The sequence below is a fragment of the Ornithodoros turicata genome, chromosome 1, assembly GCF_037126465.1.
Source record: "Ornithodoros turicata isolate Travis chromosome 1, ASM3712646v1, whole genome shotgun sequence".
NCBI classification, from domain to species: domain Eukaryota; kingdom Metazoa; phylum Arthropoda; class Arachnida; order Ixodida; family Argasidae; genus Ornithodoros; species Ornithodoros turicata.
Window position 1 is genome coordinate 161181579 of NC_088201.1, and position 126805 is coordinate 161308383.

The following is a 126805-nucleotide window of genomic DNA, read 5'->3' on the forward strand; positions in this document are numbered from 1 at the left end:
CAATCTGCACAGCGATTTCTGGCGCATCTTCTTCCCCTGGATGTGAAGACCCGATGCCCAGGAGCGTGACGACTTTGGAATAATGCCCAGGTTAAGCAGCTGGTGGCAGCAAGGAAGGTGTGCAGTAATAAATTACTGGGCAGGTAACTGGCTGTCCCCTCGTCTTCCCTGACGCACTACAAGAAGTCGGCCCAGGACGCACATTTCTCCAGGGCGTCTGTCGTGATGTTGCCCACCTCTGCGAGGCCGACAACGGCGAGCCCTTTCGCCACCCACCACCACCATTACAAGAGATTGGTTTCCGCAAACTTGGTTGTGTGTTATGCGAGAGTGACATAGAGGGTACCATTATTCAGGGGTACATGCAATTCAAAGCAAGGGAAGCATTATAACGTCATTTATTTAGTCCCATCTTCTTCCTTAAATACGCGTACATATTTCAGTAGCACTTGCATCTCATTTTCAAGAATTCGTCGCAGTATCCGCCCTTGTATCCTCGAATGGACGCGCAGTGGCTGTGACACTCATACTGGTTGAATGGACAGCCAAAGCCACCTATAAGGGTACGAGGAATATGTAATCAAATGGCGACCAAACAACGGATTGTTTGCTAGGACATAGGACACCCTTCTCGGTGTATCGAGGATGTGCAGATATAAAGTAGACCTAACCTCTCGCACCAACGATGAAACGCGCTCTTTGTGGAGAAGTTTACGAACATGCACGAATTATAGAATACTCGCAGTATTAGCGTTTCAACATTTCTGTTTCTTGTTCAACTTTTAACCAGCGAAACCAACTTGTCCCTTGGAGCTTGAAGGTTAACGGGACCTCAACTTGGGTCTGACTGTGATTGATATTAGGCGGCTGAAAAACAACCCAATAAAGAGCCAAATAAATAATTGCAGTAAGAGTACGATGCAGTTCCCTGACATTTGATTAAACGTGTCTCTTTTCTTCGATCTCTCATCAGGTTTGGAAGTACGAAGCACCTTTATGCGTTATGAAACGGTGACAGATATTCATGATGCTGTATACTTACGACGAACTCTCAAGTGTGAAGCATCTTCACCTTCTTCGTGGGACTGGGCCAATGTAACTGTGGAGAGACACGTGAATTAAAGAGACGGCACGCTGAAGGCCACATAATGTCTTATTCAAAGTGCCACATATCTGTTTCTACCTCTGTAGATTAGAAAGCTAATTACAGCTGTATGCAAGAAGTGCTATGTAACGAAGGTATGCTCTGAGAGCCATTGCCAACTCCTTAACTGTTTACTCTGAATTACTGAACTGAATGTGGTTGGAGCTCGCGTTGACCCGTTCTCTTTCCCGGGCGCTTGGCGGCATCCAGTCCCCCCTCCATTTACGAGAAGAGGCTTTGAACATCTTCTGATATTATCAAGCAATGTTTCAACTTGATTGGCTGTGTTAATGCATACGCTTGGCATGACCGGCTAAGACCACCTGCTACCTAGCTAACTGATGCGCTAACGGACGTTGGTCCAATGAAGTTGATGACGATGTTGTTGATGATGATGAGTTCTGTTTAAGGGCGCATAAGCGACTATGTCCCTTGATGCGCTAAATAAATTGCTCAAGCAGTATAGATCATGGCCCAATATTGGAATTCCGGCCCAATATTGGTGCGAGGTTGTAACAATATTGGCCGGTATTGCCAATATTGCGCCAAAATGTTTTGCTGCTTGGGTGGTTTCTTGAGATAGAGACAATCAAAAACCAAGGGGATCCTGTGGGATATCGTAAACACGACGTCTTTTCCTGTGTTAGGTAGACGGTAAATTTCGACTACCACTTCGCATCTGGCCTTTATTTCTGCAAAAGGGAATATGAAGATGGACCAAAAGCGAGGAGACATGTTTCTTTAATAGTATGGAGTAAACACTGGCTTGCGTAAGAAGCCGTTTTAAACCCCCGTTTCATTTTCCTGTACTGATGATGACGCCCGAATAGGTGTCGAAACGTTCACGCATTTCTTTTTACAACTTGCTATGCAAGCCAGTGTTTACTTCATACTATTAAAGAAAAGGGAATATGAAGGGAAACTCCCAAAATGTGACCCTGCGTGTGAGCTTGCTCGAAACAAGGAAGAATTGTATGACACTTACGGTTGAGACAGTGCGTATTTGAAATATCGAAATATAACCTATAGCGCGCATTAAGTCTTACAAATAAGTCTTACCGGTGGCAATGGCCAACGCAAGGATGATAACCATGGCCTTCTGCATCTTGATTTGTGGCTGGAAGTAACGGGCTATCTAGTGTTTAGAAATAAATAACCCACAATCAGCAAGGCATCTCTATAAAGAACACTAAGTATAACCGCCGCTGGATGACGGCGACAGGCACAGGGCACTTGTATCGCATTGCATTGGTATTGCATTGTAAGAGAGGAATAGCTGTGAGGGATCCCAGACCAATCCAGGTCGAAGATGGAATGACGATAGACGATGAACCACTGCACTTTCAATAAAGATTTATTTTCGACGGCCTTTTTTTTCTGAAACATGAGTACAATAGTTTTGCTAAGCATGTGGAATATCAAGTTGCATCACTTCGTGTATGATCGGTACATCCCAAAAATATGTGAGCTTTCTATGAATAATAAATGGAAGCTCTATTTTTACACAATTGTCACACAACTTCTGCATCTGTGTGACTCCTTCGAATAGCAATTCCCCGTCGTCTCTACAAGTATTCAAACAGAGCTTCACACATGCACTAGCTGCGTCACGTGATCTCTAAGCGTGCTTTGTTTGAAAAAAAAAAACTAAAATTTTGAACACTTGAAAAGACGACGGGGAATTGCTATTTTAAGAAGCCAGACAGATGTAGCAGTTGGGTGACATTTGTGGAAGTAGAGCTTCCATCTATTATTCAAAGAATGTTCACAAATCTTTCGTGGCTACCGGTCACACAAGTAGTGATGCAACTTCATATTCCACATGCTTATCAAAACTATTGTACTCGTATTTAAGGAAAGGCCGTCGAAAATGCAGTTCCTCATCGTATATCGTCATTCTGTCTTCATCCTGGTTTCGTCTGGGTTCCCTCACTGACATTTTACATTCGGAATGTCCTAGCAACAAGCCCAGGTCCTTTCTCTCTCTTCGGTTTTGCATTGCACGTGATTCCGTAAGTCGTAACCCAGACGGGGGGAACACCGCAGAGCAATATTATTCTGTGGTTTTCCTTCCAGAATCAAGGAAGGGTTCAGAGAAGAGAGCTCAGTATAGAAGCCATCAATGAAACCAATATGCACAACACAAGCTATGCAGACACCGTATAGCGTCCTGGCTTCGTTTTAATTAGCCTTACCATTACCATACCCAGTACCATACCCCATTGCACGAGAACATTATGTGAAAAAGATGAAGGAAGCATGAAAACACAAGAACTTGAATTAATAGTGTATGTAACCTATATTGCGGTTATAATAATCAGTTCATGCCTCGCATATGAATTTGAACAGAAAGAATCCCGTGAAACCATGGAACGAAAATTCACTTCCGATAAAATAGCTGGTTTAATAAAATGGCTGGTCGCAGCTTTGTTGTGTATTTTCGTCTAATTCGTTAAACCATGTTCGGGCTTGTTTCATAAGGGAAAGTTCACTTCGCTCGCCATGTCAGGAGATATTCAAGTGAGGCAACTCAATATCCATCTCGCGTAGGACGCACATTTTTGGAAAATATATTTCATTTACAACGACATCCTTGTCGTATAAATCACTAGGGTCACGATGCGCAACTTTTGGACAATCCACAACGCGCAGTTCCATCACGTTCCCGTGATTCGTCGCGAGCTCCACTGTGATAACCAATCGCGGAGTTTATTTGGAACCGCAGCCTACCAAAACGTTTTTCCCGTAGCGCCTCGTGACATTTCGAGTGCGCCAGATAAAAAAGAAAGAAAACGAGCGGACACCGAACGCTACCTTCGCTTTAGGGTCCGGGCCCGGGGGCATCTACACACATAAAGTGTATTTTATTCCCATCATAATAAATACTTCGATAAATAGTTAACTACTCAATATAATGGCTATGATTTGAAATTTCTTCTGTTCAGCGATGTGGCACGCATGCAAGAAGAGATGATGAGTAAATGGAAAATTTCAGTGATGCAGCGTTCGTTAAAAACTTTTATTTCTTGGATGGCGTTGAGGAGCGCATCAAAAAGATTCGTTGCGTTGCCCTTGTCTGACTGTGACAGCCAGGTCGACATATGTAACTGGGAAAATGTTGGTGTACCTTCCAAAGGGCTGATAAGGCAATCTCGTAAACCTCAAACTGGTATACCTCGTTGGCAATATCATCTGTAAACCAACTTAATAACAGACGATGGATGCGTTGGTGAGAATTTTGTGCCTTTAGGTCGCTGACTATGGCACATCTTCAAACATTCGTTGAATGTGTACAGGGAACAGATTGTAAAACAATGTCAAGTACAGAAAGGTAGTTCCAAAAGTTAGGTTAGGAGCATCTGCATCGGAAGGAATTTTAGTCTCTGACTTATTTTTTGATGGGGTTTGTTTTGTTACCGCGCGAGAAAAGACGTCCGACTGGGAAGCTAAAATAGCCTAAAATGATGATTTTACTACTAAATGTTTTTTTGTTAGTAATTTCCAGAATAACAGCATTTATAACGGCCGGTGAACATTTCCGTCTTTGACACAGGCAACAGCTCACAGGCGGCAACGTGCACGAGTATGGAATGCACGAAACAGGACAGAAAGATGTACTCACCAATGAGTTGTGTGCAGAGGAAGTGATAGAAGCTCAACTGTTCGGAGATCCTTTTTATAATACGCTCGATTAGGGATATTCCTGGAAAAGCCTGCTTCCGAAGATAAGAGCTGGGCTGTGATGTATTTCGTTCCAGAAAAAACCCGCACGCGATAGGAGCCGAATTCGCAGAACACTTGAGGTGAGGTGGCTCACCCCTATTGTTATAAACCTGCATAGATCTTATTGGTATCAGTTTCACAAAAGCAGGGGGTGTAAAATGGGAATCAATGTGGCATGGACAATTTCCCAGTAAACCATAAATGTCCTTTAGACGTCCAGAGTATGCACAGGCCTGAATATTCGGTATGTCTAGTAGATATTCAGATATATCCAAACTGCGTTGAAAGGACGTATTATAGATCATCGAATGCTTGACCAAATCATGTTGCTGGTATGTTGTATGGATGTCCAGGATGGATTTTGTACCATCTAAAGGATGTACCTCTGAACCAAAGGAATCTCCATCGGATATCCGATGTACCTTTTCGTGTGTCATGCACTTCTGGTGATTTTTTGCTTATAAGCAGCGCCAAACAGTGGGAATGAGATCTAAACGGCATGTATTTTATTTAATGCACCGCGGAACAGAGAACAGCGGCATAACACATAAATGTGAAAATCTAAGAAGAGAGAACACGGGTGGGTTGCTCATCGGCATATGCTATGGTGTAGGTAGAAAAACTGGCAGGCGAACGATGAAAGAGCTAATGACCAACCCTATGAGTCAGTCCTTGCCTGATGCTTCAAGGAGGAACTGAGAGATAGCTGAAACAAATTTTTGATGGCTTCATTCGGTTCTAATTAAGATTATATCGAGGTGGATTTACACAAAGGCTGGGCGAAACCAAGCATCTTGGCACATCATTGAAATGCGTAGTATATGACATTGTACCTTTTATTAATGAATGCACCTGGCTAAGTATATTTAATGCAGAGATAGTATATTTATTGTTGCAGATGTAGAAATGTTGGCAATTTAGCATGCCCCTAGAAGGCATTACCAGTCTATCTAAAGATGACAACACTGTTAGAACACTCTGTCATAAACTCGCAGTTGTACAATTCGAATATGGTTTGAACTGCATAGAAATTGAACATATTAGTAAGTACATATCTGGTACCATTCGTTATATCAGATACTTGCAAATGTGTAGTACATGACTTTGTACTTGCTTAATACATTCAGCAAATTAAAATATTAAAATATTTGGCACGGAACACTGTCACGCAGGTACACCTTCGTATTGCACTCCACTTTTTCATTTGAGCACCGAATTTCCCTCGTGGTGGATGCAAGCGTGTATGCTTAGTGACTTGACTACGCTTATGCAAAGCCAATGAATACACTACGAGACGTAAAGATATTCAATATGCCCAGCTTTAGGTTTATGACTTTACCATATGGTTTGAAGCATCCGCGTTTTTATTCCCGTGAGGCTCTAAATACTTCAGCCGACGGTTATTTGCCGTTGAAGGAGACAAAATAGCAAGAGTGCGAAACCGAAACCACTGGGAAGTAATATGGAGGATATCGTACGGATACATCACGCAAAAGAAAGCGAGATAGATATGTAAAGGGCCAGAAGAATCTATGAAACTACGAATCCGTTTACATAAGTGCCCATGGCCAAGAATTACAGTTATGTTTTCAGTTTGAAGACTCCAAATTTTGTCACATATATTAGACGTTGATCGCACTTTAGAATGGATGTACATTAGATATCTACAAATTTAATATACTGCACGTTCTATGGACCTCTACCTGTTCTAACGTACTCAGTGTACGTATGATGGATATCGAATGGACATTACATTTGGACATGGATATTTTGATTTTTCTGGTACGTCGAAAATATGTTTGTGGTTTACTGGGTTCATTTGCCCCGAAAGGTAGATTCACAAACCACTAAACCTGATGCAGGCAAAGTTCACACACCGGAATAGTCAATGCGAATCCGCATCAGAGAAAAAAATACGAGGCTCTTCCAAAGTACATATGCTAAACACAGACTATTTTGGGGTTAGAAAAGGATCAGTGAAAAAAAAAAAAAAAAAGGAAAGAAGAAAGCAGACAGACTTTTCGAATAATATGACTTTTGAAATATTCTCAAATATCAGCTTATTTTTGCTTTCCACGCAAGACCGCGTTGCTCAGGCACGACATAACAGTGGTTATTTTATATGTAACACAAGGGGCCAGTAAATGCTATCGTGGTGGAGTCCACACATGGAGCCACAGCGCACTATGGCCAGAGCCGGCGAGAGAAATTGCGCGCCCCCGGGATGTATCCGGATGTGTCCTGTCAGGGCCCTCTCCTGACGTCTCCTGGTGCTAGTAAACGTCGTGCCCCTGAAGGGGCCCGGGCTCCGGGGCTCTATCCTCTGCTGCGCCCTCTCGCCGACCCTGCATGTGGCTCCACCCCAGCTCACACCGACACCACCGGTTTCATGTGAGAGCCGCAACAGTAACCGTATAACGAACTAGCGTGGAGAACGCAGTCCATGGTTCATATCATCAAGTCTTGCTAAAATCTAGTCAAGAAATATTTTTCTCTCCCGCTTTCCTGGCCTGCGTTGTCGGCCATGTGTTTTGACACCTGCAAGGGGTACTTGAAGTCTGTGTGTGCACCTTTAGGATGTCTATTTTTCATTTATTTCTTTCCGAGAAGTTGGGGCGCTACACATATATGGCATGCTGATGCTGTATGTCGCGAGCGCTCACCGCGTGTTTTTACAAGCATCACATCCTGTTGTCGCTTTGTCTGTGGCGCTCACCAAACGCATTGTTTGTGTCCTGTTGACTTGGTTGCGGTACTGTTTCCAGGAAGATTTCTGCTAAAATCTGCATATATCTTCTTTCAAGATACTTCTATTTAGTTTAAATGTCAGGTTAGATTTGCTCGCCAACGTATATTACTGGTGTAACGCGCGCCACCTAAAATTAGCGGAAATTAGAAAGAGTTCAATGTAGAAATAGGGTTGTCAATAGGGGTATGCCGAATCCCGAAATCCCGGGACCTCGGCCAATTTTTGACGTACCGAAGTACCCGGATTCCTTCCGCAAAATCTGTGAGAGCCGATATGACAGAAAAATCCAACACCTGTAGGCCATCAGGCACAGACTCACTCCTTCGTAAGGAAATGGCACTTTTTATGGCTGGAGCTGGCAGAGGACCGATGCCTACACATGCGTACAGGTATCTGCTGACTGTCGTTTCTTCCGGCACAGAAGCTGATCAGACCTTCAGTTCAGCAGCCAGTATTTACACAAACGTTCGCTCCGAATTGGGGGACACCACCCTCGAAGCTCTGTGCTTTCTTAGGTCGTGTGTTAATCGTTGTACAGTGGGATAAGCACGCAGCGACGGTGTTGTAAATTGTTTAATGTTTTGTTTCTTTCCATTCGTCTTTATTGTTTATTTTTATTTTTTTATTTTTGTTGCTGTTCGTCATTCAAGTGGAATGTGATACTGTTTGAGGAAATTATAAAGTAATGTTTCCTGTTACTTCAAGCGTAGTGGGACTCGCCTTCTTTTCAATTGCAAAAGTGAAGTGCAGATTAATAAAAAAGGAGTGGCATTATCGTAGAAAAAAAAAGGAAGAGAAAAAAAAGGAACCATTTCGCCGTCACTACCTTACATGCTTAAATGCTTTCCTTCAGGAAAAGGTAGAATTGACAAACCGCACATCAACTGCGCACAACACTGCGATATAGTAAATTGAGGTAAATGGACTTGGGAGTAGACTTCTGCACGGCCCGCGGGACCTGCGTGCACAAACGGGTGACCCGCGGCGGCGGGTCTACGTTTTCGGTGTCGTGCGAGCAGCGGATCGGCTGAGGTCGTCGCATCTTAAGAAACACTATTAGAAAGCACACCGAGTTGCTCAATCTCTTACGCGTCTGTACTGCAGTCGCTCGAAATATGACGTAGAACGCCGCTAACAAAGGTGGAACAAACGGTCACACTGTTAAGGTGCAACAGCGCCTGTGCGTTCTTTGTTCGTGTCGCGTTTCGTATGATCATGCCTCAAGTCACAAGCCAACACGCATTTGCACCTTTTTGCCCCCTGCGCTGATGTCGTATACAATAAACTATGCACACAGACACATCTAATCATAAGGCGTTGACCAGGGAGTACTCTCAGTTTACTCGTGAACGTTCATCGCGTTGCGGGTATAGCGGGTCGGCTGCGGCTGAGCTTCTGAAAAAGAGAACAAAAAAAAAGAACATGGGGCCTGCGGGCGGATGCTGGTCTCACTGGGCGGATGCTGGTCTATACTCCTTTGAAGTTTACAGCTGACGCCTCCTGCAAATCGGACGTTTAGCGAAACCTATTCCAGGAAAAAAAAAAAAACCGTTGCCACTTGCCACAAATTCTTCACCGAGATAATTATTAACAATGGGAATAAATCACCTCTCGCTATTGAGGATAAGGCCCATGCATTCACTCCATGTGGGTATTTCCCGTTATCTACCTTGAGTGAAGCACATCGCCCGCTTATCTTTCGAAGGAAGTGACATTTCCGGTCATGGCGCGCTTAAGTTGTTCCACGCTGGCATATCAATGCATACGCGTGTAACCGAAGATAAATTTCTGAATACCCTGCTGCTTTGTAGACATAGAGTGTAGTAGTAGATATCGGTCTATGCCATTTGTGCAACATCCCATCTTGGTGGTGCTTCACAGTTTGTAAATCCTTTCCAGCGGATCTCTGCGATATTCCGTTGACCAGGAAAATGAGCTTGGAGCAGCGCCTTCCTTCTATAGATATCCATCCCCGTTGCAAGGAAGAACATTATAGTCACAGAAACATTGGCAATATTGGCGCAAAATGGGCTTGCCAATATAGGCAGCCCATATTGGTCTAATATGGAGCCTGGTTGCACTCCCCATATTGGTCCAATATTGGCAGTTTTGGCTATCTTGGCTATTGCAATCTTGGCAAATATGACTACTGCTAATGTGGCAATGAGCTTTTGTCATCACATACTGTATGTTTAATATCCCCAGCTTGATGAAATTCTACACGCAGGGTATACCATTTAAATATTGGTTATAAAGTGCCTGAAAGTTTTTTTTTAAATGCAGTTATAGTCTGAATATTCGTATATGGTTATGAATGAACATGAACTGTACCGGACTAAGTTACTTATAAACACAAGCTGTTCACATTCTAAGTCCACTTTTTCGTAAATAGGAACGAAATGAGGGAAATTATGGTAAGACGCACCTCCACCTAGTATCTTGGGTATTTAAAGCCTGTAGTAGTTTCTGTGGGAAAGACTTGGCGTATTCTATTGGTAGCACAGGCCGGTATAACCACTTTCTTGTTTTTTCCAAGTTTGTGCCGCAGCCATCTCACAAACTATTGGTATGCAGTGTATCTGTATTTCCTGTATGAGACAACGCAAGCTTTAAACAAACCTAACGCTAGTAGGACGCCGAGTATTATTTCAGCTGCACTCTTTCTGAATCAGTGACGAACAATGACGAAAAGTTGAGAATAACAATCTTGTGTTGAAACCCACCAGCATAAATGTGCATGAGACACGCTTCTTACATGTCAATATGAGCGCTCATAGGTTCGTGCAGCCCTCTAAATATGCTACTTTCAGGACAGCTCCTTGCAGCATAAGCATAAGCACTCGACCTCTTTTGACATTATTATGCATGAACCACACTGGTACCTTAAAAAGACAGAGCCGTCAAACACGAATTTTACACAAACTGTTTATGTGTTTCATCATGATAAATGCTGAAAGCTCATCTAACAGTCTGCTGTTTGTTGTTTACGTTGTCTACTTCTTACGTGGCCGATGCGTATGGAACTTCTTCATGCTTAAGTCGACTCCTGACTCAACATTTCAAGAGCAAGGCTTCCGAACTCTGCTTCACGTAGCAACACTTCCCTCTCAGTTGCTGAAAAGTGCCTGAAAATCGGCCTTGTTGACTTCGCTGTGCTTCCACCTTCGACGTCCATGTTGAAAAAAGCACCCAGCAATACAGAAGTTGCGGAAACCACCCGAACTTCCGGTGTGGACTTTCCTCCAATAAACGTCGGGTGGCGGTTTAAGTCATACACTAAGGAAGACCTATGCATAATAGCTCGACTTTTGCGCTGATCGGACGAGTTAGGGTTGAAAGCGAAACCGCTTTTCGGCTCCTTGTTTAGAATAGTTCGCGGCTCCGCAGAGACGAGACGTTTCAATTGTAACTTGGAGGCACCATATATAGGTCCGTTATCCTTGCAAACAAAAACATTTACCAGGTTCTCCTCAGAGACCCTGTAACACACGAATATTCCTTGCGGGACGAAGACCCTCCCGAATGCAGTCAATGTGGGGAACAACTCTCAATCCTTCATATCCTCATTTATGCCCACCATCTTCTTCAACGTCATTTTGTATTATTCCATAGAAACTTCTTACCACTGCACCCGGCGCCTTTGCTGGATGAATTAAATTTTGTACTCTTTATTATTGAAAGGTCTACATGTTTTTTCGAGATGCCGGGTTTTTAAAGGATCTGTGATTTTAATGGTTTTAGGGGTCCGACACTAAGACAACTTTGGGAGACGCCGGCCTAATGGAACTGCGCACACTGGGCAACTATGGCTGCTACCCGACCGGTATTTGTAATGTAATGTAATGCGAATTTATTTCCACAAAGAAAAATTGTGGTGGAAGCTGTGAAAAAAAGTCACTGTAGTGACTTGAGGGACTCCCAGCTCCCAGCGACATATAATTGGCAATGATGATACCCTGCAGCATTCGAAGGAAACGCGCATCACTGCATAACATATAAGCCGGTCAAAAAAAAGACAAATGTAAGTCAGCATAAAACATCAACATAGCTACAGAAACCAAAATAAAGTTAGTTCTACAGCACACAAAAGTACACATCAAAAAACAAAAAAAAAAACGTATTGTTGACACCTTTACCCCTCCTATTGATCATTGATAACTACTGGACAAAAGAATTAACTACAGAAATCACGAATGCATGTACGGGACACATTTAAAAGCTTGAAAGGGCATTCATTTAATAACTGCGGCAATGATGACTGACCCGCTGTTCCCCGTAATTCGTCCCACAACGGGGAATGTTCCACAGCTGATGAGCGCGGGAAGCATAGTGACGTGAAAGCTCTGTGAGATCGAACATTGACAAGACACCAATCAGGGATTTCTTTACAGCCAATTTATAATAACAGAGAAGTCTGTACTTATATCTCTATAAGTACAGACTTCTCTGTTATTATGTGTATGGGAACCAAACCGTTCCTTTCGAAACGACCAGTTGTTGTGTGGCAATAAGAGAGGCGGTCCAGAATTCGTATGAATATTTTTTGCAGACAAAATAACCTATCCAGATGCGTACTTGTTGTGGTACCCCATACCAAAAAGCAATAATTGAAGTGTGCATATATGAGTGCATAGTAAAGCATCATGACAGTTGCCCTTGACATATAACTGCGATATTTGAATAAAAAGCAAAAAGCACGAGCTGCATTGGTGTGTACATGACCCATGTGCAACGACCAATAATGGTTCGAGGTAAAGGTCACTCCAAGAATTCTAACACTATCAACAATGCTGATGACTGAGTTACTGAGCAATAGATTAATTGTGGATGTCACAGGTTTATTTTTAGCAGAGAAGAAAATGGCTTTGGTCTTATTGGCATTAATTCTGAAGCGATTTACATCGGCCCATGACTTGATTTTTTGAAGTACATGGTTAGCGACTGCAATTAGTGTGTCAGGGTGGGAGCCGGAGAAAAGAAGACTGGTGTCATCAGCACACAGTAAATCGGTTTACACCCTTAATCGCTCAAAATAAGTGTTTTTTTGACAGAAACACCACTTTTTATACTACAGGGTGTAGTAAATGGTGTCAGAACAGTGTTAATAAAGGCGTAATGGCAAAATACACCACACGCTGTGCGACGTCGACATTTAATGGTGTAAATTTGCATGTCAAAAAGGGTGTTCACGTATTATACACCTGTTTTACACCATATTCTATCTCATTACATGGTGTTAAAAATGGTATGTCAGTTGAACATACTTCTATCTATAATTGAGGTTATAAACACATAAAGGTATGAGCTGGAATAGGCTTGAATGATAATACACGCTGTAATGCAACTCGGAGAGAATTTTTTAATTAATGAATGGAATAATGTTTATTTAAAGCATTCAATAACAAAATAAATAATGTGTGACTGCACACTGTTCTGAGCCAAATCAACGTGGATTACCTATTATACTATAGTTAAAATTGAGGCGTGATCAGCTTCAAGGGACACTAGAAAATGTGTATGCAGACCGCACAAAACCTTCAACAAGGAAGCTTGCAACAAAGTGCTTAAACCTGGATTGAGATGTAAACTTTTATATATCAGTAATGTTTTGTAATTATGTGCTACTGATACTATCATGCATTGTTCATAATGTAATGAATGCAAAAAAATCACGAAGGACCGATTAATGGGTAGAGTTCTTGCGTTAAAACCATGCAACTTTTCAATGGTCTCCCCAAGTGTGGTGTCATTGCAGACCAACTTCTTCATGGCTCACTGGAACTAACTGTAGGAAATAATAAGCAAACGAAAATGTGCGACAAACAATAGAGGATGGAAACACCACTCCGTTGTGGCGGCACATAGGCCAATGTGCCCAAGACGAAAGCTGGCGTTGCCCTAAAACTTTGGGAGATGGCTCGTATTTCTACATTGCAGTTGCAAATATTGAGGATCTATTCATAATTGGGTCACTCATCATTCCCATGACCCGCTGAAATCAGAATGGCGTGTATTTGTACCAAATTGCTTAAAGTGAATTAGTACGACGTGGTAGTGATGCTGACATGTGGAGTTATTACAGCTAAAAAACGATTGTTATTGATTTACATTTTAATACAGGATCATGAAAGAGACAATGCAAGCATTACAAATACTTTTCGTATAGAACCTGTAATTACTTGAGTGAAAAGTGCTGAAGTAAAAACGAAACTGAGGCTGAGATAAAATATTCAGGTTCAGAGGAAGAGAAAAAGGGTGATAATGCACGTGGTTAAAACTTCTATGTATAACAAGCCACAGCGCATGGTTAGTAGTCTAATACGTATTCTGGAACATTACGTATTTCTCATGCTCAAGAATATACAACAAAGAGCCACACTCTGGATAAAGGATGAAATGTGCATGACGTTGAAAAATCTACTATCTACAGTAATGCATAGCGGGCATTGATTACGTACTGATCTCCCCTTCTTGTTAGAAACATTGGTTCTTCTTGATTTGTTGCAACGTCACTTACAATGAAACAGTTATCACTTCGTGCAATAACGTAAACGTGGTAGTGCTTGTTGAATTCCAGTGTTTCAAGCTCACGCACTTCAAAAATAATTTCCTTGTTAACTGAAAAAATGTTGCAGATTTCAATGAATGTGGGACTGCCCTCACTGATATTATGCAACAAACACATCCCTGATACATAACGCACACGCTCAATCTGTACTGAGTTCAAAATGAATATGCTGGGTGCCTCTATGTTCTTCGCTACCACGTAGGAGTTCACAGCATTTGGCAGGTGTTCAAGTAAAATAGGTCGACTTCCTGTCACATGGATTGATGCTTCGTTCACGGCTCCGGACAGGATCCATGCTTGAAGAAACTGGTGTCTCAAAGCCAATGTACCGGTTATATTCTTAAAGTTGTGCAATTTACGTGCCATATCTTTGAAGTATTGATGCTTTGATTCAAATCGCATGGCCCAAATATTCACCAGGGGACCATACTTATAAATAAAAGACGGATAATGGACCAAGTAGTGCATTTTAGGTGGGACAGACGCCTGCGGAAACAAGGCTTGAAAGTCAAAGCAGAAAAAGTGCACAAGTCGATGTAGGTAGGGCACGTACTGGAGTGGTAGCTTTCGGCTCATTAGCAGGTCAACAATTTCACGCAGAAGAAGATACAGTCCCCATGTGCTGTTTTCTGAGGGTACACAGTCACCAATGTAGAGCGAAAAGTGCCTGAAGAAGCAGAGTATCTGCGATGCGCTGCCCTTCATGCTGCTTTTGCCTTGAATAAATTCCCGGGCTATTTTCTCTGGCTTGTTTTTGATGTCGCACGGTTCATACTGGGGGGCTGTGATTCGTTCATTCAGCTGGTCGATTGAAAAAAAAGCTGAGGAAATCAAGTTCTGTATTATATGCTTCATCGAAAATGGGATTACGCCTTCCAGAATATCGTGCATCAAGTCCGGTGGAAAATGCTCAGTAGGTTGGAAACCACTAAAGTTCAAAGCACATGGCTCCCGAACACCATACAATGGAACAGTGGCGATGCCACTTTGTGACATGTTGAGATGGTGCGCGTGTCCATCAGGTGTACGAAGGATGAAGTCACTCTCAAGGTGCTTGTATCCTATTTCGTGACGCAGCGCCATACAAAATCGACATATCCTGCCACTGCTAAAGCTACACTTAAATCCGGCAATTCTGTGGCTTGATAAATTGTCCCCTGTCATTATGAAGAGAGTCCCCTTGATGTTTCTCCCGTTGATTGAGAGGCCGACTTCCTCCAGACGAGCGATGTCCCTCAGAAGTGGAGCAAAAACTTTTTTCAGGCCATAACCTGTGGCGTGCTTGTCATTCACTACGAGCACCAGATGCATATGTGATAGGCTAGATCGTAGCCTTGATGGTAGATTCAAGATTGAAAAGTAAACGCCCAACCATTTATGCTTCCCTCTTTTACTTCCAAGAGGATCACACACTTCGAACTCATCTGCATAGAGTTGGATGCAGATCCTTGCGTTGTCACCTTTGAAATATGAGTGTGCTTGAAAGGCTGTGCCATCAAACACTGTGGAAAGGTATCCTTCTTCTTTCTGTGGGTGACATAGGTTACTGTACAGACTAGGTACCTCTAGCATGTTCTTCAAAACATCACATATGGGAATGTAGTGAAATTTATTGCAGTTTCCACGTTCATCATTTCCGAGGACAACCGTAACAGGTTCCACAAATGGCAAGTATGACTTCCAGTACTGAGTTCGACCTTTGTTTGTTGTGAGGCTCTCCAGTTGCTCACTTACTAATGACAGGAGTCCTGCATGCTCTTGTACTGGGGCTGTTTTCCAGTCATCCACCAGGCCCTGGATGTAGCATATGACATCATTCGCTATTTCGTTACGGGTAGACTCAGGCAACCGTTTCTTTTCTTTCCACTTTAGTAGTAGCATTGCAAGTTGTCTCACGTGATCAGTCTCATTGGCAGGTGAACAAGGAGTAGGTGAGTCATCATCTTCTGAACTGTCTTGCGGATTATCGGTACCTGCAGCGTCTATGCGAGATGTAGACGGCATGTTTACTTCTGCATCCTCTGGGTTCTGAGTAGTCGCACTGTCGGCGGGTAAATTGCCAGATTCTTCCTCGAGTAGCTCCTGATGTTTGCGAGAAACGTGCTTCCGGTACGAAGGATAGTTAGTGAAAGAGCGCATACACCCACTCAAGCCGCATAGCCAGTTCCTCTCATGGCCGTGGGTCCTATGCAGATGTCGAAACAAACGCCTCAAAGAGAAGGCCCTCCAAGTGCATCTGGGGCAGCAGAATTACCGCACCCCTGGCATCTTAAAAAAAAGTGCAGTGTTCAACACAGCTGTCTGCCATGTAAACGTCTGTAACACATCTTATAAGAAATATAGACAACAAGGGGGCGAGTGCACAGCTGAGCTGGTATATGTTGAGTGCAGGGGTAAATCGAGGCAAGGGCCAGGAGGGAGAATGTGTCCTGTCCTGCCCATCGTTCCTTCCGTCGGGTTACCTCTGCACTCAACGACTGTGCAGGCTTACATAGTGCCCCATAGCAGTAGCATGCCAATAGCCTGATTGGTGAGGACGGTTTGCTGCGATGCCGATCATTGTTTAACGAGTTTACTATGTGGAGTCACAAATTTTGTACGTCACCTGATTCCGTTCATTCCATCCTATTTATTTCTTGCCCCACAAAATACAAGGCAATTCCGTAACACATGCAAGTGCTTTGTGTTTATGTAGAACATTTTCGAAGTGCTCACCTTTCGCGGGATGCTGTACGTTGTCTGTTACGAGCAAGCACCGTCTGTTGCAGGTCCCGCGTTCCTTTCGCGGGTAGCCCTTCAGTAGCTGCAGTGCAAGAAATGACATGAATACCATGATGGTAGCACGAACGCAATTCTGCAAGTAACCATGAAAAGCTACTCACCATAAAAGCCCATCCATCTATGCGCATGGCAAGTGTGCACAAGTCGTATTCGGGGGTACTACGTCGAGAGAATCATTATCTCCACCAGAAGACTTGCCAGCGCACAGTGAAACTACGGATCAAATGTACGTGGAATGCCGTACCTCAAAAACTGTTCTATGCTGTATAGTCGCTGTTCTCACGCACTTAGTTCGTGGTTTTCATACCGCGAAACGAAAGCATGCCTCTCTGTACTTCGGTACCACACACTCATTCCCGAGGCTATTGATTGCTGAAGGTATATGCCGGATGAAATTGTAGAATTGTACAGTCGCGCAAAAGCTTCGGTCATGCGGGATAGTAGAAACTGAGTAAATGTGTAAACAAAATATTTACACTCGCCGCTGGGGCGCCGTGAGCTGTGTTCGCCGAGGCCAAGCCGAGTGGCCGGCCGAGACCAGCCAAGACAATCTTCGTGGCGGTAGCAGCTGACAGGGTGTGCGTTTGGCGCGTTCCTTGTTTTTAGCGTGGTTGTCTGTGTCTTGTGCAGCGGACAAGTCACACACAAACATGCCGCTGACGTGTCTGGTTATCGTACCACATGCAAATGTAAGGCGCAAGTGTCACCTAGAAGAAGGAAACCTGACTGCTCTCAAGAACGCCATCGCTGCGTCTCCCGGTTTAGCAGGTAGCGTTGATGATGAAGACAAGATTGAGGTACGTGACTCTCTTTAGCTAATTGCGGGATTTGTGCTAAACTGAGGTTGACGTTGGTTTTCTTCAGATATTCGACAAGGATTTTAACGATTACGTGGATTTGGAGGACGGTGACGAAATAGACAATATGTCCACCATTCGCGTCTTGCGTTCCTGCTTGCCCGCCCTCACAAACCAAGAACATGTATGTACCTGGGTGTCGGTGAATACACCTGCACTAGTACACGTCGGGATGTGAGTTAGTAACTCGTTTTTGGTGGTGGTGAGGCCCTAGTGGAGCAATATTGCTGTTAGTCGAATAGTTTCGTTTTATGTTTTCAGACTGTTGTAACTGCTCACTGTGCGTTCAGCCCACTGTTCGTTGCTTTCATTTTGTTAAGCAGCAATTTACGGCAGCAATTGCTTAGATAGTGGTGAATATAGCTAGCTATGTTGGAGCGTAAAAATTACAACGTTGCTTACGTGTTTTCTGTGTGTTACGTCATGTTTATTTAAAGCCGAAGAAAGGTATGCCAAAGACCTACTGCAGTAACTGCTTGGCTATTGTTCTCTTAATCATATTACCACTACTGCTGTTGAAGTGACCTTAGCATTGGTTGTACTTTAGGGTCATATTCAAGACATGTCACTTCCTGGACCATCTGCACCACCCATGGACAGTGCTGGTTTCGGAATGGGTAGCACTGAGCATGGATCATTTAACATCATGATGTAAGCAGACATACAACTTTTTCAGCACATAAAAGCTAGATGTCTAAGTGAAGTACCAAGTTAAAAGTCCTGGAAGCCGTACTCAACGTAAAAGAATAAACAGAGCACGAAAACATCCGCTTCCATGCTTTAGAATAGGGCGGTCATGACAGTACACCTGCAGGCACCGCGGGAGGCACTACCGATGAGCATCCATGTGGGAATGTGGGACATCGTTTCGACTTCTGCACCGATAGCACCCCTAGCGGTACCTGAACACAACTCTCCTGCGTCCGCCATGTTCCCCTATTCTGATGCACGGATGCCAACGTTTTCGTTGCTCTGCTGTTTTTTTAGGCTAAGTATGGCATCCACAATTTTTCCGCGGGTTTCGCACGCATAAATGCGCCATCGTGCACCACCGGAAGTTCGTTAGTTGGGTAGACAACGAGCTAAGTGCCTAAATGTGGGCCACGTTTTTCTGCACACATGCTGTAGAATGGCGTACATGCAGACTACCTGGTGAATAAACTCCATGATATGCAAGCCTGAGCGATGGGCAAGACATGTAAGTAACATAACACGAAGGCTCAAAAAAGCCTTCGTATGGTGTTGTTTATGTGTCTTGCCCATCGCTTAGACTCGCCTATCATAGAGTTTGTAAAAGTCATATCTGCAACAAACTACGTCCAGTGAGATTGTCGCCCACAACATAATTTGCAAACTTGGAAATGCGTAAACATACCTAGATTGCTTTGGCCTCAGCTACTGAGTAGCATGATGCTTTTCACATTAATATTCCTACTATCTTTTTCAATATATTCCATTCTAGAACTCCAAGTAGAAAGTTTTACTCGAAAGTGGTGTCCCTGTTTCTCCAACAGTATCCCTTTCTCGCAGATATAATTGGATCAGGAGACGTAAGTATTTCAGCTCAAGAGCTAAATTTAATAAGCAAATGTTATAATGCTGCATGTCATATTTATGTTATTATATGTGTCGGCGGCATGTCCTTGTGTGGATGGCCCTTTCAGTGGTCTTGACTTTTGCATTTGCTGCCTGCACATTGTGTACGGTCATGCCTCGCTTATCCGGGCACTTTGGGAGTCTACTCTTCCTTCTCCGAACAGTGAATTTCTGGATAAGTAAATCCAACAAATTTCCAGGGAACCTGGAGTTTGGGACATTGCCTTATTGGTCCAGAAGAAAGAAAACAAGAAAAAGATCACCCCTGTTGTACTGTTCATAAAAAATACCTAGGTAGCTCAAAAAGGCAACTAGTTGCGTCACCTAGCTATAGGTTCACTGGAGTGCCACTTCTTTTTTTGACGGTCGATATAATAGATATAGTGGACTTCCCCAAGTCAATACCCAGGGCCTTTCCAGTCCACACCAAGAGACTGGAGAAGCTTTCGGACGGCATTCGGGGTTCACGTACAGATAACGAATCAATGGTAGCATGTTTGCTCCTGGTTATGTAGCCTGGATAATGAGTTTTCCAGGTACTGCGATTTAAGATAAGCGATACATGGCCATAACAGGTGTGGTTCAGTTTCTACGTAGGTTCATATCTTCTTAACTGCCTTCCAAGGCCTTGTCATTCTATTTAGACGTTTATTCCTGTTTCATACAATTTTAAGCCAGTATGTTTCAATGCAAAAATGTGGACTTTGTGTATGACATAATAGCTTAACTTCTAGGAGACCTGGATCACTTCCCTGGAAACCAAATTCAAAAACGAGCGTCGTAAAATGCCACACGACGAGAGGGTTATGGCCAACAAGCTCAAGTATTCTAGTAAGAAAAGAGATGCAAGCGTTGATGGCCCTGCAGAATTGAAAAGGCGAAAGCTTCACAGAGACAACGTTCCTGTACGTAGCATCTGCTCCTTTGCACATTGCAAGCTACGCAGCTGTGGGCTGCCTATGTGGCCGCAGTTTTCTGTATGGGGTTCTGACATTTTGGCAGTTGATAGAAAATAGTGTCCTGTTGTGGACGTGCAATGAGCCGCTGTTTTACAGCAAACTACTTCACTAGACCAGCGTTTCCCAAAGTGTGGTCCGCGGACCCCTGGGGGTCCGCGAGAGTGTCAGTGGGGGTCCGCGACCGCCTCTCACATTTCAGTGAGGATTTTCGTCCCCACAAACACGCGCTCGTACATGCTGCCCGATTTTCAAACACCCAGACCTTCCAAAATTGCTACAAGCATGCTTCAACGGCTAGCTTCTAATTTCTGATAGAAAAGTCCTGCAATGCACGTTTGTCCGCGTCATACACATACAAACAAGAAGAAGAAACCAGTCCGGAATCGTTTCTGAAGCTGTATCGAAAGCACGCAGCAGCTGACGAGGTTGCTGGTTATGCACTGGCTGTGACGGTGTGTGTGTGTGTGTGTGGGGGGGGGGGGTCCGTGAATTGGTTCTCATCGCTTCCAGGGGTCCGTCACCGCCAAAAGTTTGGGAAACACTGCACTAGACCCCTAGAGAGCTTCACGACGATGACACGTTTCTGTTGTTAAGGTTTGGGGCACATAGTACTTCGCCTGCCATTTACCATTGTGCACGTTTCGTTACATTAACTGTGCTGTTTCTGTGTGTCACATGCAGATTATAACAAATAGTCCAATCTTATTAGTGTCGTTACATTTTCATGACAGCTTTTTTTTTTGTTACTCTGGCTTATCTCTACAGACAGGAGTTCATCTCATGGAGGGGGAGGATCAGTCAAGTCTGCAAGCTCACGAGGACTGGCTCATTAAGGAGGACAAAAAGGAAGCCCCAGATGAAGCACTAATAGATTTGAGAATGGCATCAACAATGCACAACAGGACAGCAGCCCTCGTACGGTGGCCAGTAGCAAAGAGCAAGGAAAAATTTCCGTACTTCATGGACTCCGTCAGGGTAAGTGCAAATAAGCAAGTGGCATCCATAAGAACTACAGCTACATTTTCAATTTAGTTCTTCAATGAATGCAGTCGACGCTATGGAGAACACCCCTTGCAGGGGACACAAGTCGTGCTCAGACGCATCCGGGACCTTGCAATCCAGGGCGCACTGTACTGCAAGGCGGAACTACGTGAGGCTGTGCTTGCAACTGATGCTAGGGAAGACGTCGGCCCTAGACGGAAAAAACGTATGTGCACCTTATGTTTGATCACAATACGAAACGATAAAGTGTTGTTTCTGTATTTCATGTTCATCCTATCAAAGCAGCAAATTGTGCTTTTACACATTCTTTTTATGCGCTAAGGTACAAATTATGGCACATTATTGGTTTTATTAGTTTCCTTGAGGTTCCATTATCTACCACTGCTACATATTTACGCTTTTCCAGACATCATGGCCGTACACTCACTCCAGCTACTGTGTTCTGCTGTGAAAGAGCCCCAGGCTATAGGGAACATCTTCGTGAGAGATGTAAGTGTTACAAATATACTTTATAAATAGTCTACTATATAATAATAATAATAATAATAATAATAATAATAATAATAATAATAATAATAAATACTATATAAATAGTCATGCGAGTGTGAACCAGACAAAAAAGCACTACACTCTTAAAAATGAACTTCACCACATAGCACACTGCTGACCAACCATCATCCCGAATGACATCGTTTTCGCCCCTGATTGTTAATAACAGGAGGCGTACACCTTTTTGTGACACTTATACTGGAATGTTAATTGTCACAAAAAGGCGTACACCCCACGCTTTCCAGAAATCAAGGACGACAGAGGTATCAATCTTTCAGCTTTCAGCGTGCTATGTGGTGAAGCTTTGTTTTAAGAGTGTAGGATACAGCTTGATTTTCTTTGTGCCTTATTCACAATTTCTGCGTGTCATTCATCTGAAGTAGATTAATAAATGCAAATGCAGTGTTGAACATGTATGCCCTGCATTCTTATTCTGTATAATAGTTGTGCATCTTTAATAACGTGGTACTTCAGTTTTTTTTTTCTAATTAAGCTGTTTTTGATTAGGATGACTCTCTCCCGGTGACACCATGCATCATCTTCACAGGCACAAGCATTGAGGCCGCGGAGCACATGCACTTGTTCGTAGACAAAGTTTCTCTGTTCCGCGTGATCGACGTAGAGGAGGGGGTTGCAGCAATCCTTGCGGCCTACTGGCTTTTTCAGATCGTATATGGTGCGAAGCCATATAACACTCTGTGTACGCTTGAGAGATTGTGTCTGGGATTCTCGGAATCACATGCTCGATCTCCTGCCATCAAGTTTCTTAATAAATATAAGAGGTTCTTCGAGTAAGCACACGAAAATATGTACCATTTGTACCGCGTTAGTTGAAAAGTGTGCCAATAGTTCTTCCTAGTCACGGCATACTTTCAGTACAGTGCTCACTTTCTTTGTTTTATGTGCCATGAAACTGTGCTCTGAGTATTCATGAAACATTATACATGACTTGATGGCAGAGAGGCCAGTTCTTATAGTACAAAGCCAAAAATACTATGTCTCAAAGTGGGGACTGAACGTTTTTAAACCATGTAACGTATCCTTGTCTTGATGTTTGCTTTTAAGTGCCTTCTTTGTTTACTTTTCATGTCCATTTACGTAAATAGTGCTCCATTTTACTGTAGTAGGTCTCTGAGAGTTCACTTAGCAGGGCGCTGGTTTTTATACCATTCCTGCTCCTTCAGACAGTGTTCATAAGCAGGACAGCGTTTTTGTATTCAAACTACAGGAGAGTCAACATGTAGGGGGTGTTTTGCAGCTGTGATATGGTTAATTAATTAAGTTCACTACAGCACTTTTTAATTGTCATTTTTCTTGGAAAATTGGGAGAGCGGAATTGGAGGGAATGTCATCTCGAAGTCACCTCGTCTTTCTAAAATGTTGAAACACTCTTATGTGGCAAAATAGCAGTCTCTGAAATTTGCGGAAAGCACAGTGAAACCAGAGTGAACCTGCGCTGATAGAGTTCAGGGAGTACAATGAACTGCCAATGAATAATCACATGCCATGGCAGAACTCACGGTGCCACTCAGCAGCTGCAGGAGAGACCATAAGCTTAAGGATGGAGACAAGACCGGCTTACAGATGGCTTGCAGTCTGCTCACGTCCTGTAACCGTTTAAAGTGCCACGACAAGTTGTCATAGCATGTGAGTATCAGGCCGTGGTTCTTGTGCTTACTGTACTCAATGCACGCAGTTTCACCTTGATTTCACTGTGGTTTCTGCAGATTTGGAAGGCTGCTATTTCGTCGTATAAGCGTGTTTTGAAATTTTCGAAAGACAGGGTCACCGAGACAACACTGTCTCCAATTCCTCATGCACAGCACATTGGAGGTATGGCTAGCTTCTTGGGTGATGCATTTGTGCAGCTTTTGTGCATGCATTTGTGCCAACCAACTTTGTCAATAAAAGCATATGTATCCACTGTCTATACTTGCACTATATTGTATATGATACACAGGCAGGCAGTGTATGCGTGTGAAGCATGTTTTTGCACACAGCGTTTCTATTGCTGCTTGCCACAAAAGTGAAAATGCGAGCGCACAGCAGCTGCATGAGCCAGTATATAAGTGATCTTATTGGGGGTATTCTCTCCAGAACACCCTTTCCCCAAATGGTGTTTTCAATGGATGCCCCTAATAAAAGTGTCGTTCTTTAAAGCACCTATTGTAGGAGTGCTTCCTATAAAATATCCTTTAGTAAAGGGTGTATTAAAATACACCAGCCACTGTGGTGTGAAAAAAGGAGTCAGTTATAGGACAAGCAATTTACTGAAAAAAGGTGTAAACTGATTTACTGTGCATAAATGATAAAGTCAGCCTCCTTAGTTATAGAGACAATATAATTTATGTAAATCGAAAAAAGGAGTGGCCCCAGAAGACTTTCTTGCGGCACACCACTTTTAATTTTGCTAAGGGTGGAGGAATAGCCATTGACAACGACCTTCTGATGACGACAAGACAGATAGGAAGCGAACAACGAGAGTGTGATACCACGAACACCGTAGTCAGCGAGTTTTTGCAGAAGTACAGCGTGGGAAATCGAGTCAAAGGCCTTGTTAAAGTGAATTAACACGCCTAAGGTTAGTAGCTTGTTCTCAATGTTTTTCAGGATGATTTCTTTCTGCGTTAAGAGAGCGAGTTCAGTGGAGCTATTCTTCCGAAAGGCGAATTGGCGTTCAGAGAACAAGCTATATTTTTCAAAGTAAGCCGCGAGCCGCTTGTGTATTATATGTTCAAAACCCTTTGAAAAGACAGGTAATATTGATATTGGTCGGTAATTAGAACAGGAGGTCGCGTCACCACTTTTATGTACCATGAGGACCTTGGCGCACTGCATGCCATCAGGAAAGGATCCTGTTAGCAAACATAAATTAGATATGCACTAGACAAGGTGTGATAACGTCCATTATGGTTTTAAAGGGCCCAATTTGCATGTCGTAGACATCCAAGACTTTACTGTTCTTAAGCCGCATAAAACTATGGTAAACTTCAACCTCATCAGTTGGGGAGAGGAACAATGAGTTAGCCCTGACCTCAGTTAGATTCTCACAAGCCAAATGAATGTCGTGTGCACAGCTACCCTGATCAGATGAATGGACTAAGTATTCATTAAAAGCGTTTGCCATGTCCGTTCCTTGATAGCTAACACCGTCTACGATTATATGGTTTAGTTGTCGATGGGGTTTTCTGTAATTAACAAGCTTGTTTATGTTACGCCAGATAGCTGACGCATTCCCTTTACACGATAAGAAATTGTTCACGCAGTAGTTTTGTTTGGCTCTTTTTAGCATCACGTTGACACTATTACGCAATTCCTTGAAAGCCTATCAGGATTTCTATGCTTCAGAAATTTCCTAAATAACCTATCACGCTTTCGCATAGATTTTAGGATGTCCTGCGTTATCCATGGTTTCCTGGCTGACCTAGGCCTCACCTTGCATACAAAAGGGAAACATTCTCTGTAGATGTCATGTATCGTGTTAAAGAAAATATCATAGGCTGCATCTGCGTTTTGGCACTGCAAAACATGGTTCCAATCTGTGGTACGTACTCTTTCCCCAAACTTCCGCAGATTGGCTTTATTTATAACTTGTTGTTTGAAGGTCAAATTAGATCTACTTCCACGGGAATGACAGCTAAACAAATTTGACCGGCAGTACTCGTTTCATGGTTTCGGCATGGCTCGTTTGTGGGTGCCGGATGAAACGCAATATCGCAGCGTGCTCACAGAATATTACCGGAGGTGCTTCAGGCAGAAGTTTTGGCATATTGCCTGAGTATGATGAGCAAAAAAAAGAAAAAGAAAAAAGTAAAGAAAGAAATACACGAACAGACGGGAAGAGAGGGAAGTTCGTTCGTCCTATTCGTGTGTTCCCTGAACTCTCACTGGAATTTAAAGCGGGTTGAATTCAGGTGTTGTAGAGGTAATAGCACCTTCCCTCGTTTCCAAGTCTTCTTTTCTTTGTGACGAAGACAATTTAAAAAGTAAGACTAATTTGTCAATATTTCACGAAACCAATACCCAGGTAGTTCAAACTCCCCGCGGTGGGAAGATTCACTTTCTTAGAGAACATTTTGACACTGTGCAATTGTTGGTGGGGTGCGCTTAATCGGAAGGGCAGCGTATAAGAAATGGGAGTGCCCTTAGTTGTTTGCATCGTAGAGCAGCAGCGAGGTGTCATGAGATTTTTTTTATATGTCGGATAGTTTACAGACCTCGCAAAAGACATAATGGAATGCTGCAACATAATTGACGTGCCTGCATTGGGAACGAAACCTGGGTGCGTCATTACGAGCTTGAAAATAAGAGGCGAAGACGTATACGAAGAAGTTGCAAAAGGATCTGAAGGCCTTCTTCACCTTCATTATAACACACGCCCTCCCACGGCTGCTGCCACGGCTTTCACCATTCAGAGATTGAGATTTGAGACCTTACGCATCCTGTCCCCCCTGTATTCAAGTACGGTCTTGCTCCCTCTGATTATCATGTGTTTGGATTCCTGAGGACGAAGACGCCAATCACATAGAAGTGGTACATTTACAGGCTGGACGCTCAACTAAAAACATTTTTAAATGCGGCAGCGTTTCTTAAATGCATTTTTGCCTCGGTGAAGCGTAGCGTCAGGGGAGAGGGGTCCTTTCACTCGCAAGATCCGGTGTCTCCCCTGTTTGTTTCTTTATTGTGCGCCTCGGCTGATACGAGACGTTTCGGTGGGTGGCAATTTAGTACATTGGAAGGTGTTTACGGCAGCAGTTGCTAAAACACGAGAAGCGAAACACCTGATTCCTTGAAGTGGCCGACATCGTGTTGTGGATCTTTCGCTTGACAGTTTGCTTTATTGTTGGAACGTAATTCTTCTGAGGCAGGAACGCACAAACAGACATACACGAAACAAAAATATTTGTCGGTTTTTGTTCCCCAGTCTCGGGTTGTTAAGTTATGGATCTTTCATCTGTTCATTTGTTGTATCGTTTTCGTAGAGCGCTTGGGACCTACTGAACCTCTAGTGTTCTTATGGGATATGAACGCATGCCCACAAAAGGCTCCCGCACCGAGTGACGCGTACCCTAGCGACGCCACTGACTAAAAGACACTAAATTTCGAAATACTAGCGTATATTACTCGTTACCCGCCTACTCGTATACTGCCAAACCGAGCCGCGGAACGCACACTCCACGTTGTCGAACATAAACACTGCGCGCAGAAACTCAATATGAGCGCCGAGCGGCACCGGAGACGTTCAAATTGGACATCGTAGGTAGGGTGGCCCTGTCCAAATCCTGAAACGTCACCAACTTGCCCTGAGAAAGTAGCTAAAAGTAGCCAATACACCGTGTATGTAGCCAACTGTGCAACCGGTGTCGTGTAGGCATCATATCACATGGAATCAGCACAATTGCTCTGTGGTAATTGTACTGCGAAATATGTAAGTAGAACACTTGTGCGGTACACATTGATCAGTTAGCAATTCGGGTCGATATCTTGAGGCACACGATATTTTGAGAATGAAAAAAAAATTACCATGGCCGTGTCGACATGATTTATGTAATGTATGAAACATGACCAGGAGAACGAAACATAACTGGCGACTGCCTAATCAAGAAGAAAGCTTATCGTAATTCGTATAATGTTAACTGGCGGCCTTACATTCGCGAGAGAACTATGATCATCACAGACACCAAAGCGAAAAGACGGTTCAAAACCGGGCTGTTTGGTAATAGGTCATAAAAGCGATAAAATACCCCAGTGTTTCTGGTGTACTTTATTGTTTTTGTCGTCGACGTCACAGCGCACAGTTAGTGAACGGTGATGGTGATGTGATAAAGAAAAAAATGGGTATGTGAGTTCCGACAAAGTCGAACTGGCTACCACAGCACGGTTACACACATAAAGTAGAAACAGATATGATGAACAGAGATGATGATGAAGTTCAACATCTAGCGAATAAAGTTCACCCAACCGACGGTTCTTTAAGTGTGTCTAAGACCCCAGCTCAGAAAGAAAGTAGCCTGAAGGGCATCGTGCCGGCGAAGAGACGGCCGGTAATTATGAACGTACTTGGACATTGATGCATTGCCAAGATGCAACATGTTTTAGGTACACATAAGTCCCAAATATAAGCGCCAAGGTGTATTCGCAGTGTAGCCAGAAAATAGCCAAGTCGCCATTGCCCAAACTGCCCAAATTGCCATGACTTCTAGAACGTAGCCAATCTGGTAACTCTGGCCGTGGGTGATGTGAATGTGCCGATCCCACGCCACGGCACAACGTTAGACTGTGTGTTCAGGAGGAGTGTTTATGTGCGGTACATGAGCTACATCTCCTACTACAGTGTTCACAAACCCATTCTCCGGGTCGCAAAAACTGAAGATCAACAAGACGAAGAGGAATCGTACGAGCGATCGTGTACGGTGACAGTCACGCGTTCAGGTTCTCGCAGCCGCTTATAGAAGAAATGTGTTTTGTCATTCCTACATCCAAAAGTCTGCAGCATCAGTGCATTGCAACGACATCATGTGGAACGTTGAGAACGTAGCTGCTCCAATTTGCAACCTGGAAGTGCCCCGACATCGGCAGCGGCGGTTCCTGCGTGCCGTACTTTCGATTTTAGACTTGTAGATGCCGGCCTAAGTTGTGCCAGTCTGTCAGAATGCAGACGCAAGGAAGAAGGAAGCACACGAAGCTGAATGAAAGTTTCGGTGAGTGAAGTCCCTCCAACTACACAGGGTGTCCCAGCTAAATGCGAACTGCTTTTTAAAAGTATATATATATATATATCACTTTTTTCGAGATGAAATCAATGGCAATATACCTAAGGCTGAAGGGCACTCCTTAACAGGGCACCATCAAACTCCTTAGGCATTGTCCAAATTAACTTTCAATAATTAACTTTTTAATTATAAAATCTACGAAGTTTTCCCAATGAAAACATCTGTCCCTTCGGTCACCCGATACCGTAGCCGTTTTCAGAATAAAAATCCGTTCGATAGATCGTCCGCAAAAGAAATTGTGAAGGAACACCATTTCTTTTTTATTTTGTTCATTGGGCATCTTCGGAGACGCGTCTTTTCGTCACCCCAAATGTGAGAGGCTGAAAGAGCAGCCTATGGCGTCTTGTGTCCTGGAAAAAGATTAGAAGAAAACAAAAAAACGCAACCCAAGATAAGGGCAGCTCTGATAGCGTAACCCGTTACATTTGTTTTTTGTTGTTTCCGCAAGATAAAGCTCATCGTCGACACATGAGGCGGCGCTGTGCTCCTTCACCCTCTCACATTGGGAGTGAAGGGAAGACGTGTCTCTGCAGATACCGTCTAGTGACGCCCAAGAAGTCAAGTGTTAAGACTTGGATGGGGAGTTGGAAGTTCATCTGAGCTATAGTGACTAAGAAGATACTACGGCAAAAAGAAAAAAAAAGGGCGTTGTGAACTTGCCGTCGGTGAGTAAATCAAAGAGTGATATTAAACGGTAGGAGCAACTTATTTCCTTACACATGGTAAACAAGACATTCGTGCATGAGACTGCACTTCTTCAGGTTACAGATATACAAACATGGTGCAGGCACTCGTATACACTGTTGACGGGGAGTTTTGGCATGAGAGAGAGAAAGAGAGAGAGAGAGACGGGGTAACAGGGTGATGGAAAGGATGCAAGTACAGGAAATATCGAAAACATACATACAAAAGCAGCGGTATCAGAAGCACGACATAACGCGAGCCGAAGGGATTACACAGGAAGCGAGAACGCCCCTGTGTCCTCATTCCGTCGCCATAACCCCCTTTTTATCCTTAATTCCTCGAACGTCACCTACGCGTGTTCTCGCTTCCTGTGTAATCCCTTGGGCTCGCGTTATGTTGAGCTTCTGATACTCCTGCTTTTGTATTTATGTTCCTTTGACTTTTACCTGTAATTGCATCCTTTCCATCACCTTAATTGTTACCCCCTCATGCCAAAACTCTTCCGCCAACTGTATAGAGGCTGTTTCACGAAAATCCCCGGGCTGAATAATTCGTGAACAGGTGTCGCTATCGAAGAAATGGCTTTTTGGTAAAGATTCTTGGGACATCGGCCATGAATTGAGTAGTGAGTGGCGCATTTGCATACGCTCACTAATTAGCGAAGCATCTTAACTTTTAACTTTTACTTCGCACGCTTATGGAACCTCTGTTTTATGCATCGGGACCTTCAGCGAAAAATATTGCAAGAAAAAAAACCGCATCGGCACTTAGTGATTTTTTCGAGTAATTAATCGGTTTCGGTATACATATTTCTTGCGCGGATCAGTGCACCAATGCGCTCTTTGGATCAGCTATCCGGTTGTCAATTTCATGTTCACACCGCCTGGTTGACACACGGGGTTGACGGAAGATTAGGAACAGCCACAAGAGACGCTTTGATATTCCTTCTCAAAGCGACTGGTAAACAGCAGTGCCGCTTCTGTCGTTCCGTAGGTGAGATAGCGTGCTGTTATCGTGGATGATGACGAACGCGCCGCGAGCTCTGTGAACTAGTGGGCACACTCTTAAAAATTAACTGCACCAAATAAGCACGCTCCTAGCCAACCGTCATAACGAATGACAGCGTTCTCGCCCAATTTGTTGAAGACGGGAGGCGGACCCTATTGAAAAATACTTCAGAAAATCTCATAGAAACATGGCATTCCTTCAGATTTTCTTACAGAAGCGTCTTCGTCTCTCAGAATTTCCTACAAAGGATGCAGATTCGTATACATATCCTCACAGGCACACCAATGTGAAAATATCCTGTGGGATAATTCAGGGTCTGGCCTTGTGATTTCTATGAGACAACAGCGTGATTCAGAAACAGCGTTTATTCCAACTGCCAGGAAGTTAGTTATACCTTAGTCAGACAGCATTTCAAATGTCAATTGCGAGAAATGGCCATCGGCCTCTCAAATGACCTTTGTTCGGGGGCGCCTGCCAGACAGGCGGGAAAGGAGTGCTCCTCAACTGACTGCCCTCACCGGCTCCCTTTTTCGGTTTCGTTTTGCCTGTCTGCTGTGGAAATTTGAAGTTAGTCTGTGCGCCACAAATCAAGATGCAGAAGTCATATGCACTTCTCTAAATAGGATATCTAAATACGTTTACACAGTTTCACTCCATTATCCGCAGTTTATAGGTTTTCCTACATTCAGCTGCGAAGGTAGCGAGGGTACAATGGCATAACACTGTTGTCGAGATTGCTCCTTTCTGCACCTCAAATGTCGTTGAGGGCCTCCTTTCGCGCTAATGGTCATTTCTTAGAAAGGTCCTTTGAGCTGCCGTCTGACACGGCTCTGAGAGGTCATTTTTTGCAAATGAAAATTCCCCGAAGTCCTTCGAGCATGCCGTCTGACTGGGGTATTAGTCTGCTTTGAAACGATGAAGCGCATGGATGCAGCTACGCATCTCAAGCAAATATCGCCTGGAATTCAGGATTTTCGTCGCTTTTGAGGTATATAGCACGTGGGTGGGTGTATATAATCGTCCGTACTATGCATTCTCATTCTTTATGCGTCTTTACCCCTGTTCGCACGTAGTCTGTGGATCGGAAGGCAGAATGCAGTGAGATGGTTATAGCAACTGTGCTTTGGGCAAACGGTATGTTACATATTTCTATGCCTATCTCTCACGCACACACATGTTGTTTTAACCGTGCTTTTTAAAATGCTGTTTCTTCTAGGTTAAACTCGGAAGAAGCGGCAGCCAGCGGGAATTAATGTTGAATTCCAATGGCAGATTCGGAGCGCCTCCGGAGCAAGTTTTCAACCGCAGATTCAGTTCAGATTCAGAAGGCAGATTCAACCGGAACTCTATGTGACGTGTCACTTGTCGCTTGTGTTTCCTATTTCCTGCCTCTGTTTTGCCAACATGGCCGCTTCGCAACGCGTCTTCGCCGTGACTAGTCTTTCGCGTTTTAAGTTGGCGATTTTGTTTCATGAACGGAGCGATAAGTCAGACATTACAATGGCAACGTTAGGAGATTAGAAGGACCTTGATGTTGCAAAACATGGCGTTATAATGGAACACGAGTACCTTCACTTCTTCCACAATTTACAACCGGACAGCTGATCCAAAGAGCGCATTGATGCACTGCTTCCAGCAAGAAATATGTAAACCGAAACCGATTAATTACTCGAAAAAATCCCTAAGCGCCGATGCGGGCTTTTCCTTGCAATATATTTCGCTGAAGGTCCCGGTGCGTAAAACAGAGGTTCCGTAAGCGTGCGAAGTAAAAGTTAAAATGGTTCTCTAATTAATCAGCGTATGCAAATGAACCGCTCACTACTCAGTTCATGGTCGATGTCCCAAGGATATTTACCGAAGAGAAACTTCTTCGATGGCGCCACCTGTTCACGAATTATTCAGCTGGGAGTTTTTCGTGAAACACCCAGTATACTATGTGCATGTACCATGTTCATATTTTTGTAATCTGAAGAAGTGCAGCCTCGTGCGCGAAAGCCTTGCTTAGCAGGTGTAAATAAATAAGTTGCTCCTACTGTTGAATATCACTCTTCAATAGCGATTAGTTCATTTTTCATATGAACATGCTACATAAAAATGCGTTGCACTTCCAGATGACGTGTTATCGTTATAATCGAGGCGCATCTTTTCATTTTTTGTATTTCTCTTTTGCAATTTAAATCATATCCTGAGGGAGGGATGTCGTGGGCATTGGAGCGGTCTGCCTGCCTAGATTGGCGGCAGTTGCTCGGGGAAGGGATGAAACAAAGTGCTGTCGTTTGAAAAACAGAAACAAATGCATTAATAAAGTAACTAAGACATATTGTATCATTCTTTGTGGCAACACCTAATTTTCTGGCATATTAGAACCTCCAACCGGTTCCGAACCGGTTTACAGCCGCTGAACCAGTTATATGAATCGATATATGTGAACTCCGAAACTGAACCGGAACTGAACCTTCATGGCCGAACCCGAAACAAACCAAAAAGAAAAAAAAACGTTTCGGTTCGACGCTCTGGCCAGAAGACTTACCACTTTCTCGGTGTTAGTAGCTAAAGAATGCTTCGCATTATAAAATACTCCCTCAGTAACATAATCGTAACGTTTCTAAAATGCACCATTTCAAATATTGCACCAACATTGAAATAGAAGCTTCGCGGTAACATTATATTTGTGCATGAAACGTTGCCGCAACGTCTGAACATTTGATCGTCAAGCGGCATCATAGCAAATGGTGTCATTAATGCGCGTGGACATCAGGAGAAGGTACTAAAATTTCATTTTAGGGGGGACATTGGGGGGGGGGGTGCCCATCCCTCCATCAAGACATGGGTGCTCGATTTTATTGAAATACAACACCCTTTCAGGATCCCTTTCAAGCAATAGGCACGAGCACACTTTGTAATGCTTCCTCCAGGGTCTTCCGGAATTTTCGAAACAGTACGGAAGAGAGCTTGCTTTGTACGCTTCGTCTCAGTGTCTGCCTCACGTTGTCTGACTGGGCGAAGTCGAACCCTGTATCTTTGAGCTTCAGGTTCATCTTTGGAATCCTGAAGTTATTCAGCACTGGTGTTCCATCTGAAACAGCACAGTTTAGAACAATTATGAAATGAAATCACTCCCGGAAAAGGTGGGGCTCGACATAGAATGTGCTTATCGCAGAGTTATCATCGCTGCCAGATTTTGATGCTCGAGTCTGTCAAAGGTTAAGAAACAGAGCAGGTTAGAACAGAGCTCCAGAGCATTCCTTCGTCAAAGTGACGCGCTAGCAATGCATAGCACCGTGCGGAGTTGCAAACAGGCAACTGGGTTACCTAGGGACGTGTCTGAAAGTCCGTACGGTCCCATTCGGTGCTAGCGAGTCGCTCTGAGGAAGGCATGTTCCGTAAACTTTTGTCCAGCCCCGTACTTGTGTGCAGGGTGCCCCTAACAGCGGTCTGTATTTTGTACTGTAGGTAGTTAAGTTGACCAACTTGTGACCGTACGAGCCACCTTCTAGGACGTTGTCCAAGAACAAGTTCTGTGCAATGGCAAGTGCAAGCGTAGGTAGTATTGATGATGGAACGGCTTGCAGTAGTCAGCCACGCTGAGGCGCGCAACGTGACGACTATTGCGGGTGGAGTCGTGCGTCCCGGGCCCACTTTACGGGGGACTGTACCGACGTCTGTCTTTAAATGTCACAGGAAAACCCACGGAAAACATCCGGTACAGGAACCACAACGACATCACCCCACATCAAATGACAATGAAGAATTTTTGCGCGATGACTCGCGTGCCTGAGGCCGGTAATGCCCCTGATAAAATCGTAGCAAAAGCCACATCCTAGGTGCAACCTGTGCGCAAAGGAGCATGAAGAGGCTTTTGCAAAGTAGCTGTGCGGTGTGTGCATTGTTCCACTCTCAGTGTAGGGGCCTGAACTCCACTCAAAGGGCCTGAAGTGGATCGAGGGACAGACACTGACCCATTCCATAGAAGTTCCGTTGCTGCTTCACGGGACAAGTTAGTCCCACTTTTTTCTCGGCTGCGAAAAAGTTTCTCAGCGTTCGGGTTTTTTTTTGTGTGTGTGTGTGTGGATATATAAAACGCCACCAGAAAGGCAGTGGGAGTGTTCTTGACGATGTGCAATGGCACACTTTCTAGTGTGCAACAAAGGGTATGGAATGACGTCACGCCGCTGGAGCAACACCACCTAGATAGAGAAAGCCTGCTTACTCGTCGACGTGACGCAACGACTAAGAGTCAGCTAATCAGGATCGTGTTTTCAACTGCGGTAGCCAATCACGAACGTGTTTTCAGGGGTGGTAGCCATGGAGGGAAACCGCCCCCGTCTGCGAGCCGTGATTGAACATCCCCGCGTACTAAATGAGAAATCTTTCAAATAAAGCGCAAAACGGTCTCAAATATTTATCAAGGCTGATTTTCAGGAAAGCGTGTTGCACTTCTTGTCTACAGGTTCCAAGTTAGTTACGATAATTTGCAAGTTATTCTATTCGTGGAACGGCGACACGCAGTAGCAGACGAATTTTGACTTTATATGTGCACGTAGAGAAGGAGGGAGGGGAGGCATTAAGCTGGCCTTCTGTATCTAGGTGGCGTGGGCTAAATCCTCTGAGGCAGCAGAGCTGATCTTTAAAAAGTATCGTCTATTTAACATATGAGCACAGTTAGTCGTAGGCATCGGCCGGTCGTATCCGTTTCACAGATGGATTTCTGGATGCCACCGTCCCACTAATGGGTCCTCCAACACTTACCTTCTTTGCTGGTGACTCGTACGACGGCGTAAGTGTTCAGCACAATCAACTCCACAGAAATATTCTGCATCTTCCCGTCCTTTCCGGGAGCTCTGTAAGACCCGTTGTAGCTGACGCTGACACCGTCTAATGTCAGCTCGCACTCCAGAGTGACTCTCTCAGCTAGCAGCCTTGGACGTGTGCACTGTCCATGTCGGCGAACCTTGGAGGCCAACCCGATAAGTCGTCCACCAGAGAATTCAACTGTGGTTCTGTCGGTGGGGACGTAATAGTCAACAACGTCAAAACGAATATCGGCAAGCGGGAGAGGATCTTGCGAGGCGTTTCTCACAAGGTCAGGAAGGAAAGCCTCCAGAACGATGTCTAGAAACAAGTTGGAGTCTTCGGTACTGCCGGCAGCTACTCCTAATAACCGAAATACATTATGTTAACCCTTGCAACACAACAAAACCATTTTTTTACATAATTCGAAGCATTTATTGGCTGACGCACCAAAAGAAGTTAACAAGCATCAGGACAAACGCAAAAAAAAAGTTATACGCAGCGGAATCACTAGCGCAAGCAAGTAATAGACGCCGCATCATATATAATATTGCGTCCAGTCGTCTATCATCCACGAGCCGTCCTCATTCTCCTCTTCGTGGTATCGACGCGGACGCCTACCGCATGCACCGCTCTGGGTCTCCGGATGAGAGTGATGTGGCGGCCCGTGGACGACGACGACGCTCCTCTGCTGCCGCGCGCTATTGCGCCTGGCAGCCAGTTCTACCTGCACCGTCCTAGTGTGAGGCCACGCACATCTGGGACATTCTGTCACCGCCGGTCAGGACTTAGGCAGAGGAACATCACCTTCTCTACATTTGGTAACATTTGGTGCGAAAAGGAGGTACATGTACGCTTAAGAGGCTATACCAGTCGGGGAGCAACTCCGATTCACGATTTTCCCGATTCTAGATGGCGCCACGCTCGTCCTTATCACGCCGTTCGCCGCCGACTCACGAAACAATCCCCATTGTGCATGGTTGACCTCGCGAGTTTCAGGCGGCCCGCGCCCTCTGCGCTGTTTGCCGAGTGGTAAAGTGTCGAGTGGTGCCACAAAAGTGCCACAAAAGGTTCGTAGTTCGATTCGAGACATTCACGTCTTTTTGCTTGTCTCCTATTGCTACATGAGTACTTTTTTTGTTCTTATATATTCATGCTGCAATTATTGTTTTCACAAGTCACTACCGCCTGTACTGACTGATTATGGAATTTTTAGTTGCTCTTCGTATTGTTTTACTAGTGCATACTTACTGTATGCCGACGTACAAGTGTGATCGGATAGTACGGATGCCGGTATCTCGGAGGCTCTCAATTGGATCTACCAGCGGCTGTAAATTAGGCTATAGACCACTTTCTGTTTACAAACATGTTGCGTCCCGAGAAAACCGGTTCGAGGTTATATTTTGCTCTGGTTGGCAAGAAGCGGGAAAAACGCGTCTGCTGATAGGCCGAAAAGGCTGATAAGGTTGATAGATGCCCACCAGCATGCTTTGCGCGGCGGCGAAACGTAATCGATGACGTAGGAGTGCAAGTGGTCTATAAACATTGCCTACACACAGCGCTTACAATGCCAGTCTGGAAAATCTGCTCGAAACGGTTTTCCTTTTTTTTTCTGCACTCGCTTACATAATAATAATAATAAATAATAATAATAATAATTTTACTCAAGAAAGCAAACTACAAATATAATAAAACAGGCCCGTCTAAGCGGAAAAGCTTGTGGCACTGGGCCTGAAGCAGTCAGCGGCATACAGTTTGGCAGTACATGAACATATAAAGGTACTACATCCCATGATAAAGTTGCCGTAGCGTTTTTTTTTAGTTTGTACTTCGATTCCAAAGAAAAACTGTCAGAGGGGAGCTCATTAAAGATACGAGGTAAATAGCATTGCCTGCGACAAAGTCCATATTTTGTGCGTGAGAAATCCAGAACAGGGCAGCATTCGCTAACCGGGGTCCTATATGAGGGGTCCCAAAAATGTTTTTACAACATGCAATTTACCTTGATAATAACTCTATTATTCATGCAAAACTGACATTTTGATATGTATATTGCTGGTAAGTAGGCATTATCAAACATCTGAATTCATTTACAAGGCGTTTGTGCAAAAGACTTTTCAAAATTTCCGTCGTAGAACAGACTTCTTATTATTACCCGAAAACTTCAGTAACATATTTGAAAGGTCTCATTTCCTCCATGTTCTCCTTTCTTTTTCTTTCACTTTATACCCGCTCAGAAAAATGATGTCAGTCGACAACCCCAGTGACAGGGGACCCCCTGTCTTCTGGTGTACGAGTTCGCAAAACCGAACGAAGGAGGTGAAGGGCGATAAAGGCTTGGGGTCGACCGTGGGGTCGACACAACCAAAAAAAGATAGGGGAAGGTCGAGCGGTAAGGCCTTGCAGTGGGAGTCGCGATATTCCCAACACAGTATTTTTTTTTTTTTCCTGAACGCCAAGAGGAACGATTCGACAAAAAATAAAAGGACACATTGTAGAAAAATAACTATGGTCACCTGACAACATAACAGGTTCTTGTTTGAGTGTGGCAAAAAAGTACAGTTCGGCCTCCTTATTATGTGGGACAGGATAATATATGCCTTCTTTTCTTTTTCAAGAATAATTTCTGAAGCGTAAATTTTTACTCCAGATTTCGTTGTGTTGGATGCTGAGTCTCAGTTAATTCAATCTAAACTTGAAAACGTGAAATTCATTCGTGGAAAAGCTGAAGAACGGGACACAATAAGACCCAAATTTATGCGTATTTTAGGAAAGGGAAATTTTCTATTTCCAAAGTGCTGTCCGTTGACAATACAAAAAAGCTATCTGCTGTACACCTAACATTTTATTAATATTCGCGTTGCTCCACACATGCGCATTGCTTAGAACTCAGTTGATGTTGATGTTGACGAAAAAAATAATAGGGAGAAATAGGAAACTCAGTAACATGCCTCATACCCTAACGACCCTCGTTTTGTGGTTGTACCAATATAGCAGCTGTCTATGAACCAATCAATGTCAATCCGTATTACAGGTCACTTCTTTTTATTTAGTTATTCTTTTCCTATTCAAAGAAGTACCCGTGAGGTACCGCGTTAGCATCGTAACAGCTCGTTGTGTATGGTTTTCTGTTGGATGTAACGGCTCGTTGTGTGTACTGACTTATCGATGTATCGGCCAGAAATTGAAGTAAAGTCTCGTTGGATGTAACGGTCGTTTGTGTGTAAGAGCAGGGTGGATGGAACGACTCGTTTTCGGATGTAAGAGCATGATGGACGTAACGGCACGTTGGATGTAGTGGCACGGAATCGCTCTAACCTAGGTTCCCACCGGGGACGATTTTTCCGTATCCCGGAAATTACAGGAGCGCCGTTGTGAACAGCTGAGGAAACGGATCATAGCCGATCAAGTGCTATCACATTATTTGTTTAAATTGGGAGACGGGATTTTTTAAATTAACATGCATGCTAATGCACAGTAAAACCACTGAACAAGGAACATAAATGCGGTTACACCCACTGCGCCGCTTGCGTTGCGCCGATTACATCTGTTCTTTCTGTTCCTCTCTCGCAAAGTTTGCTGAGTGCAGACAATGCGGTAAGATTAGGAAGGGATTCTCCAACAACAAAAAAATATTGACTATGACACGAGGTGATTCATCACTGGTGATTTTCCAAGGTCTTGCTACCTTCTACTCATTTCTGGCAGATCTGTAAGCCGCGTTCTTTTATAAAGGGCAGTACTACAGAATACTGAGCGCAATGACACATTACCTTCTGTATTCGTATCAATGAAATGAAACGCAAATGCCCACAATCCTAAGGCTCCGACTTCACGCTCGTTGAACATGGATATCGTCGGACGTAGTTCCCAACTCAACTGGAATACTGGTATTTTCATATATAGTTCTGTTTTGTTGGTGGCGGTCAGACAATGATGTTGTAGTTGTTGTCTCATACTTTCTATGTTGATGAACCGTATTTTCAATGCAATCAAACCGCAATGAAACACCTGAATAAGTGGGTGTAGAGCTTTTATAACCCATAAACATCGGCCCGGAAAAAGATGTAAGGACAACTGTAACACCTGTGTCTGACTGACAGTAGAGAAATACTATAGAGTCCGGCGAACGATATCGCTAGCGAATTAATGCAGCAAACTATGTATATCCATTTTATGTTGCTTATTGAATGGAATGTAGATTTAACTACTTATTATTAACAAATAAAAAAAGAAAAAAAAGCACCCTATGTCTCCCAATTTCAACAAATCCGCAAAGCGAATGATAACATTCGGTCGGCTGTGATGTATTTCATCGGCTGTATAGATTTCAGTTCTTACTTGCATCTATATTCCAGGGGCTTTTAATGCACAATTATCCTCACTTTACCCACCACACACTTTCTTTTCGTAGTAAACATATTGTATTTTTCATATTCGCTGGCTAGTCTATTTGCGAGCACCAAATGCTATGCATTCCAGTTATTTGATTTCTAATACAATAGCCACAAAACTTTTTCATAATCTACACCATCCCATCCAGTGGTCATTCACTGTTGTGCTCACGCGGTGTCTTTTTGGCCTTTCCATATTCAGCCTTCTGACAGTTCGGCGTCATGATTTTCGGTCTTTTGATAGGCTCAATCAGCCTAAATAAATGCATTGCATTTAGCAACACCTGCAGGTACCTAGCAACACATCTAGGTACATCTAGCAACACCTGCAGGTACCCGGGTTCGAATCCCGGTGCCGGCTGTGCTGTCTGGGGTTTTTCCTGGGTTTTCCTCAGACGCTTTCAGACATATGTCGGCACAGTTCCCTTAGAAGTCGGCCCAGGACGCACATTCCCCCAGGGCGTCAGTCGTGACGTTGCCCACCTACGTGAGGCCGACAACGGCAAGCCCCTTCGCCACCCACCACCACCACCTATTCAAAAAAATGAAAAAAAAGGAGAAGGTGGAAGCTCCTAAAACCCCTTGGACTCCATCTTTATGTATAAATGAACAAGATAAAATCAAAGGAACTTGACGCGCGACGAGGTCTCGGAGCACGATTTCCGTCTCATAATTGCGCTGATTATTACACGGAAACTTCAGTACTATATTTTTAGACACTGCTTGGTTTTCACAGGGTACTTCACATTACATTTACACCAGACCTCTCGTTCGGCGTAGACACTAGTTCCGCGGAGAACCCCCAGTGACCCGGAGCTTTTCCTTATCTTCCTCAGAAGGCCTCAATTTGTGCGCCGTGCAAAGACAGACGGGTACAGGTTTTGGGTCATCCAACGTGCAACTAGCAAGGATTGTCGAAAAATGGAAAATCCAGGGAACCGGTCTCGAAAAATTGGCCGTATCTCAAAATAACGTGATCGAAGTCCCCGTTGCAAAATAAACTACTGTAAATAAATGTTATCTCTCTGTTACTGCGCGGAAGCTGGCAAAGCCCACTTAGACTAACCTGAACATCAAAATGCAAACACCGAACTTTTACTAACCTAATAATCAACTAACTAACGTGCTGCTCGTCGCGTCAGTTTCATTTATCTCCTATTTGTTAATTTTATTTATTTAGTTATTTATGTATTTTTGGAATAGCAAGCCGACGTCCCGTTTGGCTGACCTTTAGCCCGTTTTTTTTTTCTTTTCGTCTAATAAATATATCCCCCTCCCCCGTCGCTGTCGTTGGTTGTCGTTGGTTTTCTTTGCTACGCGAACGTGAATTTGGGTTCCGGAACAGACTGTTGCTCATTGCGTGGGCTGAAATAATTGTGCAGCGGCCGCTTGATCGATTTTTCTTATTGGTTCACGTGGAGCGTTCATGAAAAAAAGAAAAAGAAAATAATAAAGATAAAAATAAAAATAAATTGATCAATAAAAGAAACAAAGAGAAACAACAAATAAACCTGCAGTTCTAAATACCGTTATCCTAAGAAACATTTATCTGTGTGTAATCCGCTTGCTGGCTGTTTCAACATTACGAACATTACAGGGCAGTCCTGTTGAACGTTACTGGAATTTTTGTGAAGTCAGCCTTCCACTAACCGTAAATACGAGATATTCTCGTTAGCCTTATGAGACAGTTGACTGAGTAAGCACAAACCCGAAACGGCAAAATCGAGCAAATTGTCGTTTCATGTCAAGCTAACAAACTCATCTCACTTCTCTATAAGCGCACCGAAAAAAGAAGTGGTTTATTGGTCTCGGTGGTCTCTTACACGGGCCGCGACAACGCTGGCTCGTCTACCCAACGTTCCCTCCCCCCCCCTCCCGACAATGCTGGATGACGATAATCCCTTTACGAGCAGCTAAGTAAACTTTTGTTCTGGTCTCCAAGGCCATGCTCTAAGTCCGCTGTCCATGAAAGTAAAGAGGAGAGAGGGAGCACTACAGTGCGCTTGCGCGCCGCATGGTCGGCGGATGGATACGGTCAAAATGTTCCGCGCGGTTTTTCCTGTGCTACGGCTAGAGGGCGACACAGAATGACGCGGTTTACGGGGCTTTGAGACGGTATTTATCCGTACTCACTTTTCATGCTTTTTTATAAAAACGGAAAGTGGTAGACATATAAATTTGATGTCTATCGATTCCTGAAATAATTCCAGAGAAAGTAAATGGAACGTTTTTTTCGAAAGGGCTATAGAAGTTTAATAAAACTTGTTCAAAGAGGGAGGAGAAAAATTGTGTATTTTTTCGCATTCGTGACGTCGCCGTAAAATACGTACGGCATATATGAGAAATCCTGTAGCGTAAATAGTTTCATCTCGTCTTCCTCTTTATGATGAAAGCACCCGCGTCAAAATCTGCGCGGCCGTTACCGAGAGAAAGCATAAAAACTGTTCCATAGGAAATACATTGGGACGGAGAGCTGGTATGCCCTCTTAATAGAAGTGTCTGGAGGTGCTGACAATATATCTTCTTAACTATTCTGTTAAATGATTGTTGTGCCTCAGTTCAACAGGCAGAGAGTTCCAAAGCTTGGCACCGTAACAAACAATTAATCGTGTACCATATATGCTTTTTGGTCCATATAGCTTAAAATAATGAAAAGTGCCACTCCTAGTAAAATTATTACGCTGTTGAAAGAGTGAGCTATTACATGGTAGATTTTTTCTGACATTTGAGATTATAAGCAGGATACAACAACGCACGAACAAGATCAGGGAAGGATAGCTGATTCAATAGGCCACCGGTAATTTCGTGCGGAAATGACGTCGGTGTCCTCGCTTCCGTGTCGAGCGCCTCGCAGGTTGCGATAGGCAAGGCGCTTTGTGATCGCTGCGTGTTTAAAATTGGTTTCCCAGTCGCTTCTGTGGCAGTATGGGTGGCTGTTGTGAAGGGCTGACTATTCCCTTCAGGACTACAAGGCCAGGTATTCGCACAGCGACGGTAATGCTGCGTTCATCTCCTACATATGAATGTATTGAAGAAAATGAAATCCAGAACATCAAAAACGAATTTTTGACATTTCGATTTTAAAGGTCGGTTTGTCAGCTGCACCTGAAAATCGCTGCTTACACCCCTGACGCACGCTTGAAATTTGCTTGTTGTAACCGTTACACTCATTGTTACATTACGTGCGTGCTTACCGTCGTTAAATTCGTTAAATTATGTACACACACATAAAAACAGAGACTATTAGACACAGACTTTTAGCTTTCTAAAGATGTTTTAGAGCCATGCACATAAACATCCAGCACTGATAGCGTGCGTCATCTGCTAGCGTAGACACGGAAGTCGACCCTTTTCCCATTATTCTTAGAAAGTAGCGGTCACCTATTGGCGAAAGAGTTCGACAGAGGATGACCGGTGACTCGAAACTTGAAACTCGTACTCGTGTCTCAGTGACTTTTCCGTAGTTTATAGACATCGCAAGTACGAGGGATACGTACTGCTCCACGCTGCAACACAATAAATTAGATGTGACTGAATCAGTGAAAAAATCACAGCTGTCATAAAATATATAGAGGAAAACATCGCCGGGCGAGGAACATTGCATGGCATGATCGCGATATCTTTTTACAAATGTATCGATGTGCGGCTTCAAAGATAAAGACGGATCGAGAGTTACACCTAAATACTTGATTTCTTATGTCTGTTTAAAAATATGACCGTTAAATGTGAACGCTATGTCGCTCATAGATGGTTTGTGACAAACAACACATTTTGTTTGTTTTGGTCATATTCCCCGATAGGTGTTTAACTGTAAACCAAAGGGCGAGTTTTTGAGTTTCACTACACATTATGTGCGCTGCCTCTGAAGCACTTTCTGAACCAATAAATAAACAAGTGTCATAGGCATACATGTATGTTGCTATTTTATCAGAAACTAGTGGGAGATCGTTAACGTAAAGTGAAAACAGTATGGGACCTAATACAGATACCTGAGGCACGCTAATACTTAACGGAAACTTCAGAGAAGGCACACCGTCAACACTTGTGTCAAAAATCGTGACGTCAACAAAACTTCGGAAAAACGCTAGCTATCTCCAGGGACACCACAGCAAAACAATTTTTTTGCAGCAATACACCATAGCCAACTTTATAGAATGCTTTTCATAGGTCGAGAAAAAGTCTGATGGAGACGTGAGGTTTATCTAAAGTTAGATTAGTTTTATCAGTAACAGACAGAACGGCGGACGCTGTCGAGCAACCGGCTCGGAAACCGTGCTGGGCGCTACTGATAACATTATATTTCTGTAAGAATGATGAAAGTTGGTCGCAAATTACTTAATAATAATAATTGGGTGTTTACGTCGCGAGACAACTGAGATCCGCAAATTATTCTTAATAAGCTATTTATTACACTAAGCACTGATATTGCTCTATAGTCTTCTACGTTATGCAGGTCACCTGCATTAAAAATAGAGACTACACGCGCAACTTCCTTTTGATCAGGGTACAGCCCTGCAGAGCAAGTATGGTTGAAAATGCGATGCGAGGGCACAGCCATGATATCAATGCCGGATCTGATTACACGAATTGAGGTGGCATCTGGTCCAGGGGCTAAATTGTTGCTTATTTTATTAGCCGTTGAAACAACATATTGCATAGAAATTGGAGCCATCAAAATAATTTGGTAAAGGTGTCTTAGTAAACCTTTAGGGATCGACAGAACATCCATCTGTGAAACGAGAAGCAAGATTTTGACCAAATGAGGTGAAGTATCTAGTGAAGTCGTCGCATATGTGTTTAGTTGATGCCTTGACCGCAGGCACTATATTTTTCTGCTTGTTAAATCTAACAGCATAATTTATGACATCCCACAACTTACGTGGGTCTCCTTGGGATTGCAAAATAAGATTAGAATAGTAGTTATGTTTCAACTGGCCTGTAAGTTTCGTCGTTCGTTTTCGTAACTGGCCTGGTTACGAAAACATCGAAAATTCGCCTCAAAGATAATACTGAAGGACGACGCTTGCGCCTTCTACACGAATACGTTTTCAATCGGAACCAGTCTAGTAGTTGTTTATTCATCCGTGGCCAAAGGGGCTGGTCGTATTGTCGACGAAAGGTGATATAAATTGAACTGCGAATAGACTTCTGAATAATTTCAATAGAACTGTCGTATTCACGATTTACCTCTCGATCCTAAACATGGGCCCTATCGATCGAGTTTAGAAGAAAGCGGAGAGTTGAGTAAATAACTCTGGTTACAATATCGCTTACAGTAGCGGAGACACCGGTTCGTCCTACGTGGACAGCAGAATAACAATGATGATCACTACTAATAGGAAAGTCGAAAACACGGCAGGTAGGTGCGGTATTCTCTCGTGTAAGAACATGATCAATGATTGATGAAGAATTCCTAGAAGTTCTTGTTGGTGTTTTTATCATATCGCACAACCCAAAATGTTCCAGGAGGGAGGTATAATCACGGTTCGTAGACTTCATTAGATCTATATTAAAATCGCCCACGTTCATGAATTCATCACGGAATTGATGCGCGAAAGGACATCCTCAAAGTATTCCACAAACAGCAGGCTTTGAAGTTTTACAACAAAGCCGTGCAATCTGAGAATGAGCAGCATAAGGGGACAAGGAAAGCAAAAGCCTGGGCCAGTTTACTGCTGTGTTCTAAGGTCCACAAAAAAACGCAGGAAAAAAAATCATAAAATTTTCATGCAACGTAGAACCCTTTATGAAAATGAAATTTGCCTGTCTAGTGACATCTTTTGGACATTCTTTGGCTTCTTTGACTTTTCTTTTGAATGTGATTTCCCATAGACAATGGTACAAACAATTGCTATAGACGGCCTTTGGTTTTTTTTTTCCTGAAAGTCTAAAGTGGTCGCGCCAAAGTAAATCTATTGACTGCCTTTTGACTTCCCGTTTCTTCATTTTCAAAATACCAGTCAATAGGTAGTCCAAAGACCAATTATGAAGACCAAAGACCACACTTCAGCATGCAGTTCCAATGTTTCAAACCAGAACTTTCCGAAAGGCTAAAGGAAAAGCTATTGAGTGCAACAATCGATTACAACTCCGACTGGGTGCCACCTTCGAAAGCAGCGATTTGATCTGTTCATTTGGCTCATACGAATGTTATGGAAGCAATGCACAACTTGTTTCACACGCAGCCGAAGATGTCTTGCCCGGGATGCTGTGCCAACCTTATCTGCGGCAGGAGATTGCAGGGGCAGGACTAGGCAGCAGATAAAGGTAAGACGCGTAATGTTAGATAAGTCAGTCATGCGGTGCCATCACATAGAAAAGAAAAATATGACCTGTCAGTTAACGCTTCATCCTTTAGAGATCAGGCCCCAGCGAGTGTATTCTCAGTACAGATTTGGAATTGACTTATTTGTTAAATGATTTCGCAGGCATTCTGGCACCACCGAAAAGCTTGCACTCCACGTCTCAACTATCACAGTCGGGGTTTCAAGCTGAAGGCTGTCACCAGTGCCAACCAGACGCCCCTTCAAAGTTCATCTGTTTTTGTTGACGGAACAGTGACGCCTGGTACTGAGACGTTTCATTTTCTCATGAATCAAGTGCATTGCATCACTTGTGCTTGACTTCTTTTATTCGTGTACCATTGCGTTGCTCGCTAGCTTAGAGCAACCATGCCTGAGGTGTTTGTGTTTTTACTCCAGCGCTTTCAGAGTACATTTAAGCAGTATCATCGCATCTTATTCACGGCAGCACGTCTTGTGTGTTTTGAGTAAGGTATGAATTAAAATGTTGGCTCAGCTGTTGTATTTTGGTCACAAATAAGGTGTTCTTCCAGAGCGCTCAAAAGCAGTTCAAGCAGTTTCATGCGTGCAACAGCACATACCTTTTCTCAGTTTTGAGTAAGGTAAATTGAAATCTCCCAGTTGATGTGTTTCGGTCATAAATTATGTTTTTCGAGACGTTTCAGGATTACATTCAAACATCATCATGTGTGCAACAGTACATTCTTTTTCTCAGGTGAAGTAAGGTAAATCTGTCCGCTGTTATGTTCTGGCAATGCAGCAGAAGCTTGTGTTGCATTCACTGGTATCATGTATACAAAAACTTGTTTTATGCATTTCTGTAGCTGCTGTACTAATATTACGAGCACAGAGACATTCCTGCAGAACATATCGGAGCATCTTGTGTGCTATTGTTGATATGATCTGCAGCAGTATATTGATAATGTTAATTACTCAATGACTTTAGCTAACATTTACATTCTTACTTCCAGGTAAACCTGTCACGCAGGTGCCCTACCCTTTGGTATGGTTAGTTCAAGATTGTACCGAAACAATCAACCTGGAGCATCATTTTTCAATAGGCAGTGGCATTACTATCACAACACACTACACACTGCATGTCTAAGATGCGTGTACAATGCATCAAACCTATTCTCAAGCACAGGCGAGCTGGTACGCAATTACAGCATCAAACAACTGACACAGAGATCGTAAAGCCATGCCTTTTCCTCCGCGCTTCGGGTTTCATGTTGTTATCCTCAGTTGCAGCTCATTTCGCCTGTGCTGTGCAGCATGAGCAGAAGCACATATTGTTTTGGTCACATGACACGGGACATAAGTAACAGAGTTCGAGGTAACTCGTTACTGTAACTAAGTTCCTTTTTTTGGTAACTTGTAACGTAACTCGGTACTTTTGCGCCGTGGTAACTTTCAGAGGAACTCGTTCCTTTTTTTTGGTAACTTTGCCAAAGTAACTTAAGTTAAGTTCCAAGTTACTTTTAGCTCGCTTTTCACTCACGTCCACACATTTTCTTGCTTTCTCTCCGGTTCCTTCATGGCATATTTTGCCATAAAACGTGATATTCAATGAGTGACAGTATTTTATTCAGGAAATAAGAATTGATGCCATTGAAATAAAGCTGAACCATTGTGCGCCCACAGGGGGTAAGATGCAAAGTGTTCGAATAAACCTCTACCAGAGAAACGTCATCATGACATATTGGGTAGACAGACTGAAACCGAAACAAAGCGGAAGGACGGCTGGGTTCCACGAACGGACACTTGTTCGCTGTCTCCCATTGAAGGAAAAGTAGGACCGAGGGTCTCGTCCATTCAAGGGGTCATGTCGTAATCCCCTCAAGACTGTGGCTTTCGGGCGTGACCTTGTTCACCTCTAGCTTCGAGCGTAGTTCAATTCTACCAAATTTTGGCGCTGTCGAACACTATGACGTCATTTATTTACAAACAGGGAGAGGTCTATTGTTGGGCATAAAGGAAAACGATCTAAGCGTGTTGCACTCCTCCGCAGGCAACTCAAGGTCTAACTCTGCGTAATGCTATTTTGTGTCCGGAGTAACTTGGAAGTAACTCGTTCTTTTAGTTAAGTAACTCAGTAACTGCGAGTTAGATTTCATGCTGAAGAACTTCGTTATTAACGGAACATATCATTTTGGAATGGTGTTTCCCTAGTTATGACTGAATGGATTAAAAGAGCGCATCGTTCACGCACAAGGTCCGGAAGTGGTACAATGTTAAGCTGAGAGAAGAGCCCAGCAGAGTGTGTCCGAAGGTCAGAATAAGTTATTATTCTCAAGACCTGCTTCTGTAATTTGAATAAACAATCAAGGTAGGTCACCCAGGTGTTGCTCCAGGTCGTAATACAGTATAGTAAATGGGACTGGAAAAGGGCAAAATATAACTGTCTCAGGATATACAAGGGAAAGTACTGTCTTGCCAAGAACAGCGCATGGCAGGACTTTCTCAATTTTCGAGCCACACTGTCGATTTGTAACCTCCACGACAAAGTACAATCCAGGATAACACTGAGATAACTTATGTGGTCAGATCACTCGATCTTCTGACCAGAGATGTAGTCAGAATGGTCACGATACATTCCTACGTCGTTCATTGCGGTCACGCTATGATGCTGCACAATATATGTATCTCGTGTAACAAGCCTGCCAAACGCACGATGTGCACACGGGCAGAAATACGGTCGTCTTTCTTTGAAGACCAGTCCTCTGCAAGTATATGCTCAAACGACCACCAAGTCTCACGTTGTTGCAGGGCTTATGCAAGAAGAAGCGCAACGAAGACGTGGATAAACATACCCCCCCCCCCCCCCCTGACAAAGGCAGATCGGCGGGCACTCCTGAAAGGCCGTACTTCATATTTATTTGCGCTGCATTATAAAAAAGGAAAAGCTCGCGTTTCCGCATCCATTAATTATATTATTATCCCCTTAATTACAATTATGATGTCTTTCTTCCTTTCTTTCTTCAATATTGTCATTTTTAGCGTGTATCTTTCCTGCTCCATTCCTCGTTCTTGGTGACAGTGAATCACGGCGGGCAACATTGTTTGCTTTCAAATCCAAGCCGAGCCACTCCTTCCTCGCCTGTTCTTTGCCATGTTTACTTGATAGCGTCGTGGCGCCATTTACAGGTTCTCTGGTAAGTTAGTTTTTTTTTTAGCGTTTCAAGTGGATTTTTGTTTGTGTGAAGTGGCAGGATGTGGGCATGCTGGACGCCTATCTGATCGAAAACCTCCAGCACGTTGATGAGAGTTTACGGATACTGCAAAGCGTAGATGATTTTTGAGGACAGAAATTCGTCGTCAAGTGGATTTCCGACAAGGTGCATTGACGCTTATATTGTTGCTACATGTGAGTCTTCTAATGTTTTATTTATTTCAACATATAAAGGTATAAAAACTATCAGATAAAAAAAAGCATTTGTAGCTGCTGCATGTAGGGAGCTGCAGTGCACGTGGTTCTGAGTTTGTGCTCAGCTCAACTTTTTATTTTCCGAGCATGTACAGGGTCGGCCACACTTAAGAGTATCGCAGGAGCGCATGACCTGCAAGTACGCCAGCGCCGCGCAACGGATGATCCTGGGTTTGAGACCTCCCGCATGCCTGGCGCTAGCGAACGTTCGCCACCTCCCGGTTGGGTCCGTCATTGCTCACGTAACACTGGCGGGCGGGGAGACCCACCTGTTGTTGCTATTCAATCTCTGCTGGCGATGTTTTGATCAGTGCGTGGCGCGGCGTATTCTTTTACTTTTCTTCTCGATTCCGATAAGACAGAGATTACGTCGCGCCACGCACTGATCAAAACATCGATAGAATAGCAACAGCAGGTTGGTCACCCCGCCAGCCAGTGTTTCGAGAGCAATGACGGATCCAACCGAGAGGTGGCGAACGTTCGCCAGGCACGAGGTCTCAAACCCAGGAGCATCCGTTACGCGGCGCTGGCATACTTGCAGGTCATGCGCTCCCGCGATACTTTTAAGTGTGGCCGACCCTGTACAAAGGATTTCAATCGCGTACTTAATGGTTGACACCGGCCGTATTTTTAGAGAGGCGGCCACAAATTGACCACTCAGCTTTTGGGTTTCATGCGCTCGTTAATTGAATAAATTTCCAGCTTTATTTTGCTTCGCTGGGCTTCCGCGCCCGAGCCGTAGCGATGGGAACTCCGAGAAAGTGCAAAACCCGTAAAAAATGCATCGACTTTCAATTATCTTTGGAGTAATTAACTAGTTTCGGTTTACAAATTTCTTGCGCGGAGCAGTGCAAGGATGCGCTCTTTCGCCCAACTTCCTTGCGCTCAAATTCCTGTTCATCCGCTTGCATTGGTCGCGGGGGTGCGACAAGATAAGGAACAGCCACGAGCGAGAGTTTGATATGGCTTCTGGTTGTCTACCGAATTCGTAATCAGGATCGCAGTCGTGTCATTGGAAGGGCAATATTGTGCGCGTTTATCGCCATAATGACAAGCACTTGTCAGTCGCGATAAAACTATTTATCGCGGGACAAAAGTGGGTTGCTGTTAACGTGAGAAGCATTGTCGTTGAATGAGACCTTGTGCACAATTTGTGGGGAAATAGCATGGAAATACATGGATTAGACTTGATACTGTGACTTACTTCGGCCCCTTTCCTCCTTCCGCGGAACCCAAGAGCCCCCAAGGAGGAAGTTCTGAGTAAACTACTGAGCGAATGCATGGCCATTCTACCGAGATGGGGAAGATACATGCGACGTCAACGTTTGAGGCACTGCTTTGTCTCGCTGTAACGAAGCTGTGCAGAAAGCGCTGAACTGTTAAAAGTTATGCACCCATGACATTGTCGAAATATTTCATTATTTCTCCCTGGTTTTCTTTTAAATAATCAATCAGTCAATCAATCGAAATATTTCACTCATTCTTTCTTGGAAGCGTATACGCGCGGTACTAGGAAAGTAATGGAAAGTACTAGGAAAGTACGAGTAATGGGCGGTGATACGAGTACGAGATGCAGTAACTGAATCCGAATCATTCAAAATGTCTAAGCAAACCATATGCATGCAGGATTCGCCGAGAGTAATTGGTGCTTTGGATAACGCGACTTGTAACCGATACAAATCTTTCAAGAGGTTTATGAATTAAGAGTGGAGTCCAAGTTGGGTAAAAGTCATTTACCCTGAAGTCCAAGTTGAAATTCCCCATTAGAACGATAGCAGTGTCACGTTATCCCGCACTAGCTAGGTACGGATTAAACTGGACAATGCTCCGAATCATGCCCAAGAATTAGCGACAAAACGTAAAGCAGGCTTCACCTAAAATGGCTCCCATAGAGCCTGTGTATTCTGGAACGAAAAGCGCGTGCTACATATTCTGCTGGCAGCGCTTTGCATTCGTTCTCTAATGGCCAGGACAAAACTTTTGAAGAGTTTTTGAGGCATGAATAGTGGCATTTTCAAGGTTCCATTCGGGTTCCAAATTTTGAACCTGTAAAGGAGCCTTCTATCGCCTAACGAGCACGTTGCGGCGAAGCCTACGTTCAAGGCCACGCGCAACCACAGGTTTGGGAAATGGCTCAGCGCAGAAGAGACTACAAGAGAAGACAAACAAGAAATAACAATACGGAGAGCAAAGATTTGTGTGTAACATGGTAAGGGTATAGGATACAAAAAACTACAAACTTGACAGCTGTTAGGATAACTAACATCGTTGAGGTTGTTATAAAGAGCAAACGTGTGTACATTATGGCTGTTACGAAGTCTGCTGGTATCTGCTAAACTGTGAGCAATCAAACAAAACATAAAATAAAGGTGTGGTCGGTGTGAACGGCACAACAACAACAACCATAAATGATGACGATGAGATGGCGTGTTTCACCGCGGAGGTGCGTACCCTACACTACTGCCCGTGGAACGTTATGTCAAGATGATGAAGGAAGGATGCAAATACAAGAAATAACTAAAATGAACGGCAGGAAATAGACCAACGACAGCTTAAGACGACATGTACTACTTTGCACAGGAAAATGTGATATCTGAGGTTCTACGTTGTGCTACGTTGTGCCCATCTACGTTGTGCTAAGGTTGTCAAACCAAGTTTATTGAGGATAGGTTCATAATTATAGACACCAACGTGTCGGTCATAGTGAATGTACAATGACTCCAAGGGCTTCGATGCTGTCATTGGGTCAATCTTTGAAAATTAGTGAAGCTAATTAAGTATACCATTTTAGTTAGCCATCGAACACTGATGCGACCGGCTAGGAAAGATATCTGAGAGGCTTAGTTTTCGTTTCTTCTTTCTCGCTCTCTCCTTTTTCCTTTTTGTTGGGGGGAGGAGGCTTATTAATACCTGAAGACAATTTATGATACAGCTATAGGATGTCACGCTTCCTCGCGAACGCAGGAGCCTCTCTAGCGAGGAAAACGCAAGTGTAAAAGGCGGTCACTTGGCCCATTTGTATTATAACGCATTACTCTGCTCTCTTTTGATCACAATAATGCTCGTTGCCTTGTCAATGTCATCTGCATTTGTTAGATACTGTAGATTTGCCGTTCACCTCGAAACTACAACAAACAAAGTTAAGAGATCACGATTTTCTGTTGTTTGAGTTTGAGTTTGATTTGCGATTTTCTGGCGACTTTCTGTTGCTGTCATCTCTCAAAATGTATCTATCAAAATCCATCAAAATAAGCACAATTTCAGACAACGAAAAAAAGGAAAATATCGTTTCTGCGTTCATGTCTTTTATTTTCCATACCAAATACAGCTAACGCCGTAGTGGATCAAATCTATCCCGATTGCAGCCTAATGCCGCGTGTTTCTCGACAGCCGTACTCCTGGCTTTTGGCTCGTCTGTGGAGAGGGTGCTAGCAGGTGTGCTGTCTTATCAGCGTTCTTCTGAAGATTTACAATCTTGATCCTGCCGTACATGCTCGCGCTTTCAGCATTACTGCTTGCGACTGTGTTGTTCGCTATCGCGTCTTTTTTCGTTCGTACATCTTTGTTTCTGTAGGTGTGAAGAAAAGGTTATTCACTGGTTGATAAGCAACTGCGTGCACCACGTAAAAGTCAGTTGTGTAGCATCGATTGCTAGTACGTATGAGTCGAATAAATACGAATGAAGCATGATGAACATTTGATTTACACATCAGAGTTAGTGTCCTCCTCATGTTGGGAAAAACTTCGCATGGCTGCATATGCGATCATAATGTCCTCAATTGCATTTGTTTCCCAGACCCAGAAACATAGTTAGGACGTTTAATGTCCCCTGACGCAGATCTTTCCCTGCAGTATCTTGCTCAAATTCTTTTACCACACCTTTGAAAAGATCCCATAACAACTGTGCTCGTTCATCTCTGGTGTCCGAAGAGAGGACACAAGGCGTGGTAGATTCTCAAGAAGTAAATCGACATTCTTTCCTGTTAATGATGTGAATTTAGCAAGTTCCGTTTTGCTGTCAGTGAGCAGTCTGACATTCGCACCAGATCCCTTTATAATAGCTTTCTCACGGACGTGTCTTTTCCTTTCGGGTGGTGCACTTATTAGCAGTGTATACGTCCTGCATTTCCAAGAGCAGGTTTTAAAGAAGCCGCTCGACTATTCGTATCTTCATGAGCAAAACATCAGGGACAATGAAGCGGGGTTTGTATGGAGAACAATGGGGGATGCCGCACTGAGTTTTTCATGTTACCATAACCTCAATCTGCGTCTGCTTTCCACTCGCCGAATAATAACTTGTGGGTGTTTGTTTCACAAAATTGATTATGATAATAATTCCTAAGAGGATCGTTAATCCAAGAGCTTATATGCATTCCATTACCGATGCCAAACGATTTAAGAAATGTTTATGCGACCGCTAGGGGGGGGGGGGGGTGACTGGCGGAACTTTGCTCGGTGAAGGGACGAAGAGGGGAGATGAAGAGGAAGGCTCACGCGTCTGGCTGACATGACCGTTGCGCTGCATAGTCATTTTTCAATTTCCACGTCGTACGTGTTGTCATTGCTCCAGTTGACCAAAATGTTTCATGTACTTGTTTGTTGACCTCCGCGTATCTCCGCAATTTTTTCATGCGGTTGTAAGTCTTGTATGCTGCTTTGTTAACATTATTCTACCAAATGTTAACCTCCCGTTTGTATTGCCTCATGGCCGCGAGGGTAAATAAATAAATTAGTCTGTAGGTCTCACAGCAGAGCAACCGTCCATCTTCCGAGTACAAATTCTTTGAGCGCGATAAATCAGCTTCTTTTGCGGGACTCGCCGATGCCACGCAACTACTGAAGTTTTTCTTTCTCTCTGTTTCCCTTTTTCTTCTCTTCTTACAGCGGCCGCAGACCGGCCACTGGTGCACAGCTCATGATGTACTTGTACCGGGGCATCAAGCGCGGAATTATTTTATCTGTATCTTGTAGAGTTGCCCGCTTCATCACGGCTTCCGCGTTAACCACATGACAGACAGAAAGGCGAGGGCGATTACAGCAGCTATCAACGAAACCCGTGCACAAAAGTAACGACTGACTTTTTGTTTTGTTTGATTTTAGTGACTTTTCTTTTTCCTTCCATACTTCATCCAATGAAATCATTCCTTGTTCAAGATATCTAGATATCTACTGGAGCTGATACCACTGCGGTCGTGTCTTGAGTAAGAAGTATGCTAGGACGTTGCCAAAGCTTATTCGCTCTGCTCGCGTTCTTGCTATTGTTCTTGTATGCAAGAGCTTTTGTGCCCGTATAGCTCTGCGGCTAAGTATTCTGGGAGTCTGCGGCGGGAGTACGAACAGATGGGCTTTCCTATATGTCTTCAGACTGCCTGTACGCCGTAGAACGAATAATTGCTAGAACGGTAATCCATAATCTGTATGCGAATATGCAAGGAATATATTACACATCCGTGAGAAAACTGGTGGACGTTATAAAGGGATCTTGTGCGAACGTCATACTGCTCACTGACAGAAAAACGGAAGTTGCTAAATTCACATCATTAACAGGAAATGTCGATTTACTTCTTGAGAATGATCTTTGTTGTCGATGCACCATTAAATCTCCAATCATCATCATCATCATCTTCTTGAGAATCTACCACGCCTTGTGACCCTAGTCCTCTCCTCGGACACCAGAGATGATCGAGCACAGTTATGGGATCTTTTCAGAGGTGTGGTAAAAGAATTTGAGCAAGATACTGCACGGAAAGATCTGCGTCATGAGATGTTAAACGTCCTAACTCTGTTTCTAGATCTGGGAACCAAACGCAAGAGGTACGGACAGGAGAGCGTGACCCCGTATATACATTTTTTTTTCGCATCACGCCGCGATGAGCCACATGCAGCAGCGCTGACTAGGATGGTTTTCTACCAAGGACTAGAAAAGAAAAACTGTGCCTTAGAGAACCTACATCATCGGCGAACAAACAAATGGGACGCAACATGGGATGGGCTAAAATATATGTTAAAGGATAGAAGAAAATTCATCAGCGCTACAGGCTAGGAGATATCAGAAACGTGACGTCACGTACTGGGAAGAAGGTGGCATCCAAGAGACAACAGGAAATAGGTCACGTTTAAGTGTCGAACTCGAACTGGAACAGCGCGTGTCACGCGTGTTAGATGTGGACTCTATGACGCGAGGTGAGCTAAGAACGGAAATCGGGAAAGACGTCCAAAGATCCAGACGACCCAATCCAGCTGACGCAAATGTTGCGTCACAGTGTGAGTCAATTGGTTTGAAGTGCCCCCCCCCTTTATTTTGGCTTCAGCGTTAAAAGGAGGACATTGTGATCGCATATGCAGCCATGCGAAGTTTTTCCCAACATGAAGACTCTGATGTGTAAATCAAATGTTCATCGTGCTTCATTCGTATTTATTGGACTCATACGTACTAGCAATCGGTGCTACACGACCGACTTTTACGTGGTGCACGCAGTTGCTTATCAACCAGTCAATAAACTTTTCTTCACACCTACAGAAACAAAGATGTACGAATGAAAAAAGACGCGATAGCGAACAACACAGTCCCAAGAAGTACTGCTGAAAGCGCGAGCATGTACGGCCTTATCAAGATTGCAAATCTCCAGAAGAACGCTGATAAGACAGCACACCTGCTAGCACCCTCTCCACAGATGAGAAGAAAAGCCAAGAGTACGGCTGTCGAAAAACACGCGGCATTAGGCTGCAATAGGGATAGATTTGATCCACTACGGCGTTAGCTGTATTAAGTATGGAAAATAAAAGACAGGAACGCAGAACAATATTTTCCTTTTTTTTTGTTGTCTGAAATTGCGCTTATTTTTATGGATTTTGATAGATGCATTTTGAGAGATGACAGCAACAGAAAGTCGCCAGAAAATCGCAAATCAAACTCAAACAACAGAAAATCGTGATCTCTTAACTTTTTTTTTTGTTGTAGTTTCGAGGTGAACGACAAATCTACAGTATCTAAAAAACGCAGATGACATTGGCAAGGCAACGAGTATTATTGTGATCAAAAGAGAGCAGAGTAATGCGTTATAATACAAATGGGCCAAGTGACCGCCTTTTACAATTGCGTCTTCCTCGCTAGAGAAGCTCCTGCGTTCGTGAGGAAGCGTGACATCCTATAGCTCTATCATAAATTGTCTTCAGGTATTCATGAGCTCCCTCCCCCCCCCCCAAAAAAAAAAGAAAAAAGGAGAGAGCGAGAAAGAGGAAACGAAAACGAAGCCTCGGATATCTTTCCTAGCCGGTCGCATCAGTGTTCCATGGCTAACTAAAATGGTATACTTAATTAGCTTCACTAATTTTCAAAGATTGACCCAGTGACAGCGTCGAAGCCCGTGGAGTCATTGTACACTCTCTATGACCGACACATTGGTGTCTATAATTATGTACCTATCCTCGATAAACTTGCATGAAGATCCAAAACACAGCGCGAGAAGACACGACGGAAGAAGAGAGGACAGGACAGGCGCTGACTCCAACGAACAGTTTAGTAACACAAAAACCAGTACGCAGGCGCACAGCCGCCAACCCAGTCACCTCACCTTGGTCCAAAAGCGCAGACGCTCAGACAGACACAATCACTACCGCCTGGACAACATCCTCCTCTCCCCCGATAACAAAGACACAGAAGTTTAGCTCACACACCTACCGCCTCTATCCCCGATAAAAAACGCTTCAGATAACTCCCGCGCACCCTTATCTCTGCTCCTAGATAGCACAACAATCTGACTAAATAGCGGAGTACACTTACATTTGGTAACATGCATAGGCAAATGACGCGTGTCCGCACTAGACAAAGACCTTTCATGCTCTCGGGCCCTGTCGTTAACACACCGGCCGGTCTGGCCAATGTACACCCTATCGCATGTGAGCGGGATCTCATAAACTACCCCCACCGCACAGCTAACGTACTGGTGCTGATGGCTCTTGCCACAAGAGACTTTAGGCTTACTACGATCAACTTTCGAACAAAGGCCCGAGAGCTTGCAAGGTGCCGAAAATACCATAGGTACACCGTACCTATTAGCCACTCTTTTCAAATTGTGCGATACTCTGTGCACGTACGGAACAACCATACATCTAGTAGAACCCCTCGCGACTTCTCCCCTAGGTTTCCGCACCTTTCCTTTAACCTTTTGGAGAAGGCCTTCGGCTACACTCGCCAACAGCCTTGTGGGGAATCCAGCAGCACCCAACCTGTCAACCTGGGCCGCGAAACTCTCCAACAAAACGTGCTCACAAGACTTCTTTAAAGCGGCTTCCAAGCAGAGCAAAGCAATAGCGCGCTTCACAGTCTTAGATTGGGCCGAGTCAAAAGGCATCAGGTCCTTCTTTGCTCTCGGGTGGAAGGCCCAACACAAGCGATTCTCCCCAACACGGATATTAAGGTCCAAGAACTGTATACGCCCATTCGCCTGTAGCTCTGACGTGAACGACAACCCTTTCCCTCCACATTGAAATTGCTGTAACACACCACTAACAATATTCTCATACCAATCATCAGCGCGCCGCCCCACAACAACCAGGAAATCGTCAACGTACCGACAAATTCTAAGCACAGACCCATCATCCAGAAAAGGATCTCACCCCTCTATCCACCGCGGAAAGAAAAATGTCGCACAAAACCGGCGCAACAGACGACCCGATGCAAATACCCCGACGCTGCAAAAACAGCCTATCCTCATGCTGCACTACCGTCGCCCCCAAATAGAACTCCAAAAGAGTCATGAAGTTATCCACGGCAAGCCCAGAAGCATTCTGAAAGGCGATCACTCTCGGTAGCGAGTCCTCTTCGATAAACTTGGTTGGACAACCTTAGCACATCGTAGAACCTCAGATATCACATTTTCCTGTGCAAAGTAGTACATGTCGTCTTAAGCTGTCGTTGGTCTATTTCCTGCCGTTCATTTTAGTTATTTCTTGTATTTGCATCCTTCCTTCATCATCTTGACATAACGTTCCACGGGCAGTGGTGTAGGGTACGCACCTCCGCGGTGAAACACGCCATCTCATCGTCATCATTTATGGTTGTTGTTGTTGTGCCGTTCACACCGACCACACCTTTATTTTATGTTTTGTTTGATTGCTCACAGTTTAGCAGATACCAACAGACTTCGTAACAGCCATAATGTACACACGTTTGCCCTTTATAACAACCTCAACGATGTTAGTTATCCTAACAGCTGTCAAGTTTGTAGTTTTTTGTATCCTATACCCTTACCATGTTACACACAAATCTTTGCTCTCCGTATTGTTATTTCTTGTTTGTCTTCTCTTGTAGTCTCTTCTGCGCTGAGCCATTTCCCAAACCTGTGGTTGCGCGTGGCCTTGAACGTAGGCTTCGCCGCAACGTGCTCGTTAGGCGATGGAAGGCTCCTTTACAGGTTCAAAATTTGGAACCCGAATGTAACCTTGAAGATGCCACTATTCATGCCCAAAAAATTGCTGAAAGGTTTTGTCCTGGCAGAGGCAGGATGCCATTAGAGAACGAATGCAAAGCGCTGCCAGCAGAATTTGTAGCACGCGCTCTTCGTTCCAGAATACACAGGCTCTATGGGAGCCGTTTTAGGTGAAGCCTGCTTTACGTTTTGTCCCTAATTCTTGGGCATGATGTACAGTGAGGTAATCGGAGGCAAAGCACTGTGTCCTTGGCAGCGGTGAGCCCGTATTTTACAAGACTGCAAGGAGAAGATACCTCATGTAGCCAATGGTAACCTAATCCGCACAGACCATCTAAATGTCCAAATATATATGTTCCAGATTTCTGTACTAAAGAAGTTTTGACTCCCATATTCGTAGCTTCGGAAACCATCATGGATATGTGACGGGTGGCCATAGTGCTGGCTCCACTCATTACATAAATCGCTACTCCACCGACTCCGATACCCCCCCGATTAAACTGAGTGATCTATTTGAAACCGGAAATATCGTACCCATCACTTTCGGGAACTAAAGGGTACTTTCGTTCCCTTTAGGAATTGATTGACCTGTTGTTCCGGCCACCGCAATGCGTTACCTAAATGTTCTACATTGTGGGTTAAACGTGGAGCCTTAGCACTAGCAACGCATATTTTTCTACAAGAATTCCCAGATTGAACTGCGACTTTTAAGCAATGCGGCATCCGATCAGCAGTCAACAGAACTTCGCCGTATAACACACTCAATATATGTTACAGCGCGCGGCATCCATCTTTCTGGTAACGCGAGCGCGCAGAGTGAGCATGATTTTTAATCTAATGCTTTGGCGAGGTTGAACCAACCCCACCCCACCCTGTTTTTCTGAATCCGCCGCTGGTTACACGCGGAACAATCGACCGGTCGCGTTGCTACAACGCTGTAGTAGCCGACACTATTGGGCCAATAAAGGTGCTTGAATGATCTAACGTCACAACATCCCAGAGGACGCCGGGAGGTTTGACTGCGGATGAGCACAATCTGATAAACAAACTTTGCCAGAAAATGCGCGCTTTTTCAACACTGAGCCCTTGTGTATTGCTTGTGTGCTACCCCACATCACCCAACACGCATAATCTGACCTCTAAGGGGTCTGCGTGCGAATATCAGCACTTGAGGTGGAACACGTGAGGCATTAGGCCGCCCGTTTCGTCCATAACGACACTCTCTCTATTGTGAAGAAGAACCCCTACGGAAGTCTGGGGGGAGGGGGGAGAGGAAGACGAAACGACCTCTATTCATTATCTCGAGGCTCTCAAGTAACAATTACTTTACGCGCTGGCTCAAGCTGTAGCAGCTTCCTTACAGTTGCGTGCTAGCACAATTTCTTATTCGGTCACATGATCCCAGAGCACGAGAGTAGAATCTGAACAAATCGGCTCTTATCTCTCAGTCACGAATACCACGATACGCCACATAGTTCGAGTTAAACCTGTCGATGGCACTACCCAAATAACCAAATGTGTTTCATTTTCGCATTTGGAATAATGGCTTTTTAGATAGTAGCTTCCGATTTTCATACAGCCAGGGGCTGATTAGAGGGAAGGGAGGGGGGGCACCCCGCCCCCCCCCTCCCATGAAACCAAGGCCGCTCTCACCAGATCAAAATGCAATGGTTTTCACGACCCATGTCGTCTGGACTTTGTACACGTTTGGTTCAGCGGAAAAATAGAGGTTCAATTGCTTCTGTGCAACAGAGAAATGTGTCATCTTCAGTAGTCATTTTTCTTTCAGTTTATTTGAAGTAACTTGAATTCCTTCAATTCAGCTTCGAAATTTGGCTAGTGGTAGTAGATGTCAAACTGGCCATGGACATCGCTCGTAATGAAGTAATGCAGTCGTTTTTGTATGAAGTCCAAATGACATGATGCGTGAAACCCACTGTAGTGTGACTATTTCGCAATATGCTCGGGAACTTAGCGTTCTACCAGTCGATGTGCTCAGCGACTCACAAAGACTTCTCCTTACTTTGCAAGCACTAACCGACCATGAGTGCTCTCGAGGCTGCTTCTTCAGGTTATGAAAACGGATTGTGCATATGCACGTAAATCGCATCTCTGCTGGCCTATGTTTTTGTGGGTTCCACGATTTCTTGAACCATTGTGAATGCGACGCACCTAACTGTCCGCACAAGACCTGTCACTAGTCGGCGCCCAAAGAACCGAGAACCACAATCGCAGGACACAACACGAGAAGGTCAATTGCGGGGTACCCAATGTATGCTTAGCAGGGCCACCAGGTAATAACACACAACTGAAGCGTCCATTTGAAAAGAGCGAACACCTGACAAGAGGCACCATTCAATTTTATTTGGTTCATCCCTGCGGCTAATACCCTCTGCAGCCTGCTTATTCAGCCGTTTGGTCATAGCTGCACTTTTGTCGGGCTGGGGTGTCTAAACGAGCAAAAGTTTTGAAGGCACACGAAGGAGACATGCCACCATGCTGCTTTGATCGGCCTTTAGTTTCTAGTCGCATGTGCCATCTGTCCTAGTGACGCGGAACAAACAATTTGTATTTTTAATTTAAATTTTCTCTTTTGTAACGTCATTTCTACATTTTCTCTTGGTCGGCTAAGAGTTACGACATGCAAATAAAAATGTTCGCGCTGAAAGGCGTTTGCAAGCAGTCCTGTTGCATAGTATACCCTTTTGCCTGTGGCTACTGGTCCCGCCTGATATGAATTATGCGTATACAGTCAACCCTCGATTTATGAACACCCTCGGTTCCCCGAAAAATCGTTCATAAATCGAGGAATTCATAAATCGAAAATTCAGTTAACTGAGTACTATCGAGCAAATGGAACAGTATTTCCGAGTTGGGATTGTGTTTATAATGGCAAATATTGTATAATTTTGCTTTTGACCATGCCTTCTGCTGTATCAATCTCACAAAGAACAGACGTTAGCGCATTCACACTCGTTTATTATGCAATACTAAATTGTTTAATTTTGCTTTGGACCATACCTTCCGCTGTGTCAATCTTGGAAAGAAGAGATGTCACCACATTCGCACTGGACTGGTCTCGAATTTCCTCCGGGATTTTTAACCTCCGTTTATTAATCTCCGGGTGACAGCGACCACCTTATTCATCAACTGAGGTCAGGAACACTCGGTCGCACCTTGTGCGTCCCCGAAAAACCCGTTTGTTGTTCCGATTTTGAGGGGTTAAGAACCGAGGGTGCAATACCTGGAAAACGTTTTGTCCGTTCAGGCGTTATCCATAAGACCACGGAATTATCCCTTTGAAGGTTTCTGTTGACCTCGGAACGATCCGTTCATAAATTGAGGGCAAAAACGCTGGGCAACTTCTAGTTGGTTCCCAGAAATTCCGTTCATTATTCGAATATCGAGGTTCATAAAACGAGGGAAAAATGAATGGAAAAAGTTTGGTTCTCCGTGCTCGTGTTCATAAAACGAGGGAATTCATAAATCAAAGGTTCATAAATCGAGGGTTGACTGTATATGGTCAGGCCGAACACTGAGTGTCCCCCCCTCCCCCATACGGAAGTGTTAAATCCGCCCCTGCTTACAGCCGAAATAATATTCGAGCAGTATCATTTGTATGAAATGCACTAGCCTGTAAGGAGCAGCGCCGCGATGACCACTCGTATAGAATCCATGAAACCCTTCCTTCCTGATGCAGTTCTGATCCCTTCTAGCCGAAACCGCATTCATAAACGACATCGATAAAAAAATCAGAATCATAGGCTGTGGGAACGATAAGGTTTGAATTGGCTCTCTGGAGATTACACTGTTTTCTGCGAACGAGGTCTGCGTTATCAGGAACAGAGGTATATCTTGTTACCGAGTGGGCATACATCTCACAGACAATTGTCCCATTATTCCAACGTCCATTTCGTAAGCATATCGGTATCAAGGTGACAAATAAAAGATAACAAATTTGTAGGAAGGTGTTTTAGCCTTTCATCGATTGATTACCACATAGAGGCGTACTCCAGCGTGACTTCTTCAGTTGCCTGGCAAGTCTAGTACACGTCATGCATCCGGGTAATGTGCATTTACAGAAGGCACTCAACGAGCTGCTGCCTCGCTTCAGGAAAGTTGTTTGGAGGACCGACCTTCGGTTCCGTCACATTGCCATCCACCACGAGTACACACTAAGAAAAAAGAAGTAAATGGGGTGTAACTGCAGCTTTTACTCCTCTAGACTGCAGTTACTCCCCATTTATTCCCCTAACCCCGACATGTATTCCACAGTACTGCAAATTGTCACTCAACTTCGCGAATGGTCTTCCGCATGCAACGACAACAAAAACAACGACATGAATGTTTATGGGATGAGGTCAACAGTCGAATGCAACAGTCTACGTAAGTATGTGCTCTTGGTCAATTTGATGTCAAAAGGCTCTAAAACTCAGAAACTCAAGAAACTCAGAAACTTAGAATTTAATTTTACCGCCCATACAAAGTAAGAAACAGTTAGCGTTTCTTTCCTCGCAAATTGTGCCCTATTTATGTCGCAAGGTTCTGATATCACTCGATATATCACTGTTGTCGGTTTGATTCAAAGTATTTTCATGCATGCACACGAATTTTGCACGTGGGACTCTTAGAACAGAACGTGAAATGCAGTCTCAACTCTGTAACATTCATTTACTCCCGTGGATTTACCCCTGAAACGGACTATTTTCAGTGGCAACGCATTTAGTCCCCAAGAGGAGTAAAATACTCCTTTTTTTAGAATGTACTTTTTCTCTGAAAGAGCTGATGCCGATGCACACAATATGATTATGACTGACAGCTGCATATGTGAATGCGCGCCTTTGCAGTGCTGATCACTCTCTGTTTGCCGGCGTCCCCTAGGTGAAACGATAAGGCCGGCCTGCATGGTGCGTGTTTCTGAGAATATCGCGCTGCATAGCACTCTACATGGCCACGCACCGTGAAAAAATACGCCTGTCAAACCGCATGAGACTTGGAGAGTGTGGTTCGGGAAGGTTCGTAGTGAGGGCAATGAAGAAGAATGTGCTCCAGATCCTCAAGAGCACCACAGTGGCAGCAGGTGGGAGAGTCAACTTGCCTCAAGCGGTAACGCCACTGAGCTGTAAAGGCCACATCGAGGCGCATTCGGTGGATTAATGCAGCATCTTGACGAGAGGTGTTTCGTGGCATGCGGAAAGCGAGCGTGGGATGAACTCTGTTCAACATAGAGGGGGGAAGAATGTCGATTGTCCGTTGGCGGGAAGCCAGGGGTGTCACTAGGCGTCGCAGAATGGAACGGCGGTCTCCTCTCAGCAGAACAATACGGGTCCGTTTCCGATGCGAGAGTGCTGCTTCTGCGGCGCTGTCGGCCTGCTCGTTCCCCACGACACCACAGTGGGCTGGAACCCACTGGAGAACTAGCCTGTGGCCTGCGGCGCAGATAGTGTGGTAAGCCATTAGCACGTCTGTGACTAGGGGTGCGGATGGGCCTCGTATGCCGGAATTTTCAATTGCTTGAAGGGCAGATTTGGAGTCTGTAAAGACTGCCCATTCCCGGGGTGGAAAATCAGCGATGTGTTGTAGAAAGAAAAGAATGGCATAGAGTTCCGCAGCTGTGGAGGAGGTTGGATGTGAGAGGCGTCTTCCGTGTACGACGCCTTCGGATGGGATGACGAAGGCTGAGGCGGACTTATTGTTTCGGGATGCGCCATCAGTATATGCTGCCGTAAACGTAGAAAACTTCGCGTCTACCAGAGCAGGAAAATGGGCTCGGAGGACTTGAGGGGGACCTGATCTCTTCTTTCCAGAAGGTTTGGGAGGCGTACAAAACTGGGCGGTACCGGTAGAGACCAGGGGGCTTCCGGCGATATAGTGTCCTTAGTTATGAAGCCAGTGAGAGTCTGGCGTGTCCTCCTCGCTACTCGATAGAAGTCGCTTTCAGGGTGGTATCGAATTTTCCTGAGTAGCGGGTGGCGGGGAATGTGAGCACGCAAACGGATGTAGTGCCGAGCCGTTTCCCGTTCACGGAGAACTTCAATCGGGAGCTCACCAGCTTCAGCCAGTACTTGCCGTGTTTCAGCCATTCTGGGAACTCCGAGGCATCGACGAAGGCTTCGAGCAAACAGGGACCGAAGTGTATTTAATGAAGTTGTTGATATCCTGAACAAGAGAGTCTACGAAAACTGTAACATAAACACCACAATGATGGGACACTTAAGCATCGGAGGGAGTAGAACCCTGGATCTCCTGTTTACTAAACAGGCGCTTTAACCACCTAAGCCACGGCGCCATGGAAGCCAGAATACAATGCGACGTCACAGAGCTAACGATCCCTATCAGGGCGTGAACAAGAGAGTCTACGAAAACTGTAGCATAAACACCACAATGGTGGGACACTTAAGCATCGGAGGGAGTAGAACCCTGGATCTCCTGTTTACTAAACAGGCGCTTTAACCACCTAAGCCACGGCGCCATGGAAGCCAGAATACAATGCGACGTCACAGAGCTAACGATCCCTATCAGGGCGTGAACAAGACAGTCTACGAAAACTGTAACATAAACACGACAATGATGGGACAGTTAGGCACCGGAGGGAGTCGAACCCTCGATCTCCTGTTTACTAGACAGGTGCTTTAACCACCTAAGCCACGGCGCCATGGAAGGCAACATACAATGTGATGTCGCGGAGCTAAAGACCCCTAGCAGGGCGTGAACAGGGCGTCTACCAAAGATCCAGTACTTCAACACAAAGCCCAGCAGCGTATACCTCACGTCCAGAGGAGACTGATGATTGCTTCATATGCGATCAGCCAGAGAGGTATGCAGTGCAGAGGATTGTATATCTTTGCATTCTGGTAATCCCCCAAAGTCGACATCATACATCTACTCCAGTATCACAACAAAAGCGCTCCTCGAGTGATTAGTTGAGGAACAATCTATCTATGAGTAATTTTTGTGACCTTTTTTGGCGCATTCATGTTATTTTGCTTTTGAAGTTAAATGATAAGCTTTGACTTTCTGATGTAGACGTTATTTAAAATGCTGAGGTAATACAATTCCGCTCTAGTGTAATCATCATGGGCATTGTACACTTAATTACTCAACAGTATAGTGCACAGACTTATGTTGACCTCTCTGTAGTTTCAATGTACGCGCTGTATGGGAAGGACACTTCATACCGCCGTGACGAAGTTACCGAAACTGAATGATAAATTGTATTTATGACTCCGACATGTGGGCTATATATACTGCCTTTGCTGTCGGGTCGGGACGTCCACAGTGCTGGAGTAGACTGAGAAATTACTCTGTAACCCAGTAACCCAGACTGCGAAGTAACTTTGAGCTGTACGGGGACAATAGTGAAGGCGGTGATCAAGTATAAAAAATGCACATTGCGAAGTGTCAACCATCTGTGCAAGGGAAGCCTTTGGGAAACATTTTGCTTTGCTGCGCAATTTTCTTTCCTGGAGGGAGTCCCGCACAGCTAGTGCGAATGTTTTCATTCTCGAGAGTGAAAACGCCGCAGAAGACACAATACTTCAAATTCCAGCGTTATTATATACTTCCTGCAGTGACAGAGGTTACTTTTCAAGTTTTGTACTGGGACTTGAGTCGAGACGTATGTTACATAAAAACGGCAAATAAATCGTAAACACAGGTTCACTACATAAGGTTTCTGCTTCAGCGCGCAGGTCTGGCTGACAGAGAAGTCCGACCTCCTGCAGCAGCTGACGGGAGGGATGATTCCCCTTGCAATTCGACTGATTTTGGCACTTGCACCCTTCTGGCAACTTAGATCAACCGAGTTGTCCAGGTTTAGCGTGTCAAGGTATTTGGAAATACAACTTGCTATACCATATGTTTCGTCCACTACGCACTGATAAAAAAAACGAATAGTCAGCGTCAAAAACCGATATTTTTTTTTGCCTTTATTCTGTGCGCGATGAGCTTCCACTTTGCGATCGTGACGGATAGTAAAGCGCCAACCGCATGAGGCGTTTTGCGAGCGGCAGAGCGTCGCGCTTTTCTCAGCGACAAATGACCCTGGCAAAAGAAAAGAAAAAAAAAAAAAAAAACCTCGAAGCTCACGCATTGCAGCGTTTCTACAACGGCGGATGGACGCCGTCTCATGCAAATGCTTCCGTAATCTCTCTGGGAAGGAAACTCTGGCTGCCGCGTCAGGACGCTCGATAAACGCTGGAGAAACGCCTCCTGCTGTTGGCGCTTAAAGGTCAATAAGCTGATCATTTTTTGACGGCTATTTTCGAAGTACACTCTTAACTCTGTACCCTTTAGTAAAGGGTAAAAAATCGCAATATTTTACCCTCTATTTCAGAAGTTACCAAGTACCCTCTGAGCAGTACCTTTTATAAAGGTTACAAAGACGCACACTATTTAGAGGTTCCGGCCTTCAATCCAGCACCTGCCCGTAAAGGTTACGCCAACATGTGGCATTTTATACAGGGTGTTTATTTTTATTCGCAACAGAGTAGCGCTCATTTGGCAGGTGGGTTATGTGAGTTTTCGCAAATTAATCGATCCGTAGTTACAAACACGTACGTCAGGAAATGTCGGAAATGTTTGTAACTACGGATGGGTTATTTAGATGGGTTATTTAATTTATTTAAAATTAACATAGCCCGCCTGCCAAATTAGCGCTGCCATGATGCGAATAAAAATAAACTCTCTGTATATTGTGCGGAAATGGTCAGACATTTACGCAACACACCAATGTAGCAAAATGCACCAACAGAAAAGGAAATCTTGCACGTAGGTCTCTTACAAAAATGGAAGTCTATCCAGAGCACTTGTAACAGCCCTGATGTTGCGAACACTTGAAAGGCCACATGCTGACACATTGTGCACAAGTGTGATTCTGATGTGACGAGAAGCCATGGTCGCTTTACCAAAGATATGTAGAATGAAAAACTATGTTCGAAGTGAGGAGTAATGCATAAAAGTGTGCAGAGAGCCAGCCAGTGAGAACAATTCACTTATTTTTGTTAAGCTCAACAGACACAACAAAACGGAGAATTGCAGCTGAAAAAAAAAAAAAATCCACATTCATGTTGTACAGGCAAGCGCAAAAGGCGATACAGTATTACGCAAAACACACACAACCTTTTTATCAAATTACCTTTTTATCAAAGCAAATTATCAAGGTAACCTTGAATGGTGTCAGATCGTGGTTGACAGCTGCGTTATCAGCGTGGGAGGCGCTTCGAGACGAGTTTGTGAGGTACTCCAATGCACCGGTGACCAACCTACATGTGAGATCCTGGGAACACAAGGTTGGGTATTGATAGCAACATTTGCGGTACCATCCAATATGTTATTTGTGCATATACCGCTTTCTGATAAGCCTTTCCAGCCACTACCCTCTGCTTGAAGAAATTTCTGACATGAACAAAATAAGCAGGAGCCAATAAATAACCTATGGCACTACTCAGTTTTTTATGAAACAGCTTTCAAGCAGGGAAGCGCCACCACAAATGCCAAAACGAAAAAATAAATAAAGATCACATCCCTTCCTCTAGGCATGTGTCGTGTTGCGCCTGAGCCTCAAGACGCGGCCTTTTACGTCATCTAATTGTGCTCCATCTGCAAACATGAGCAGCTCATTATATACCTAGCAGCAGTTAACAACGAAATGTGCCGTGACCATTACATACATGAAATCGGAGGCTAGCCGATAAAACTTTTGCGTTGTGTGCCTCTATTTGCAACAATGCAGAAAAGCCATCCGCATTTAGCAGCAGCGTGGACGAAAAAAAGTTTTGCTGAATAATATCCGCAGAAAGCACAAGGTACGCTGAGAGAACGGCATAAATGCGGGATGCATTCACTCCACCACTGTTTTTCTGGTTTGTTAATTTTGATGAATATTTATATATATATAATTGTATATTAATTTTCAGTGATGGCCACTAACTACTTCTACAGTAGTTTAACTATAACTACTAACTACTTTGTGATTGAGTAGTTTAACTAGTAGTTCAACTACTTTTCGGGGGAGTAGTTAAAACTACTTTTTTAACTACTGCAATGTAGTTTAACTACATCTATAACTACTTAACGTTGTTCACCAACACCAATCCCTTGTATTGTTCTTGGACACCTAAATATGAATCACAAGCAATAATAAACTTTGGCTCAAGCAATTCCTACGATCGTCAAATACAAAGCTTGCGGCGGAATTCTTTCTGTGCCTACGCGATAAACTAAGTTGCAGAATTATTTCACAGCAAATCAAATGAGGCTTCACTAGACAAGCATTAAGAGTGAAGATTTAGTACACATGCACAACACAATTGCTCTGCACCTCTGTTCTCATCAAACAAGTAGCTCAAGGTAAAAGTCGGAAGCACAATCGTGCCGTAAAGCTTGCGGCAAAATCGGAAGTAGTTAGCACCTTAAGTAACCTAACTACTGTAGCTAACTACTTAAAATAGTAGTTTAACTAGTAGTTGCCACTACATTTCTGCAAGTAGTTGATAACTACTTTTTAACTACAATCAGGTAGTTTAACTAGTAGTTTAACTACATGTAGTTAACTACTGGCCATCACTGTTAATTTTATATAATATTTTATTATTATATTTTTATATAATATTTTATAATAATATATATATAATTTTAATTGTTAATTTTAATAAATATGGGGTCTTCACCGGGAAACATTTCTGGAATCTTAGTTTCACGACTGGAACAACTTTTTTCCTCTGTCCGCTGCCGTTAACAATCCTAACTTACAAATGTAGTCCTCATTCTAATTTACCTGCAACCTCCCCAAGTGTACAAATGTGCTGATCGTAACCACTCTCAACCTATTTTTCTGTAAGCCACTATGTCGGTTGTGTTGGTGCATTGTTATGAAACATGCAAAAACACCGCAATTAGGTTTGTGAGCGTCTCAGCAATGTTATTGTGCACCTCATGAAGGGATTGCGACACATCATCACATGTCATCACAGATAAATGCAAACGACGCTCAGCTGCACGATATCAACCTGCATTCCAAGTTTCAAAGCCATACTATGGGACACTCGAAAACTATTATAATGGCTACGTAAATAAGTTCAACACATTCTTCCGAAATTTTGAATAAAGTTGATTTGGCAGTCGGGGTATCGTTAGTTGCCAAAAGAGCTGGGAAGCTTCCCTCTCCTACGTCTTGTGCCGTGCATGACGTCACCAGTAGTCTGATATTGCCCACCGGTTGCTTTTCGGGCACGCATTTTGTGACTTCTTCGTGCGACATGGATGACCAGTCATATGCTACTTCCATTTCGTTCTAAAATATTCGCCACCGCTAAAAGCAAAACTTACTGAAGGCCGTACATGAGGAATACCGGTGAGGTGAAACCTATAGTGTTTTTGGGTTGCGTTTCCGTGGAGGAGAGCATAATCACTCAAAAGAAATTATTCCTTTTCTAATTATCTGCGCTACTTGGGGATGAGAAATTGTATTCACTGGAACATCATACGGCACGGACTGACGCCGCACTGCTATCTCAACACGTTTTTGTTCTGTTGTATTACTTTTTGCGGGGTCTCCCTTTAATGGGCATATTCTTGTTACCGTTTCCATTTCCAATATTTTCATTTCCGTTATCTGTTTCTGATACCAGCCTTTCGTTTCCGTTACGTTTCTAGTACTCTTTCTGTTACTGTAACGGCTGGCTGCGGGAGTAACCGTAACGGATGTAAGGCTGGCTGCGATTTCAGCTCTGGCAGCATCCCGTTTTGCCAAAATGCTGCTTCGATATCACGTGCACACACTACACAAGTCATTTCGCATCGGTGGGATCCGTTCATCCCATGGGACTTTTTTTAAATCTAGAGAAACACGTCTTCATCTGGTATAGAGTGTTGTGGTCAAACTTGGAGTCCAGCAACTTAAGTTGGGCGGGACCAGACTTCCTTCTAATGTCGCATACATAGGCACACGCTCTCAGTAGTGAACGCTACTCACATAACCACGCTAAGAATTAAAAGAATAAAATAAAAACAGGTTCCCATGCACGGGCTATGGTCGTGGAATATGTTGAGTAGGTCACGTGTGTTGATGTCATCACTTACGCGGACTGGGACGGGCATTGTGAGGATCCCATATTGTGCTTCCCATACTCTTGTGCGTAATTGAGAGCATATATTACTGTGAATAAGGAAAATTTAAAAAAATGCAAAATAACATGAAAAGTCGCTCATGTCATGGCGCAACAGCAATAGCCATTACCCGTATTCGATACCGCACGATCATTTTCGTCTCCGTTTCCAGTAGTGGAGTACCGTGGTATGCGTTCCTGTTTTCAGTATCGTTGCCATCTCCAATTTCGGTGATATACCGTGTCCGTTTCTGTTACCATAACCCACGCCGTTCCCTGACTTAAAGGTCTGCTGAAAGTCAAATAAACCCGATTTAAATCAAATTGATCAGATTTATTTAATTTTTTACAACCCTTTCACTGTCACACGGACAGTGTTCAATGATCATTGAAAGCAATGGCAACTGAACTTGCTCGAACAATCGTATAACCTGTGAACCTGTCAGGAAACATTGGATTCAATGTTATTTGATAAGTTAGCACGTGGCAGGCTACGGCTACCCCATGTTCAACGGCCATTCGTGTCAACGACCGTTGATGCTTACCCGTGTAACAAGGCCTGGTACGAGTCCGAAGGTGCACGTTTTGATGATAATTTTGATGATTTTGATGATAATAATAGTTTTATCGCGATTCCCGAATACTCTATATAAACAGTCTTCTTCCGAACGGGGCACGTCGGTTGCGTATTCGGAGCATCTCTACCATCAACGATCAAGGAGAAAATAGTAAATTAGTAGTCCCTTAAAGCTGGTTGTGCAATGTGATCCAACAGCCACGCTCTAAGAAAAGAGGAGCTAATGCCGGTAATCGCAGCTTCTAGCCCCTAGACTGCAATTACTACCCATTTTAGTTCCCTAACCGGATGTCTACTCCCCAGCACTGCAAATTTTCAATGAGCTTCGCAAATGGTCTTGCGAATGCAACAGTCTACGTAAATATGTGCTCTTTGTGAACTTGATGGTATAAGGCTGTGTAACTCAGTCAACTTTAGCAATTTTCTACCGATACAGAGTAAGAAACAGTTTGCGCTTCTTTCTTCCAAATTGTGTATGTCGCAAGATTTTATATCACTCGATATATCCCTGTTGACGGTTTGATTTCAGATATTTTCATTTATGAGCATGAATTATGTACCTGCGACTCTTAGAAAAGAGTGACACTATGTGACATTCAGTAACTCCCTTGCATTTACTCCCGAAATGAACTATTTTTTGTGGCAATGCATTTAGTCTCCAAAAGGAGTACAATTACTAATTTTCTTGTTAGCATGCAGGATCAGAGTAGTTGCCGCCCACTGTATTCTGAACGCGTGACAGGAAATAAAAGGTGAACGGGAGCAAACAAGGTGACAAGTTTGCCCACTTGCATCAAACTCTACATGTCCAGCTGCAAGAAGGACAAATACGGATGACAGTAAACGAACGGATTACCTTTCCTGTTAAACACGCCTCGCCAGCATTTGTTGAAGAAGCAGCCATGCTGAAGGTATGAAAAGTCTCAAAGCTATTACTGAGTTTTAGCGCACTGTACGCTATCCCCTTCCCGCACGTATAAGGGAGAGCGTTTGTGGTTTTGCACACGCGTGAAAGATAAAGAGAGCTTCGGGGATAGCGCAGAACCACGACGTTATCCCGTACGATAGTGTTCCCTGAAATCTGTTACCCAGCGACCCATCGAAATTATAGAAGATCGCTTGGCGACCCGCACCGGCTGTTCGCAATGTCACAAGCTTTTCGATTGCAGTGCATGAAGAATTATAGCCAAAACTGATGCTGAATTAGAAACCACCGAAAAAAAGAAAAAGAAAACACATGCCAGCGGGAATGGCTGTTCCCGTTCAGTTACTTGAACTTGTTATACCCAACGAGATGTCTGTCTCATTCTTCAGTGCTGCACTCTCACCCTCAACTCATTAACCTGATGTTTTGTTTAAGGCATCTTCTGTAATCCATATCATCCTTCTTTCATCGTTTGTTAGTCCATCCTTTATTCCTTAATTCTTTTCTAATTGTCTTTTTCAGTTATTTTATTCTTGTATTTGTTTCGCCTTCCTTTTCTTTGTGGAATAGCAAGCCGGCGTCCCGTTTGGCTGATCTTTCCCTTTTCTTTTTTCCTTTGTTCTAGTAAAGATACCCCCCCCCCCCCCCCCAAACGAGATAGAGATACCTGGAGCGCGCAACCGCCTGGCGTTTCCCCATGAACTCTGGGGCTTCAGGTGACCTCTCGCACTCCTTCGGTCAAGGCAAAATATAAACGAAGAGCGAACCCAAGGGCCAATGAAACGAGCGACGCACGCTGGGTTGAAGCGGTCGTGGAACATGCACACTGGAGCCAGTGCAACTTTTTCTGCACGAAAAAACCAGCTGAATTCGTTACAAAGACGGTTCCTTAGATTATTGGCGGCAAATAAGTATTTAAAAAGATTGAACATTTATTTTACTGAAAAACAAGCTTTCGGACGGAACCGTGCTTGATCAGGTGCGATACATTAAACACTTGGTAGAGATATGTGTACTAATGTACATCCTGTAAATGCCAGGGAATTTCTAAGAGTACGCGCTCAAAGACGCTGACCGCATGGGTCTCTATGTCCTCCATATGCAAACAAGGCAAGATGAGGTCAACATGGCGCCATCCAGGTGGCTTCAAATATGGCTGCTGGTTTATCCCTTTCCCTTTCTACCCCGTCTTTCCCTTGCTATCCCGTTGGTTGTATCCTAGCCACAAGGCGAACTAAATGCATTAAATGGAGTGGCAGTAACTTCACCTCCTAAGGAACCATCATCTCGAATGACATCGTTCCCTTCCCTGATTCGTTGAAAACAGGAGGCGTACGCCTCTTTTGTGACAATTATGCTGGACACAGTTGTAACTCGAAAGGCGTACGCCTCCTATAAATATGTGAGAGAACGATGTCAGTCGACCTGATGGTTGGTTTCAGGTGAAGTCACAACTATTCCGTTTAACACATTAGGTTTGCAGTGTGGCTAGGGCATTAGGCCTCGGGGTCCACTACTACAGGAGCTCTTTTTTCTTTTCTTTCTTCTTGACGCAGAATAGCGGGCGGAGAATCGTCTAAGGGCATCATTTTCTGTCTCTATTTTCAAATTCCCGAGCCGTTCGTGACCCCCCCCCCCCCCGGTGCATCACGACCCCCCTGGAGGTCGAGATTCGCAGCCTGCAAAACAGTGATGTACGACGCGTTAAAGGACACTGTACGACACTACCGGGTGCACCTTGCAATCCAGGGACAGAGGGCATCGTCATTGACAGCTTCAATCTGCCTTGTGGTATTCTGTTGCTGCGGAGCGAATACTGTGTCAGTGGTGAAGTTCCAGAACCAAAATGTGACGTCAGACGCCCAAGATTGCGGTGGAAAATTCAGTAAGTATCGAGGTCGCTGTGGGTATGTCGATGATTACTTTCATAGTGAACATGTGTTTGTATTTCCAGCACAGTTGGCACCTGGCTTTCGCGAGGGTTAGGAGGGGGTGAGCCCACAAAAGTTAAGATTCGGGAATGAGGCAAAGGCGACTATCAGAGAAGAAGATTGGACAGCCAGCTTTCCAAAATTTCCAAGGTACACAATAGAGGCAACTCGAAAACCGAAACTGGCAAAATTGTGATGTTGCCGCTGATTCCTCTAGACCCCTTCTTTGCTCCTGCTGTCTAGATTGGGATCGCGGCGGTGCCGTTTCTACCAGCTTGAATATGCCGGAACTGACAATGTAAGATGAGAAGTGATCTTCCGAAACAAGAAAGTGGCCGATTTAGGCATGCAGTCGTTGAGATAATCGTAGGACGGGTTCAGCAAACCTCTTTAATACATGGATATGTAGGAAACAGACATGGCTGCAACAGCCAGATAAGAACAGCTGGCACGCGCCAGACTAGAATCGTGCTCTCGCGCATTTTCTTCTCGGTAGTCGCGCCGCCTCAATCGTGAATAATAAAATTCGCGAAAGCCAAGCGCATGTATGTCATGCACGGACTGTACTTCTTAGAAAGCCATTCTGAACATCGTGTTTTCTTCTGATTCATTTACAACTTAGGAAACTTTCGCAAATGCTTGCAGTTCACGTACAGGAGGTTGACACACATCAAGTGGATTTTTGCAATATTGGAACAAATTCGGTTAGAGTTTCGCAACACACATTTTTTCTTCTTCTGTTAGCTTACCTTATTCCATTCCTCAGTAGAGCGTGGATAGAATGAGTACATGAACATCTCAACAGAACAAGGGTGGTGGTGATGCTGAAAGGGCTCGTCGTTGTCGGCCTCACAGATGTGGGCAAAGTCACGTCTAACGCCCTGGGCCGGCTTCTATGGGAACTGTGCCGACATATGTCTGGAAGAGTCTGTGGAAAACAACCCAGGCAGCACAGCAGCCGGCACCGGGATTCCAACCCGGGTAGCTGCCAGTGTCGACGTGACATGGGCATCACGCTAACCACTGAACCACGCGGGCTGGTGGGAGAACAAGTGGGTGCTGCACGTGGTGGTTTAATGTAGTGGAACGAGATGTGCTTAGATTGCTATTTTGGTCATTTTTATTAGCTATTATTTCGTGCTTGATTTAACTTTAATTCGGTGTATTGGATTCTTGTAACTATATTTTGTTTTCTAGTAATTCTAGGCTAATGTAAGTATGTATGCATATCCCTTTCGAAATTGGAAATTAATTACGGGTATCATGGAGGAGCGGGCACAAGAATCCGTTCGTTAGCTAGAAACGGTGTTTCACAAAAATCCCCCGGCTGAATAATTCCAAAAACGCGCCCCCTATCGGGAAACTTTTTTGTTTAGCATCCTTGGTGCGCCGGCCACAAACTGGTCGCTCAGTTTCCCATTTGCATGCGCTCGTTAGTTAAATAAACTTTTGTGTTGTAAACTGTCTTTTTTGTTTTACTTCGCCGGGCTTTGGTACCTGTGCCGTAGCAGTGGTCACCATGACAGAATGCAAAACGTGTAAAAAATATCTTCGAATTTTATAGATTTCTTCGAGTAATTAAGCGGTTTCGGTTTACAAATTCCTTGCGCAGAGAAGTGTAGGAATGCGATCTTTCGCTCAACTATCCTGCGCTCAAATTCATGTACATCCGCTTGCATTCGTGGCGGGAGAGGCGCAAGTTAAAGAACAGCCGCGAGCGAAGGTATGATATGGCTTCTCGTTTTCTACTGAACTCGGACTGCGGTGATGTCACTGGGTGGGTCAGACAGCGCGACCTTATCGCTATAATGACAAACACATGCCAATGAAGATAAAGCTATTTGTGGTTTTATAAAAGCAAATTAGTTCTACCTAGCCACCCTTCTGGAGATAGTTACGGATTGCGCATTTCGCTACAAAAGCTCTCATCTGATGTCGATCCTACCCATGTTAACAGGAGCCCACTGTCGTCCCGCGCGAAATAGCTTTATCGCTTTTGGCAAGTGCTTGTCATTATAGCGATAAAGTCGCACTGTCTGGCCCAACCAATGACATGACCGCGATCCTGTTTACGAGTATAGTAGAACACGAGATCTATATCATACCCTCACTCGCGGTGTTCCTTATATTGCGGCTCTCCCACCACCAATGAAAGCGTCTGAACACGAATTCGAGCGCAGCATAGTTGAGCGCAAGAAATTTGTAAACCAAAACCAGTTAGTTACTCGAAAAAACGCGAAAAGTAGAAGCCATGTTTTTACTGGTTTTGCACTCTGTCGGAGTGACCATTGCTACGTCACAGGTACCAAAGCCCAGCGAAGTATACGAAAAAAGTCAGGATGTCTAATTAACGAGTGCATGCAAATGAGAAACTGAGCGGCCAGTTTGTGGTCGGCACATCAAGGATGCTGACCGAAAAATAATTGACCGATAGGTGGCGCCGTTGTTGAATTATTCAGTTGGGGGATCTTCGTGAAGCACCCTGTATAGACAAAGTCTTGCTGAAGATTGGGACGGGGTGGGTTCCAATCCTCCCAGTGGGTTTCCTGTTGGACAATTTCCACAAGTTTTTCAGCGCAGTTCCCCATGGAGTCGGCCCTGGACGCCATACTAACCCCGCTGCCCTCCTCCTCCTTCCTGCTGTCCAACCTTCAACTGCCCACGCCGGGATGCCGCTCATAGCCACAGTCCACGTTTGTTATACATAAAGCTCAATAGTTTAAGTCTAGTAATAGTGACGTCTATCTGCTAAATTTTGGAACTGTCACATGCGAACTACCGTGGTAATAACAGCGCCGAACGGGAACTCCAACCCCGGACCGTTAGGTAAATAGCCTAACGCGCCACCGAATGTGCTATTCAGCCTCTGATTTTCAAACGAAAATACTTTACTGGCAATTTTTTTTTAAAGTTACAGAGTGCACAAACACAAGGCACAGTAGAGCGAACTGCTGTCCTTGGAGTATTAAACTACCATGTCTACGCAGTTTTTCTTGTCATTTGCTGAACTTGTGAACTTTCCAAGACCTCTTAACAGACAGAATTATGGGTTTAAGTCACCTAGCAGTACTCCGGATTCATTCTGAAGCTACGTCGAAGTCGAGTGCACTTTATGTCAATTGTTCCATGTGATTTTACTCCAGCGAGACTTACTTTGGTACGTGGCTGATAACGGGCTCAAAATGGGCAACCTTAGTGATGTTAAGAGGAAACACGTTTGCCATTCGCCAACCTTACGGTTACTCTAGTTCTTCCCTTTTATATTCTTAGTATGTTATAAGTTCCTTCGCTCAGAGCGGTTAGGTGTACATTATTAAATAAACAAAATAAATAATGCGTATTGTTGTGGTGACGTTTTGATGATCCCGGCGATGGTAATGAGCTCTAAACGTGTAATTGGATGAAATACTGTCCACCACAGCGCTGTCAAACATCAGTATAATTTCATTTTGGATTTCAATAGAATACCAGCCACCTACGCTTACGAACAGAGTCCATGAGCAGTGACGTAAAAGTGTCTGTATTTTTGCGACAGTTTTAAACATCACAAAAGGAGCCTATATTTTTCAGTTTTTTAGGGTGATTTTTACTTTCTTCCTGAAAATTACCAAAATTTAAATAGGATGGGATTCATGACGTGCATTCATTTATACACGAAGAGCAAAATGTGTTGTAGTTTCAGTTGACAGCCAAGAACACGGACGGAATGAAGAGGACGGCACAGAGTCAATATAATAATAATGGTACACTAAAGGTTTGTCTGTGCAGTGTGGCGACATGTTGCACGTAGGACTGGTAGGACTGCGGATAGTTTGAACCACCTGGGGTTCTTTTGACGTGCGCCGGAAATCTCCGACGCACGGTGCTGGAATCAATGTTTACCTCCCCCACATTGCTACCGCCCTCGGCCGGGTTCGAACCCGCGATCTTGAGCTCAGCAAGCGAGCACGTTACCGAATGAGCTACCGAGGACGGTCACAGAGTCAAGACCAGGTTGAAACCTGTTCGCATTCCTGTCCAATTCGCTCAGTCTGTACTCTTTCGTGTCTCATAAAACTCCAGAGAACATCGTCCTTCTCACTTCAGACATTTCAGATATTCATGTTCATTCAAGTTCAGACATCTATACCGCTACATTTCACATTATTAAAACAAATACCTGCAGAATATTAAAGGAGAGAGTGTGTTAGTGCCGCAATCTAGAGTGTGTGTTGTTTTCAGCTGCACCAGACGTTTTACAAGAAAAAGCTGGAAGAACAGCAGACATACCGTTTCTGCTGGAGGGTTACGGTTAGGAGGACATTCCCTCGAAGACAGTTCGTGACTTCTGCACGACTAATTACTTGCAATTCATTAAAGGTACTGTAAAGCAGCACCGATCAAATGTGACTTAGTATGGCTATTCGATAGTCCAAGCCACCAGGACAAAAACTGCGCAGGTTTTATTCCAATCGACGGTGCCATTAATTAGAAAACACGTATAACACTGGGCCCGACATAACAATGCACCATAAAATCCGTCCCTGCAGTCCACACCACGATCCACATCCGAGGATAAACACATAAGCGAACTGAAATGAAATGCTGAGCCGTTGAAAAAAATGTGTCAGACGTTCAAGAAGCCAGACAGCGTCGGGACTTGTTTGTTCACAGAGGTTCACAGAGAGAGTTTGTTCGTTCGAAAGAGGCCGCGAACAGAAGGAGCGCGCAGGCGCAGCAGTGAAGTAGGGAAAGCCTCCATCGAACAGCGGCCAGCGCTGGGTTACTTCGCGAAAACAGGGATTAACAGGTTAAACTGTTAACAAGGATTTCAGAATGCATAGGTACACAAGAAAACTCATAATATGGTTACTAAAATAACGAACTTCCGATGTAATAGTGTGTAATACCAATTTTCAGTGTTGCCCGCTGTACAGGGGGTTGTTTGACACCAGGCGTCGCACCGCTCCATTACGCCGCATCTTTCATGGCAAATTAAAAATATTTATAGCGCGTTGACGGTCGTATGGTTCCGCAAATGGTATTTAGAAGCAACAAAGTCTCTGGTCACATCACCGGCATACCATGCTTCTCTACTGCTTTACAGTACCTTTAACAACTCAATTAGACGCTTTTGGACAAAAGTGATAACAAAACAGAGCCCCTCAGGACCGCGCGACCTTCATCGCTGGAAGGTTATCCGGGCCACGGAGCTGTTGATCTAGCCCGTAGATCACCTCCTACTTCGATCATCTCCATCGGTCCAAAGCACGCCGCCCTCTGACGTGGAATTAACGGTGTATGCTCCCTGCGCCTTCGATGCGCGCGGTTTCGGCTGATTTGCCTATAATGCTAATTTGCGTATATATCAGGTTACGTGCTTTTTTCAAGATTTTTGGAAAGGGGAGTGGCTCACAACGAGGATTGTCTCCCATTCTCCTATGTGACTTTTGCCCGAAATCCCCTATTTAAAATGTTAATAAATGAATTTTAGGTAACGAGTCAGCGGTATCAGCAACAGTCTGCAAAACGGAGTCTATGCAGTTCTGATGCAGTTTTTCATTTAAAAAATCTGTAAATAAAACAAACATACTCTGATAAAGGCGGAAAAAGTGGAGTGATACTACTCGGCGCAGAAAGAGACAACTTTCGTTCAATATCATTTGCGATTGACATGACCACGATAATCAATTTCTGTGCGATGGGTTTCGTATTTTGTGCAACTGAGCCGCTAAAAACGAGTGACTAGCGGGGACACAAGTAAGCCCATAGTATGACCTAATTCCATAGTATCATAATTATTACTCGTAATATCAGTTAATATCGTCAGGGTGTGGGGTTTTGTTACCGCATACCTACTATGACTATAAACCTTATGTGGACGTGATCGCTTGGAGGGAGTACAGCAGATAGCGGCGGGAGACAAGAGGGTTAATGTGTCCCCTGTCCCGACATCAGCAGGAACCATATGCCATCGATCCTGAAATCCTGCCGGGAAACCCGGTTCCGCCTGTCCTAGGAGATATAACCGATCAGTAGACGTTCTATGAACTCGCTCACCCGTGCTACGTTTCTATGTTCCAGGTGTATTGACAAAGGCGAAGGCGGCCCACACAGCTTCGAGACTGTTCGAAAAGTGCGCGAAAGACATATTTCATGCACTCAAGTTGCATGTCAAGTACATGCAAACGGTACGCTTTTAGTATACATGACTTTCCGTTCTGCACGTGAAAGCCGCCAGAGGGCCATTTGGAAAATATGAGTAAGCCCGCCCAAAAGTAAATACCAAGATTCGCCTGTTATTGTCATCCTACAATGAATAATTCGTTTCGGTAGATAGATATATCTAGGTAGGTAGAAAAGTAAATAAAGTGCATAAGTCGACGCTGACTCTAACTCTGGGTGCAAAGTTAAAGTGCCGTTCCATATTAAAAACAATAGTAGATATATATTGATGGAATAGTCAGGAAGCAAGCGAGCTGGTGATATAAATACACACTGTAGAAACCCCGAGACGAGGGAACACGGAAAAGGGGGACAAACACAACGAAGTCTCAACTGATAAAATAGTTAGGAAGCAAGCGCGTTGGTTTGTGCTTTTGAGGCATCTTTGTGTCTGTCTCCTATGTCTGTGTTCCCTCGGCACGGAGTTTCTGCTGACAATCCAATACGGTTGGTATATTCGTTTTTAATCAGCTTCGCTCGAAGACTCAGTACGTGGAATATAAATGACATGAGTGAAAATTGCCCACCTCCGTTACATTTCGAGACAACCGCATAAAACCGACTACAAAAAAACATAGTTTCAAATTCTTCAGAGCGCGGGACGTCACATTTTGCTCCGGTCTCAGTCTCCTACCGCACACACCTTCCCGGGCTCCCCACTCTCTCGCGTTATACTGCTGGGAGGTGTCGTAAGGAGACGAATTGACTGGGGCGCCTCAATATAGGTCCCTCTGCATACGAATTCCCGCCATATTGACTCCCATGCATAGCTCGCGATGCATTAGAGAGTTGATTGACACACTGCATTAGAGAGTTGAGTAGGAGAGGAGGCCTAAAACGTTGGTAAAATCGGTACACAGCATTCATGCATGGTAAGCGTGGGAGTAAATATGGCGGCTTTCCGGCGTTCGCTTCTGCAAAGGGTGACTCCACCTTGCAAAGAGGAAGCTAGTATTCAGACACCCAAGAATTGACCTGGGTGCAACAATGTTGCTGTTGTGTTGACGCTTATATCTTTATAGCACAAGGTGGTGTTAGGCATGCAAGTTAGAAGAAGAGGACAATAAAGTGTTCTTCGTGTTTGGCTGGGCACGTGCGCGTATGTTCCTCTCTACGCTCCTGCTGAATTCCATAGGTATGCTTATTTTAATGGAATTCTACAATTGGCGACCAGCGTAAACGTTTTTCGACAGTATGAGCTTCTTACCTCTACAGCCTCCGCAACCTTTCCTTCAAACACCCGGTGACCCTACGCTACCGTGGACGCAGTGGAAGTATCTGTTCCAAACGTTCCTGCAGGCAGTTCGCGGAGATAGGTTTTCGGACGCACGACGCACCTCCATCCTACTTCATTGCTTGGGAGCAGAAGGACAACGCATCTACGCACATTGCAAACGGATGAACAGCTACCTTCAGTTGGAAGTACAGATCAACAGACAAGTCGGCAGACTGATGATGAGTTTATGAAGGTCGTGAAGAAGCTCGACGAACGATTCCGCCCAGTGGTGAACGCAGAAGTAGAGCGGCATCAATTTCGACAGCGTCTTCAACTTCCGACGGAGACTACAAGAGGGTACGTCGGGGAATTGCGTTCTCTTGCAATTCACTGCAACTTCGGATCATTCCAAGATGACGCTATTCGTGACCAGCTCATCGAGGGAACGTGATAGCAGCAGCTTCGGGAAAGATTTTTGATGGAAGGTGCAACGCTTACATTGGAGAAGGCACTAGCCGCTAACTACGAAGCTGGGGTGAAAGCGGCACAAGCATTTTCGGCCAATGCGTCAGTCCAGCATGTTGTCCAGCGCGTCTGCGAAGCCTCATAAAAGGCCCAAATCTACAAAATCTTCAGCGGCAGCTTCATCAACTTCAGGTCAGAATGCTCGTTTTTGTTTCCGCTGTGAAGCAGCAAACCATCTTGCCAATGATGAATCATGCGAGGCAAGGAATCAGAAATGTCATCTTTGTGGCAAGATAGGACATTTTAAGAATGTCTGCAGGAGTAAAATGAGAAGCGTGCAGAACGTGTCATCAGCAGATGTTGACTACGGAGTTTGTTTGCACGTCTCAAGGAATGCCACTGACAATGAACCCATCCATTCTGACACGCGCGTAGGAGGAGTGCTTATTAAACTTCTGGCCGATACTGGATCTACAGCCTCACTCGTGTCTTACGATGTTTACATGAGGCACTTCAAAAGCACTTCACCGCTGAAAGTGCAGAGGTTGACTCTACTTAGCTACTCTGGGAAGGCACATTCCAGTCGTGGGTTGCTTCTCTACAAGTGTTCAGTACCAAGAAGGAACTGCGACAATTCGTTTTCGCGTTGTTAAACGAGGCACGACGCTCTTAGGGAGGGATGCTGCTCAGAAACTAAATATCAGTATTGAAGGCAAGACGCTCAACTGCTTCAATGCCCACGAACGAGCAAGCATCCTTCCTGAAGACTTAAGGCACAAATGTCCTCTTCAGAGACGAACTGGGTCTCGCATGTGGATTATTTTACAGAGTTAGGGTGCACCCATACGTTGTTGCGGTTTCAGCCAAGCTGCGCCGGTTACCGTTGGCATTGCGAGACGACGTCTCACGGGAACTTGCACTACTTGAAACATAATGTGTTATCGAACGCGTAGATGCCTCTTCATGGATCCTACCACTGGTAGTCGTTATGAAGAAAAATGGCGCCTTGCGCTTCTGCGTTGATCTACGCGAGCCTAACAAGAATATTGTTGTTGACGCATTTCGTCTACAACATACGGAAGAGCTCCTCAATTCTTTGGTTGGAGCAACAGTCTTTTCAACATAGGACCTTTCTTCAGCATGCCATCAAGTGGAACTGAGTCCAGACAGTCGTGAGCTTACGACTTTTATAACTCACGATTGACTCTTCAGATTTCGACGTATCTGCTTTGGGTTGGCATCGGCACCATCAGTGTTTTAACGAATGATGTCAGCACTTCTCAATGGCTGTCCAGGGGTATGGTGTACCTTGATGACATTGTTGTCTACGGCCGTAACGTGCGGGAGCATCGAAAAAATCTGGAGGAGGTGCTACAGAAAATATCAGAATGTGGCTTAACCCTAAACGACAGGTGCATTTCTGAAACAGGCAGGAGAACTGTCCTCGGTCATACAATTTCAAAGGAAGGCATTTCTCCATCAGAGGTGAAGATTGAAGCTGTTACAGAAACTCCGGCACCTACAGATATTCCAAGCCTTCATTCGTATTTAGGCTTAGTCGGATACTATGCTCGGTTCATTCCGCGATTTGCTGACGTGGTGGAACCATTACGGAATGCGGAAAATGCTCCGGAAATGCGGACACTTCCAGTGGATACAAGAAGCGGATGGAGCGTTCCGAGAGCTGAAGCACCTGCTTGGAACTGCCAACATTTTGCAGCCTTTTGATCCGGCGTTGAAAGTAATAGTAACGACGGACGCTTCGGCTTATGGCCTTCGAGCTGTTCTTCAACAAGTTAAAGGACACGAGCTTCAAATGGTAGCCTTCGCTTCACGTACACTCGCACCAGCAGAGCGCAACTATTCCACAGGAGAAAGGGAAGCCCTCGCTTGCCTCTGGGCTTCAGACAACTGGCATGCGTACCTTTATAGTCGGAGATTAACGCTCCGCACTGATCATCAAGTTCTGGTTACCATGGCACCTAAGGCACTTGTCTACCCTGGTTACCCCACCTCATTACCCTGGCCTACCAAGGAACTGGCAGGCGATTTTTACGTATCTCAAGATGGACCGCAAGAGTCCTACGCTACCACTTCATGGTCGAGTACAAGAAAGGGTCCGACAACGTAGTTGCAGACGCACTCTCCAACCTGGTATTGCCACGTTCTGAACAAATGGACTTCGACGAAGAGGTCGTTTCCTTGGTATCATCATCATGCGTTACCAAGGACCAACTACAAGTAGCAACACGAGAAGATTCGATTCTGCAGCAAGTAGCGAATTACGTTCTCACGTCCTGGCCGCAAAAGCGTTAACTCTGCATTACTCCCTTTCTTTCATCTTCAGGATTAACTTTCGGTATTAGAAGAACTTCTTTTCCCGAATGACACTGTACGAATCGTTTTGCAGTCAACATTCTTGACTTTTGCGCATGAGTCACACCCTGGAATTGTCGAGACAAAACAGCGCCTTAGACAGCTGTGGTGGTGCAGGCCAGGTAAAGGTTGGCACGTCATCAGAACTTGCTCACGGACAACTCATCAGGACTTGCACGGTATGCCAAGCTGATGATAAGTCTGCAATAGTGCGACCTGCGCCGTTGACACCTGTACAGCTTCCAGCAAAGTCATGGCAAAACTAGCCATTGACATCGTCGTCTCTTTTGAAGGAGCACCACAGGACTGCACATTTGCAAATACTCTAATTTACTATTACAGCAAGTAGCAAGTAGTTGCACTAGGCCAACCGTGACTTCTCAGTCAGTGATGAAATTACTACTTGAATCGGGAAGGGTACCCAGACGACATCGTTTCAGACCACGGACCTCAATTTACCTCTGCGCTGTTCAAGACATTCCTCGAGAAGCCGTGTATTTCGCATTCGTTTTCTTCGGTATAGTACCCGCAAGCGAATGGTCAGGTGGAGAGATTTAACAGAGTATTCAAAGATTACATTCAGCAGCCATCTCCGGTGTTGACAGGAATACGAGAAGTAGATGTACTGAACTGACAGCACCCCAAGCACAGGCTCCAAAAGTGGCCAATCAACCTTCACTACGCCACTCAACACGAGCGAGAATCCACCTCAACATTTCGGTGACTATGTGTCTCACTGAACATTGCTTTTCAGATTGTTTTTCTTCCTAACTCTATTTGCATGTCTCATTCATATTTCTCAGCTGTTCCTCTGCCTGGTGCAGTATTTGTGGTTTACTATTTAACTACTTATTTCATCATTGTTGTCGGGACTGAGTTTGAAACGGTATAATATGATTTTTTTTTCACAGAGGGAGAGATGCGTGCGGCTACAATTTGTGTGCTAGAAGTCATTTTAAGGGGAGGAGATATGTTGTGTTGATGCCTATAGCGTTATAGCAAAAGGTGGTGTTAGCCATGCAAGCTATGAGAAGAAGAGGACAATAAAGTGTTCTTCGTGTTTGACTGGACACGTGCGCGTATGTTCCTTTCTTCGCTCCTGCTGAATTCCATAGATATGATTATTTCAATGGAATTCTACAGTTCTCAGGCGTACGGCAGATTTCACACATTGAGATGTCACACAGAGAATCAATATGTTTGCTGCAGTATGAGATCACAGTGTGGGACACATTAATTGTAATGGCTTAAATGGCGTCAGGATTCCTACATGTGTTGCATAGTTGCGCTTTATGCATGAGCACCCAACCGCCGCCGAACTAAAGCTACATCAAACTTTTGTTCGTGTTTAGTGTGGCAAGCAAACTTTATCGCTGCAGGGCCTCACCCTGACGTGCAGTGCAATCCGTACATGCTATGAGAAGTACGCTGACATGAAAGCTAAGGTAAGTGTGACGTTGTACAACTTCTATAATAGGTACTTTCGCAAACAGATTGACGTTGCGCTCCTCTCAGCGGATGATAAGGCTGTTTGGCTAATTTGGCTAATTTGGAGTTGTTCACTCATATGCTCACCTTATTGCTTTCCGCAAAGAATCAGATAAAGCAACCGCTGCGACACCCATGAACGATTGCTGAAAAGGGTAGAGAGTTTGCACGTAGAGCACGCGGGACGCGGTCACGGAGGCCATGCATTGAACGCAGCAAGCTTCTTCCTTCTTCGTCGACGAAGGGTGAAGGTCAATGGACAACGTCACATAAGGCAGAGAAAAACAAGGCTCGAGAAGGCAGCCACTGGTTTTATTTACTTTGGCGGGTATTGGAGTAACCGAGGAGACGTAAACTAACAGTAATTAAAGGACATGTAAAGTGAATTTCAACCCAGGGTAACCTTTTGATTTTATGAAAGCCTCTGAAGAGTATATCTCACTCTCAGTTACGAAATATTTCTTTTTGAATCACTTTTTTCTTTGAGTAATCGAATTTCGAAGATTGCATTCGAGCGTAAAGCTCAGTACTTCCTCAGCAACAACATGGGTTGGCTCGTGTCGGGTACGGCTAGTCTCGCCTTTCTTATCCGCGTCCCGGTCTGTGGCGAAACCGTAATGGCCGAAATGTTTTGGGGTCCTCGTCGTGTGATGTCGATTTTGCCAAACTTGAACGCCCTCGAGCTTGAGATAGTCCAGAAGTGACGTCAGCAAAACTTTTGTCCTTACGAGGGCACGCCCGAGACGCAGCATGACACGGTGTCGTCCGCAGAATCGTCGATGGCGGATGAATTACCGTCATCACCGTCACCTGGCCGCCGTGGTAAACTGCCTTCATGTGTAATGAAAATGATCAGAACCTCACAGCGCAAATATGGCATTGCTCTTTCGGTTCAAGTGTCCCTTAACGCAAATGCGTGCCGATGCTGACAGCAGAAGAATGTCTTTATTGCCGCGAAATGAAACGTTACTGAAGCAGTAGTTGCATTTCAAGAAATCTGTACTTTGGGAATCTGCGGCTGGAGACTGAGGTGCTCTAGGTGTCGAATACTGCTACGTGAGAAAAAGCGACGAGTACGCACTTATCAGGAACAGCAAAGTGAACAAGTGAGTTCATTCATGCGTGCCTTGGGTTTGTTATCATAATTTTACGCTGTCCATGGTACATGCAGGAATTTCGGTACGTTGCCTACAAACAGGCTCTGGGGACCATTAGGAAACCACTGCCAAAAAGTCCTCAAAGCACGTGCTGTACATGCCATAAGGGAAAACTTTCCTTCTGAAGCATACGAAGGTTTTTGTCTTTTTGACGTGTGATGCAGTAGGTGCTGTCTGAGCATGTGTATGTTTATTCGCTTTCTCTGAGATGAAGCTCCCAATTTTCTTTCAGGTGCTTGTGGGCAGCATTGAATGCCTTCCATCTTGACTGAGATACACTGGATGATTTAGTCGTGAGCACTGCTTGATCACAACAGTATACCTCTCATACACAACAGAGGTCTGCGATATACCCTTCTGGACTAACCAGACAGCCACTACACAGTAAAATACATTCTACAGACAATAAAGCTTGTAATTTTGCTTTATTAATCACTGTGTTTATGAATGAGCATACATGTGATAGCTGTAAAAAAACAAACAAGGGAGGAGAACATTCCTATACTGTGTCCATATCAATTTGCAAGTGCTTCAGCTCCCACCAACCAGTAACGAAATGTCTGCATGCTTTTTTCCTTCTTCTATTCAGTGCACAGGTGTTTGCCACAAACACGTTCCAGTCCATACGCTCTAAGAGAACATATGTTATCAACTTGTCTATAAACATCACATGTTCATGACTTCATCAGTATAAGAAGGCCTCAGGTAGGGACATGCGTATTATCTTCAACAGAGGCGTCTCTTCAGAGGCACCCTTATCATTGACAAACAATTGAGACCTTTTCTGTGCACATCCATCTTTGTAACCCTTTCTCGATTTCTCATTATATATTTCTCAGGTTTCCCTTCATAGCAGTCTAATTGCAATCATTGGTGCGGACTCAGGGCTTTTGGAGACCTCTGCTATTTCACTGTAGCTCACATGTTTGCAAGTTCTCGGTGTTTCACTCAGGAGATGATCTACATCCTCTGCGAAGATAAGATAATATGGTCCTGGCTGAGTGTCTTCCCTATGATCTTTATATCGCAACACGGTGCCTCATGGCTGTCATGGATGTTGATAGCGTGCCGGGTCAAACCTTGACACATTATCTCGAAGTTTGTATACACTGTTACCTGTGAATGGCAGCTCATTTGTATACGTAAGGTCATACTTCTCCACATGCTAAGCGGAAGCTCCATATTTCCCTCAGAATTGGAACTACACCTGTAAAGGTGGTTACAATTATGCTGCATCCACACCTTTTTAGCTCAGCACATGCACGGGACTTGACCGCAGCTTCGAGCTTTTTCTTAACCCTCTGTTACAAGATCCTCTTGTGGACTACATGGCCCCTAAGCATTCCCAAGCATGGCAATTGCATATTGCAATTGTTTACTATAAGTAGCTACAAGCTAGTTCTTTTACTACATGTGCCTTTTACGTCACTGTTGCAGATAGAATTATTGTAACAGAAAATTCAACTACACCAAGCTTGTGTGCCTTCTTTTGTATTATTTTTTTCGTGCCGTCAATCCTTCCTAACAAGAATTTGTATTTCCTCCTCACCACCTTCTTTTCCCCGTTTCTCTAATATACATCAGTATAAATATCTGTACCATGTGTATCTGTATCATGCCTAATGAAGGACGGACTCTGTTCGAAAGCTTGTGTTTCAGTAAAATTATTCCAATGTTTCAGTCTCTTACGGCCGTGAGTTCTGGTTATCCTACCTGTGTCGCGAGAGGGAGTCTGCAAGATTTCTGGTAGGTGTTGTAGGTGAGATTTGTTGAGGTGACTTTAACATTAATCGGCTCAAGTAACCAGAGAACCTGGTCAACAGCAAATACTACAAGGTGTCATTTGAATCCGTGAAAACATAAGACGCTATGAATTCACACTTTGGCTGCACTGGCCCCATTGAAAAGGACTGTGTCAGACAGCAAGATGTTCCCTGCAGTCATCTTGTTCACTTCTGGCTGACGTTTCCAAGATAAACTGTGTTCACTTGGGCACTCAACTTTTGCGGAGAGAAGCGTGACGTGAACATCTGTGTCCACTTTGTGAGATGCACCGGAAGTCCTGCATTTCTCAAACAGTTCTAATCGTGAACTTCTGAATTTGATGTACTTCTTCTGCTCTGGTAAAGCAGAGGGCACAACAGTGCAAAGTAGAAGAGCTTTTAGTATCTGCAAACTTGTATCAGCAGGCAATGGACCATTCAAAACTGTTGTCTTCAGATTCCCATGATGACTCAACAGCTGGTTTTACCAGTGGTGCAGATATTGTCACATCATGCACCCTCAAGGAACGCAGAAGTTAAAATGTAAAACAAAACAAGAGCTTGACCCACCTATGAGCATGATGGTGTAAAGACAATAGCTGTTGAATTAATCACTGGATAATGGTTGAGAGGTGTTGATGGTAAATCATGCGTTTGCACGCTTTTACTTGCGATTTTCACTTTATTGTCAGTCACGATGGAAGCCTGTGTCGCTGATATAAATGAAGAATGCGGTGAGTATCTTTAGCGCACAATTTATTTGACTGTTATATTCTCCTGCGAGAGCTCAGGGCTGCTCAGGGTAAGGGGGATATTCCGTACGGTACTTTAAGCAGCGTAGATCATTTCATCATCAGCAAAAATCGATTTGAATTTGAAATGAACTCTATATATGTATTATTCCTGTGTATCGGTAAATACATAGCTCGTGTGCACTGGTGTTCGCATCGTCAGAAGTCACAAGGAGAAACACTGGTGTTGGGACTGCGGTCTGTTCTTGACGTTTTCTACCGCCCACTGCTACCATTCCGTACGACTCGTCGGTCAAATGGGTCGGTCAAATGAGTCGAGCAAATACGGCATGGCTCAGGAATCTCTTCACCAAGCGCTTGCAACCAGTTTCGTTTCCGCGCGTTTTCCGTTGGAATCTTGTGGCACACAACGTCCCTTGTCGGAAGAGCACACTTGGTGTATCCGCGAACATTACAGTAGATACCTGGCATCGCTGTCAGGTGAACTTCTGTTCAATTTCGGCAGGCAATGAACTTTTTTGCATACACAAACCTCGCCAAACGACAATGCTGGCAATACATGCCGTGCGATATGGTCGGGAGGGGAGCAAACAGAGGGCGCTGACAGTATTTTGGGATACTGTATCTTCGATATGTTGAAGAATTGTCCCATTAATTCTTGTGGTTCTAAAAGTAGTGTTTATTGTTAATTAGTAGCCGGTCATAAGTTCATTTTGCATTACTTAGGTATTACGTGACGGGAGTACTCCCGTCATGCCGTTTTTTAGCTATTGCGAGGCGCAAGCTGCCGTCCGATTTATTTTTTTAATTTTTCTAATTTACGCTGTGTAACACGCGGTTTGAGTGCGTAGGCTCTACGTGAGGCATCACACAGGCAAACACTACCAGGTCTCATACAGAAACTGGGGGGGGGGGGGGTCAAATTTCACTTTACAGTACCTTTAACACGGGCAACGCGTCTCTCGGTTGTGAAGTTCGTGCCATCATATGCGCTTCGTTCTGTAGAGCCTGCGTCTGAGCTGTTGACTGTGCTTCCTGGCGTTGTTAACATCTTCAGGCGGTCATCTTATATACTCGACTGAAAAACTTAAAGACGCTTACGGAAAAGATATTGTCCCACCTACGGGACAACGAATCCAGTGTTGGTAGCACTCAAGCGTCTTACTGAGGTAAGAATGATATCTGGTTCACGCGTTCTGTCGTTCGTGTTAGCAGCACAGGCCTTATTTCAGCGGTAATACGCGTTGTGTTGAAGTGGCGCATGAAATCGGCATGTTTCTTACTGATCCAGGGCGAAGTCTAGGCAGCAGTCGAAGGTCTCGTTCAGACCTACAACAACATCCATGACTCAAAGGCTGTCGAAACGATACATCCGATGTTCACCCTCTCACGTGTGAAGGAATTGCAGAAATTGCTGCAGCCACTCGCCAATGCAACCAATCGGCTTCACGGTGACGTAGTCACATCCACCATTCTCGATTTGTGCATTTCTGTATGTTTTTCACAGGTTATGGACGTACAATACAATAGAGTAAGTTGAACTGTTCCAGATTGTGTAACCTCAATATGCAGTGGGTGCATTGTACAATTTCATTTATGGCGCTCTATTGACCAGCAGCGAACTTATAAGTTATAACTTATAACTTGCAAGCTACGGGGGCGTAGTACTCAACGCAATATCTGCTCGTTTAGGTTTCCTGAACTGCAGTCGTAGATGCTAAAACAAATCAACGAAAGACTTTGTCCCCTTCATCAAGATGGTATGATGATCCCAGCGAGTGTCCTGTGTCCTAGGCAGAAGCTACAGGCTTTTCAACCAAGTCTTGGGGAAGGGCTGTTGACGCCGTCTGCTGCTCACGCTCGTGCCATTGTAGAAAAGCTTTTCTGCTCCCTCGATAAAGTGCGCAAGTGTTTCATTATCTGTACTACGTCATTCAGCAACTCGTTTAATAGGGCATTTAAGTCTTAGCATGTTTTGCAATAGGTTAGGGTCCAAGATAGTAATGTCCTTAATAATGGCAGAAATATCATAAAGATGACCTCACAGTTTTTGTGACTCACTTCTTTACTCAACAATACAACAATGCCTGCAATACGTGCTTCAGAAAAGTCAACCAAAACTAATTAAAGAAACTTCCATGCCATTACGTTTCACACAGTGCAAAGCGTAATAATTCTTTTCTCTTCCGCACGTTGTCGTATGACTTTTTGGACGTCTCTCAAATATTGAACTTCGAACTCGCAAAAGGAAAAAAAAAAGTTAACTCCTCAGCATTTCATATTCCACCCAAAAGGTTCAGACTAGGCAGCTTTCCCGATGTTGAAAGGCACCTTTCATGGAAGGCAGAGGTTGCTTACAAAGGCATGGTTTAGTCCCGACAAATAAACAGCCTATACTTCTATATTCGTGTACCCCTTCCTCCGAACCGCCATAGCCGAATATGTCGTCCTCGTTAAACCCTCATCAGATTGATATGTTAGAAAGGTATTTTATTGCAGTTTGATACAGGCGTGTACTAAAGTTTTCGGTCTGTTAGTAGGATTTCCAACTCCCGAAGCTCCAGCCAATGACACTGCGATGATGGCATGTCCGTCACAGCAACGCATCACAGCAATATCGGATATATATAGAGCCTTGGACGTCCTGTCCGCCGGTTGAGATGGAACAGGAAACAGAGTTGGACGCATACATCATATCCAGGCGCTCGAAGGATGATGTCACTTCCTTCTGGAAGAAAAACGCCGAGAACTGGAACGAAGAGAAAGGGGGCACGGCCTCGCTGAGAGCACGATGATCTCACGATATTCTTTGATACAGGTCTTGTCCTTGGCTTCTGCTGTGCATATGTTGCACTTTCCGCACGTGGATTTACCAGCCGGTGGTCCACATCTCTCTGCATTCTTCACACACTTTCCTGCCGGATCGCAAGTCACAACTACAACCGTAACAGCGGCTTTTGTCGACCAACACTGGTGTCAGTTCCAGAGTCGGTGTTGTTATAAGGACTTGCCATTCCATCGACAGTTGGGGCCCGGCCTTGCTGAGAGCACGATGATCTCACGATCTTCTTTGATACAAGTTAGTTACATGAAAGGTGCCTCCTGTTTCCGTTACAACCACATTCTGCTTGTTTCCATGCCGTGCCCGGGCTCCGAGTCGCGTTACCTTTGTTTATATTGCTTAGTGCTGAAGTCCCTGTCTAGTTATACTTTCGATTGTACCTAAATCTTTCTGTTGTACTGAACTTCTGCTGTTATGTTCCGGTGATGTCGAACAAAATCCCGGTCCACCAATAACAAGGTCTAACGAGGAAGTACTGACAATACTATCGACTTTACAACAGGGACAGGAAAGCTTACTCAATGAGCTTAGAACAGTGATGCTTCGTAGTCTGCGAGCGAACAGGCCCTAATATCGCTCACCAGCAAAGTAACCGCTACTGAACATGAAATCGCTAATTTCACGCGCGATTGCCTCCGAGCCTACATCAGTACAATCTAAGGTGAACGATCTCTCTGGATCAGTCAATATCTTGAACGTCCACCTTAACGACATCGAAAACCGCTCTCGTCGCAATAATTTGGTATTTTACGGTTTTCCTGACTCGCCTTCGGAGACTTGGGCTGAATCTGAGAATATCGTCGTCTCTGCTTGTAGCAGGCACTTGAAAATGTATATTACTTCAACTGACATTGAACGCGCCCATCGCATTGGTCAGCACAACAGCACTAAAAATCGTCCTATAATAGACCTCTCCGTGTTATGTAAACATTGCAGCGACTGAAGCGTCACAGCGGTGGGTGTCGGTCGCACGTTGAGCTATTTGCGTGTGCTGGCGTATGTTTGTTTTGCCCACCAGTAGGCAGATCACGTCACAATGATGTAGTCCTCGGGGATTTCTATTCTTAATCTTACGTCAACTAAGATAAAATAAACTATCTATCACAGGGCTCTGCCCTGCGTGCTGCCAAGATTAGTGTCTCTCAGGATTTTTCTTCTTCTACCCGTTTGGCTAGGCGGAAACTTGTTGAACATGGTCGCTCACTCGGTGTTCCATTCAAACTGCGCTTCGACAAACTTGTAGCTAACAATAAGTGTTTCGTCTATGACCATGTGACGGACACTGTCCGTGAGGTACCATCGTAGCATGCTACTTTCTGTGGTCAGTCGCGTTCCCAGGTAACCGAGACCTCAATCTTATTCACCAACATTAGAAGCGTGTTACCTAAACGTGATGACTTGTATAGCCTTATCAATGACTGTTGTAGCGATACCTTTGTATTAACTGAAATTTGGCTGACCACTGATGTTAATGATTCTGAAATCTTGCCTTCTTGTAACGAGTTTGTTATTTATCGTTATGATCGTACTAACCGTCGCGCTGGTGGCGTACTTATTGGCATTAGAAACATAATCCAATCAGTTCGTGTTGACACAGGTCCCTCCCCACTTGAAATGCGTTGGATATCCACCAAGCTAGGGCTTAGCGATATATTGATAGGAGTGTTGTATCGGCCACCTGATGTTTCTAGTTTTGTGACTCTTTTCTCTGAACTGCAAGCATCACTTTCCATGCGTTTCAGCAACATAATATGATCATCTTGGGGGATTTTAATTACCACGGAATAGATTGGGCTATCCCCAGCGGTGGCACAAGGGAGGAAAGCAACTCTGTAGATATGTGTCTAAAGTTTGGCCTCACCCAGCTGGTTTCCGAACCGACACGAATAACCTCATCCACATCTAACATTATCGATCTCGTCCTCACAACAGACCCTGCGGTTTGTGGTGATATTCGGTATACGATATCCCTCAGCGACCATAGGGTTGTAATTGCTCCTCTTTGCTATTTTTATAAGCGTCCAAAGACTAAAATCAAAACCATTAAGCTGTATGACAAGGCCAACTTTTATAAAATTAACGAGGAGCTTGCATTGTTCCCCCCCCCCCCCATCTTTCGCAGCATCTTTCAGCTGCTATTCCGTTCATCATAACTGGGAAGTTTTCAAAACTGAAATTCTTCAGCTTATAGAGGATTTCGTCGCCTCTTCTACAGTAAGGAGTACTCGTAGGCAGCCCTGGTATACGTCGGAGTTTAAAAAATTGAGTAACAAGAAAAAGCGGCTCTTCAGACAGGCGAAAAGCGGCGGCTCTGAATCAGTATTTTCTCTTTACCGTAACTGTGCCAAGATATTCAGAGAACCGCACAGAATGCGAAACGCAGCTTCTATGGAAAAGATATTCCTAACACGCTTACACTTAATCAAAATAAATTTTGGCGTGTTATTAACCCCAAGTCAAACCAGGCGATTTCTCTGAAAGATGCTGATGGTTCAGTTGTTCCCGATTTCGTTTCCTGTGACATTCTTAACTGTGCTTTCACTAGTGTTTTTGTTGATGATTCTCGTTTTCAACCATCATTGTCGCGGCCGTACCAACTTCCTTCTATGTGCCCAATTAATATCACACCTAATGGTATTGAGAATGTCATTGAAAATATGAAGCTGTCATCCGCCTGTGGCCTTGATTGCATCAATGTTAAAATGTTAGAGAGCACAAAGGCTATCTCATCCCAATACTTATCTCTAATTTTTTCACAATCTCCTGCCTCCGGTATTGTTCCTAGGGACTGGCGTTTGTCAAAGATAGTTCCACTCTTTAAAAAAGGCGATAAGCTCGATCCACTGAATTGTCGTCCAATAGCTTTAACTAGTGTCCCATGCAAAATTCTTGAACATATAATCTTCTCGCGTGTCTCCACCCACCTTGAGTCAAATAATTTTTTCCACCGTAACGAACACTGCTTTCGAAAGGGCTACTCATGTGACACCCAATTAGGTTACTTCATAGATGACATTTAGTTTAACTTAGACAATAACATTCGCACGGATGCCATATATTTAGATTTCTTCAAAGCATTCGAGACTGTCATTCACCTAGGTCTTCTTTATAAGTTATCGCTACTTAAATTACATCCCTGAGCTGGTTCAAAAAATACTTCCGCCACCGTTACCAAACAGCGCTGGTAAATGATGCCCTTTCTTCTCCATTGCCTGTGAGATCCGTCGTACCCCTCATTACACCTTAAATAATTGCCCTATTTCTAAATCTGACTCATATAAATACGTACGGATTCATCTAGTTTCGAATCTTCTTAGAATCTTTCGACTCACGTGAATGCTATTACCAACAAAGCTAACCGTGAACTTGGATTCCTACGCCGTAATTTAAAGTACGCGTTAAAAGACTAGCATACACTACCCTTATTCGTCCTAAATTAGAGTACGCTTCCTCTATCTGGGATCCACATTTACTTACACTAAATAACTTACTAGAATCTTTCCAAAACCTGCCGCACGGTTCATATCTAATGTCTATTACTATCCTTCTAGCATTTCATCAAGCAAGCTATCTCTCGCCCTTCCTGATCTTGTGTTACGCCGGAAGTTTCTACGACTGCGTCTTCTTCACAGTTTTTTTCACAACACATTTTTAGGACTTAATTTTATCACCCGTCATCACCGACATCATTCAGCGTCACATCACTTAGAATAATGTTATGTTGAATGATGGAGAATGATATGATGTGATGTTGAGTTTGATGTTGAGTGACGGGTGATGATGTGATGTGATGTTGAGTTCGATGATGAGTAATGGACAATGATGTGGTGTGATGTTGAATTTCATGTTGAGTGATGGGTAATGATGTGACGTTGAATTTTATATTGACTTATGTGACATGATATGATGTTCAGTTTAATGGCCCTGTGATGACAGGGTGACAATATCCAGGGAGGTGCATAGAAGCATGCTTTGACTAGACCTGAATATGGTACCCCAGCTTACCCCCAGTGTACCTGTCCCCGTGTCCTGCGATGATCAGAGTTTACCGCTAGTGGGAAGGCTCCAGTCATACGCGTGACCTGGGCTCCAGTGGGAGGGACGGGATGGGTGTTTGCTGTGTTGCGTTGTATTCAGGCTTTGGAGTCAGGGTCCCGGTCGGTGGGGCAGCGCTGCACTTGGATGGATGGTATCCATAAGAAGCAGGGGTTGAGGGTTTTCCATCGCAGGTGTGGCCACTGTGGTGTCAAGTTGACTCCAGGATAAAGACACGTCGCGTTCGGGCTGTAACATGGGATATATCAGGTGTGTGAGAAGCGAGAGGAAGGGCTTGCTGTTCAGCGTTGTATTTGGCGTCGTGGACTCGGTGGCGCTTCACACGGATGGTATCTGTAAGGGACAGGAGGTGAGGGTTGACCTGGTCGCCAGAGCCGTTGCGAAGCCAGTTTGCGGAGGGTGCAGTGCAAACGTGGAGCGTCCCGCTCTCTCACTGCCGCCAGGAGCTCTAAAAACAAAGAAAAGAAAACCCTGATTCGCACTACCGAGATCGTAAATTGAAATTCATTCCCGCTTTATACTGTAGAAACTACCTGCCAGGGCCTCACTCCGAGCAGCGGACAGGCACCCCGCCCACGGTTGTGACACCCCCACAACACAACACGTGTTTAATTTGCGATTGTCACCATAAACGGCTGCTACCCAAAGTTTCAAAGATGAAACCTGCCCATGTGACAGCACATGATCGGCGAAACCAAGTCATCGCTAAATGCTAGCACGCTGCTCAGTATCCAACGCCTTCAATCTCATAATCGGTCCCTGGTGTTTCGCTTTAAAATCCATCTCCAAAAGGAAGTTGGATCCAGAACGAGTTCTGAAGTTTAATTCTACCCTATGGTATGATGGACTGCGATGTCAAATAATGAGTAATGATGTCATGGGCTGTGATGTCAAATGATGGGTAATGATGTGATGGGTTGCGATGTCGAATGACGGGTAATGAGGTTATGGGCTGTGATGTTGAATGATGGGTAATGATGTGATAAGCAATGATGTGTTGGACTGTGATATTGAATGATGGATACTGATGTGATGATCTGTGATGTGGAATAATGGGTAATAACGTGATGGGCTGTGATGTTGAGTGATATGCTATGATGTGATGAGCTGTGATGTCGAATGATGCGTTATGATGTGATGGTTGTGCGTAAGGCCAGACATGACCTGACGTTGAGTGAATTTTTCGGGAAATGACGGCCTATGTTCACGAGATCATCAACGTGTCAGAGATGGACTTCGTATCAACACGTGAGGTTCTCCTTGGGACGAGGCTGTTTGCTTCAGGTCGACCAGCGGAATTCTGCTTGAAAGACATTATGACCGCTCTAGAGAGCTCTGGGGTGACGTTTCATCTTCGACTGTTCGAAACAGGGCACTCTCACTGCATTGGATTGGTTCATTTGGAGCTGTTTCCTCCAACTCGGGGCGCTCTAGAGTGTTGTCAGCAACGCCGTTGAAGCGGTTGCGAAGTCTGGTTGGGTTCCGATCACGTGACTGCGCCAGCTTCCGCTGAGTAGTGTCTCTGTTGCGCCACGCCTGCCATGTTACGCATTTGGCGTCGTCTTCGCTTTGAGTACGAGGGAAACACCGGAAGTCACGTGAGCTAACATTCCCTCTCCGTCCTCTGATCCAACCTGCCGCGTTCGGCTTCTGCACGATTCCTCCGGCGCGGAGCTGGAGTGCGATGTGGTCTGACTTGTTCCAGCTGGGAGTATCCAGCTGGGAGTTCGTGCAGTTTGCTCTTCCTCATCGTCATCATTTATTGTTGTTGTTGTTGCTCTTGGAGCAAATGCATTTTTATATCTGGACGTAATGAACGAACGCAGAGAGAGACGATACACGCAGACAAGTGTTCCTGCGTGTCGTCTCTGTTTAATGTTTTTGATTATGTCATTACAACCAACACCTTCTAGTCGTTTTATCGTTACATTTTTGTAGTGCATATCAGGCGCGTGTATAGAATTAATAAAACGGAGAAAGATAAAAAAAAGCTTGATGAGTCATGAATCAAATGGCAGTCACTTTAATGGCAAAAATCAAAATACTCTGTTCGTTTTTCGGAACATCTCTAACTCTGTCAGTGTATTTTCTCCAATAGTATAATTGTGACTAAAAATACTTCTTTGACATTTAATAGCCCTGTCACTGTGTCATGAATGAGGAAAAAGAATCAAGAAAATATGGGTGTACCTTCAATTTTCTGTATGGTCTACCCTCAAAACCTAAGCACCACTGCCTCACTTTAATGAACAGTTACTTCGTTTTATTTGCATTCACTCACTGTTTACTGAGCGTTTACTCTCTTTTAGCGGTCCCATTTTTCATGGGAATAACTCTGCAAATTATTGTGAAATTAATGCGGAAAGTACAAATTGGAAATACATGACCTCTGCCTGAAACCAATGTAAGTTATGTGTGTACCTATCGTCTTCAAGTTCACAAAGCTGCTGTACCAACATTTAGGATAATAGTTAGCGTCCACCGGGGGGGCTTGAAGATGCCACAACACATTCTACCTTGTGCCGTTATCGTGTAAATCATCTATGCATGAGCATACCGCATAGTTCAAAGCAAGTTCAACTGTTTCTTTTCGACGCGAAAGCGTCTGTAAGTTCGTTTGGCAGCCAGTTTAAAATTTAGGATGCAACGAAATTATGCCGAATTTCATGACGCGATAACTCGGCGAGTAACAACCAACCGAATAAATACAGATAGCTCATACGTGTAAGATCACAGCTACCAAACTCATTGCGGCGGCAGTAGTATACGTAGGGAGCAAGTTGCTCCCCTTCGCGACCAGGGCTGCACCAACGTCACGGTGGGCCGACTTCACTCGCCCGTGTGCTTACCGGTGGTCTAAGGGCTGTGTGTGCGCTTATCGTCCCATATTTTTCAGCCTCGGCCAACTTCGTTCGAAATTTTTTTTCCGCTACAACAGGTGGGCGGTGGGCGTTTTACATGCAAAGGATAGCTATACAGAAAAGTACAAGCCAACATATATTTATTAAATTCAATAGTGCTGGGAATTATGTTGCGACTCTGTGTGAAGGAGAAAAACCTAGCCAAGAAAACCTGAAACACATTGCAATGCACATAATAAAGAATATACTTACTTATTACAGTTATGATGCAATAGCATTGAAGAGGTATCACACAGAAAGAATCAAACACAATATTTTTTATTAATGATGATAATACAGTATAGATACATCTCGATGGAGACCGGCGTCCACTGGTAGGGCATTGACCCCTGGGCCGACTTCAATCGCAGATTTTTTCCCGAACGCGGCGGGTTGTCCGTGCGCTTATCGATGAGTGGAGAGCTGTGCATGCGCTTACCATCGTGCATTTTTCAGCATGGGCCGACTTCGTTCGCGAATCGTTTGATGCGCACAGTGGGTTCCGTGTGTTGCAGAGGGCTGCCCGTGCGCTCATCGTCACACATTTTTTCATCTGGGTCGACTTCGTTCACAAATGTTTTCTGTGCATGGAGGGTGCCGGGTGGGCGGAGCACTGGCCGACCATTTATCAGCCTCTGGCGACTTCTTTTGCGATTTTTCTACCGGGGCAGACTTCACTCACAATTTTTTTGGCTACTAGAGCTGTCCTGTGGGTGGTTTACATGCAAGTATAGACATGGAAAGGACAGTACCTAGAACAGAATTAACACAATACAATACAATTCACATAATAAAGAATATACTTACTTATTACAGGTACGATACAATAGCATAGAAGAGGTATCAAACAGAAAGAATCAAACGCAATATTTTTATTAACGGCAATCATGCACACACGTTTCATTGAATCGGTATTACAATGGAATAGCACATTTATTCAAAGAAGATAATCTTAATCAATATGATTACATCAGAATTACAAGTTTTATTAACAAATGTCTGAGACGTGACCACCCTCATTGCAACAGTAGGGTTTTAATTTCAATTGCAAGTGCTGATAGATGTAATTAATTGTGCACAGCAGAGACCCTGGAAGATTATGGGACACACAGAAGGACGACATGAACACTCAAGTAAATAAAATATATAACAAAGGACACTGCACTTAGTTAAAGAAGATAATCTTAATCATTACAATTACAATTACGTTACAAGTTTTATAACAAGTCTTGGATGCGATCACTATTATTGCAATATTAATATTTTCCTCTTATGAAGTTTTCTTGAAGTTTCTTATGAAGTTTTTAAAGTAATTTCGAGCACAATAGGGAATCCAAGTTGTGTATGTTTTGTTCCAACATGACACTACTTTTAATTATTTAATTTCATATTAAGTGAATAGTGCAGACGTAAGGAAACAATTCGAATCAACACAACACAATGAATAGCTAGCACTAATAGAGATCCAAACCTGCATATCCTCAAACATGCAAACAGCAGTTACATGTAGGGAATTCATAGCGAAACAATACTCTATCAAAACGAGAAACGGGTGCGACTTTTAATCAAAGAAGATACTCTTCATCAATATGATAACAATCAAAATTATAAGTTTTATTATAAAAGGTCTGAGATATGACCATCATCATTGCAATAGTAACGTTTTAATTTCAATTACAAGTTCTGATAGGTGTAATTAATTGTACACAACAGAGACCCTGTAAGACCATGGGCACATAGAGGGACGACACTAACACAAGATAAATTAAAATCTAGGACACAGCATTTTGTTAAAGAAGACAATGTTAATCAATCCGATTACAATCAAAACTGTGTTATTATAAAAAGTCTGAGACAAGCTCATCATTATGACAACACTAACAATTTTGTCATTAGCATGTTTCTTATTAAGTGCTGGGCGATGAAATTTGAGCACAACATGGAATCTAAGTTGCATATGTTTTGTTCCCACATGCCACAACTTTTAATTAAAAATTAATCATCTTCATATTAAGTGAATAGCACAGCCGTAAGGAAATAATAAGACACAATAACACACAATAAGACACATCACAACACAATTAAGAGCTAGCATTAATAGAGATCCAAACCTGCACATCCTCCAACACACAAACAAGAGATACACGCAGGAAAATAATTGCAAAGCAATCCATCAAAACGAGAAACATTACAAATTTAATACTGTGACTAGCACAGATTTAAGGCTGAAGAACAGAGGAACACAAACAACAGCCAATGCTAACAGAGAGCAGACAACGATATCGGAGCGAACCGGTTGCTCTAAGCAGCGCATTCTCCGACACGTAAACAACAGAGGAAAATAATTTATCATTTGAAACACTATAAATCATTCTCGTCATCTCATCTAATTGAACACTATACAATTGTCACTCTAACAGGCACTACAAACCTTACATTGATGGAGGTATCCAACACACAGAAAATAGATATGGTACAACCAAGCCAGCTATCTTTCGCTTTTTCCTCAAAGCTGGGAGACGTTCTCTCTCTCTCTCTATATATATATATATATATAAAGCCAAAACGAAGAAACCACACATCCTTTGTCACTCCAAGGGGTGTGACTCTCTCACTTTCACATTCTTTCCTCCAAAGGGAGATATTCTTAAGACCGGTTTGCCTGTCAAATTTGCACAAACACGAAATGTTTTATTGATCAGTTATCGCAAATAGATGCTAGAATTATTCGATTCTGAAGAACACAATAAGAATTGTATCAAAACAACAAGTGGCAAGCAAAAACTAAAACAGACGTCAATATCAGAGCAAACATGTTTTAGACAAGCATTTTGCAAGCAAGCGAGAAATATTATGCTAACATCAGCGAAAACAATACTCAATCAAAACCAGAAACATTGCAATTTAATTAATGTATTTCAGTTTTTTGTAATATCTTGCAACAGAAAGTTCTACATAGATGAAACATACAGAAACATCATATCTGAAATGCAACTCAGAAATACGAGGCGTTCCCAACTGAGAGATTACTTTTGTTAATGTCAGTCCTGTGAACAACGGAAACACATACAAGACAATAGTAATTTCAGGAGTCATTTTCTAAGCAAACGAAAAATAGTTAACACTTTCCCACAGAGGAAATGATAGACACAACTAATACATCATTCATACATAATTCTCAACTCACAGAATACCAATCGAGTAAACATCATATACGAAGTCAAAACAATAATTAATTCAGACAAATCATTTCTAAGCAAGCAGCATGAATATACCACAGAATCTGTACAGAAGCAAGTATTTTTCAATGAACAAAAGGATCAACTAGTAGATTCGAACAATAAAGTAAGAGAGGGAAGCTGCCAACCATAAACTTCCCCCAACAATCTCGTCAAGCATATGCCCGTAGGGGGTGGAGGATTCTCGCGCTGTCTTGTACACAGAGTCGTTCAAAGCCATAAAATCCCCCCACACCCACGTCAAGATAAGAAGGGCAGATTCTCGTGTGGCCTTGTACACAGAGACATTGAAAGCATTGCATTTCAGTGCGTCCTAGACATGGTCGTATTTGGAGATATCGTACAAATTACAGAATTGAAGGTGGAAGTGTATGCAGAGTCAACAATAGCTGTAAAAATATTTGCGTGTGAACATTGGAAGGACCACTGGGATTGATGGTGGAGTTTCTGAGGTTGTTTAACGAAGAATTGCGATACTCCAGACCAGATGTAATTGTAACCGTTGCAATGGGCATTGCATTAATCAAGAAAGCAATGAGATCAAATTATCACATACCAGCGGTCTATATGGCACGATTCATTACGGATTTGTTGAAATTACATCCTACCATTGACATGGAAAGTACATAAAAATCTTATCACGTGATATAGGAAGGGAGTTGCCTCAGGACAGAAGCCGCCGATATTTCGAACAGAGACTGTTCTTCTTCTGGGCACCGTCCTCATCATTGGCGTGGTATTTAAAGGATTATGTGTGATGTGTTTAAAGGTTCATGCGAATTGTGGGTCAACAGCCCCGAGGGAAGAAAGGGTCTGTACGAGCTTCTACGGCCGGAGTGAATGGCCGCTTTGCTAGAGTGTGGAGGGGATTATGTGAACGTAGTGATCTAGGCTCCAGACCTGTTACAGAAAAATGGGAGGTTCACGGACACGTGGTCGAAACGGGACAGCAGGCAAGAATTTGCAAGCACACCAACGCGCAAAAAACCTAGCAGACTCCTTGGTCAATGCAAAAATCAGCAAAACGAGCACCCCGTACACGGGAACACGACCCTGCGACCTCCCGCGCTGCAAAACATGCAAGCACGTTCAACACGCTAACTCAATCAAAAGCACTGCGAGCAATTACACCCACCCCGTTAACCACGCATTCACATGCACGAGCTCCAATGTCATATACTGCATTGAATGCGATGACTGCTCTATGCAATACATCGGTGAAACCGGCCAACAAATGAACAACCGCCTTACCGGACACAGAACCGACACGTAAAATAAACTCCCCAAAGCAGTCGCCGAACACTTTAACGTTCCTGGTCACAATTTTGACAACATTAAACTATGTATTCTGCAAACCGGGTTTAGATCCACACGTGACAGACGTGATAGGGAGTCTTATCTCATATACAAGTTCAACGCTCTTCACCCGTGCGGTATCAACAAATCACAAGGCACCCTAGAAACACTTCACAAATAAAATATGCTTTTACTTTCTATCTCCATTATCATCTGTTATGTTCTGCATGACCACTGCTTTCTGCTTTCTTTATTGCGTGCCACAACTTTGTATTACTAATAGTAAAAAAAAAAACTTTGCTTGTTCTTGAATTTTCCCCACTTAACCACTGACCTCCTCATCTTTCGCTATGCTTGCAAATTCTTGCCTGTTGTCCCGTGTCGTCCACGTGTCCGTGAACCTCCCACTTTTCTGTAACCGGTCTGGAGCCTAGATCACTACGTTCACATAATCCCCTCCACACTCTAACAAAGGCGAACCGGTCCACTCGTCACAATCCCACTCGTCACCGGAAGACTCGTCACAGGATAATTAGTCACACCGGCCCTCTGGTACGAGGTCCTTTTGTCACCGGAACACTTGTCAAGGAGGGCGGTTCGTCACCGGAACACTTGTTGCAAGGTTGACTCCGTTACAAAGGGAATGCGTTTCACCGTGTTTTACCAAAGAGATTAGTCCAGTGCCCGACCCGCACTTGCGAACCCGGATTCCGAAGACCGCTGACCGTACAAATTTCCCATCTTTGCTAAGGGCACGGAGAGCATGGAAGTGACGAAAACTCAGCGTGGGGCTCCGTTGCTGAGGCGCGGACAAAAGTTGAGAGACTGATCAAGGTTAGGTCAGGAGAGCCTTTTACGTATTTCACACGTTGGGGAGTTGGTCAGTTCATGTAGAATATGCACCTGTCGAGACTGACCAAGGTTAGGTCAGGAGAGCCTTTTACGTATTTCACACGTTGGGGACTACGGTGCGGTGAGCAGGTGTCAGGTTCACCGTGACGATTATTCCGGCGTGACGGCAGTTCCTTGTACGAGGTGCCCTGTGACGAGTTCACCTATGACCAGTTGGCCTGTGACGAACGGGCTTGTGACGAGTTCTCCTAAACCCCTAACAAAGCAGCCATTCACTCCGGCCGTAGAAGCCCGTACGGACCCTTTCCTCCCTCGGGGCTGTTCACCCACAATTCGCATGAACCTTTAAACACGTCACACATAATCCTTTAAATACCATGCCAATGATGAGGACGGTGCCCAGAAGAAGAACAGTCTCTGTTCGAAATATCGGCGGCTTCTGTCCTGAGGCAACTCCCTTCCTACATCTCTACCGGTTCGCTGGATTTCTACCCATCTATTATCACGTGATATGTTCCACTACCACGACTACACAATTATTTTCTTCTACCCGTTGCAATGATGTCGAATGAGCAGAAGTTCCATTGTTCCAGTTGTTCGACCACGTCTGATGTATCATCACTTATTGAAACTCAACGAACATATCAACTGCGGTGGACCACCGGACGATTTTCATCATATCCTCTCTTGTACGCCATTCAGGAATCTTCATACAAAGATAAGAAGCATCAATAAGAGATTGTGCTAACTCGTGGCAACTAAGTGGAAGTTACTGAAGCGATACAATCACTGCAATGTATCGATTGCATTAATCAACGCTGGATTCAAGTGACCCATATTAAGACGTCACTATATGATGCATTCTCACTTCATCAATCAAGATAACGAATGAAAACTTCAGACTTTGGAATAGGACAATTGTAATTTATCAAAATAAATAAGTGTATATCTGAAATAATAAATGTAATATTTGTCATCACTGTCATGAATTTTATGCGTCACAACAAAAACAGATTGTATTTAGCATGGTCAGATTGAGAACAATGATTACTAAGGAAACAAATATTCCACACAATGTACAAGAATCCTTACATGGAATCAGCGATGACAATGTCTTATTATTATGGGTCGCTTGAATCCAGTGTTGATTAATGCAATCGATACGTTGGCACCATATTTGTATTGCTTCAGTGACTTGCACTTAGCTGCAAAGAATTTGCACAATCTCTTATTGATGTTTCCTTTCTTTGTATGAAGATTCTTGAATGGCGTACAAGAGAGTATTAGATGAAAACCGTCTGGTGGTCCACCGCAGTTGATATGTTCGTTGAGTTTTAATACGTGAAGATACATCAGACCTTGTACAACAACATGGAAGTTCTCCTCATTCGACATCATTCCCAGAACTGGAAAATTGTGTAGTCGTGGCAGTGGAACATATCACGCGATACGATTTTTTATGTACTTTACGTGTCAATGGTTAGATGTAATTTGAACAAATCCGTAATGAATCGTGCGATATACAGCGCTTCTATATGATAATTTGATCTCAGTGCTTTCTTGATTAATGCAATGCCCATTGCAATGATAACAATTACATCTGTTCTAGAGTGCAATACAATACAAAGTAAAAAGCAACGCCAAAGTCCAATTAACTGTGATTACACTGAGTGAAGGAAAAACGGGTAGGAACACTTGATTACAATTAAGATGAACAAGACTTTCGTGCAGAGTCTGCACTTCATCAGGTTAAAGAGTAGCCGTACAACTGGACGTATATATTCCAGTAGAAAGGGAGGGAGAAAGGGAAATAGACAAAAAACACAATCGAGGACACTTATCTAGCTGAGGGAGTTGAAAAAACAATAAGTAAAATAAGTAAAAGGCGAAGCAGACCGGACAAGACCAAAAAATACAGCCCAGGATCATGTGTCACAGACACATAACAGGGGAAAGTTCACAGCGCGGACAGCCGAAAAACGCAAGGCGGCCCTTCCGATGCTCCCTGTAACAAGAGTTTCGGGGAAGGTTCAAGGTCGCTCCGTGGTCCCCAGCCGGCCGCGCTGCCACCCCCCCCCCCGGCCGGCGAACACATCCACCCCCAACATCCACACTTCCTCGATAACGGAAGGACGACCCAGTTGAAGCATAATTAAAAGTTGAACAATTGTAACGTGCCAGGGTATATGTTTAACCCATGTGGCTGAAGGGAGCAAAATTTAGAGATCAGGTAGGATTCGCGATTTTTTCGTTTTATGTCATTTGTATATCGTTTTATGTCATGTGTATTTGGACCCCAGACCTTCCAAAACTTGCCATCAAATAGATAATTTCATCAAAGCAGTCTTTAACGACATGAAACGCACACTAACGTCTTCAAGTAACAATATAAGTTGCAATTTGTCAAAATCAGAAAGAATTGCACTGAAAAATCTTAAATCTCGGAAAGATATCATTATTTTGCCCGCTGACAAAGGCTGCGGCATCGTTGCTATGAGTACCTCACACTACATTAGTGAGGCTAACAAGCACCTGGTTAACCCTTCGTTCTACAGACCCCTTGACCATGTCCCTACGGCATCGTTTTTGTAAAATTATCAACAAAAGTATTACCGAGTTCCTTGACAAAAAATCCTGATTCCACGCAACATTGCATACTTCATCAAACCAACGAACCCCCCCCCCCCCACACACACACACCTGGTTTCTTCTACCTCCTCATCCAAGTACATAAAGAGAACAACCCTAGCCGACCGACAATTTCAGGCATCAACACATCGGCTGAAAACATATCCCTTCTTGTTGACCACTGCATAAAACACATTCCGTTGCTTCTTCCATCACACGTCAAGGACACCAATGATTTCGTAGTCAAAATTAACTTGTTAAACGACCAATTTATGGATCTCAGTAACATGACTCTCGTTACCATGGACGTTGCATCACTATACACTAATATACCACATGACGAAGGTCTTAGCGCCGTGGAAACTTACCTCTCTTCCTTTCCTTCTGAGATCCTCCAAACTTCCGCCATTATTCATCTTATTCAACTCGTTCTCCAATATAATAACTTTACTTTTAATGACAACCATTTCGTCCAAGTGAAAGGTGCAGCTATGGGATCACGTGTATCCCCGAACTATGCAAACATTTTTATGGGGCAATTCGAACAGAAAGCACTGGACTCTTTTTCGACGAAACCTCTAGTTTTTCTCAGATACATCGATGACATTTTTGTTATTTGGTCTAGCGATGAAGATTCACTGCGCGCGTTTTTTTTTTTTTGAACATTTTAACTCTGTTCACGATACAATCAAATTCTCTTGTAACCATTCTAACACCTCGGTAAATTTCCTCGACGTTAATATATCTATACAATCTGGCAAACTTATTACCGACCTCTACAAGAAGCCAACTGATAAACGTCAATACCTACACTTCCAAAGCCACCACCCAAATTTCCAAAAAAGGAAAATACCGTACGGCCAATTTACACGCCTTAAGCGCATATGCTCTAACGACAATGACTTTCTTGAACGCGCTAGAGAAATGTCAGTTGACTTTCAGAAACGCAATTATCCGCCGAAACTGATAGAGAACGCTATATTAAAATGTAGTTTTTGGCAGAGAGATACATTGCTCTGCCATGAGCCTATTAAACGGCGCGATCATATCCCTTTTGTCACCGTCTACAACAAAACATTGAAAAACGCTAGATCCATTTTTGAACGTCATCTGAACATACCGCACAGCGATGAAAAACTTAGAGATATTTTCCCAACTACTCCAGTTGTAACTTTCCGCAGATCTCGCAGTATTCGCAACATCCTCACCTCCTCCTGCTTAGTGCGACAGCAACCCGGTTGCTCTCCTTGCAATAAAACACGCTGTCAAACATGTCATTTCATTGACCCATGTACATCTATCTCTAGTAACGCTAATTCCTTTCGCAGTCTGCTGCCGAACAGTCGCTAGAAACATCTGCGTTCATGCTTCCTGTGGTATTGAATCGCAACCAGCCTGGGGAGCTATTCTCGATTGAGTAATGCGTGCATCACTTCGTTTGCAAGCTATCATTGGTCGCCGAGCGCAGAAGGCGTGAAGATACCTCGCGCGCACGCAACCAATGCTAAAGCAATTAAGCACGCAGTTGCATTGTTGCACTGGGCGACCGCCTCACGAGACCACCCTTGCATTCCGGTGCCGGAAACGGAAGAGCACAATGCGAAGGAAAGATTTGTGGGAATATGTAAGAGTGTAGCAATATGCAACTTAATTGCGACGAGACAATTTGCTCGAACTTGTAAGAGCTAAAGAGATGAACATATGTGAACGTGAGCGGATTGCATTACGAATATGCTGACGGTATGGTGGCGCTCGCGCATGAAATTTTGCTGCAATTTTGAACAAACCGAGAGGCGGGAACAAAATTTGTGCAAGCGTAATGGCCATTAGAGCGATTGCTATAGTTCTTATCTTGTGAACACCGTCGCAGTATTCACCTAAATTTTTGAGGACATTCCTCTAATTTCCTCGTTTGACAAATACACGATAGTTATTCGCTATGTGCGGGCATCGTCGCGTGCATGGAACATATGATGCAGCCGCATCCTCGCGAGCTCGGGCCATCGACAGTGACCATCGAAGTGACCATTGCTAAGCTCGCATATCCGACGTCTATTTTAGTTCCCCTTGAGAATCAGTGTTTGCTAAATTCTTCGAATGGGAGGACATCCGTCCCCACCTACCCACCCACGCACACACGCACACACACACACACACCCTCATACCCCCAAAATGTGGGAGCCACCCCCTACAATCTTGTGACATTGCGCAATTCTTCCTCAAAAGCGTGTAAAAACACCCCCCACCCCCGCACCACCCCCGGAGGAAGAAATTCTGTGTAGACTACTGAGACCATCCCTTTGTTTGCACACGACGTTACATCGGAGATACGGCTCAACGGGGATGTTGTGTGGTGAAGTACGTCGGATGTTCGGTGCTATGTGGTGAAGTACGAACCAACAACAACGTACATCGGCCATCATTATCCCAAGCAAATGCAGTGTACGCCACCGTTGAGTCGCGAAAACATTGGCGAGCAAGATATAAAATCGTAACCCAAGGTATGTGTCCTATGTCGATCATACCGCTGTCCTTGATCAAAGTAACGCAACCTCTACGCTGCCTTACTGATACCATACCATTACCATACCATACCATACTTACTGATACCATACGTCATTGCCTACGTCAAAATGACGTATGGCCTAACGCGATGTTAGCTCGTGTCTGCCGGCTAGGGAAAATCTAGGGACAACTCATCTGTGTAATGTTGTTGTAAAAGTCAAAGCGTAGAGTGTGGCGCTACTGTAATATCGCTAATATGGTTTTGCATTTTTGAAAGCGGTTACGGTTCTGGCAAAACAATTTTCGCGGTGTGTATTGTGCAACAGGGTTGCTAGAGGTAGGTTGTGTATGTGATTTAGGGGGAACAGCATTTCCTGTGTGCAATACACAACGAACGTGGAAAATTCGTGGGAGTTTGTACACGTTATCGAGTATGGTGTATCGAAATGTTGTACACGTTGTTTAAATGCGAGATTAGTGTCACTGCGCCGTTGGTAGAAAATAGAATAAGCAGAATAAGAATAGATTATATCGAAGCGTTTTTGCCGATTACGGTTGCCGATTACGATCGGCGATTACCGGTCGCAAATGCCACTTTTTTTGTGTGAGAGAACTTTATTATAGCTTTATATAGTAGCTATAGCTTTATTAGTAAGCTTGGTTATTAGCCAATGTGCAAATCTTACGGTTCGTAGTAAAGGTACCAAAATTTTCAGACGTTTGTTTGCCTGGGCATGTCTTAAGTCCGGTTTTTTGCAACTTTTTGCAACTTTCATTTTCCATAAAATTTGCAGATTCACAGCCTCACTTGTGCGGCTCCTTTGAGGCTAACACAATTCATTGCTGGGCAGGATCTACTCCATGCGCACGAGCAGTCGCCAGTGACCTTTTGCTATGACGTGTGTTGAAACTGTGGAATGAACATATTAGACATTGACATGCCAGTGAATTGGCAGTCACTGTTGACAAAAGTCAGGAGTGGCAATTGGAAAATAACTTCTCATTCTCTGCCATTGCAGTTGGTGCTCATTTGTTTAGTGCCACAGGGTTGCACAGAGCAAATGTCATTGGCTAGGCATGACATTCAACGTCTTGAACCAATACAAAAGTTGCAGCTACAGGGAGCACTGTCTTTGAGGGTGTAAAGTGGGAACAGGGAAGACTAGGATTAAACATGGCGCACATAAATGTGTATCTTGTACATATTTGCTTTTGTGTATGTGAACACCTTTGGAAATTGTCACATGCATGTCTACATAAAGGACCCTCTGCAATTTTTTTGTTGAAACTGTAAAGTTGGAAATAAAATATTCTCATGAACGACTTCGCATTTATGCTTATTCTATTATGTTCAGTACAAACAAGGGGCATACTAAGATAGCGCATGTAGTAATATAGTAAACTCTTGCACGTTCCACGTAGGTTTGGGCCCACTAACGAGATCATCCTTATTTCATCCTTATTTTATCAATACAATGCGACTGACTTGAGCAGTAAAATCAATTAAAATGGATATCACTTATTCAGAGTGCAAGCTAAAAAGAAAAAAAAAAGCGCATAAACCGCGGCTAATACACGGTACGGCTTCTGTTCTTCCCTATCGGTATCGAAAGTACGCGTGACGAAAGAGAACGATCTGTCATTCTTTTGGCGTTCTAAGCTGCGGTTCGTTTTGCGATTTTCCTTGCATTTCTAGTGTTCTAACTCGTTTGCTGGTCGGTTTTCTTATCTTTTGGTTTTCATTTAATGTGCGTGTGTGCAGAGTTTCTGGTACTTCATTTTGTGCGGTGCGTATTTCTTTTGTTTGTTTTTCTGTGTGCAGTGAACTTTTCTTGGAGTGTCTATTTGTGTTGAGTTTTTTTGTTCTTTTGGATTGGGAAATGGAAGTGCCAATCGCAGCGTGGGTGAGGCGCAACAGCGTCCGCAGAACATTTCGCCCGTATATTGACGCCTTCGAGGCAACAGATGAGGAGTTTATGCGAATGTATAGACTTACGAAGCCAGTGGTTCGCTGGCTATGCGACCAGCTACGGTCCACCCTCCGTGCAAAACGAAGGACTCGGACGGCGCTGTCCGTGGAGAGACAGATTCTCATCGCTCTGCGGTTCTACGCCACAGGCAGTTTTCAAGTGGCGGTAGCTAGCGACCGGCACATGGCAGTCACGCAGAGCACCATCAGCAAGGCGCTGTTCAAGGTGACGAATGCCGTTTTGCTACAGCTGGCGCCCCTGTGGATACGATTCCCGACCGAACCCGACGAGATCCGTGAGGTCATGCGGGTATTCAAGACCAAATGGAGATTGCCCGGCTTGATTGGTGAGTGTTCATGTGGGCAGACACAGAGAAAAAGAAGCTGAAACCACTTAAAACATTAAACATCGCAATATTTTTTATTTTTTTTGCAGGCTGCGTCGACGGATCGGTCATTGGTATCCTGGCCCCATCTGAGAGGAGCGGGCAGTACCAGAAGAGTGCTTTCTTCTGCCGGAAGCAGTACTTCGCAATCAATGCCATGATCGTAAGTGAAAGACTACGTATAGAATACGTATCCCCAAAAAATCTGTCAGCCTCTCCAATATATGCCGATGTGTTCTAGGTGTGTGACGCGTCGATGCGGATCACGTCGATGGATTGCTCGTTTTCCGGCGGAGCACACGATGCCTACGTGTGGAGGCACAGTGAGCTGAAATGCGAGCTCTCCCGGAGGCACTCGGACGAACCCCGCTTCCTCCTAGGTAAGGGTCGCACAGTATAATTGAGAACTACAACGGGTGATATAACACATTTCCCTCAGGTGACAGTGGCTATCCACTGCAACCGCGGTTGCTGACGCCGTTGCCTGGAGACCCTCCCCCCAACACACCGGAGGCCCGATACAACAGACGCCACAAAGCGGCGCGCGGCATAGTGGAGAAATGTATCGGACTGCTGAAGTCAAGGTTTCGCTGCCTGTAGCGATACAGGACTCTCCACTACATTCCGCACAGGGCCTCAAATATTGTTGTGGCATGCACCGTGCTCCACAACATATGCATGCACGCACGGGCACCACCTACCGAGGACGCAGGGGAGGGTGACGACGACGACGGCGGTGAAGATACCCCGGCTGCGACGAGCAGCCCTAACGCGGATGCTCCCCCGGACAGGGAGATCTACGACATCGGGGCAGCTGTTCGTGCAAGAGTGATTGAGCAGCTGTCGCGACATTAAATTACGTCGCCGTGAAGCAACTTTTTAACCGTTACGCTATAACTGTGGGAATTCTTCCCGACAACCCAGACAGTACAGCCTGTGCTAGGATTCGAACCCACTGCCCAATGGTGGCGGTTCTTCATGTGGACATGTCATTTAAGCGTCTATTGTTTCGTTTTTTTGTATCGGAATTGCTTAGACGGTCGCCAAATGGACCATGTCAACGAAGCTGTCGTCGTGGCGTACTACACGTACGTTGTTGGAAGAACGAAATATATGATTGTTGCAAAATTAGTTTTTTTTCTGTCCCCCTGTTTCCGGTCTTTACTATGGAGAGATTATCCCGGCGAAGGTGGTCATTTATAGAAGGGAGAAATCATAGCACGATTCGTACATGCACGTATATTTATTTGCAAAACAGGATTTCCTCTGTGCAATACACAATGACCGTGGAAATTTCGTCGGAGTTTGTACACGATATCGAGGTTCCAGGAATAGAGGGAAAGAGGTGGGTACATCTCTGTGGAGACACAGCGAACCGGTCCGTTTTCTCGTCACTGTAGGCGGGCCAGTGTAAATGAAGAAAGACAATAGATATGACAGGTGGAAATAGAGGGATAGGGACGCCTATATTGACATCCGTAACGGTCATCATAACTTATCCATCCAACTCTATCAACTCCCAATTATTGTGCTTCATCGTGAAGTGAGAGTTAAGCAACGCAGAGTTCAATACAAACACCCAACCACTTTCGAAATTAAACACGCATCATTATGCATGACAAATCAATAGAAAGAAAAGAATTTAAAAAAATCAGTGTACTGTTCACGCGTGTGTAGACACAAGAAACACGTCTGAGGAAGTTACACTCAGTATAAGAAAACAAAAGAGATGAAGTAATAAAACAAAATCCCGAAGAGTCCAGTCACACGCAAGTACGGAATCACAAAGGAAACGGAAGGGCACAGAAAGGCAAACAACGGGCACGAGAAAAGCTAATGACACACACACACACAAAGAAAAAAAAACACTGCCTAAATTAGTAAAAATTCAAACCGCACACACACTAAAAAAAGACACAAAAATCAAAAGACCCCAAAGAAAACACACAAAGAGCACTCAAAAACAAACACCGAGAACCACACAAAATTCAAACGATCACAAAGAAAACACACACACACAAAAAAAAAAAACATATGAAAACAAAACCAAGCATTCCGCAGACTAATATGCACACTATATACAATTTGTACAATATTTACAACCGGATGGCGAGGACCCTCATGGCGCTGGAGCTTGGGCACGAGCCAACATAACGAGGAGGGCCCGCTCCACCATTGCCCGCGTCTGAAAGCAACAAAACTCTTGTAGCGCACATAATCAAACTTGGCCACGTCACGCGCACCTGTTCCATCGCCCGTTCGTGTGACTGTTGCTGCCGCACAAGGTCGTGAATGGCGGCAGCAAAGTTGTTGATTGCATCGACGACGGGCTGGTTGCTGGTGTCGACGCCGGTCCTGATGGCCTGGACCCCCTCCACGACGAGGTCCAGGCGGTCGACGGCCCAGCTCATAAGGGCCCTATGTTCGGCCGCTCCCGCCACCAGCTGGTCGAGGGTGGCGTCCTCTTGCTCCCGGCGTGTCACCAGGCGTGGCGGAGACGTCGTGGGTGGCGTCACTACAAGGAAGCGACACGTTCAAAACAAAGTGCAACATACAAAGATTCCATCCGTTCCTCGTTGTATCCAGTGATGGGCAGTAGTTCAATTACATGTAGTTGAATTACTAGTTAAATTACTTTTCGAGTAGTTACTTGGTAATTATAACTACTCTATCATATGTAGTTGCAGGTTGGTAGTTAAATTACATTTTTTGTAGTTAACTACTGTAGTTTAACTACGAAGCCGCGCCCGCGACCTCGTGGTGATCGCGCGAAGCCGTAGCAGACGCCTTAGCCCGAGGCACCCGCTTGGTCGCGGCCGGAGGCAATCCAATCCAAGTATTAGCGTTCTGGGTTGCAGCGAGCATGCGTTCGTTGTTGTTGCAGCATGTTTCACGTTCTTCTTCTTGTCGGCGTTATTGCCTGTGTCACTGTCGGGATGGACTCCTTCGTGATTGAGTACTGCTACAAGAATGTTAAGGTCAAGGAGGGAAGCGCAAACTTCACTGCAGAGTGCCGGTTTTGCCCCTGTCGTACGTTGTCCGGCAGCGTGAGAAGTTCCAGTAACTTCTTGAAACACGTGCGGGTGAGTAAATTCACTTGCGTTAATAAATGATCTGTGTATTCAAGTGCTTTGCTATAGACAATTTCCACCGATTAACGGCAACTCCTATTTTAATGGCAACGCGGCAGTGCACATTCGTTTAGGATTACCATTTTCTGTTCGCATTGCAAATACCCTCTTTCACTACATCGCGTGCACCTTTGCTGAGAGTCTCACTTGAGTCACAGAGAGTCACACACTGAGAGATCACGACAACCAAATGTCTCAGCCTGAGACATTTGGTTGTCGTGATCTACAAGGCGTCAACCATAAAAAATGTCCCGGCTCCTTATTACTTCAACCGATATTGCTGTCTATTATTACTTATTAGTGACACCTTTATTGTTCTTACAGCCATTTTCCACAAAGTAGTTGGAAAAGTAATTGAAACTACTTTGTAGTAGTTACAAATATAGTTTAATTACTTTTTGCAAGATGTAGTTAATTAGTAATTCCAATTACTTTTAAGGGAAGTAGTTAGTAGTTGTAGTTAAACTACCTCATGAGTAGTTACTGCCCATCACTGGTTGTATCTATGTCTGACGCATACGGTACGTTGCCGTGAGGCTATTACTGTGCGGGAAATTAAATTTGGCGATATAGGTGGAATGTAAGAGCTCGTTACCAGTCTGCACGTGACGGGGAGGTGCAGCCGCAGGGGTGAACCAGTCGCTGGCTCCTGAGCTGCTGTTGTCGGTGCCGGCGTTGCCCGCAGCGTCGCCCTCCACACCACCTTCTCCTCCACTCCCTTCGAGCTGCTGATTGCGCGGTGAAGTGCGCGGACCCTACAGTTATGGTTTCCGTTGGTGTTACTTCACATTCACGTAATGAAAGTGATGTACAATGCACAAACAGAAAGAAGTATACTTACAACACCACTCGACAGGAGCCGGTTGGAGGAGAAGTGGTCAACACGACAGGCTCTAAGCAGCTGCAGGACCCGGGCGTCAATGTCCGAAAACTCCCCCACGGCGTCTTCGAACGTCCTTTTCCCCGTCCTTGTGCAGGACGCCTTCCAGTCATTATACTTTCTCTTAATGGCTCGCCTCTTGTTGAGCCATGTGGTGCGCCACTGAGCGGCAGTGCGCTGATACTGCTGGCCTCGGTTGAGGACCTCGGCCAGCATCCGCCACTCCGCGTCGCGGCTACCACCTTGTGGATTGCCCCTCAGGTCGTCCGCAGGGTTGGCAAATTGCCGATTGGTCTCCATATAGGAGACCAACGCCTCCATGCGTTCGCGAGACAGCTGAGGGGCGCGAGTTCCGTTCGATGCAGACATATTCGCACATGGAATGTGAGACTGAATGGAATAAGGGCACGATACCACATATCGCGAGATCTTTTCTTCTGTATTGATGTTGAAGCGACCTCTGCGTTTCAATATTTTCAAGGTACAAATATGTTTCGCAAAGTGTGTGCGTGGGGGGGGGGAGAAAGAAAGAAAACTTGGCATTTAAAATGTTTGAACAAGTAACCTAGACATGTGTAGAAGTTTCCTGGGTTCCATTTTCTCGGAAGTGAAGACCTCGTCAGCAGCATCCCTTACACAATAAATTACATAATGCCCTCGAATTTTAGCTTCGTACCTGTCACTGAGGCTGGAATACCCACACAAGAACGTAATCAGCGACGTCAGTAGATGTTTTTTCTCTCTCTCTTTTGTGAACCAAACTGGATTACGCTGCGGTTATGTGTCAAAGTACTCTCATTCCTGGCTACAGAGTAGAGTCATATATTACTGGCTAACCTTTCCTTTCTTTTATTCTTCAATAAACATATTGACTCCCCCCCCAACACACACACACTATATATATGACATTTTAAAGATGTAATTATTCAAGGACTTGCAATGTTCGGGTTTCACAAATTTCACTATTCACTTCTTCAACGACTGCCATATTTCGGCATTTCCTCCCTCGTCCACTAATCCCCCCAACATCCCCGGTCGAGATATCTCACTATTTAGCTTGCGCCCTCCCCCTTATTCATCCCGGCTATGTTGCGCGCGAACTCGAAGTTGTGTAAAATCTATAGCACCTTTGACACTCGTATTTTGATGTATTTTGTAACTGAGTCTTTCGTTCGAGTTTACTGTCTTGTTTCCATCTTTCCCCTTGTATAATACAGCAGTCCTCAGCACCCTTTCCTCCATTTTTTCTATCACCTTTAAGCGTACCCCCTTCCCCTCCCCCTCAGCAGCGTTAACCAGACATGTCTCACGAAGCTCCAAACGAGGCTAGGCTTATTTCAAGGTAAAACTCAAATGGTAATCGTCATAAGTCCGCGGCACCGGCACGAGCCATCGCGCCGCATCGCGCTTGAAAATGTTTATCGTCAATTGATTACGTCACGTCTCCCACAGCAGTGCACATGGTATAATCGCGTAGTGACTATAATTATAACACGTTACAAAAACGTTGCACGTTTCTAATGCCGCACAACGATTTCGCTTGCGTTTTGCTCCAACATTTATTACATGTTGTACGTAGCGGCACCTCATTACATTATCTTTCGACAGAGCATGTCACTGCAAAGAATGTACTTGGAAATGACTTTGCTAGGGACAAATGTCCATAGAAGTGGGCGGAGCGTTCGGGTGGAGCGTGTCGCGTGGACTCCACCCAAGAGCTCGTGACGTGCAAGTAATGCACGCATTAGTTTCATCGAGAATAGCTCCCCTGGCGGCGCTGTCAGCTGAAGGATTGGTTATCTCGCCGGCAATGCCAATTACGTCAGAGGCGAAGTAGAGAAGGGCCGTTTCAAGCGGAAGCTGGCAGTTGGTTTGTAATTTGATGTTTGTGATGTTTTATGAAAAAAAGACAAAGGAACTTTGCGAAACTATTTGGTGTTTTCTTCTTGGAAGCCATCTCCAAGTTTGATATAAAATCTAGAATCCTGGATTCTTCGCGGACACCACCTTTAATATTCTGTAACATACTGGGTGAACATACTTTTCCGCTGTACCAGTAGACCATCACACATGATGCCTACGTTCAACAATCCGAAAGTTAAGCCTAAGTCAATCCTAAGCTGGGCCAAGCGAAATAAAACACAAGAGTATCTTCGCCCCGTGCGATTGGAATGTTGTATATTCCATCCCTGTCCGATGTGGCAATACATATTGTCATATTGTCGCTGCAAATTGAAATCCGACGAACCTCTACAACAAAAGCAACATTTCAACTCCAGACTACGGTGCCTCCCTCTCTTAGACGAGACAAACATAAATGGGCAGACACCGTACCATACATAAGAGGGAAGTCGTGGAAGCTTTTCTCAATGAGGTGACGACCGACGACAATGTGAGCACGCAAGTGGGTAGATTGTGTGCCCCGAAGTCCTTTCTTCGTAAGGACTTCGGGTGTCAGCCTCTGTGAGGTTGTCCTTGTAATAAACGTCAGTTGAGATTGAACGCTATGACTGTGTTGACGGTCCGAGTGTCTCCTGCATTCGGCTGGTATGTTTCACCAAAACCAACACGCTCTACTAGCCCTGTTGTTATAACAGTATATGTCTGACTGAATATCGTTAACTCGACGTATTCCGTTTTACGTCGTTTTAGGATCCTGATGACTATGCGGATCACGTGATGACGTGTGTCTCTGATAACCTATCGATGCAGCTTACCAAGCGGAAGGTGAGTACAACAGATCTCGGAGTCGGTCTTCTTTTAAAGGGACTATCGCATCCGGAAACGTGGGTACGATACCTTACCAGAATGCGTGTCATCGTTCGACAGGCTATTAGGCCAATTTTCTCTACCAAGAAGGGCTTGGATATCAAATAACCACGTTTTAGAGGTTGTCGTAGCGCAGTGAGGGAGCGTAACCACAATTACGCGCGTATACAGGGTGTCCCAGCTAAATGCGAACATATATTTTTAAGTATATAGATATCACTTTTTCGGAGATGAAATCAATTGCAGTATAGCATATGCTGAGTAGCACTCCTTAGTAGGACATTAGCAAACTCCCAAGGCAATGTCTTAATTAACCTTGTAATTAACAATGAGAACATCTGTTCCCTTCGGTCACGTGATACCGAAGGCGTTTTCAGAACAAAAATCCGTTCGATAGATCGTCCGAAAAAAATTCGTGAAGGAACACAATTTTTTCTTTATTGTGTTCATTGCACATATTAGGAGACGCGTCTTTCGTTCACCCCCAATGTGAGAGGGCCGAAAGAGCACACTATCGCCTCTTGCCTTCTGGAATAACGATTAAAAGAAAACAGAAACTGCAACCCAAGATAAGTACGAAGGCAGTTGCCCCAGGACAGGAGCCGCGGCACAGGAGGCGGCTCCTGTCCTGAGACAACTGCCTTCGTACTTCTCTACCGGTTCGCTGGATTTCTACCCGTCTAAACCCAAGATAAGAGCTGTTCTGATAAAGTCACCCTATACATTTGTTTTTGTGTTGTTTCCGCAAGTTAAAGCTCATCTTCGACGCATGAGGCGGCACTGTGTTGCTTCACCCTCTCACATTGGGGGTGAAGGAAAGAGACGTCTCCGAAGATGAGCAATGAATAAAGAAAAAAAAAAGGTGTTCCTTCATGAATTTTTTTGCGGACGACCTACTGAACGGATTTTTGTTTTGAAAATGGCTACGATATCAGGTGACCGAAAGGAACAGATGTCCTCATTGGGACAACTTCGTAGCTTTTATAATTAAAAACTTAATTATTGAAAGTTAATGGAATAAGTGTTTAAAGAGATTTAAACATTTATTTTACTGAATAACAAGCCTTCGGACGGTGTTCGTCCTTCATCATGTGCGATACATTGAACGCTTTGTAGAGATATTTGTACTAATGTAAATCAGAGAAAGGGGACAAAGAGGGTGGCGAGGAGAAAATACAACAACTTTTTAGAGAGGACTGAGGGCGCGAAAATCAAACAAAAGAATGCGATGTACACTAGGAGTGTTACCGGAGACAAAAACCGTTTAGAGATCTCAGGTGAGCGAACATGGTAAAGACCGTCCGAAAGCTTATTTTTCAGTAAAATAACTGTTTCAATCTCTTTAAATACTTATTTTGTTCACTTGTGAGTGCTAGACTTCTACCATTTTTTGTCTGTTAGTTTTGAAAGTTAATTAAAACATTGTCTAGGAGTTAGGAGTTTGCTAATGCCCTCTTAAGGAGAGCCATTCAGCCTATGCTATATTGCAATTGATTTCATCTCGGAAAAAGTGATATATATCTTTTTCAAAAATATGTTCGCATTTAGCTGGGACACCCTGTATTTGCTACTACTTCCGAAGCTGGCTTAGCGCACAACCACGGTATTCGCGACCCCAGCGAAGCCGTAGGCACCTAGTGGTGGAAGTGGCAACCCTCGAGTCCAGGTTCGGCGTGCGCCACCTATAGTTCGCTGGAGTCACGATTCGTGGCTCCAGCGAAGCCGTAGCCACCTAGTGGTGGAAGTGGCATCCGTCGAGTCCAGGTTCGGCGTGCGCCACCTATAGTTCGCTGGAGTCGCGAATAACAGTATGCAAAGTTCGTGTGTCACTGTACCTGTTTTCTGCTGGGTGGAGATGCCGCACCAGGCAGTCGTATCGACAATACTCCGTTGCGTGCTCCACCAACATATCTCATTCGCTATCGTTTTTTTTTTTTTTTGATGGACAACTGTGAAACCGCTTGGTGGAGAAGCTCTTCTGTCCATGGCATGCGATGCAGTCATAAAATATACGTGAAATGGTGGTTGTGCGGCTCGTTCGAAATATCTGCACCTCTATCACCGGCAGGGTAAAGTATTAGCTAGTCTCTAGTGTACGGGTCGTCGTCCACTTCATCGCTGCTGCTAAAAGCGAACTTTACTCCGATATCCCCAGCCTCCCCGGCCCTTGCACACCCACCGGTCTGCAACAAGGCGCAGCCTTCCTGCCGCAGTTCAGATTGGTGGGATGACGTTTTCTGGATTTTCCAGAGAGGAAGTTACGGCATGCTGTGAACATCTGGTGTGTCATCTTGCGATGTGTTGGATCAGATTTCTCGAAAACTGTGTCACTATTTGGCGTAGCGTTTTCGTTGCAGTGATTGGTGATGACCATCAGACAGCATGGTAGTATAGTATCGGAATCGACAGAGACGGATGCGACAGTGTCTTAAACTAAATTAAACACTCTTCCTATTAATTAACCACCTTTTCATCGCCTTATAGGAAAAAGCTGGCGGAGAGGGATTCGAGTGGGTGGACAACTACCAAGGTGCTATAGTCACAGTGGAGGTATTATGCCATGCCTTAGAACATAACTTCAGCCCATAACGTGTTCCATGCCTGTTTCCATTGACCTTGAAGATTGTTTTTAATACGCCGTTTAGGCTAAAAGTGCTCATGGCTTTACTCCAGTTGCGGCTCACCGCTGAGCCGAAACAGAGCTCAGCCCAAAACACAGCTCTTAGGCAAGACCCTCAGCAGTCCGCACAAGCGGAGCTCCTGAGACGCCGGGACCTGGTAGCATTAACAGAACCCAGGTAGCGCATGGTAGGATAGTACACGTCTACACGACGTCTAAAGTTAGAGGACAGGGATCTCTAATATACATCTACGACATGCGCACAAATGTCAAGTATCTCTCCACTTGCCTCCCAGTAGCCGTGCAAACGTAACGCTAGTATGTGTCTAGTATCCGTGCATCTCTAACCGCAACTTAGACATTTTTAGACCAAACCTCTAGGACGAGAGGCAAAACTTCTAGACTTAGCCAAAATGTCCGAGATTAGACCAAGTTTATACCTTAATTTAGCCGAAATATCTACAGTTAGACCTTTTCTAGACCTTTGTTTTCCTCTCCAAGTTTATGCAGAAATGTGTCGTGTACGTGCGGAATACATATCTACATTAAGTGAAACGGGCAATGTGGCTATTGATACAAATGTATTTATTTCCACCATCGTATACATTGAGCAAGAACTGAGTAATCAAAGTTGCACTAAAATATATACATTCGGAGAGGCTATTGAGGTGCATATTTGTTTCACTTGGTGTTTGCGACATAGGGCATGTTCGTATTCATTTCATTGCAAAATGATTCCCCCAAAATATGTGAAAAGTACAGGCACGTGTGTGCACAGAATGAAAGAATGTGCAGGGAAATATTATGGCATACATGTCACTACAATACAAACAATGCATTTCACATAGTCCCACTTGTGGTGAGGATACAGATATGACACAAGTGAAATAAGTGTATGTACATGTAGAGAGATTGGCTGTATATAGTAAAACAAATGACACTGGTCTCATGCAGTGCCTTCCCTACACCATTGTTACACGGAAGGTACATATCCCAGCAGGAGCGGCTGTCCATGGCCACCGCTGCTGGTCAATTACTACAGGGTTAGTCTAGCAAACGTTACACATTTTGATCGCATCGTAAAAATAGAAGACGGGGTTCATCCAACACCAAACTTTGCAGACTGGTAGCCATCTGCCTGAAGTTTTGTTGGAATTTTTTTCTGGGTATTGTGCTCCTGTAGAAGAAAAATTAAAAATCACGCAAAATCTCGCCCCATGCATTTTCAATGGCCTATTTCACTCAAAAGCCGTCATTTTCTGCTCTGTGCGCTTCAGTTCCATTTCACCACACACAGGTGGCACTAGCATACAGAACAAGACTGGAACAAGACGATTGGTACATAACGTCAGAATCGGCATGTGACATCGTTGTAGGCAGCGCTACCTGTGGAAAGTGATGTGAATGTGACGCAGACACAAGAAAAAATGGCGGTGTTTGTGTGTGATAGGCCATTGAAAATGCATGGGGAGAGATTTTGCTTTATTTTTAATTTTCCTTCTACATGGCCATAGCGCTTACAAAAAATTCTAATGAAACTTCAGATAAATGGCTATCAGTCTGCCAAGCTTGGGATGGGCCAAACCTAGTCTTCTATTTTTACAGTGCGATCGAAATGTGTAACGTTTGCTAGAATAACCCTGTAGATGTGTCCTACTTAACACCCAGCAAAAGCATCTAATTCGTTAGTGTTACCACAAATCATATGTAGGGCGGCGCAGTCTACCAAAAGATAGTAGCCACCACTGTGCAGAGAGAAGTGCGGAGCTCGAAACGGACACAGCGGACGGCCGGCACCGCAAATGCTTGGGGGGTCACCCCTGCTGCTTGTCTTTCATTCCTACACTCTAAGAAATAACGGTAGAATTTCCTATTCAAAGTTGCAGCAGGACGGTACTTCTACCATTTCGTGCCAATCTACACGCGCCTTCTCCCCCGCCGGTATAAGCGGCGGCGTCCCTTTCCCTTGCTCCTCTCTCTCACGTTTGCTCTAAGACAAAATTGTAGAATTTCCTACCCAAGCTGGTAGAATGACAGTTTCTACTCTGTGGTTTGTTTCTACTCTGCAGTTATACCCAAAAGGTAAAACTGGTTGGAGTGGAAATGTGGTTGCAATGCAGCTCTACCGAAATGGGTGGAAAATCATACCTTTTTTTCTTAGAGTGTAGTTTTGCGCTTCCCCTTTTTACACAGTGACCTACCAACAAGCCCAGATACTGTTCCAAAGTAGCTAGTACCACGTAGGCATACACCAGCTCTTGCATCACTGCCAGCCCCAAACGACGCCTCCGTCTTCTGCTTCGTGCCCTGATATTCATTGTTCTAAAGGTGCGCAGTACTTCAGACGTGTGTGAGGTGTTCCACGGCTATGTGAGACCGGAACTGTTCTCAGGTTCACTCTAAAATGATATTTTGGCAATTCTACGAACGGCCTTTATGTAACAAGGCTGGATTATGAAAAATGAACTTCACCACATAGCACGCCCCAAGCCAATCATCATCCCGAATGACAATGTTCTCGCCCCTGATTTGTTGAAAACAAGGAGAAGGAGCGTATTTGCGTATTTTGTACCAATTATGTACGGCATAAGTCTTTATTTCCTTTCGTACTATTTTGCAAGCGAGTTACTGGACGATGAAACTTACATTAACAAGCAATGATAACACCGTCAGAAACGCTAATCGATTAAAGATTGCCCAAACATCGTTGTTCCCCACTAACCCAACTCTGATTGTAAAACAGAAACGCGCGATTCAGTAAAATATCGTAGTCAGTTTTTAAAACGTCACTTTATTATGTTGGTATGGACAAATATTTGTTGAGGTAAACAGAATACAGAAACAAACACACAAAAAAGAGATAGTACTTCACAGCAGTTGGTCTAGTTTGTGGATGACACATATGTATATGGACATCATCGAAATCTTCTCAAAGACGATATGCGATGCGATATTGCTTTCCCACCCGGATTGAAGAAAAATATATCACATATGTGGTTGACCTGCACGTGGACGTAAGGTGCAATAGAATCTATGAGTGAATAAATGTGTTCGCACATAGTCACACACACAACAATATTTTATGCCATGTGACTACAACGCAGCAGCAACAAGAAGCTGAAAACAACCTGCGAGTTGTGCTAAGTTTGTGATACGGATCAGACAAATCAGTAATTGACAGTCATCAACGGTGAAATATGACGAGCACAGAACAAACATCTAGAGCGGGGGGTCAATCTCCATATCACCAAAACAAAATGTCAAACAAACGAACCCACATACAGTGAGTACGTACTGGCCACCAAAATAAAGTGAACAGCAAACAAACAAGCAAACAGCTCATATAATGAACGTTTCTATGCATTGGTGAGCCAGGGAGTTGATCAGATGAATCTCCCATAGTCGAGTCGAACCAGAGGGGGAATGGAATGGCAGAAATAAGGACAGCTTTGGAAAGAACCGGAAGCCTGACCCACTGCCTCAATCAGATCTCCGGCTGTTGAATTCTTTCAGTTTATCAAGCTCGGGCGGTAGCAGTGTACGTGCGTGACCATGGTTTAACTTCACATATTGAATTTGGTGATTCACATATCTAGAAACATATATGCCACAGTCATGCCGAAAAAGCTTGAGTGTCTGCATCTGCACACAAGCCTGCAGCCCAAACTTGTCTGCATTTGCAAGCGACTGATTAATTTGTTATATATTTGTTTGTGATATTATCGATATATGTTATTCTCTCCTCTGAAGCCAGATATGACCTTGATTGCCCATGGTACTTTTCGGTTTGGCTATTACCTTCCATTTGACCATACAATCATGAGAGAGCTTATAAAGACATCACACATGCTTCATATGTGTGCGATTTTATTACAGCTTGCTACAGATGTTTTCTAACGCTTGTGTTGATACGTTTAATGTTGGTGTCCTAATAGGCAAAACGAGTCACTAGAATTGTTTTATCTAGTTGGTGGCTCAATTTCCAGCTGAACAAAGAAAACAATTGTGTGTGTTAGCCCATATCACGGCAGGTACATAGTCATTTTTAGGCTTTTGGCAGGCAGGCTTTTCCCGAGATGAGTGACACAGAAAAAAAGATAGGTAAGCTGACTGTCCGAAGCATGTCTAGTACATGGTGCACGCATATGACATGCCAGAAGACGTCTAAAAATTAATGTTTCGTTTTTAATGTCTCTCAGATACATCATAGACCTCTTTTCCCAAGCAGCACAATGTACTGAAAGTCGAGTGGAATTGGGGTGGACGGTATATGTCTTATCAATTTACTTTAGTTTCACGAGTCTCTTCAAGGCCTTCCACATACCCGTCCACCCCTATTGCACTCGACCTTCAGTACACTGTGCTGCTTGGGTATGTATCGGATAGGGCTATACACAAGTATACTAAACGTCTCGATTTAAGCATAAAGTATCAGTTTAGGCCATGTATAGACGTCTACTGTCCCACCATGCACTACCTGGGAATATATGAGAAAGAAAATAGTGGGCAAACAGAGTCTGAGAAACAGAAAAAAAATTACGTAAAATACGTCAGTGTTGCTTTGTGGCACTGTCATTTGTGTGCTCCGTAGACACCGCGCAACGGTTTCTGTGACTGAGTGCATAGTGTCTTGTTTCTTTCTGTGTGCAATTCTCATGCGGTTTTACAGGTTTGCTCATCAAATGTTGCGACATTTCGAACTTAAGTCGAAATATTTTTAAGTTTTTCCACTTTTCCATCCTGCTACAATGATTAGGTAGCTGCAGCCATATACAAGCGTGCATTTTCACTAATTGCTGAGTAACAGAGCTTGTTAGTAGACCGTTAATAACGTTGATTCTGAAGTAGGCCATCTACTGCTCCCAATCATCGAATAAGAGTCATTCACGCTTTCCATTGGTTCCTGTAGCTGGGATACCTGTAGTAGGGGACTGAAACCAAAACAAATCGGAAGGGTCGGAATGTGTTCCACGAATGGGTACTTGTTCGCTGCGTCCTACTGAAAGAAAAGTAGGACCGAAGGTCACGTCCTTTTC

General features: G+C 44.2%; 1 protein-coding gene, 1 long non-coding RNA gene and 1 other non-coding gene across 5 annotated transcripts; 1 reads left to right on the top strand and 2 right to left on the bottom strand.

Moving 5' to 3' along the window:
- Positions 1 to 379: 379 nt before the first annotated feature.
- LOC135378718 (uncharacterized) lies at positions 380 to 62749 on the bottom strand. Of its 3 annotated transcripts, XR_010418554.1 has the most exons (6): positions 62370 to 62473; positions 10042 to 10204; positions 4767 to 4977; positions 2204 to 2279; positions 1043 to 1099; positions 380 to 555 (listed from the first exon to the last, which is right to left on the bottom strand). XR_010418554.1 is itself a non-coding variant. In XM_064611808.1 (3 exons), the coding sequence occupies exons 1-3, from the start codon at positions 62495 to 62497 to the stop codon at positions 33267 to 33269; spliced, it is 582 nt and encodes a 193-aa protein (XP_064467878.1). In that variant the 5' UTR covers positions 62498 to 62749; the 3' UTR covers positions 32421 to 33266. The 3 variants fall into 3 exon arrangements, 2 of the variants coding, with proteins under 2 accessions (XP_064467878.1, XP_064467877.1); XM_064611808.1 differs by lacking the exons at positions 380 to 555; positions 1043 to 1099; positions 2204 to 2279; positions 4767 to 4977; positions 10042 to 10204 and adding exons at positions 32421 to 33469; positions 35143 to 35393 and having other exon boundaries at positions 62370 to 62749; XM_064611807.1 differs by lacking the exons at positions 380 to 555; positions 1043 to 1099; positions 2204 to 2279; positions 4767 to 4977; positions 10042 to 10204 and adding exons at positions 32428 to 33469; positions 35143 to 35547 and having other exon boundaries at positions 62370 to 62741.
- A 2567-nt stretch (positions 62750 to 65316) lies between these two features.
- On the bottom strand, positions 65317 to 65390 carry Trnat-agu (transfer RNA threonine (anticodon AGU)). Its single transcript has one exon. It is a non-coding gene; the product is annotated as a tRNA-Thr (tRNA).
- Positions 65391 to 81567: 16177 nt separating this feature from the next.
- Positions 81568 to 121699, top strand: LOC135372127 (uncharacterized). The gene is made up of 4 exons (XR_010415844.1): positions 81568 to 81614; positions 85916 to 85981; positions 119033 to 119107; positions 121634 to 121699. It is a non-coding gene; the product is annotated as an uncharacterized LOC135372127 (long non-coding RNA).
- The last annotated feature ends 5106 nt before the right edge of the window (positions 121700 to 126805 follow it).

Excerpts from the sequence above, each read along its gene's own strand:
- LOC135378718 (XM_064611807.1), bottom strand. The coding sequence starts at position 62,463 with ATGCGGTTTCGGCTAGAAGGGATCAGAACTGCATCAGGAAGGAAGGGT. Across the intron at positions 35,548-62,369 it reads CGCGGCGCTGCTCCTTACAG|GAGTAGCTGCCGGCAGTACC; the intron begins GCTAGTGCATTT and ends TTCGGTTATTAG. Across the intron at positions 33,470-35,142 it reads ACGAGTCACCAGCAAAGAAG|ATGGAACACCAGTGCTGAAT; the intron begins GTAAGTGTTGGA and ends GTGCTGTTTCAG.